Here is a 124,620-nt window from a genome sequence, read left to right on the forward strand (position 1 = left end):
CACCCCGAGTGGGCTGGGTATGCTCAGACGTGAGTCCCAGGCTCTCCACACCACTGGAGTCAAGCTATCCAGGCTGATGAAGGCTGATAGCCAGAAACCGGTCCTTGGATGCTTGATTCCGGTCTGGGAAAGGCATGGCTTGGTAGTTCGGACTGGACTGTTCCCATGAGGCACAGGGTCAGAGCTGATTTGCATATAGCCAGTGTCTAACCCCGGGTGGTGTGGAGTGCAAAAAAACGATGGATTTAGGCCCAGATCTTTGTACTGGGGTGAATGTACGACATTGTTCTACATTCTGTCCATCAACTGTGTTTTTTGCAATTTTCACCCCGAGCGGCTGGGTATGCTCAGACGTGAGTCCCAGGCTCTCCACACCACTGGAGTCAAGCTATCCAGGCTGATGAAGGCTGATAGCCAGAAACCGGTCCTTGGATGCTTGATTCCGGTCTGGGAAAGGCATGGCTTGGTAGTTCGGACTGGACTGTTCCCATGAGGCACAGGGTCAGAGCTGATTTGCATATAGCCAGTGTCTAACCCAGGGTGGTGTGGAGTGCAAAAAAACAATGGATTTAGGCCCAGATCTTTGTACTGGGGTGAATGTACGACATTGTTCTACATTCTGTCCATCAACTGTGTTTTTTGCAATTTTCACCCCGAGTGGGCTGGGTATGCTCAGACGTGAGTCCCAGGCTCTCCACACCACTGGAGTCAAGCTATCCAGGCTGATGAAGGCTGATAGCCAGAAACCGTTCCTTGGATGCTTGATTCCGGTCTGGGAAAGGCATGGCTTGGTAGTTCGGACTGGACTGTTCCCATGAGGCACAGGGTCGGAGCTGATTTGCATATAGCCAGTATCTAACCCAGGGTGGTGTGGAGTGCAAAAAAACGATGGATTTAGGCCCAGATCTTTGTACTGGGGTGAATGTACGACATTGTTCTACATTCTGTCCATCAACTGTGTTTTTTACAATTTTCACCCCGAGTGGGCTGGGTATGCTCAGACGTGAGTCCCAGGCTCTCCACACCACTGGAGTCAAGCTATCCAGGCTGATGAAGGCTGATAGCCAGAAACCGGTCCTTGGATGCTTGATTCCGGTCTGGGAAAGGCATGGCTTGGTAGTTCGGACTGGACTGTTCCCATGAGGCACAGGGTCAGAGCTGATTTGCATATAGCCAGTGTCTAACCCAGGGTGGTGTGGAGTGCAAAAAAACAATGGATTTAGGCCCAGATCTTTGTACTGGGGTGAATGTACGGCATTGTTCTACATTCTGTCCATCAACTGTGTTTTTTGCAATTTTCACCCCGAGTGGGCTGGGTATGCTCAGACGTGAGTCCCAGGCTCTCCACACCACTGGAGTCAAGCTATCCAGGCTGATGAAGGCTGATAGCCAGAAACCGGTCCTTGGATGCTTGATTCCGGTCTGGGAAAGGCATGGCTTGGTAGTTCGGACTGGACTGTTCCCATGAGGCACAGGGTCAGAGCTGAATTGCATATAGCCAGTGTCTAACCCAGGGTGGTGTGGAGTGCAGAAAAACGATGGATTTAGGCCCAGATCTTTGTACTGGGGTGAATGTACGACATTGTTCTACATTCTGTCCATCAACTGTGTTTTTTGCAATTTTCACCCCGAGTGGGCTGGGTATGCTCAGACGTGAGTCCCAGGCTCTCCACACCACTGGAGTCAAGCTATCCAGGCTGATGAAGGCTGATAGCCAGAAACCGGTCCTTGGATGCTTGATTCCGGTCTGGGAAAGGCATGGCTTGGTAGTTCGGACTGGACTGTTCCCATGAGGCACAGGGTCAGAGCTGAATTGCATATAGCCAGTGTCTAACCCAGGGTGGTGTGGAGTGCAAAAAAATGATGGATTTAGGCCCAGATCTTTGTACTGGGGTGAATGTACGACATTGTTCTACATTCTGTCCATCAACTGTGTTTTTTGCAATTTTCACCCCGAGTGGGCTGGGTATGCTCAGACGTGAGTCCCAGGCTCTCCACACCACTGGAGTCAAGCTATCCAGGCTGATGAAGGCTGATAGGCAGAAACCGGTCCTTGGATGCTTGATTCCGGTCTGGGAAAGGCATGGCTTGGTAGTTCGGACTGGACTGTTCCCATGAGGCACAGGGTCAGAGCTGATTTGCATATAGCCAGTGTCTAACCCAGGGTGGTGTGGAGTGCAAAAAAATGATGGATTTAGGCCTAGATCTTTGTACTGGGGTGAATGTACGACATTGTTCTACATTCTGTCCATCAACTGTGTTTTTTGCAATTTTCACCCCGAGTGGGCTGGGTATGCTCAGACGTGAGTCCCAGGCTCTCCACACCACTGGAGTCAAGCTATCCAGGCTGATGAAGGCTGATAGCCAGAAACCGGTCCTTGGATGCTTGATTCCGGTCTGGGAAAGGCATGGCTTGGTAGTTCGGACTGGACTGTTCCCATGAGGCACAGGGTCAGAGCTGATTTGCATATAGCCAGTGTCTAACCCAGGGTGGTGTGGAGTGCAAAAAAATCGATGGATTTAGGCCCAGATCTCTGTACTGGGGTGAATGTACGACATTGTTCTACATTCTGTCCATCAACTGTGTTTTTTGCAATTTTCACCCCGAGTGGGCTGGGTATGCTCAGACGTGAGTCCCAGGCTCTCCACACCACTGCAGTCAAGCTATCCAGGCTGATGAAGGCTGATAGCCAGAAACCGGTCCTTGGATGCATGATTCCGGTCTGGAAAAGGCATGGCTTGGTAGTTCGGACTGGACTGTTCCCATGAGGCACAGGGTCAGAGCTGATTTGCATATAGCCAGTGTCTAACCCAGGGTGGTGTGGAGTGCAAAAAAACGATGGATTTAGGCCCAGATCTTTGTACTGGGGTGAATGTACGACATTGTTCTACATTCTGTCCATCAACTGTGTTTTTTGCAATTTTCACCCCGAGCGGCTGGGTATGCTCAGACGTGAGTCCCAGGCTCTCCACACCACTGGAGTCAAGCTATCCAGGCTGATGAAGGCTGATAGCCTGAAACCGGTCCTTGGATGCTTGATTCCGGTCTGGGAAAGGCATGGCTTGGTAGTTCGGACTGGACTGTTCCCATGAGGCACAGGGTCAGAGCTGATTTGCATATAGCCAGTGTCTAACCCAGGGTGGTGTGGAGTGCAAAAAAACGATGGATTTAGGCCCAGATCTTTGTACTGGGGTGAATGTACGACATTGTTCTACATTCTGTCCATCAACTGTGTTTTTTGCAATTTTCACCCCGAGTGGGCTGGGTATGCTCAGACGTGAGTCCCAGGCTCTCCACACCACTGGAGTCAAGCTATCCAGGCTGATGAAGGCTGATAGCCAGAAACCGTTCCTTGGATGCTTGATTCCGGTCTGGGAAAGGCATGGCTTGGTAGTTCGGACTGGACTGTTCCCATGAGGCACAGGGTCGGAGCTGATTTGCATATAGCCAGTGTCTAACCCAGGGTGGTGTGGAGTGCAAAAAAACGATGGATTTAGGCCCAGATCTTTGTACTGGGGTGAATGTACGACATTGTTCTACATTCTGTCCATCAACTGTGTTTTTTGCAATTTTCACCCCGAGTGGGCTGGGTATGCTCAGACGTGAGTCCCAGGCTCTCCACACCACTGGAGTCAAACTATCCAGGCTGATGAAGGCTGATAGCCAGAAACCGGTCCTTGGATGCTTGATTCCGGTCTGGGAAAGGCATGGCTTGGTAGTTCGGACTGGACTGTTCCCATGAGGCACAGGGTCAGAGCTGAATTGCATATAGCCAGTGTCTAACCCAGGGAGGTGTGGAGTGCAAAAAAACGATGGATTTAGGCCCAGATCTTTGTACTGGGGTGAATGTACGACATTGTTCTACATTCTGTCCATCAACTGTGTTTTTTGCAATTTTCAGCCCGAGTGGGCTGGGTATGCTCAGACGTGAGTCCCAGGCTCTCCACACCACTGGAATCAAGCTATCCAGGCTGATGAAGGCTGATAGCCAGAAACCGGTCCTTGGATGCTTGATTCCGGTCTGGGAAAGGCATGGCTTGGTAGTTCGGACTGGACTGTTCCCATGAGGCACAGGGTCAGAGCTGATTTGCATATAGCCAGTGTCTAACCCAGGGTGGTGTGGAGTGCAAAAAAACGATGGATTTAGGCCCAGATCTTTGTACTGGGGTGAATGTACGACATTGTTCTACATTCTGTCCATCAACTGTGTTTTTTGCAATTTTCACCCCGAGTGGGCTGGGTATGCTCAGACGTGAGTCCCAGGCTCTCCACACCACTGGAGTCAAGCTATCCAGGCTGATGAAGGCTGATAGTCAGAAACCGGTCCTTGGATGCTTGATTCCGGTCTGGGAAAGGCATGGCTTGGTAGTTCGGACTGGACTGTTCCCATGAGGCACAGGGTCAGAGCTGATTTGCATATAGCCAGTGTCTAACCCAGGGTGGTGTGGAGTGCAAAAAAAACAATGGATTTAGGCCCAGATCTTTGTACTGGGGTGAATGCACGACATTGTTCTACATTCTGTCCATCAACTGTGTTTTTTGCAATTTTCACCCCGAGTGGGCTGGGTATGCTCAGACGTGAGTCGCAGGCTCTCCACACCACTGGAGTCAAACTATCCAGGCTGATGAAGGCTGATAGCCAGAAACCGGTCCTTGGATGCTTGATTCCGGTCTGGGAAAGGCATGGCTTGGTAGTTCGGACTGGACTGTTCCCATGAGGCACAGGGTCAGAGCTGAATTGCATATAGCCAGTGTCTAACCCAGGGTGGTGTGGAGTGCAAAAAAACGATGGATTTAGGCCCAGATCTTTGTACTGGGGTGAATGTACGACATTGTTCTACATTCTGTCCATCAACTGTGTTTTTTGCAATTTTCACCCCGAGTGGGCTGGGTATGCTCAGACGTGAGTCCCAGGCTCTCCACACCACTGGAGTCAAGCTATCCAGGCTGATGAAGGCTGATAGCCAGAAACCGGTCCTTGGATGCTTGATTCCGGTCTGGGAAAGGCATGGCTTGGTAGTTCGGACTGGACTGTTCCCATGAGGCACAGGGTCAGAGCTGATTTGCATATAGCCAGTGTCTAACCCAGGGTGGTGTGGAGTGCAAAAAAACGATGGATTTAGGCCCAGATCTTTGTACTGGGGTGAATGTACGACATTGTTCTACATTCTGTCCATCAACTGTGTTTTTTGCAATTTTCACCCCGAGTGGGCTGGGTATGCTCAGACGTGAGTCCCAGGCTCTCCACACCACTGGAGTCAAGCTATCCAGGCTGATGAAGGCTGATAGCCAGAAACCGGTCCTTGGATGCTTGATTCCGGTCTGGGAAAGGCATGGCTTGGTAGTTCGGACTGGACTGTTCCCATGAGGCACAGGGTCAGAGCTGAATTGCATATAGCCAGTGTCTAACCCAGGGTGGTGTGGAGTGCAAAAAAACGATGGATTTAGGCCCAGATCTTTGTACTGGGGTGAATGTACGACATTGTTCTACATTCTGTCCATCAACTGTGTTTTTTGCAATTTTCACCCCGAGTGGGCTGGGTATGCTCAGACGTGAGTCCCAGGCTCTCCACACCACTGGAGTCAAGCTATCCAGGCTGATGAAGGCTGATAGCCAGAAACCGGTCCTTGGATGCTTGATTCCGGTCTGGGAAAGGCATGGCTTGGTAGTTCGGACTGGACTGTTCCCATGAGGCACAGGGTCAGAGCTGATTTGCATATAGCCAGTGTCTAACCCAGGGTGGTGTGGAGTGCAAAACAACAATGGATTTAGGCCCAGATCTTTGTACTGGGGTGAATGTATGACATTGTTCTACATTCTGTCCATCAACTGTGTTTTTTGCAATTTTCACCCCGAGTGGGCTGGGTATGCTCAGACGTGAGTCCCAGGCTCTCCACACCACTGGAGTCAAGCTATCCAGGCTGATGAAGGCTGATAGCCAGAAACCGGTCCTTGGATGCTTGATTCCGGTCTGGGAAAGGCATGGCTTGGTAGTTCGGACTGGACTGTTCCCATGAGGCACAGGGTCAGAGCTGATTTGCATATAGCCAGTGTCTAACCCAGGGTGGTGTGGAGTGCAAAAAAACGATGGATTTAGGCCCAGATCTTTGTACTGGGGTGAATGTACGACATTGTTCTACATTCTGTCCATCAACTGTGTTTTTTGCAATTTTCACCCCGAGTGGGCTGGGTATGCTCAGACGTGAGTCCCAGGCTCTCCACACCACTGTAGTCAAGCTATCCAGGCTGATGAAGGCTGATAGCCAGAAACCGGTCCTTGGATGCTTGATTCCGGTCTGGGAAAGGCATGGCTTTGTAGTTCGGACTGGACTGTTCCCATGAGGCACAGGGTCAGAGCTGATTTGCATATAGCCAGTGTCTAACCCAGGGTGGTGTGGAGTGCAAAAAAAGATGGATTTAGGCCCAGATCTTTGTACTGGGGTGAATGTACGACATTGTTCTACAGTCTGTCCATTAACTGTGTTTTTTGCAATTTTCACCCCGAGTGGGCTGGGTATGCTCAGACGTGAGTCCCAGGCTCTCCACACCACTGGAGTCAAGCTATCCAGGCTGATGAAGGCTGATAGCCAGAAACCGGTCCTTGGATGCTTGATTCCGGTCTGGGAAAGGCATGGCTTGGTAGTTCGGACTGGACTGTTCCCATGAGGCACAGGGTCAGAGCTGATTTGCATATAGCCAGTGTCTAACCCAGGGTGGTGTGGAGTGCAAAAAAACGATGGATTTAGGCCCAGATCTTTGTACTGGGGTGAATGTACGACATTGTTCTACATTCTGTCCATCAACTGTGTTTTTTGCAATTTTCACCCCGAGTGGGCTGGGTATGCTCAGACGTGAGTCCCAGGCTCTCCACACCACTGGAGTCAAGCTATCCAGGCTGATGAAGGCTGATAGCCAGAAACCGGTCCTTGGATGCTTGATTCCGGTCTGGGAAAGGCATGGCTTGGTAGTTCGGACTGGACTGTTCCCACGAGGCACAGGGTCAGAGCTGATTTGCATATAGCCAGTGTCTAACCCAGGGTGGTGTGGAGTGCAAAAAACCGATGGATTTAGGCCCAGATCTTTGTACTGGGGTGAATGTACGACATTGTTCTACATTCTGTCCATCAACTGTGTTTTATGCAATTTTCACCCCGAGTGGGCTGGGTATGCTCAGACGTGAGTCCCAGGCTCTCCACACCACTGGAGTCAAGCTATCCAGGCTGATGAAGGCTGATAGCCAGAAACCGGTCCTTGGATGCTTGATTCCGGTCTGGGAAAGGCATGGCTTGGTAGTTCGGACTGGACTGTTCCCATGAGGCACAGGGTCAGAGCTGATTTGCATATAGCCAGTATCTAACCCAGGGTGGTGTGGAGTGCAAAAAAACAATGGATTTAGGCCCAGATCTTTGTACTGGGGTGAATGTACGACATTGTTCTACATTCTGTCCATCAACTGTGTTTTTTGCAATTTTCACCCCGAGTGGGCTGGGTATGCTCAGACGTGAGTCCCAGGCTCTCCACACCACTGGAGTCAAGCTATCCAGGCTGATGAAGGCTGATAGCCAGAAACCGGTCCTTGGATGCTTGATTCCGGTCTGGGAAAGGCATGGCTTGGTAGTTCGGACTGTACTGTTCCCATGAGGCACAGGGTCAGAGCTGAATTGCATATAGCCAGTGTCTAACCCAGGGTGGTGTGGAGTGCAAAAAAACGATGGATTTAGGCCCAGATCTTTGTACTGGGGTGAATGTACGACATTGTTCTACATTCTGTCCATCAACTGTGTTTTTTGCAATTTTCACCCCGAGTGGGCTGGGTATGCTCAGACGTGAGTCCCAGGCTCTCCACACCACTGGAGTCAAGCTATCCAGGCTGATGAAGGCTGATAGCCAGAAACCGGTCCTTGGATGCTTGATTCCGGTCTGGGAAAGGCATGGCTTGGTAGTTCGGACTGGACTGTTCCCATGAGGCACAGGGTCAGAGCTGATTTGCATACAGCCAGTGTCTAACCCAGGGTGGTGTGGAGTGCAAAAAAAATGATGGATTTAGGCCCAGATCTTTGTACTGGGGTGAATGTACGACATTGTTCTACATTCTGTCCATCAACTGTGTTTTTTGCAATTTTTACCCCGAGTGGGCTGGGTATGCTCAGACGTGAGTCCCAGGCTCTCCACACCGCTGGAGTCAAGCTATCCAGGCTGATGGAGGCTGATAGCCAGAAACCGGTCCTTGGATGCTTGATTCCGGTCTGGGAAAGGCATGGCTTGGTAGTTCGGACTGGACTGTTCCCATGAGGCACAGGGTCAGAGCTGATTTGCATATAGCCAGTGTCTAACCCAGGGTGGTGTGGAGTGCAAAAAAACGATGGATTTAGGCCCAGATCTTTGTACTGGGGTGAATGTACGACATTGTTCTACATTCTGTCCATCAACTGTGTTTTTTGCAATTTTCACCCCCAGTGGGCTGGGTATGCTCAGACGTGAGTCCCAGGCTCTCCACACCACTGGAGTCAAGCTATCCAGGCTGATGAAGGCTGATAGCCAGAAACCGGTCCTTGGATGCTTGATTCCGGTCTGGGAAAGGCATGGCTTTGTAGTTCGGACTGGACTGTTCCCATGAGGCACAGGGTCAGAGCTGATTTGCATATAGCCAGTGTCTAACCCAGGGTGGTGTGGAGTGCAAAAAAAGATGGATTTAGGCCCAGATCTTTGTACTGGGGTGAATGTACGACATTGTTCTACAGTCTGTCCATTAACTGTGTTTTTTGCAATTTTCACCCCGAGTGGGCTGGGTATGCTCAGACGTGAGTCCCAGGCTCTCCACACCACTGGAGTCAAGCTATCCAGGCTGATGAAGGCTGATAGCCAGAAACCGGTCCTTGGATGCTTGATTCCGGTCTGGGAAAGGCATGGCTTGGTAGTTCGGACTGGACTGTTCCCATGAGGCACAGGGTCAGAGCTGATTTGCATATAGCCAGTGTCTAACCCAGGGTGGTGTGGAGTGCAAAAAAACGATGGATTTAGGCCCAGATATTTGTAATGGGGTGAATGTACGACATTGTTCTTCATTCTGTCCATCAACTGTGTTTTTTGCAATTTTCACCCCGAGTGGGCTGGGTATGCTCAGACGTGAGTCCCAGGCTCTCCACACCACTGGAGTCAAGCTATCCAGGCTGATGAAGGCTGATAGCCAGAAACCGGTCCTTGGATGCTTGATTCCGGTCTGGGAAAGGCATGGCTTGGTAGTTCGGACTGGACTGTTCCCATGAGGCACAGGGTCAGAGCTGATTTGCATATAGCCAGTGTCTAACCCAGGGTGGTGTGGAGTGCAAAAAAATGATGGATTTAGGCCCAGATCTTTGTACTGGGGTGAATGTACGACATTGTTCTACATTCTGTCCATCAACTGTGTTTTTTGCGAGGTTTCAGACCCATCACTGGCTACCTTAGAGAACACAAAGGGAAGTACCAATGGGGCCAGCCTTCCAGATTCATCATTGCCTGTAATGGTAAAAGATGACTGATCCGCTCCCTCACAGAGGCTAAATTGTCTAGATTTGACTACCTCCCTGTCACTCCCTCGCTCCTCAGGCTGGTGCCCTCGGCAGAGATCTCAGATATCTCTATCTCAGATCACGCCCACCCAGAACTCACCTGGATTGAAGGTTGTCTCCCACTCCGGAGATCGTCATGTTGGCGCCTAAAACCAAATATTCTACGAGACCTGGTGAACAGGGATAACATAGGAACTGCCCTCAAGGAACATTCCTGACTAACTCCCACCCTGACCTAACACTTCACACTCTCAAGGATGCGTTCAAGACCACGATCAGGGGTTCCCTCATCACCCTGGAGATGGATAGGGCAAAAGAGTCCTGCCTCACCTCTAAAATAAAGACACTGGAATGTCTGGATAAACAGATCCCACCTAAGCCTACTCAAAGGAAGCTCACCCTATTACGAAGCCAAGTCCAATCTCATAGGATGAATTGTGCTGAGTGTTGGCTGTTATATTTGAAGCAGCCCTTCTACGATAAGGGGGACAAGGTGGGGTCGAGGCTGGCACGTAAACTTTGCCTCAGCGGACCAAAACACATATCTACCAGGTTACATTCCATAATGGCTCCTGGGCAACGAGGGAACAGGAGAAGCAAAGGGCCTTCCATGAGTTTTATCAAACCCTATATAAACATGGTAATGAATATACCATTGGCATTCAGGTTTATTTGCACTCACGTGAATCAGTACCCCTATCTGTTGCACACAGAGAGCTCTTGGAGGCCCCAGTCGAACCTGATTAACTCTGAAAAGCTCTTGAGGCGATGCCGGTGGGGAAATCACCAGGGTCTGATGGCCTTCCTGTCACTTTATATCAAATAATTCTGCTGCTATTTTAGACCAGCTCACCACGTTATTTAACTCCTTTACCTTGGACACGAGCCCGACCCCTACCATGTGTGAAGCGGAAATTGAGCTAATCCCTAAACCAGGGAAATATCCCATAAAATGTGCATCCTATCGCCCCATAGCATTGCGGACTACTGACGCCAAGCTCTACACAGTGACTGGCACTCCTACTCCGGAGTCTGATCGACACTGACCAAGTCAGTTTTATTTGCAATTGCCAAGGAGCAGATAACATTAAATGCCTCGCCCACTTGGCCAAAAAGGCAAATGAGTGTAGCATTTCTTCTCACTGGACGCAGAGGACTTTGACAGGGTCAGCTGGGACTTCCGTGTGGGGTAAGATTGCACTGGGGTTGAAAATGATCTCTACGATCATGGCTGTTTATTTGCCTCCGACTACTTTTATACATCTCCATGGCCAAAGCACCTCCCCCATTAAGATTGAGAGGGGTGCAAGAAGGGGTGTGCCCTTTCCCCCTCCTCTACACTCTGGTGTGGGGGGGGGGGGCACTGGCTATTCAGTTTCTAACTTCACCTGAGATTTTGGGGATCCCCTTTCGTGACTGCACCCATAAAGCGACTCTCGTTGCAGATGACCTTCTCCTTTCCCTGACAAACCCCTCAGACTCCGTACCAGAGGTGGTCAAATTGCTAGATGCATTCAAACAAGTTTTGGGCTTTAAAGTCAATAAATACAGGTGTCAGGCCCTTACCCTCACCATTCCAGAAGGCCTTGTTTCCCACCTCAGTTCCCTTGCCCCCTTCCGTTGGGCCCACCAACTCTATCCACTACCTAGGCCTTATTATAACAACCCACCTTGATGGACCATGGTCAACTGGCCAGGCCTTTGCCACAACATGCTGATGGACTTATGGAGATGGAGACCCCAAAACCTTTCCTGGTTGTAGCACATTAATCTGGACGAAATTAACAATGCTTATCCAGTCATTGCCCACCCCATCCCCGAATCGGACATCACAAACCTTCAAAGCAAACTACGTACCTTTATTTGGAGAGGTGCAGAGCCCTGCATTTCCAATAACCACTTGATGCTGTCTACGTCATGGGGAGGCTTGGCCTGGCCCAATTTGGTGTAGCATTTATGGGCGGACTATCTACATTATATATTTTAATGGGTGGTCCAGGAAAATAAGTTATATGGATCATGCAGTGGCGTGCAGGCCATAATGGGATCTAGCCCGGCTCCCTAAATGGAGTCGTGCTAACAGCGTATACCTACTAAGAGCGCATATATAGCAACACCCACGAAAACCCTTGTAGACTTTGGGAAACCCTTGCCATTAAGAAGGGTGTTGTGTTTGAATCCCATCGCTGCCACCAATGTTGGAAATGGGGGTCTCTAGCTGGCAATGGTTTGCACCTTTGTCCAAGTAGGGAGCCTTGCTTCCAGTCAGGGTAAAGGAGTTACGCCATTAGACAACCCCTTCTCACCCCCTTGGTAGATTGGCGCAAGCAGACAGGCTTATCTCAGAGGCAGTGTGTAAAGCTATTGTGCACACATACAGTAATACAGTGAAAACACAACAAATGGACATCACACCACTTTAGAAAAGAAAGAAATCTTTATCTAAACAAAACAAGATCAAAACAACAAAGATCCACCATACATGTATCAAGATATCATCAAAAATAGGTTATTCACAAAAATAAAGCTTGTAGTAACAAATAACTCCACTTGGGGCTTTTACGATGTTGTGACAGATGAAAATCCCAAAATACTGCGCTGACCACGAGGAGCGTGGCATCAGGCGCCGAGTCACATTGACCCAAAGAACAGTACCTTGACAAACGAAAACAAAGACGGTGCACGGCGTCGGGGAGGAGATGCTTCGTTGGTGCTGTCTGTTCTTTACGACCGCACGGGGTGAGGCGTTGGTTTCTTACTGAGATGCAGGGGAGTTGAGGCATTGGTTCCTTACTGTTGCTGGGGAGGGGGCGTCGCGGTAGCGTCAGTTCTTTACAGGGTCGATGGATTCTGGAGGTCTCCCACATCAGGTATCGGCTCTGCAATAATGAAGCACCGGCATCAGTGAGGTCAGGGCTGCGGTGCGAGTTGGGCGGTGTGCCGTGAGCATCATGAGCGGTGCCCTCGGCTCCGGTATAGGCAGCGGCCTCTGAGACTGCGTCAGAGTCGGTACGGTGCAGTGTCACCAGGTGTTGGGGCTGCGGAGCAAGTCAGGGCGGAGCGTCGTGCACTTCACGAACAGGGCCCACAGATTAGTTGCAAGTCACAGTGTCGCTTGCTGGCGTTGGTGTTGCAATTTCCTTCTGTGGCAGCTGAAATGAAGTTTTTGTATACCTGAGACTTCAGAACAGAAGGCAAGCTTTACACCAAGCCCTTGGAGATCCTCTTCAAGCAGGATACACAGCACAAAGCAAAGTGATTTAGGGCCTGGGTTTTGAGCAATTACGGGGAACCGCAAGTCTTCATTAGAGTTAATGGGAGAAGTTCTGCCCCCTTTCCCATCTGGCGGGACACACGGCAGGGGTGTCCCTATCACACTGCTGTTTGCACTCTGTATGGAGCCTTTTGCTCAGAGTGTCGGGGATAACCCTGGTATCACTGGAGTGCGTTTTAATGGAGAATAAAAAACATTGTTGCATTGTATGCTGATGATATTATTGTGGGCCTTGATAATCCCAGAGATGCCCATCCACCTTTTCTAGAGGAACTGAGGGAGTTTGGTGAGGCGTGGGTTTTTATATCAATCTGAATAAATCACAGACCCGAGTCTCTCTCTGTCGCCTGACTCCATGGCCCATATTTCCTGGAGTCACTTGATACTGTGGACTCCCGGTCACATTCCCTAGCTTGGAATACAGCTGGCATCCACATTGGATAAACTAGATCTCTTAATTATCACAATCTTGATCGTGGATCCGAGCTGATCTGGCCCAATGGCGGCCGTATCCTCTTTTTCTACTCGGCCGAGTAGTGGAGTTGAAGATGTTAGTGCTTCAGAGAATTCTCTTTCGGACCCTCCCTCTTCAGCCACCTCTGGGGATGATACAATCTTTGCAAACAGCACTACAGCATTTTGTCTGGGCTGATGGCCGGCCCCGTATGCGACGGGAATTGAGTTGGTGTCCTCAGAAGTTGTGGGGGGGTTGGGTATTCCAAGCCTGCTTCGTTACTATTAAGTGACACAACTTTAGTGTTTGGTTGAATGGTCCTGGGCAGAATCTGAGAAACCCTGGTTATTCCTCGATCGAGCAGTGGCAGGCACTCCACTATGGAGGATTCCATTCTTGTCCCATATCCATCTTCCACCCAGGCTCTATCTGTCCCCAGTAACGAGATCAGTCTTGAAGGTGTGGGATAGCTGAACGGTCCCACAGTGCCTTTCGTCATTCCCATCTCCCTTTACCCCGGTAGTGGGTAATCCAGATTTTACCCCGGGTCTAAATCAAGTGGCCTTCAGGGTATGGGAGGAGATGGCCTGCCACTTTATTTGGCTCAGCTGAAGCAGAAGGGAGGGGGTCACCTGTGCAGTGATCCCGAGGTAAGAGCAGAAAGCTGAACTAGAAGCCAGCCTTCTTGCCAGGGTGCCGGCTACCTCAAAGAAATGTTGGAGTTAACATTTGTCCTTTACCACAAAGGCTAAAATTACGGCAAATGCCCTCCGTGGAAACTTCCATTATGGACAATGGATATTAGGGTAAATTAACGGACAGTCAGTGTAAATTATGGATGGGTGGTCACCTTACCCAGAAGTCCGGACCCTCGCCGGGCGCTGAGTCTTCTCGCTTAGAGGGGGGGTGTTGGTGAGGCACCACCACAGAATCCTGCTCTGCGGCAGTGCTCTAAACTGAGGGAGGCCCTTTGGGAGAGCGGAGATGGGGGACAATGGGATGTGCTCCGGGACCCTGGTGTGGAGTTCTGGGTCATAGGCCCAAATGGCGAGTAAAGGACAACACAGACACTGCATGAATGGTACTGAACTGGCCAGTGTGGCACGTGAGCCTGGACCCTCTAATTAGCAGGGGTCACATCACTTGTGATGCCTGAGTTGGATGGGTGTGGGGTGAGTGAGAGATCAGTCCTTTGGGATTGGCTGGATACAGTGACGTGTCTGGCAGGACACTACACCTGGGTGTGTCTCCATTGTGCCGGGGATGCACTGTCATGCACTGCGAGGTTCGCAGCCTCCTCTACAGGAGAGGCCTCGTTGCACGGGCTTGGGCTCTGCAAACGCTTCCTCCTTCTACACTGACAGGCGGGACTGACGGCACAACTATTGGACATGTGTAGCCTCTGCCCTGCAACATACAAGATCCCTCAGTCCAGTGGGGCACCCCGGTGCGGTGTCCCAACACTACCAGAGGACACCCTCCCCGTTTGATTCCCAGAGCTGTCTTGAGCCCATCAGCTCCCTGGGCCAATGGAGCATCGCCCTGCCCGCTCCAACAACGGATCTCTTCTATGTGTGATAGGATTGGTGCGTTTATTCTCAATGCTGCGATGTGGTTGACTCGTTCAACAGTAGATGGCTCCCTTCCACTAAACCAACCTCTCTTATCCTCGCAATCCCTTGACCATGACGCTGAATTTCAGGCTTAATCGGAAGCAAGGCCAAGGGAAAGCAGCACAAGGAAAGCTCTGTGACCAACATCTAGGAATGTCATGCATCATAGGCAACCTCTAAGTAGCACAAAACACCTTTGAAGGCCCTGGAGGTGACGACTTCTACTCCCATGATGCAAGAGCACATGGACAGCTCCCTTAGAGAAACACACTGAGATGGGATCTCTTAAAACAGAAGTAAAATCATGCTTCCATGAAGTGTGAAAAGAAGTTACCCAACGGGGCGGTAGACTGGGTACCGTAGAATGCTCACCATGATGAGCAGGACATGCACTGGCATAGGATTTAAACTCTAGAAGATCTACAGATAGATCTACAAACGAAGAAAGAAGATCTTGAAAATACAAGTTGGTACAACAACATCTGCATTAGGGGAATATCGAGAGAAGTGGAGGGGGTGATATTATGAACTTTAAATACAAATTGCTCCTGACAATTCAGGATGGACCAGATGCCCCCTCTAAGGCTAGATCGTGCACACAGAACAATGCTTACCTCATCCCGCACAGAGGGCGGCCTGGAAATCCTCGCCCAGGCCCATATGTTCGATGGTAAAGAACTTATTATGTGCAATGGTATTGAAAAGGCTAGTCTTATTTTCAGAGGCCCGACTATTCAACTGTTCCAAGATTTGTCACTCACTACTCTAAAAAAGCGCTGAGGTTTCAGACCCATCACTGGCTACCTCAGAGAACACAAAGGGAAGTACCAATGGGGCCAGCCTTCCAGATTCATCATTGCCTGGAATGATAAAAGATGACTGATCCGCTCCCTCACAGAGGCTAAATTGTCTAGATGTGACTACCTCCCTGTCCCTCCCTCGCTCCTTAGGCTGGTGCCCTCGGCAGAGATCTCAGATATCTCTATCTCAGATCACGCCCACCCAGAACTCACCTGGATTGACGGTTGTCACACACTCCGGAGATCTTCATGTTGGCGCCTAAAACCAAATATTCTACGAGACCTGGTGAACAGGGATAACTTAGGAACTGCCCTCAAGGAACATTCCTGACTAACTCCCACCCTGACCAAACACTGCACACTCTCAAGGATGCGTTCAAGACCACGATCAGGGGTTCCCTCATCACCCTGGAGATGGATAGGGCAAGAGAGTCCTGCCTTCCTGAACACACAGTAACCTCTAAAATAAAGGCACAGGAATGTCTTGATAAACAGATCCCACCTAAGCCTACTCAAAGGAAGCTCACCCTATTACGAAGCCAAGTCCAATCTCATAGGACGAATTGTGCTGAGTGTTGGCTGTTATATTTGAAGCAGCACTTCTACGATAAGGGGGACAAAGTGGGGTCGAGGCTGGCACATAAACTTTGCCTCCACCGGACCAAAACACATATCTACCAGGTTAAATTCCATGATGGCTCCTGGGCAACGAGGGAACAGGAGAAGCAAAGGGCCTTCCATGAGTTTTATCAAACCCTATATAAACATGGTAATGAATATACCATTGGCATTCAGGTTTATTTGTACGTGAATCGGTACCCCTATCTGTTGCACACGGTGAGCTCTTGGAGGCCCCAGTCGAACCTGATAAACTCTGAAAAGCTTTTGAGGCGATGCCGGTGGGGAAATCACCAGGGTCTGATGGCCTTCCTGTCACTTTATATCAAATAATTCTGCTGCTATTTTAGACCAGCTCACCACGTTATTTAACTCCTTTACCTTGGCCACGAGCCCAACCCCTACCATGTGTGAAGCGGAAATTGTGCTAATCCCTAAACCAGGGAAATATCCCATTAAATGTGCATACTATCGCCCCATAGCATTGCGGACTACTGACGCCAAGCTCTACACAGTGACTGGCACTCCTACTCCTGAGTCTGATCGACACTGACCAAGTCAGTTTCATTTGCAATTGCCAAGGAGCAGATAACATTAAATGCCTCGCCCACTTGGTCGAAAAGGCACATGATATAGCATTTCTTCTCACTGGACGCAGAGAAGGACTTTGACAGGGTCAGCTGGGACGTCCGTTTGGGGTAAGATGGCACTGGGGTTGAAAATGATCCCTACGATCATGGCTGTTTATTTGCCTCCGACTACTTTTATACATCTCCATGGCCAATGCACCTCCCCCATTAAGATTGAGAGGGGTACAAGAAGGGGTGTGCCCTTTCCCCCTCCTCTACACTCTGGTGTGGGGGGGGGCACTGGCTATTCAGATTCTAACTTCACCTGAGATTTTCGGGATCCCCTTTCGTGACTGCACCCATAAAGCAAATCTCAATGCAGATGACCTCCTCCTTACCCTGATAAACCCCTCAGACTCCGTACCAGAGGTGGTCAAATTGCTAGATGCATTCAAACAGGTTTTGGGCTTTAAAGTCAATAAATACAGGTCTCGGGCCATTACCCTCACCATTCAAGAAGGCCTTGTTTCCCACCTCAGTTCCCTTGCCCCCTTCCGTTGGGCCCACCAACTCCATCCGCTGCCTAGGCCTTAATATAACAACCCACCTTGATGGACCAAGGTCAACTGGCCAGGCCTTTGCCACAACATCCTGACGGACTTATGGAGATGGAGACCCCAAAACCTTTCCTGGTTGTAGCACATTAATCTGGACGAAATTAACAATGCTTATCCAGTCATTGCCCACCCCATCCCCGAATCGGACATCACAAACCTTCAAAGCAAACTGCGTACCTTTATTTGGAGAGGTGCAGAGCCCTGCATTTCCAATAACCACTTGATGCTGTCTACGTCATGGGGAGGCTTGGCCTGCCCCAATTTGTTGGAGCATTATTGGGCGGACTATCTACATTATATATTTTAATGGGTGGTCCCGGAAAATAAGTTATATGGATCACGTAGTGGCGTGCAGGCCATTATGGGATCTAGCCCGGCTCCCTAAATGGAGTCATCCTAACAGCGTATATCTACTAAGAGCGCATATCTAGCAACACCCACGAAAACCCTTGTAGACTTTTGGAAACCCTTGCCATTAAGAAGGGTGTTGTGTTTGAATCCCATCGCTGCCACCAATGTTAGAAATGGGGGTCTCTAGCTGGCAATGGTTTGCACCTTTGTCCAAGTAGGGAGCCTTGCTTCCAGTCAGGGTAAAGGAGTTACGCCATTAGACAACCCCTTCTCACCCCCTTGGTAGATTGGCGCAAGCAGACAGCCTTATCTCAGAGGCAGTGTGTAAAGCTATTGTGCACACATACAGTAATACAGTGAAAACACAACAAATGGACATCACACCAGTTTAGAAAAGAAAGAAATCTTTATCTAAACAAAACAAGACCAAAACAACAAAGATCCACCATACATATATCAAGATATCATCAAGAATAGGTTATTCACAAAAGTAAAGCTTGTAGTAACAAATAGCTCCACTTGGGGTTTTTACGATGTTGTGACAGATGAAAATCCCAAAATACTGCACCGACCGCGAGGAGCGTGGCATCAGGCGCCGAGTCACATTGACCCAAAGAACAGTACCTTGACAAACGAAAACAAAGACGGTGCACGGCGTCGGGGAGGAGATGCTTCGTTGGTGCTGTCTGTTCCTTACGACCACAAGGGGTGAAGCGTTGGTTCCTTACTGAGATGCAGGGGAGGTGAGGCATTGGTTCCTTACTGTTGCTGGGGAGGGGGCGTCACGGTAGCGTCAATGCGTCGGTTCTTTACAGGGTCGATGGATTCTGGAGGTCTCCCACATCAGGTATCGGCTCTGCAATAATGAAGAACCGGCGCGGGTGAGGTCAGGGCTGCGGTGTGAGTCGGGCGGTGCGCCGTGAGCATCATGAGCGGTGCCCTCGGCTCCGGTGTAGGCAGCGGCCTCTGTGACTGCGTCAGAGTCTGTACGGTGCAGTGTCACCAGGTGTTGGGGCTGCGAAGCAATTCAGGGCGGAGCGTCGTGCACTTCACGAACAGGGCCCACAGATTAGTTGCAAGTCGCAGTGTCGCTTGTTGGCGTTGGTGTTGCAATTTCCTTCTGTGGCAGCTGAAATTAAGTTTTTGTATCCCTGGGACTTCAGAACAGGAGGCAAGCTTTACACCAAGCCCTTGGAGATCTTCTTCAAGCAGGATACACAGCACACAGCAAAGTCTTGGTCCTCTAGGCAGAAACATCCACTGCAGGCCAGCCCCACACAGCACACAACAAAGGGGCAGTACTTCTCCTTCAGTTTTCCCAGTCCTTCTCCTTAGCAGGGGGTCTTCTTGAGTCCAGAAGTAATCTAAAGTCCTGGGGTCTGGGCTTCAATATTTATACTCAGTTTCTCTTTGTTCTCTTGTGGCAGAGAGGCTCTGTGCTCAGTCCAAACCAGTTCTGTCCCCCTGGCCCAGCTTCCTGGCAGGATTGGAGACAGCATTGTCCAAGGCAGACCAGGCCTTTTCAGGTGCAGGGAAATCTCCTTCCACTACTCTAAATGCAGCCCAGGTCTATTCAGCCAGGAAAGATGGACACACATCAACCCCCCCCCGTGGCTCTCTGAAGAGGATGCACATCCCCGGCCCCTGTCACTCCAAAGCCAGACAGTCAATCCACAAACCAGCAGAGGCACTTTCTAAAAGGGGTATTTTCAAACACACACTATAAAAATCACCTTTAATAAAAGATGCATTTTTTTTTCATTCTGAGTTCGGGCATTGAAAACTCCATGGGAAGTTATACTTGTAAGATGTTCCCCATTCTATCCTATGGGACAGATAGCCTTTCAAAAGTGGAAAACGAAATACACTGTATTGCACTATCAGGCCATGTCACACACACCAGTACATGTCCTACCTTTCACATACACTGCACCCTGCCAGGGCACTTTGGGCCTACCTGAGGGGTGTCTTACATCTAAGAAAAGGGAAGGTTAGGCGACATGGCTGTAAAAACTGGCAGGTCTGAGACACCTTTGAAAGGCTGCTTGTCTGGGTAGCACAATCAGTGCCGCAGGCCCACTGGCAGCATTTGATTTACAGGCCCGGGGCACACCCAGTGCACTGTACTAGGGACTTAGTAGTAAATCAAATAAGCCGATCATGGAAACGCCAATCCATAAACACAATTTACAGGGAGAGCATATGCACTTTAGCTCTGACCAGCAGAGACAAAGTGCCCAGAGTCATAAAAGCAACAAAAACAGATCAGACACAGAAGGCCAAAAAGCAAAAAGTCTGGGAATACGCCTGCTGAAAAAACAGGTCCTACAAAGGGATTTACCATTTTCCTTCGCATAACACATTCTGGCATGCATCCCACATTTTCCCCAGATTTCCACTCTAAAGCGTTCGCCCAATGGAACCTGGGGGATTATAGGACTCTAGCTGACCTTTTTCATAGCCCATGCATCAGATCCTTTGAGCAATGAACGCCCGAATTCAGAAACCTCGCATCTCCAATACTACCAATTACGCAACTGGGCATTGCACCCCTCAAATTCTCTTGCGGTATGGCACGCCCCACTACCTGGTATGAATCACCGATCAGCACCAAGGGGCTGATTTCAAGACCACTAGTCAAGAATCTACGCCTCGGTCTAGGCGCCCATTATCAGGGGCGATAGGAGAGCGATCTGGAACAACTGATTCTGGAGGGAGAGGCCAAAAATGCAAAAGAATATTTTCCGCATGGGATCAGCTTTTAAAGTCATGTGCCAGTGGTACCTGACACCAGTCAGACTTTCCTGTATGTTACCCACCACCCCATGACATGCTGGCCCTGTCACCGAACCACAGGCACAATCCTCCATATATGCTGATCCTGTCCTGTGGTCCAAAGGCAGTGGAAGGACATCCTGAGGCATGCTGAAGGTACAGTGGGCTATCCTGTCCAGCTGAGCCCACCACCGTGATTCCCAGGACCGGACCCACTGACCTGGAAGGCATGACCCACGCAGTCTGGGCACTGATGCGGCTCATGAAAAACCTCATTGTGCTTTTCTGGACGAAGCTGGAGCCCTCCCTCCCCCCTCGGTGTTGTGGTCCCACAAGCTCTGGCAGACACTTGCTATGGAACATGACTCATACACTCTCCCTTTCTGAAAAGAGCTTGAATCACCTCTCCTTGAGTATCTTTCCAAACTGGAGTTTCAATGTTTCATCCGTCCTAGGCCCAGGGCGTTTCGATTCTTTGAGTAATTCACATGTTCCCTCTTATCTGCTGGGACCTCCAGGGCACCCGACCGCCCCCCCTGTGGTAGAGTTGGGTCCCATCGTAGCTGCGTTTGGTGGGGTGGGGACTTCCTTACCACCTGGCTTGGGACTGCCAGAAATCTCCCCCTTCACCTCCACTGTTAGCCGCTTGGTCCTGCCCCTGGTCCTCGGGAAGGGATGGGATGGGAGAAGACGTGGACCTTCCCCGGTTGTTCTTGGTGTTGAATTTGTTTTGTTGTTTCTTGATAAGGACCACGAGGGTCACCAGCCTTCTCCGTGACTTGTAGAACTGATCTACCCTCTATGAGACCTTCACATGTGTGGGCGCCTCTGCTCGTCCACATGCTGGCCAATGAGCTAGATATTGTTTTGAATTACTAAAATGTGTCTGTAAAGATATTTGCAACAAAAAAAAAATGACGGAGAGATGCAGTCAAAACCAAGAGAAAGCTCAGAATAAAGCATGGTCGTGGAGCGGAACGTCAAAACCTGAACTTCAGCAGAGAAATCTGATCTCCAACTTCCCCGAAGCTCCACCCTTAACCTGGTTAGACATCAGATGATCTTGGGAGAAACACATTTGAAAGGATTGAGAGGGAGAGAATAACACTGCCTTGTGGCTCCTCATCGTCCAACAGGAAGCCCAGAATTCAGAAAACAGGTCAGATGTGGGATCCACGGTAGAGTATCTGATGACAGAGAAAACAGACCTCTGGGAGTGTTAGAAACAGTATATGGTATCAAAATATTTAAAACAGAAAACAAACTCACCGCCTTGTGTCAGGTGCAGTAGGCATGAAATACAGGATAGCTTGCAAGAATCCAAAGCTGAAGAAATCCTTAAGATGGAGGCTAAAACAGCAGAACACCAAGGATACTTAATACACAAGTCTAGCAGCCTGGGCTAACTGAGAGAAGGAACGAAGGGGAACTGAAGGAGGGAAAAAATAAAGAGTGGTGATGCAGAAATAGGTGCAACCTAGGTCACGAGCCGTCAGGAGTCATACAGAAATGGAAATGGTTGCTAACGCTGGGTTCCTCGTGCAACTGCTCCTTGTACCTGGAAATGCACTGTGTGGCTTCCATCCTCCAGCCCAAGTCCTGACCCTTGAAAACTCACCACCTGCTACAGGCAGGCCCTTCAGAGCTGCCAGTGGTATTATCTCTGTAGTTGTCCTCTCTATGCAGAAGACATGAGTGTGTGCAACAGATGAACTAACCAAGTGTCTCTTTTCTGCTTCTATGGGGTTTGCCCTCCAGGTGGCTGCGGAATGAGCGCATGACCTCACCATCACACCTAAGAGAAAAGCTTCCAGCCAATGCAAATGGATGACCCGTGAATGCAAGTGAAAGTTGGGAATGTAAAAGAAATGTGTTTGAGAATGTGACAGGATGACTGCATGTCTGATGTCAGGAGTTCAATATGGCTATTGTTGAAATGGAAGTTGTGGAGCGTTCCTACACACCACATATGACAATCTCCATGCAGATATTTAAAAAATGACTAGGAAGGAAAATGAGCCATTTTCAGCCTGTCTGGAAAAGTCCTGGCAAGTAACTGTGCTCTTCCACAAACTCCTTGGGGTATATGTCAACGTAGATATATCTTTCAATGTAAGAGGCCTTAGTAGTAATCTTTACAACCCCACTCCCAAGGAAACCCATGTTAGGTAGAGGCAGCAAGGAGAAATGAAAATCGTGTTCCATCCAGGGTCTGAGGACTTAGAAAATAGATACAAGATGTACCCACAGTACTTCAGTGCGAATATAGGAAGCTTTGAGAAATTTCACCTCTAGACGATACCTAAAAGCTAGGAAACTGGTCAGGGTGGAGTTGGAGAGTTTGGTTGAGTGTGAGCAATTGAACCGATTGACCCATGCTGTGGCTTGCACTGGTTGTCATTGCACGCAAGACTGATGGTAAGTGAATGATGTGTGTTGATTTCAATAACAACATATAGCACTATCAACATCCTGTACTCGGTATCACGTACAACCACAGTGGGTAAGCAGGGTGATTCAGAACAATCTAATTTGTCTTTTGCCTATCATCAGTTGAGTTTCATTCTCCTTCAAAGCATCTGACCTCTTTTGCAACCTTCCCAAAGGGTATACTTTATGCTCAACAAAAGATCTGAGCGGGACTCATGCAGAGTTAGCCTGGAGTCTTATCTCCTTCATAGGGACCAGGGTCTTCTGCAGAGGCACCTGCTACCTCCATGGACAGCACTGTAAGGGAAGAGCATGTAATCCAGCCTCAGGGATGTTTTTTCATTTCACTGTGACTGCAGGAAGGGCATGGGAACTAATGGCTGGCTTTAGAAATGGCTCCAAGATGCTGGCTGACACCAATACTACCTCTGGTACCTTATGCTAAGATTACTCTGGGGAGATAAGGCTTCTAAAGCCAAATCCCAGTAGAAGATGGGTAGGCCCTCAGCCTAATCCTTTCCTTTGACCCTAAGCCAGAGTCCCTAAAGGTACCTTGTATCTCAAGAGCGGTACTGGGACCTGCTGGATCCAGCACAGCTGCATCACACATCTGTAAAGACTCCTTTACCACTACCATCTGGCATAACAGACTGAATTGGAATGCATTTTTAGAAAAGTATTTTCTTAAAATAAAATTTGGAAATTGACTTGCTGTTTTTTTCCCCAGAAAAATATTTTGCTGAAAGAGAACCAGTCACATTCACTTTTTGTGGGCACATTTTCCAGTAATAATGAGAAAATGTTGTCAAAGGAGTACCAGACAGAAACTGCAAAATGAGCAATTTTATCGAATTACGCCAGCTTAATCATAACTCTCCACACCCGCTGCTTTGAAGCCAACGACACACTAGCTGACTTGAAAGGATACTGTTCTGGTTGCAATCCCCTTTGCCAGAATTATCTGTGAGTTTCAGGCTCCTAATACCTTTACGTTGCTCTTCCTTAGAGATTCAGAGGTCCTCTGGATTGTCTCTTTGTTTAGAAATCAGCCTTAACCAGAAATATATTCTTCCACTTTTGTGACCATACACATACACACACACACACACACACACACACACACGCATGCACACACACGCACGCACGCGCACGCACACACGCACACACACACGCACAGTTCTGCGGGTGATGAAACACTTCACAATCTGAACATCTCTCTAGTTCTAGGCTTGACTTTCTATTTTAAAGAGACCAGCCTCAGAGTTTTAGAACATTTATTTATCACAGATTGTGGAGATACCCCAGACAACCGAGCAGCAAAAGCTACTGAAGGCTCTTGTGCCATGAAATACTACACAGTTAGATGAGTTCCGCTTCTTTAGACGCTCCATGCTCATTCTACCAGAGGAAAGGCGGGCTCGGTGGCTTTTCAAATACATGTACCATCACAGACATCTGTGGGGCAGCAGCATGGACAACTCATCGTACTTTTTCAAAGATTTGCTCCGTGGGGGCATGTTCACCATACAATGCCGCCTTCAGCTAGGTTCTTCCACACAATATATCTGTCTACATCCTGGCCCGGCATTGGCTGCCGTCTCCTTCCAGCTTTCTAAGGCTAAGAAATCAGATTCCACTGAAGTGAGAAGGAAGGCGAAGAGGACCACAGAGGAAGGAAAAGTGTCTCCATGGTGATCCAGAACACATAGTCCTTGCTCTCCCTCATTCACAACTCTAACTCACGCATCCCATCAACAAGCATTGGCTGCGCACCAATCTTGCATGCCAAGGAGAAGGAGGAGCTGGGCTGGGACAGCTGGTGCCAGGCGGGCAGGGGCGAGGTTTGTGCACTAGCACGCGACACCCGTGTTTCAGTTCAAGTCAACTTTTTCGATAAAACCTCTCGTCTTTAGAAGCTTTTTATAGTCAAATGTGAAGGAAGGAGAGCAACGACTACGAATACCAATAACACCATGAAGACAATTACTCCCAATGTTCACATATAATAATATAAATAGAAACAAATAAATTATACAACACAATAAATTGATAAATAAATAGGACAAATAAATAATCAAACCAACAAATAAATAAGAAATGCTAGACCGTATAACATTTGAGAAAGTAAGCATCCTGTCATGCCTACGGTGGGAGTAGTGACTCGACTATGACATGACGTCTACTGGCACTACTTAGATGCCCCTATGTGAGTGCCACTAAAGAAATAAACACGCCGTACAGCATATTTCAGAGAAGGTGATCTGCAGGCACAGATTCTGTATAAAACACATTGTTCCTAGACTGTGTCGCATTATTAAACACCCCTGGACCATAATACAATATCAAACACCCCTGGAGGGTGGCATTCTGTGGACGCATGACATATAGGTTCTCCAGGACACCAAAAGGGTAAAGGTTTGAGCAGCAAATTGCAGTGCACACAGGAAAATGTGACAGTGCACAGTCAGATCAACAGAACACACTATAACAAAAATATGGCTGCACATGGTATCATACCCCAGACGTACAAGTGTTTGGGTACACACGTGCAAGCTACACACCTAAGGATGGTATTCAAGAAATCCAGGCTCGCCTTCCTGGTGCCGCACTGCAGTAACAATCATCTTGACTAGCGTCGGGTACCCGAATCCCACTGAGGGGAGGGTGACACGACAAGTATGAGCCAGGTCTCTGAACTCGAAAGACTTACTGAAAACATTTGAAACTTAGGGTGTAGTAATGATGGCGATGCTGGCTGCAGGACCTGCCAACCAAGGAGGCGTCAGTAGGAGAACCCAGATATTTAACCCCACTCGCTGCAGCATTGCCCTCAAACAGGAAGCGTGGTCTTCAGGACTGCAGTCTGGAGGGTTTCAACAAGAGGAAGGCCCCCAAGAGCTGCAAGAAATGTTGTTTCTTCATCAAGACCGGCTTGGACCCTGCCGGGTAAACCATTTGTAGCAGAAATCAAAACCTGAAGAAATCGATTATTCGAAAACAGAAGCAGGTGTGAGAAGCAAGCAAGTGTTCAGAAGACCTCCCTATTTACCGTGTCAATATCTGCACACCTTTTTATAGCCCCGTGTGTAGGAACGACTCTACTACACAGGTGGCTTTGGCAAACAAACACTGGTAGGAGCACCTCCTGGTTGATATAGAAATCTGACAAGACTTTAGGTACCAAAAGAGTGTGTCTGCAGAGCCACTGTGCGCTTATGAAACACGAGGCAGGGTTTATCTTTGTAACAAAGTCTAGATCTTACCAACCCATCAAAGGAATGAAGTCACTTCTATGAAGGCTGCTCTGCTGGACTGACACTCAGATATGTTTCATATTGTTCGACCGGCGGACTTGCCAAGAAAGATCAAACGGAAGGAAGAGGTCTTCCTAGGAGGCCACCTTGAGGCTTGCCTCACTGAACAGGGCTCTGAGAAGAATGACGGTCAATGTGTGAAGGTTGGCCGACTCCTAAGGACATTTACACGTTTGAATATGTTGAATATTTACAGTAGCACCGCTTCATCCTGTACTAGAAGAGGGTTAAAGCTTTCCTGAGACTCTAAGTCCCACCAAGAGTTGTTTTGCCTACAATACTCTCGAAGAACAACGCATGTGCATTGGTTCTACGAGACCTAAAAACTCTTAAAGGTAATGATCTCTGTGGACTCCTCATCTCTTCTAAGAGTCGCTCTGATAGATCTTCAGGCAGAAGAGGGCTCGCACCTGTCATACATCGGATACGCTTCTCATGTCCCTCAGACTCTGACAGCCCCAGGTTTGCTGGGAGCAGACATTTCAGACAAGACCTCAATGCTCTGAAGCTCTGAGAGGGGCACACGCTGAGCCTTATAAACCTCTACGTCAAAACCCACGCAATCTGGCATAATAGAGGATTTATTTCACTTGACGTCCTAAAGGGTCGGAATGGGTGATACATTACTTGCAGTAAAAACCCAAATATAAATTTAAAAAGTGTTCTCACCATGTTAATCCAAAATCTCTGAAAGAAAATGCACATATGTAAGACGGGAAACTAAGACACAATTGAAACATTTGAAGTTCAGAAGAGCAGCAAGGGAAAGGAAGCTAGTGCCCACACTGGCATGGTATGAAGCGCTGTGATACCCTGCACACAGGGCACTACAAGTCTTGTCCCACTTCTGTGTCCACGGTGAGACCTGGTCCACCTTCTGGGCGTCCAGGAGTGGATGGCGGCCGGAGGTAACAATGGAGGAGGTGACCGAAGGACTTGTAGCGGAGCTCATGGTCCACAAAGACTCGTGCGGACCCAGTGAGGTGGCACGACAACGCTGGGGCATTCTCAGGTGACAAAGAAGAGCACAGTGTTCAGAGGAGATAATAGGGCTTGGAGTGGCAGGTGGTGCGGGAGTAAAGCATGCTGTGGGCTTCCACCACAGTCTCATTTACCAAAGATTGCAATAAGAACAAGAATCAGAAAACAAAGATGGCGCAGGTTGGCCATTCTTGAAACATTGCAAAGCCGTTTTGTAAGCAATGGGAACTCATAACGCGATTTGGACAGTCAAGTTGTTTGGGATTTTACATTTTGGTGAGCATCTTAGGAAGCATGCACAATCTGACCTTTCAGATACAATACTTTAGGCTTTTCGCCAAGAGTCGGCAATATTGTCAGCCAGGACACCATTCCATGAAGCCTGATACCTTGTTCCTCCTGCCAGGGGGAGGATCCACCCCCATAACAACCTCGTTCGCGGAGGCTCCGAGAGGAGAAGCTGGTCCTAAAGTGCCGACAACGAGCTGAAGGAACAAGTCAACAAGGTCACCTCTGCTTCCTTTTGTTCCTTGAGATTGATCAAAAAAATTGAGAAATACTTACCTTTTGAGCTCTTCAAGACAGTGGTCACCTCTCTTGTACTGACAAGACTTGACCACTGCAATAGTCTTTATCTAAATCTCCCGACAGGCTCACCGAAGAAACTTCAGACTCTGTAAAACTCAGAGGCATGCTTTCTCTTAAAGATCTCAAATTTCCATCAGTATAAGGAGCCATCAGTGAACTTCATTGTCTTTAAGGGTCTGTGTGGCCTATAGGGCACTTCATGGGCATGGCCCCTCTTATTTTAAGATCAACCTGAGGTGGCGCACCCCTCGCAGGAGTCGGCTTCTCAACGGACCACTTGGGTTGGCAGATGCTTCTTCTGGTCTTCAGCTTTACTCTGGAACCAAAGGCTGTTGGAACTTGAAACAACTCTCTTTCTGTTTCTAGAAAGTCCTTAAAAATGGGGCTTTTTGTACAGAAATAGGTGGTCGGAGCAATCCTTTCTTGTCCTGTTTAGCGCCAAGAAGCCACCGGGCATTCGTTCGCGCTCAATGGGCCCGATTCACAGAACTAACTTAAGACAAAATCCTAAACTTACTACCATTTTGGTATTCACAGAAGGCACTTACTTACTCAATTTGAGTAACTTACTCATTTTGAGCAACTTACTCATTTTGAGTAACTTACTGGTAAACGTTGTTTACAACGCAGTGTTTACACCGCACGACCTTTACCACACTGCCATTACAACGCAAGTCATTACTACGACTTGCGCTGGATGGCGCTGTTGGTTAAGGAATATTGTGATTTTCTATTCCAACACCTTCCCTACTGTTACGTGGGCTGGAGTTGGAATAGAAAATTATAATAATCCTCAATCCGCGCCCTCCAACGCAAGTCGTTGTAAAATCCGCGGTGTAAAGTACCGCGATCAAAATGAGCACGTTGTACTTTCATACATCCAACTTACTCATTTTGATACTCACAGAAGGCACTTACTCATTGATGAATAAGTGCCTTCTGTGAATACCAAAATGAGTAAGTTACTCAAAATGCGTAAGTTACTCAAAATGCGTAAGTTACTCAAAATGTGTAATTTAATCAAAATGAGTAAGTAAGTGTCTTCTGTGAATACCAAAATGAGTAAGTTACTCAAAATGCGTAAGTTACTCAAAATGCGTACGTTACTCAAAATGTGTAATTTAATCAAAATGAGTAAGTGCCTTCTGTGAATACCAAAATGGTAGTAAGTTTAGGATTTTGTCTTAAGTCAGTTCTGTGAATCGGGCCCTATAATGTTCTCATTCATTCATACTGAGCCACAAGGGGAAGCATGCGATCCCAGGGGGGTGGATGGTGACTACGTGAAGAAACCAGGCCCACAACAGGTCTTCTGAAAGTTCAGCTCGCGGACGGGTTCCAAGGCCACGCGACCTGCGCTTTACTCTTCACACTCTACACTTTCTGCCTACAAGACACGCGGGGCGAGAACAGAGGGTGTTTCTGCTGTGAAGGCACTCTGCTTTCCTCACAGCAGGCTGCGATCCCCTCTCCAAGGTATCCCTGAGCTGATGAGATGAGGTGTGAGCCGAGCTCAGAGCAGAGGAGGTGAGGTGTGAACAGAAGAGAAGTTTGTCTACGCGGTGAACACAACAGCGGAGCTCACTTACACGTGTGCACCCACACAGACACGGGGAACATCCTTTACCACGAAACTTTTACGCTGTACCATTACCACGCAGGTTTTACAACGAAAGTCGTTACAACAACTTTCGCTGGAGGGCGCTCTAGGATAGGGAATAGTTTAATTTACTATCCAACACCTTCCCTACTATCCACGGGGACTGGAGTTGGAATAGTAAATTAAACTATTCACTATCCAGTGCCCCCCAACGCAAGTCGTTGTAACGACTTGCGTTGTAAAACCTGCGTTGTACCGGTACGTGTGGTAATACCACACGTTGTACCGTCATACATCCCACAGACACACCAGATGCAGCAACCAGAATACCAATGAATTGAGCATGGTTTGCAACCCCAGCCTCAGGAGCTACAAAAAGCACAGAGAGGTATGTTAAGAAACAGGCTTCGAGGCACAGGGGAAGGAGCTGGATCTCTCCAGATGCATGTCTTGCACAGGGGTGGACTGTTCTGGACTGAAGAGGGAGATTACCCTGGAAGTCGACACATCCAGGAAATACTGGCAGAGCTGGAGGGTAACTGTCAACTCATACTGACTCTCCACCAGCCTAACAGATTTCACAGGGCAAAAGCTACCAGCTGGATCACATCTGCTCCTGAACCTTCACACCTGGATCTGCCAGAGGACCTGGGGTCCCTGGCCACTCTCGCTTCAAGGTTTGTATCGTTACCACCACCAGAGGAACACAGATGAACCCAGAGAAACCCTGAGGAATCCAGAGGGGCCCAAAAGAACCCACAGGAACCCAAAGGAATTCAGATTAACCTGGAGGAACCCAAAGGAACTCAGATGAACCCAGAGGAAAACAAAAGTACCCAGAGGAAAACAAAAGGAATTCAGATTAACTTGGAGGAACCTAAAAGGAACCAAAAGAACCCTAAATAAACCCTGAGGAACCCAAAGGAGCCCAGACAATCCCAAAGGAACTCAGATGAACCCAGAGGAAAACAAAGGTACCCAGAGAAACCCAAAGGAACTCAGATTAACCTGGAGGAACCCAAAAGGAACCAAAAGAACCCCAAATAAACCCGGAGGAACCCAAAGGAACTCAGATGAACCCAGAGGAAAACAAAGGTACCCAGAGAAATCCAAAGGAACCCAGAGGAACCAAGAGGAGCCCAAAGGAACCAATAGGAACCCAAAGGAATTCAGATTAACCTGGAGGAACCCAAAGGAACTCAGACAAACCCAAAGGAACCTAGATGAACAAAGAGGAAAACAAAAGTAACCAGAGGAGCCCAAAAGAACCCAGATGAACCCAAAGGAACTCAGATTAACCTGGAGGAACCCAAAAGGAACCAAAAGAACCCCAAATAAACCCTGAGGAACCCAAAGTAGCCCAGACAATCCCAAAGGAACTCAGATGAACCCAGAGGAAAACAAAGGTACCCAGAGCAACCCAAAGGAACCCAGAGAAGCCCAAAGAAACCCCGAGGGATCCTGAGGAGCCCAAAAGAACCCACAGGAACCCAAAGGAACTCAGATTAACCTGGAGGAATCCAGAGGAACCCAAAGGAACCAACAGAACCCCAAATAAACCATGAGGAACCCAAAGGAACCCAGACAAACCCAAAGGAACTCAGATGAACCCAGAGGAAAACAAAGGTACCCAGAGAAACCCAAAGGACCCGGAGGAACCCAAAGGAACTCAGAGGAACCCTGAGGAAAACATAGGTACCAAGAGAAACCCAAAGGACCCCAGAGGAGCCCAGAGGAACACAAAGGACCCCAGAGGAACCAAAAGGGGCCCATGCCTCAAACAACCAAGACTCTTCCACAAATAGGACACCCCACAGCAGTAGAGCTCCCTGATATCTGTCTACATTGTGTGTGGATTACGGCAGATTCTGTGGACACTAAATCAGAACAGGAGTTTCTCCTCTACTCAACAAGCCCTTCCAGGCTCTGGGAGTAGACGGGGTTGTCTGTGGACATGTGTTCATGTAGAGAAGTCTGCTAACAACAACATCTACCTACGATCTTCTTCTAAGACATATCATGGCATCAGAGAGCTATAAAGGCTAAGCAACGCCATGAGTACAGAGGTGCAGGCCGTGCACTACGCAATCTTACTGCACAGGAAGTAGGGCACGGTAAAGTCAATGCAAGTCCCCAGGCCACAAAAGCAAACCTACACCGCATTCACAGGGTCCCTCCTCTACAAAGCCTCACCGCACAGACAGGAGTACACAGCAGTCTCAACGAACAGCTCCAGACTACAAAGGTGAATCTACACCACATGCGTTAGGTCTCTAGATAACATATTCACTCTGGACAGACGTGAAGACATTGGAAAGCCAACCCAGGCCACTCGTGGCAAAGGCAATGCTACACCGCCACTGTGTGGTCTGCACACTACACAATCACACTAGACAGGCAGGAGGCGACACCAATCGGAGTGCACAGCTTTGGCTTGCAGGCCACACACAAGCCCCTCCAGCAGGTTTCGGAGAAGGCCACGACTTGCAGGGAGGGATGGAACAAGACCAGCTCGGGACCATTCACCTACCACAGCAGGACAATGTAGAAAAATAAATATGGAGGCGCTGCATACAGACACTACTTACAAACCTGCCTAGATTATTTGCATTACTTTCTCTCTAAAGGGAAAGGACTTTGGTGCAAGGCGAGCAAAGAGGCGTGTGATGGAAGAGGTGCAGAGCCAAATGGGGCCCCTCTAAGGGCCCACCTAACTTGCTGAACATTTCCTCTGCAGCCGAAGGCATGGCCTGTGGCCACAGAATAGTAAACTACTGTACAAGGGGTACGCTGTGCAAAGGTTGGCCGATGCAGACCTTGTGCAATACCCTATCCAGCTAAAGGAACCAGACAGACATCAGGAGAAGTAGGACAGCTACAGAGGACGTACAGTCCTGCAGCATAACTAGCAGCAAGACCACAGCACAGAGGAAGCTGAAGGACTGAGAAAGAGCAGCTTCCATACGTAAGCCCAGGTCCCTGACCTGCAGACTCTCACCCACGGGTATTGAGCAAGAGTCAGAATACCTTGACCTGTCACACAGAAGAGCAGGGCTGGAGTCCAGAAACTCTAACTCCTCACCTGGAAGAGCAGGGCTGGAGTTCAGAAACTTTAACTCATCGCCTGGAGGAGCAGGGCCAGAGTCCACAAACTCTAACTTCTCACCTGGATGAGCAGGGATGGAGTCTGGAAAGTCTAACTCCTCACCTGAAAGACCAGACCTTGAGTCAGGACACCCTTCCTTCATACACTGTTGAGCTGAGCTTGTGTTTGAATAACCTGCCTCCTCACCCTGCAGAGCGGAGCTTGCATCCGAATTCCCTGCAGAGTTACAGCCACCACGCACAACTTCCTCACTATGTGGAGCAGAGTAGGAGTCTAGCCAGTCTAAACCTTCAACCAGAAGTGCTGATGAAGACGACCCCCGGCACAGTAACCTCTCATCCAGGAGAGGTGGGTTAGGGTCTGGCTGCTCTAGCCCTTCACCCACGCGAACAGGGCTGGAGTCCACAAGCCCTACCTTCTTACCTCGGAATGCATGACACCCAACCCTCTCACCTAGCAGAGCACTGGATGAGCCCAGATACCCTAACCCATCTCCTGGGGGAGTGGAGTCTGGGTACTCCAAGCCCTCCTGTGTAGCAACAGCGGAAGAGCCCAGGTATGCTAATCCATCGCCCAGCAGAGTACGGGAAGAGCTCTTGTAGCCAAACTCCTCTTCCAGCACAGCAGAGAGAGTGCATTCGTTCAAAGCCCCTTCACCTGTCAAGGGTAAATTCTGGAATGTTTCACGCCCAGAAACACCTTCCCTTAGTAGGAAGCGTTCTTGCCGGTGCCGTGAAGTCCCTAAACCACATAGCTCTTCGTTGAGTAGAACAATTTCTTGCAGATTCTGGGAGGTCTCCAGCACAGACAATTCTTCGCTTAATAGGATGCTTTCTTGAAGATGTTCAGAGGTCTCTCGCCGCGAAAGCTCTTCACTCAGAAGAATGATTTCTTGCTTATTCCTTGCAGTCCCTCGCAAAGACATCTCTCTGTTCCGTGGAGCACTTCCTTGCAGACTGTTGGATGTCGCGAGCCCACAAAACTCTTCCCTCAGTAATACACTCTCTTGCAGATTGTGGGACTGCTCTAGTCGTGAAAGCTCTTGGCTCAGTAGACGTTCGTCTTGTACGCTCTCAGATGTCTCTAGTTGAGAAAGCTCTTGGCTCAGTAGAGCGTCCTCATGAAGGATTTGGGAGGTGTCTACCTGAGAATGGCCTGCACTCAGGGGAGCACTGTCCTGAAGCTTCTGGAAGGCATCTAAACCTGAAAGCTCTTGGCTCAGTAGCGCATTCTCTCTCAGATGCTGCAAGGGCTCTCGTCTAGAGAGTCCTTGGTCCGGCAGAGCGGTTTTAAGCACATTCTTATAGGACTCTAGTCCTGAACGCTCTTGGCTCGGTTGAACGTTTACTTTCAGATGCTGGGAGGTCTCTAACCCACAAGCCTCTTTGCTTTCTTGCTCTGGGGTTATTTGCGAGCTATGCTCAAAATAGATCGACAACGCCCCCACGCGAGGATCTTGAGTAAGGAGATTTTTCTTTGTTTCCAAGCTCTTGCTGTTATCACCCTCAGCTTTGGGAAGAATCTTCATTGTATCCCCAGTTGAAGTATCTAGCGTGGCAACGGTGCGATCAAGGTGGCATCCAGGCAAGGTGATACTGTCTTGAGTCACAGAAACAAATTCACAAGATGCACAAGACAACACACTATCCGTGGCTTTCATTCCTGGCCACGCTGGAGACTTGTGACTGGGATCTTGGCTGGTGTGATCCAGTGCTGAGGTCTGAGCACTATCTCCACCCCCTGGCATCTTCGGCAAATCCTTTCCAAAACTCTGTGCTTTATCATTAGAGGATTTTATGTTACATGGAGCTTTGCCCTCTTCTTCTGCCAATGAATCTTCCAGTGAATCCTGGACAGAGACAGGAGAGGAGACTTCTTTCTTCTCAGACCATCTTTCCTGGTGGCTTGGTGGCGATTCGCAGACAGAGGAAGGCAGTTCCACGTCCACGTGGGCCACATTCGTAACTTCCTCTTCCTCTCTTCCGTTGGCATGGCGCAGTGAAATCTCTTCCACCAGCCAGGTGTTTAGTATTCTTTTGGTGCCAGCCAGATCTAGAGGGGACACATGAGTGTGCCAGTCAGTGCCACCGTGAGAGTCATCCGCGATCCCCTGTGCCATGTCCACCTCGCCTGGCTCCTTTAGTTCCTTGGCAGCCTGCAGGCGGCTTAAGTGAGACAGGTAGAGCTGTTCCAGCTCTGCCTCCACGGCGTCTTCATTGTCAGAATCCTCCAGGGTGGGGACAATGTAGGGATGATCCAGGTAGCAACGTGATGGAGGGTGATCAAGTGGTCTTTCAAGAAGGGACTTTTCAGGCATGAGGTCTTGACCGAGGCCAGTTGTGCCATCGTCTCCATTCAGAAACCTGGACCCAGCATGGCGCAGTGTGTTCAGATCCCCTATCCATGTGCTTTTATCCTTCCTGGGACGGTTTTCATCCTCTCCACTGGGTTTCCGTAGCCCTATTATCGGCTTAGAGGAGGTGCTCACACATTCGTCTTTCGTCGCATCGAGCTCCAGGTCGGATTCTGTAAACGTCATGGGCCGGTAACTGTGAAAAGTCTCCGGAGATGTGCTTGTCACCACCAGCGTGGGCACCTGGAAAGGATGAAAAAGGGAAAATCAAACACACACTCGGAGTCCAAGATCACAGTCAAATTCAACAGTGTCCCTCCAACGTCCACATATTCTTCAAACAACCATGAGTTTTGCACTTCCATTTCTATGATGCACCACAAACTGCTGCTTACAGCAGGCTGTGACAACAGCTATGACAGTAGCAGTCACAATGCCCCTTCGGTAGTACGGTATGTACCTCTGCGGTTTCAAAGGAGGTCTGTATAAGGAGAAAGCGCTCCGGCTTGGTCACAACGGGCCCGATTCACAGAACTAACTTAAGAAAAAATCCTAAACTTACTACTTTTGGTATTCACAGAAGTTAGGATTTTGTCTTAAGTTTGTCTTAAGACAGACTTAAGACAGACTTAAGTTAGGATTTTGTCTTAAGTTTCTCTTAAGTCTGTCTTAAGTCTGTCTTAAGTCTGTCTTAAGTCTGTCTTAAGTTTGTCTTAAGTTTGTCTTAGGTCTGTCTTAGGTCTGTCTTAAGACAAACTTAAGACAAAATCCTAACTTCTGTGAATACTAAAAGTAGTAAGTTTAGGATTTTGTCTTAAGTTAGTTCTGTGAACTGGGCCCATAGTCTTCATCTTTGAACTTATCATGAAGCAAGAAGACACACATAGCTCTCTGTATTTCTGCTTCATCCCTTATAACAAATATGCTTTCATATGTTTATCATTCATTTAAAGCAGCTACTGAAATGGGAGCAAGGACTCCTCAACCATTGTGTAGTTTGCATCAGCAAACAAAAGTACGCCGTGTTACTATTTCTTGCTATTTTACCCAAGTATTTATACCAAACAATATCACAGTATTTAAATGATGCGACAAAGTGAGTGACAAATGTGAATTGTGGTGCAGTCACAATGAGGTTACATTACAGTCCTTTTTAGGACGCACCTACTAGACATAGGGGCCGATTTCTATTCGGTCGGAAATGGGACCGACCAATGACTGCATCGAAATGTCCTGTTCGGATTTCTTTCCGACCGACCCATTATGATATGGTCAGTCAGGAAGGAATCCGAACGGCTTTCCGAATGGCTTCCGATGGGCTCGGAGAGTCCATTTGCCATTCGGAAAGAGCCCAGTAATACCAAGGGCGGCTCTTTCCGCCCGAAGGATTATGATGTTGGATTTCAACAGCCTTTCTGTGCCAGCCTTTTTGACACAGAAAGGCTGTCGAAATCCAACTTTAGGGGACACCAGGAGGCCCCCATGGGTGCAAGGCCTCTGGACGGTGGCCGAGGGGGCACCTATGGTGCCCCCCTGTTGATTCCTGCACCTCATGGCAGGCACTCGAAGTGCCTGCCACGGGGTGCAGGGATGATCTGCACCTCAGCTCTTTACAATGAGAGCCTGACTTCCTGTCGGAATGCATGCTCCCATTGTAAAGAATAGGAGTGCTGTTCAGTCGCATCCAAATTGCTGGTTTGCGACCACCGACAGGAGATCGGTCGGTCCCAGTTCCAGTTCGATGTTAGTCAGACTCAGGTCCTTCGGACATCGAAATTGGCCCCATAGTGTGGAGTTACCAAGAACATACAGGGGCTTGGAGCCACCCACTGCTTAACAGTAGTTGGCTTTCCCATTTGCCTGCATCTTATTTGTGTCCTAGTTTGTAAATCATATATTTGTCCTCCCAGGGAGCACTGCCTCTTTACCATCTCCTTTGATTGGCTGGCTTCCATGCTTCTACAACCTTTTTTCAAGCACTACTTTTTTTTTAAAGCACTTCATAGAAGTGCATGTGTTTTCCAGCTGTCTCCCTCATGTGGTCTCTCACCTTGCATTCTGTGTTGCTGTCTGTCATCCCTGTGCACTGCAGGCAAAGGGGTGTGCAGTTCCTCAAAACAGTAAAGAAACAGAAGTCTAGAGTTCCAGGGGAAGGAATGCGCTCCAATGGGAGCACGCACCCTCACACACCCAAATGGGTGTTATGTTTCATCATTGGGCTAGCTCCTCATCGGGCCAGTGCTGCAATTGTCATGTGGCCCATACGGACATTGTTGTCTTCACTTAAGTTAGAAACAGCAGGCTGCAGCTAGCCTGCTGCTTTGCGCACGTTACTACACGTCTTTATTTTTTACAATAATTTCTATGACTGTTTTCACATAAGAACTCAGGGCTGTGTTCACTGCATATTCCTGGGAAATTGACTGAACATTATGTGCAAGGTCGAACAACAACGCCCTTAGTTATTATGTTTTGGCCAGGCCTTAGCACCTAGACAAAACATACTGATGCAGCTGTTGGTTGGACAAGGTACTTTGGTTATTGGGGATACACACATATGTGGGACACACTTGGAGAGGGACCTTGCCAGGGAGATGAGAGTGACAGCACATATGATGTAGATCTACCTTCTATAGGCTAAGGTATGGGGTCTGCTGACAAAGCACAGAGATCTTCTAATATATGATAATACTGCTTCTTAGCAGGAGGGAGGGGGGGGAGGTGAGGCTCTATTGTCTTTCCATAATGACATGCACCGTCATGATTTGTGGACTAGCTGCTATGCTGACTGTAATTGTACTATGCATTTTCCTGCTTGTTGTGGCAACTATACTGCATGTTAGGGCACGCTAGTTAAAAGTAATATTTTAAACTGTTTCTTGTCTCTGTCAGATCTTTCTGGGGACAAGTACAAGAGTGCGAGCGAAAGGTGTGTCTTGTTACCGCAATTCCTGAGAGATCTGGGAGTGTTGTGTTCTGGGGTGTCTAATCGTTTGTTTCTCTGTGAGTGAGTAGGAGAGCAAGTGAGACACTATAGTTATTCGGTCCTGGGCTCATGGGTACTAAGGTGCTAGTGTAGTGTAGTTCCTATTATCCCAATAGGCTCTGCGCATTGGAATAATATCTTCAATAGTATAGACGTAGGACAGAGGTTAACTAGGTCTTCTACTGACGATATTAGACTTAAGTTTTGTGTGCCAGCTAGCTCAGAGTTCACTAGAAACTTTCTCGAATAGGCGAGGAGGAGTTTAACCTCCCTGAATAGACAAGAAGGGATTTCGTTTCTGACAACCATAGAACATGACAACTTTGCTCTCCCTAATCACGAGTGTATCTCTAGAGTCGTGTGAAAACAAAAGACAACTATTTTACTCAGTCAGTACGTGCATACTTAGTTCCACCAGATTGTAGAGAAAGAAGAGATGGGCGTTTTCAATAAAAGGTGTTATTTATTGATCAGTCTCTTTTTCTTATACAAGAGAAATGAATCGCTACAGTAGCAATACTTAAGGTTAAGTAAAGTGCATACAGTAAAAGCAGGATTATAAAATAATACTGTAAAAGCATTGATATGGTTTCTTAGCCATATGATACTTTAAAATGGATAAAAGATATACATACATATATACATTGACTAATCGTACTCAACTGGTGCTTCTAACTACGCCTACCCCGGTGTACCTGACCTAAGCCTAATACGTGGGAGGGAGTAAGTAAGTAGCAGTTTAAGTTAAGTTTGTTTTGCCAAGAATCTGACTCAAGAATTCTCTGTAAGGGGTTAGTCAGTTCAGTACCTGGGATTTAGAAGGTAGGAGGGCTGGTATCTCTGTCTCAGGACTCGGTATCCCAATCACCCGCAAGGGCAAGTTGGAAATGCTGGAGGCTGGATTTCTCGGCAGGAGAAAAGGCAGCGTCTCTCTCAGCGCGTCAAAAGGGAGGGGCAGCGTCCGTGGGCTTCCTGCATCAGCTGGGCTCTCCGGCAAGTAGTCACTGCTCCAAGCTCATCACCACCGTGTGCTTGCTTAGGGCAGCGTCGGTATATTTATACCTGAAAGGTGCCGGGTTTGACGTAAGGATGGACATAAGACGTCAATAAAAGATGTCATTAAGAACTGATCGTTCTTACATTCTTTACAGGAGTTCTCGAACGAAATCAAAACAATAGCAGCGGGGATTTCCCAGGTTTGCTGGAGGCTTGGTTTGTTTAGAGAACTCGGTGTGCTTTCTAGGGGGCTGGAGGAATAGTGCTTGCTCAATATGACAGCATGCGCTATGACTTAATTTGAAAACGGGTTTCTGTGCCGTTGTATGGACATTAGTGAATAATAATCGGACAAGGGTCAGAAAATAGGAGTATCGATACAGGTCCCTAGATAAACATACTACACTAGGATGACTCAGTCCCTACACACCAAGGTCCTATAATCCTGCGCATAGTTCTGTTCTTGGGCAGATTCCCTGCAACATGGCACCACCAACGTTTGGTCTGGTACTTATTCACAAGCCCCCTGAGTAGCACTTGTGCTTGTTCACAATACTCTCTCACTGGTTTCCGGAGATGTCCGGGGTGGGGGGGTACCCTCCTATATTTGTAGGTTTTGCAAGCTTGAAGTTGAAAAGGTTTTTCTTTACCCTATTTTGCGCTATAGTTCTCTCCGTTTCTTTTTCCGATTTCTAATATGGCACAACTGTTCGCTATTGCGGCACATAACCGCACAACGGTTACAGCTTTCTTGACTCAACACAAAGTCCCAGTTGCAGGGACAAACATTATTTTTGTTATTGAAACAGACTTGGCTTTTTGCTTTGACGTTTTCTATTCTTGGGTTACATTTCCAGCAGTTTATAGAAATTATCATTTGTTTCATGAATATACGAGAGCTGCTTTTCCGGCTGCTTATCGTCCATATGCATTACTTGAAGTTCTGTTGATGGCCTGGGAGCATACCATTTGGTTTAATGGCGCCCTTCCTCACCCTGTTATTGCTGTTCGAATGGGCCCCTTATCTATTGGCGGGGCCACATGGCCAGTTTTGGCTGGTTTTACACCCCATCCGAACTATCTTAATCCTACACTTGCAGAGCCACGTCAGCTACATACATCATTGATTCACATGCACAGAAGTGTCATACAGTTTATGTCACATGCTATTCATGTGGCTCCGGCTGGAGCTGCCTATCAGCCACCGGGACATGATGGTGGTCTTGTCATTAGTCCTGTCATGATTAACTAAATGATGGGTATAATGTCCTCAGAATCGAGATGACTTGCCATTTTGGATTGCCCTAAAATTTGAGTAACTTGAGGCTGTTTTCCACATACCACTCCTGTAGAAAAACACAGGATCCTTACAATGAGTTTGCCAAGTAGTCTGATTCTCGCTTTAACAGACTGAACCACCTGGGGGATAGTATTTGCTTCAGTGTATTCGCTGTGCTTTGGCACCCTCTTCATGAGCGTTCTGCCGAGCGTTCTAAAGAAGGTACAAGATGAACACGGGCTAGTCCAGCTCTGGATTTGGGGATGAAGTTAGTTGGAATGTTCCCCATTGTCTCCAATATGATTCTGGCCAATATTAAAGAGGCACCCTGATCTACCGACCCCCGGGACCGCGCACACGATTCAGCGAGGACATCGCCGACTTCGTCAGCCCGCACGCTCTCCCCTCCGCCGACTACATCCTCCTGGGGGACCTCAACTTCCACCTGGAGAACAACAACGACCGCAACACCATCACCCTGCTCGACAACCTCGACAACCTCGGACTCAAGCAGCTAGTGACCACCCCCACCCACCTCGCCGGACACACACTCGACGCCGTCTTCTCATCCAGCAAAGACGTCACATTCAGCCACGCAACAGGACTCCACTGGACGGACCACAGCTGCATCCACTTCACCTTCAGAAGAACGACGATCCACCACCTCCAGCAACAGGTTGCTCGAAGAAGCTGGAACAAGATCACAGCCGACCAGCTCACCGCCTCCCTGAGCCAGCACCCTCCCGCCAACTCAGCGAACCCCAGCCAGGCCGCCGACAACCTCACGAAGTGGATCAGCAACTGCGCGGACGAACTCGCCCCTCTGAGGACCCCGCCCAGCAGATCCTGCAGCAGAAAAACACCATGGTTCACCGACGAACTCAAGTGCTCCAAGAAGAACTGTCGAGCCCTCGAGAAAGCCTGGAGAAGGGAACCAACGACGGACAACATGACCACCCTCAAGCTCGCCACCCGGAAACACCACCAACTGATCCGCGCCACCAAGAAAAATGCATACAAGGACCGGCTGGACAACAACGCACACAACTGCAAGGAACTCTTCAACATCGTGAAAGAGCTCTCCAACCCCAACGCCGGAAACAACGACATCACCCCGTCGCAAGACCTCTGCAACTCCCTCGCGTCCTACTTCCACAACAAGATCGCGGACATACACAACAGCTTCAACAACCAACCAACGCAAGCCACAACCGCAACAACGCCACCATCCACCACCCTCCGCACCTGGACCCCGATCAGCACCGAAGACACCATCCGCACCATGAACTCCATCCACTCCGGATCTCCGACTGACCCCTGCCCTCACCACGTCTTCAACAAGGCCGACTCCATCATCGCACCCCAACTCCGGGACATCATCAACACCTCCTTCGACTCCGCCACCTTCCCTGAGAGCTGGAAGCACGCCGAACTCAGCGCTCTCCTCAAGAAACCCACAGCAGACCCCACCGACCTCAAGAACTACCGTCCCATCTCGCTCCTCCCGTTCCCGGCCAAAGTCATCGAGAAGACCGTCAACAAACAGCTGCCCGCCTTCCTCGAGACGAATGGATCCCTCGACCCCTCACAGTCCGGCTTCCGAGCGAACCACAGCACCGAGACCGCCCTCATCGCCGCCACCGACGACCTTCGAACTCTGATGGACAACGGAGAAACAGCGGCCCTCATCCTCCTGGACCTCTCCGCGGCTTTCGACACTGTCTGCCACCGCACCCTAGTACAGCGCCTCAGCAACATCGGAATCCAGGAGAAGGCGCTGGAATGGATCACCTCCTTCCTCGACGGAAGAACACAAAGAGTCCGCCTACCACCGTACAAGTCAGAGGCCACCAAAGTCATCTGCGGCGTACCCCAAGGATCCTCGCTGAGCCCAACCCTCTTCAACGTATACATGAGCCCCCTCGCGGCCATCGCACGCCAACACAACCTGAACATCATCTCCTACGCCGACGACACCCAGCTGATCCTCTCCCTGACCAACGACCCCGCCACCGCCAGAGCCAACCTGCACGAAGGGATGAGAGACGTAGCCGAATGGATGACGACCAGCCGCCTGAAACTGAACTCAGACAAGACGGAGGTCCTCATCCTGGGCTCCACGCCCTCCGCCTGGGACGACTCCTGGTGGCCCCCCGCCCTGGGCACCGCACCCAAACCGACGGACCACGCACGCAACCTGGGCTTCATCCTGGACTCCTCCCTCTCCATGACCAGACAAGTCAACGCCGTCTCCTCGTCATGCTTCAACATCCTGCGCATGCTACGTAAGATCTTCCGGTGGATCCCCACCGAGACGAGGAAGACGGTCACCCAAGCCCTCGTCACCAGCCGACTGGACTACGGCAACGCCCTCTACGCCGGAACCACTGCCAAACTCCAGAAGAGACTCCAGCGGATCCAGAACGCCTCGGCGAGACTCATCCTCGACATCCCCCGACGCAGCCACATCTCCGGACACCTGAGAGATCTGCACTGGCTCCCGGTCAACAAGAGAATCACCTTCCGGCTCCTCACCCACGCGCACAAAGCCCTACACGACCAAGGCCCGAGCTACCTCAACAACCGGATCAACTTCTACACTCCCAAGCGCCTCCTCAGATCAACCAACCACGCCCTCGCCACCGTCCCCCGCATCCGAAGAGCGACAACAGGAGGAAGATCCTTCTCCCACCTGGCCGCCAAGACCTGGAACTCACTTCCGACCAATCTGCGCCTGACCCAAGACCACCTCTCCTTCAGGAAGAAGCTCAAGACCTGGCTGTTCGAGCAGTAGCGGCACCCCCCCCCTCCCAGCGCCTTGAGACCCTACGGGTGAGTAGTGCGCTATACAAATGACCTGATTGATTGATTGATAAAGGTGAAGCAGTTTGCTTACAGGTTCCTCAACGCCTAGCAGTGGTGATGAAAGTGGATCGGCAGCGACAGTTGCCGATTATCGTAGTGGATGTATATACATATTTGGGCCGAAATAGTTTAGCAGTTCGACCGTTTAGTCAACCACCAATTAAAGCCCCTCCTGACAAGGAGGGTCGTCCATTCTTTCCTAAAAAAAATTGAACAGGGATCAGTGGCAGCAACAACAGAAGCCTGGTTCACGTGCAGGTTCACCTCCACCTGACGCTTCTGAAAGTAGATATGATTTGCATGACCGCTCTAAAATTAAGACAGCAGATAGGTACGAGGTTCCTGATCCTCTTTCTCCTCGTTCCGTTCAGGAATCGTCGGATCAACAATTCGGCGGAGGAGGGTGACAGGATCCCAGAGAAGGGGAGTCCACGCAATAAAGGCAAGACCTGCAGCACCAGTTTGATGTAAAAGTCAAGCAGGGGGAACCTCCTCAATATCGTGCCCCATTTCAGAAGAAAAAAGTTGCCACTTTGACTGCAAAGTATGCCTCGGACGGTGAGAACCCTGCTCCTCAACAGGAGTTGGGCGGTAACGCTCCTCGACAGTGCGGCGGAGGTTAGAATAGTGCGGCAGACACTCCACCAGCATCTGGAGGTGAAAGCAACTGACACTTTTATTACAGTAGAGACAGCTGATACTCTAGTTGCTCCTCCAGATAGGCTTTATGAAGTGACCCTCCAAATTGAAGGTGATATTAAACGAACAATTAAAGCAGTATTTTGGGAAAACCTCACTTCTTCTTATGATATTTTGTTGGCGGAGGTTGATTGGCCTCCACCTTTTGTCCTAGCTTCCTCTAGAGGGAAAGATGTTATTCTACCTAGTTTATCTCAATATGTTCCTAATGACGATAAAATGGCTTATGCCTCGAAGTGGGCATTGTCCTTAGCTCAGGCGTTATATCACAATCAGGCAGGTTGGGACGAGGGTTCCCCAGTTCATGTGATTCCATTGCATTCCACAGTGCAGCCCCAACCACAGTATCCGAGTAAACGAGAAGCTGAGGCGTACGTAAGTGAAATCTTGACCCAATTGAAACATCAGGGTGTGACTGAACCCTGTGTTTGATAAATGAATAATCCTCTTTTTCCGAGTTCAAAACTGGACGGTTCATATTGTATAGTTTTAGACTACAGACCTTTGAATAGTCACGTTTGAACCTTTGTAGTTCAGAACACACATAGCTCTGCATTTCTGAATAACATTGTTCGCCGAAAATACAAAACCACCTTGGATGTTTCCAATGGATTTTTCAGTCACAATTTGGCTCCTGAGAGCCGTGATTTGACCTCATTCAGTGAGTTGGGCAATCAGCGCTGATATGAAATATTGCCTGTGGGATATAAGAATAGCCCTGGTGTGTTTGTGGCACGCATTGCGTCCCTTTTGCATGAGATTGATCCTGACGCCTTCTCGTATGTCCATGACATATACTTGATGAATGATGATTTACAGCCGCATCTCTTGCGTGTGTCGTGTAGTTCCTATAAAACCTATACAGGATCTGCGCGTTTGGACAACATACACTGCAGGATTGGTGTCAGACTGATTCCAGATACCCCCACTGGGTATTTTGGCCAGTGTACCAGCTAGCTCACAGTGCCACCAGAAACCCCTCTTACTAAAGAGAGAATAGTCCTTGGCAACTATCGAACATGATAACCCTGATCCATCAGGACTGTGGAAACAGTGCACTACTTTTTGCTCAGTCACTCGTGCCCGCTTAGTCTCAGAGAGAAACATAAAATAAACAGTAGGGACGTTTTCAATAAGTATTTATTGAACAGTTGTTATTCTAGTGTAAAATAGGTGTGCTGAAACAATCATTAGACAGTAACAGATATAGATGATTAGAAGCACTAGGAAAGTAAAAGGATGGTAGATTTCTACTATTTTGCTATAACCATGAATAGAGGTAAGTACATGAAATACATGATAATAAAATGCGTACTCCTACAATGCAACCCTAACTAGATGGACCCAAGTGTACCTAGCATGTATGTAGGTGTTAAGCCAAGAATCCCTCTAAGATAGAGTCAACCTCCATTACCTGAAATGAGAAACTGTGGGACCCGTCCTGGTTTCGGGTTGCACACCCTGCAAGGGATGTCAGACCACTGCGCGCCGGAGTGTCTGCATGCAGAGTGCTTCAGCATCTCGCATCAGTATATCGGCATGGAAGTCCTGATCTCCTCTGACTATCTCAGCAAGATGTGATGTGTATATACCCGAAGGTATCCTCAGGGGTTCTACTTTGCTGTGCAGCTGTCAGACTTAGAATGACGACGGGAATTAACCATGTAACATAACATAGCAGGAGTATTTTGTAAAGCGCACGATTACCCGTAGGTGTCTTGGCGCTGAATAACAGATGTTTATTGTTACCCAACTCAATGGTGCTCATTTTATTGACCTCAAATGGATGAAAGGCTGAGTGGATCCGCCGGGATTTGAACCTGTGACCATGAGGTCGAACACAGGCCCCTGCAATGGATGCATTAGTCCACTGAGCCACCAGACCCGGCTTGTACATAGTTAGTATACAGGAGATGGTAGCCCTGCAGAGTTTCCAAGAATCCACGGATCCTCATGCATAATGTATGCAGCTGTTTTGTTCAGGGAAAACCCCACGTTCTGTGTGCAGTACTGTAACTAGGTAGTAAGCCCTAGCAGCCCGTTATGTATGTATTGTAGGGATGAATATAGGTGAAAGGTTGGGATGTTGCCCAAGCCTATATGGAATATAACATGTGTGGACCGCATTATTACACATTTTGCAAACTTTGGTTACAAATTCAATTTTGCTAAGTCTCACATCGCCTTCTTGGCTGTACTTTTTCTTGGTTACGAACTCAATAATGAAGGTAGGAGGTTGGCCCCCCACTTTCTGGAGAAAAGTGCTCAATTGCAACCTCCACCTACAGTTAAAAAAATTGCTATCTTTGCTGGGTTTTTTGAATTTCGGAGGACATACATTCCTTAATATGCCTAGCGTATCAAACCTTTTTACTCATTGATACAACCTTCTTTTTCGTCTTCCAGTTGGCTTCTGTAACATACCGCAATTCTACGGTCTCTGCAGTCTGATCTGCTTGCGACCAACTTCTTGTTAACACAAGACAATTCTACAAATTTGGTCATAAGTATTGTACCAGGAGCGTTAGGTTTAACTTACTTGACTTTCAATGAAGGGGACACGGTCCCCATTGCTTACAAGTCGCATTTGTATATTTCAGCAGAGTTGCATTTTTCTTCTACGGAAAATATTTTGACAGCTGTCCAGATGGCGATTCTTAAGGAACACTCTTTGGCTCAGGGTAAACACATTTTACGGTTTTGATGGTACCTGCTTTAGAAGCAGTCACAAAGGATAGTGTCCCGAATTCCAAAGCCTTGCATCCACGTTGGATACAATGGGCTAGTTCTTTGACGTCGGCTGATGTCAACTTTATCATTGGCCCGTCAGACACAGGAGTTTTTACAATATGGACATGTTCACCCTCCTCCATTGTCATTGCTTCCTCTTGATCAAAACAAATGTATTATTTACACTGACAGTTCTGCGCAGCCGGCCGTTGGTTCTACACATGCTTATTCTGCAGCCTGCGCAATTGTGGCAGGTACGATTCTTGATGGGGATTTTAAATCCTCCTTGGTGCACAGTATCTTGGAGATTGCTCGGCTCAATTGGCAGAGCTACGGCTACGGGCATTGGTTTTGGCTCTTGAATTTGCTGATCCTGAAGTTCCTATACTTGTAGTGAGCAATTCCTTTTACTGTGTACTATCCTTCAATGACAACTGGTTCTTTTGGACACAAAATGATTTTTGTGATTCTAAAGGTAGTTCAATTAAGCATAAAATGCTTTGGGTCCGAGTGGCCGCTCTTAAGGAACGTTTGCCACTCACACATGTTATCCACACTTTGGGTCATCAGCGTGTGGGAGCACACGCTGTTGGTAATTCACTGGCTGATGAGGCAGCCAAATCTGCAGTAGCCACATGTTCACTAGCAGCAGTCCCTAGGTCTATGACTATAATTGATGATATTCTAGCAGTTATAGCTGCAACTAAGGAGGGAACAGAATTTCCCCAAGGTTTCCCATCATGATATACTTACCACTTGTCATCTGATCATAATCCATTTGTAACTATTCCATCAGTTGGGGATCGGCTGATTCCCAACGAGGACCAAAGACTTTCTTTAATAGTGGCTGCACATGAAGGCGTTGCTTCTGCACATGCCGGTGTGACAGCGACTATTTCACTTTTACAGCAACGCATTTGGTGGCGTGGTCTGTACCAACAGGCATGTAAATATATTCTTTCCTGTCACATTTGAATACGGATTAATCCTTCAACTGTTTCACATGCACCCCACACTCAGCTTTACATTTCAAATCAACCCTTTGACTGTTCTTTGACATCTGATAATGCGTTTAAGTATATCTTGGTTGCAGTGGATCTATGCACTAGATTCCTTTGGGTTTGACTGCAACGCAGTGCTGATGCTCAAACTGTTATAAAAGATTTGCGTGTCTTTGTCGGGACATTTGCCTGTGCATATCCATTCTGACCAATGTCCTGTGTTTGCCTCTAAGACTTACTGTGATGCTATGAAGTCTTTGGGGGTGCAGGTGCAATTCTCATCTCCATACCAGCCTGAGGGCAATTCTGTTGTGGAGCGGATGAACCGTGACTTAAAGCAATCTTTAACGGCAAGGGTATTAGGTACAGGTAGGGGCTGGTTGACTTATCTATATGGAGTCCAACGTGCACTAAATAATCTCCCTAGAAGATCTCTGGTTGTGTGGACTCCGTACGAAATGCTCTTGGGCATTAAAATGTTAGTGCCAGACCTTGATGGTCTAGACGTTGAGGCGGCTGCCGCAAAGTTTGACGTAAATCATCATTGTGCTATGTTACAGGATCTACAAATGGCTTGTGATTCACAAGCAAAAGCTCATTTGCCCTCTTCCACAGATGCAGCGGTGCTGATTCCCATTTCCGGCTGGCTTCCTAAAGTTGGAGATCTGGTTCGAGAAAAGGTGGAGAACAAAAAAGATTTTGGTCCATCAAAGGGGGCACCGGTCAGAGTCCTTGGTTTGAAAGGCACCCATACTGTGATCCTGCCTCCTTTGCCTGGTCGTAAGGAGAATCGTTACATTTCAATCGACTATGTCAAGCTACACCATCTGGCCGATACTGAATAGTATGCCTCCCAGCATCCTACGGCTTCTGTTTCTTCGACTACTCCCCAGCAAACCGAAGGGAAGATGGAAACTTCAATTGATTTATTGCCTGTTTTACCTTCTACATCCACAGCTGCAAATATTGAGTATGCTTCTCCTCCAGTTGAGGTTATAATTGACATTTCGGAGAGTACCATAACTAAACAATTCAATGCAGCACAACCCCAATTGTTTCAGCCGGAGTCCAGTGGTTACTATATGGACTTCACTAACCTTTCTTCTGAAACGTCTTCATTGTCATTATATGTGGCAGAACCCCCTACACGTACCAGTCTTTTCATCTCCTCGTTCAAAAAGACTTACCTAGTCCCGCCCTGGACATATATCTGGATGTTGCTTATGATGATATTCCTCTCCATGTGGATTGGGTTTGTGACTGTGTTTTTCATGCTGATTAATGGTCATTACTTAATTTAACGCTCTGCTGTGAATATTTTTGACAGTGTTCTAGCCCCTCACACGTCATCACATAAAATGAAAAGAGATCAAGCACTTGCCAATATATTAGCGTTCCCAGTTGCTGATGGCATTGTTTGGGATAAAGTATCATACGATATCCATGGCCCGACCGAAACTTTGAACATTCCATACATTTTCCGTGTTTCATTAGGAGATCTGGTTTTGTCTGGCATACACTCTGATGACTGGGATGTTCAAGCAGTTCATTCATTGTTCTCTGATTTGAAATATTATACTGCTTTTGACACTGAAGATTTGTATTTAAATTCAGCATATTTTGCTGATTTATTCTGTTACCAACACTATGGATATCATTTTTTACACAAGACCAATACTCAGAGACCTTATTTTAATTTTACCCAGTGGGAACATTTCCCAACACCGTTACAGAGGAACTCAAAGACCCAATGGAGTAAATTTATGTATTTACTGGTTACAATCTTTCGGACCCTCATTCCTATTTTTATAAACTAAAGATGCCGCCCAAACTAAATTTATGTTGACACAAACTAAATTAGTTTACTCCATGCCCTTAATAAATGAATTGTCCGTGAAAGGTTATGAGCACTGGAAGGATTTAAAATCCATATGGGGGACCAAAGATTGGCAAGTGCAGGGCACTGAATCATTGCATTGAGCATGTCTGATACCGTCTCAGCTCATATTTTCAATTGACACAGTACATCAGACTACTTGTTTTGCTTTGGCAATGGCCAACAATCTAAATACTCCCTCTATTCCATTATTGGCTACTTATGACACATGGCAAATGCATACCAATTACACCATTGAGGACTTACCTGTCATGTTTCAGAATGGCACACTTAACTCTTCCAATATTAACCCCTTGGAATGGTTGCAATGCCAACGAGCTCCGATGCATGCCAATTACGCTTTTTGAATACCACAAAAGGGTTTACGCAGTCTAGACCTTATCCTCATTTTCCACATTCCAATATGGTTACCACATATTCAGTAGGTAAATAGGGTCAACAGTGGTTGGGACCAGGCCCGGACTGGCAGTTGCGGGCACCGGGCAATCCCCCGGTGCGCCGCAAGGTTGGGGGCCGGTTTTGGGCCCCTGGAGGCCGTTTTTGTTACAGGGCCGTTTTTGCAGCATAGCTGCAAAATCGGCCCTGTAACAAAATCGGCCGAAAACCGGCCCTGACAAACAGCTCGGCGGCATCCCCAACCCCCCTCCGGAGAGGGAAGTGGGGCCCGCCGGGCACTTTGCCAAGGCCGGTTTTGGTTCCCAGTCCGGTCCTGGTAGGGACATTCCACATTGCCCTCTGTCAAACAGCATCTTTCCCCATTATCAGGTGACCTCGATCTGTCTGATTTTCTTTTAGGTCTAAAGTCCCTCAGATCAAAACATTTTCTTTATACAGCATATAATGAATTTTGGAAACTGTCACAGGTGGTAGCTGCTCCAAATTGACCAAGCTAAATTGGAAAACCTTTTGCAGTAGTAGATAACAGCATTATTACACTGTCTTCTCATATATATATTTTGGATAATATTGTTTCTTCTGTCATTGACATTGTTCAAAATGAAGTGTCTGTTTTGTACCTTGGTCAAAATCAGTTACCTTCTGTAATGCAATTTGTTTGGACTTTGCAAACAGTCAAAATTGGAAAAGTACCATGGGATTACCTGAATGCTTCCGCGCTGTTTTTGCCATTTATTTTGACTGATGAACAGAAATGAATGTCGATGAAAGGCGCTACATACACATTGTTACATATTGAACAATTAGAACAGTTACCATTTTCTGTTGCAGAGACTGATTCAGCCGTGTGGTTAATACATGGGGTTATTTCATTGCCTATCTCACTGTTTCAATTCACAGGCTGCATGAAACATTATCCGGTTGGTCGATATGAACCCCTGGGCAGTAGCTATATTCATGAATTATGGTTGTTGCCTTTCACCTACAGGTGTCAACGCTCAGATAAAGAAGTTTTCCTTACAGGGAAGGATTGCGATTCCACAGTAGATCACTCCCTAGTCTGCAAACAAGTTAAACTTCACGGTGCCTGCAATCTTTCGACCCCTAATCTGGCTTGTTATTTAAAAGGAACCCCTGTCCTGCCTATTATTCCCAAATTAGCTTTGCTTTCTAATGGCAGTAATCTTATTCTAAATAACCACGAATGCTGCGGCTTACAGGCAGGCATCCCGTATATAGTAGCTGTTTCACAACGTGTTACGTGTTGCAGCAATGTCTTTTTTCCACCCCTGCATGGGATTGTAGATAGTTCACTTTGGCCTTCCATTCCAACTTTGAAAACAGATTTCAATAAACTAAGCAGACTCAAAGCGCTATTGTTTCAACAAGAAGTGGCTCTCATGTCAGCTCTTGAGACCTTCGAATTGCTGGTGGCAAGAACTACAAGTGAGATTCACTCGCTGCTAAACACGAATCTCCCAATCCATTTTGGAGAATTAATACACCAAATATTTAATGTATCTGATACAGAGGGCCTTGCCCATTTTTTTAAACTTATGGGATCCAACCATGTTTCTTAATTTCAGACTATTTTTGGGGTAATAACAGCCTTTATCCATTCTATTTTTTCCAGCGCCTTTGGAGGGTTTTCCCTGGTGCTCCTGTTAATTTGAGGCATGCTTGTACTTCTATTACTGCTCCACAATGGCTGCTCGATCTGTGGGGCTGCCAAACCTGGTCCAGTTGCTACTGTACCATGTTTGAATGTGGCAACTTTTTGGTTTAATGCCAGTAAAGTATCTTGCCATCGACTATTGGCTGACATTTCATTATGCCTACTTCACCTGTGTGCAACCTGTGTTTCACTGCCTCTGGTGCGCTTTTCAATGTGCCCTGGATGTCTGCCTCTCCAATACAACATATGCACACCTGGTTTACGAACTGTTATTGGGTCTGTTGAATGCCCATAACCAGGAATGTTCCATAGATAGGCACCTAGTGTGCGATCCTCTACTTGTACCAACGGCAGACTTGAGTATCTGTGCTCGTGCGCAGCCCCTCTTGGATCAAAGTTTCATCGAAGTTAACACAGGTTGCCCTGACACGCTCCTAGTGGCCTCTGGATATGAGGAGCATGTGTGCTTGTTCGATTTGCTTAATTGGATGGCATACCTTTTTACTATGGAACAACATACTGGAGTTCATGGCAATTTGCTTTTCCCGTGATGTTTTTGCCTCCGAAGATCAGCTGTGAATGGATATATTTTTGGATACCCACAAGAATTTTAGTTTTAAAAGACAATGTTTTTGTTTGGCACTATCTTTATTTTATCCTTGTTTTAGGTGGGATACCACCAAGACGCTTTGCCTCTGCTTGCCTCTGATTTCTGTTTTAGCATGGTGCTATCGACCTAGCCAAGAGGAGGGTGTCATGTGGTTAGTAGGGAGATTGTCGTCTTTACTAAGTCAGAAACAGCACGCTGTAGCTAGCCTGCTGCTTTGAGCATCTTACTATACGTCTTTATCTTTTGCAATGATTGCTATGGTTTTACCATGAGAACTCATCTCTGCGTTTACTCTCTGCATGTTCTTGGGATTTTGACTGAATATTATGTGCAAGGTCGAACAACAATGCGCTTTGTTATTTTGTTTGGGCCAGGCCTTAGCCCCTAGACAAAACATACTGATGCAGCTGTTGGTTGGACAAGGTACTTTGGTTTTTGGGGATAGACCAATAGGTAGCACACACTTAGGGATGGACCTTTACAGGGAGAAGTGAGACAGCACCTATGATGTAGATCTACCATCTATAGGCTGAGGTATTGGGTCCGCTAACAAAGCCCAGAGATCTTTTAATATATAATAATATTGCTTCTTAGCAAGACGAGGGAGGTTAGGCTCTATGGTCTCTCTATGATTACATCTCTCTTCATGATTTGTGGACTAGCTGCTATGCTGACTGTATTTGCACTATGCATTTTCCTGCTTGTTGTGGCACGTATACTGCATGTTAGGGCACTATATTTAAAATAAATATTTTTAACTGTTTCGTGTTTCTGTAAGATCTGATGGTGGGCAAGTACAAGAGTGCAAGCAAAAGAGTGTGTCTTGTTACTGCGATTCCTGAGAGTGTTGCGTTCTGGGGTATCTAATCATTTGTTTCTCTGTGTGTGAGTAGGAGAGCAAGTGAGACACTATAGCTAGTCAGTAAGGATGACTCAGTCCCTATACATTAAGGTCCTATAATCCCGCGCATAGTTCTGTTCTTAGGCAGAATCCTTGCAAAACAATGCCCGGCAGGCACCCACTAGGGCGTTCTTTCCCAGAGATCTTTTCTTAGCCCTCGGGTAAAGTTTTTCAGGATCCAGCGAGAGACTCATGAGATCGTAACATAAAAAAACAAGCATTGGTAAAGCCAAAAGGTCTCGCCTTTAGGACCTTATAAGTGTTTAGTTACCTACTGGTACTCGCAAATTGCTCATGCAATCTCCAATTCATTGAATGGGACGGCATTCCTTAATTGTGACTCACATTTGTGAGTCGCAATTAAGGAATTTGTAGGAATCGCTATTTTTATAGCGATTCCTACATGCATAGGCTTTTGCGATACCTTCATTGCGATTCTTTAATAATCGCAAATAAGCAATCGTATAAGCCTACGCTGATGCATGTGCCAGTATGTCTGCTAGGCTGAAGATGCAAAGGGCTGTGCTTCCAGAGGCACAGAGGGGTGATCCCAGTGTGAATATTTCCACCCAGAGAGCCCCTTCCTTCGACCTCTGCATGAGGGATGATGACACAAGGGTCTCTGTTGCGCGTTGGTCATCGCAGGCAAGAGTTGCCTCACCGTACAGCGATAACTCCTCGTTTCTGTACCTTGTCATGACCATTGTGGGCCCACCACCTGTACTGTTGAAACTGGAAGGTGTGAATATGTCATCTTTCCACACAAAATGTAGGAAGGTGGCTGCCTGACTATGGTTACCCCAGATTTTTTGCCTGTGTTTAGCTGGTTTTTTGACTTAGTTGACCTGGTTCCCTGCTAATCAGGGCCCCAGGCCATCTGCTCTCTCTGTAAAATGGATTCCATGTACCCTAGGTACATACCACAATTGGAAATGGACTCCTTGTCAGCCCCTGTATAATGCACTATAGGTGCCCAGGGCATAGGAGCCACCAAGGCCTACCAGGGGCTGCAGCATATCTTTTGCCACCCCTGGCTGGTTCTTAAATTGACACAACTGGCTGATCACTCAGCTGGGGTAAGGTGGTGTAATCACCCCTTACTTAGATATAGTATACCTATAGCTAAACCTATATCTGGACACATATAAACCTGTGAGCCACTCCTATGGAAGGCCTCATCAATCCTGGAGGCAGAGTGCGTGGTTTAATGTGAGATGGAGCTCTAGCATGAGCTGAGCCTGTCTGCAGCTGTCGGGAACAACTCCCTAAGCTGTTTCAGGATAATGCCATACCATATACTCTTAAGTGCCTTATAATCCTCGCGGTTATATAGCAACTCTGGTTTGGCTTTATCAAAACATGTCGTGTAAGGTGTCATACGATTTGGAATACTATCCCCTCGCCAGTTCTGGCGACGGGGATAGCATTCCACCCCTCTAGAGGGGTAAGACATGTTACTTTGCTTAAATGCGGTTAATTTCTAAAAGGACCTTAGATCCACAAAATGGATGCCTCTGCCACAGACAAGAGTCTGACCCCCTGAAGCTGACCGAAACTCAGCCAAATGGGGCCTGGACAAAGGGTTTCCTGTCGCAGGGGGGTGTTACCACCCTCCAGACAGGAGATAGTGGATTGTAGCAGGGAGGTTTGAAAGAAACCAGACATTGCCTGGGGCGCACAAGGCTGCCCCATGCATAATCCGGCCAAACCGGTTCTGGGGCACTCCAGCCCTCGTGCCAGGGCGGCCTGGATCAAAGGAAGGGGGTGTATCCACCCACTTCCTGGGTCCCACTCATAGGAGGGGACCTAGCAGGTAATCCAGCCCCCAAAATTAGTATAAGACTGGGAGCAGTGCCAATGCACTTCAGATTATCCTGAAGAAACATAAGAAACGAATTCTGGACCCTTCGACATCCTACTCGACGTAGAAGCCCGAAGAATCTCCCTTGTGGTCAAGGAGTGACCACCCTGTGCAAACAGGCACCATCCAGCTATCGACGTCTACTTTGTTGCAGTTCCCGCCGGAACTCGAGCGACAGAGATCGACGAGATCAAGCCTGCCTGCCTTCCAACAGCCCGATCCACAGTCCCTGCAGAGCTGAGACCCGTGGAGGCGACCGAAAGCGTGGGGCACGCCATCTTGAATTGACCACGAGACGCTGACCGTGCAGCCCACGAGTGACCCTCGAAGCTGTACACCGGGGTTTGAGAAGCCCCAACCCTGAGCCACTCTTGCACCGAAGCTCACCCCTCTACACTCATCGAGTGCTGCGTGGGGCCCTTCTGCTACTTTTGGCTCAACGCGTTGGCCCGGTCACTTGCCAGCCGGCTAGTGGCCCCTGTGCCGACGAAAACTTGAAATCGACCTGCGAATCTGGTTGCTCCAGATCTGCACCAGCTCCCCTGAAAAGGAGCCCCCACTCTGACCCTCCTGGTTCGAGTGAGAAGCAATCTCCCGGTTTCGCGTGGATTGCTTTTGCCAAGTGTTGTTTGCTCCAATCTTGGAGCCGACAGTGCCGACGGCGAGAGCCTACGTGGGACAGATCGTGACCTGCTCCTGGACGTCGTAGATGCCCCAGAGCCCACGTGACAGCGGAGAGAAGCTCCTCGACAGCGACCTGATTGCGCCCGACATTGCCTGGTTCCGTCCTGGTTCCACCCTGGTCACTGCTGAGTGACCCAGACTCTGTCCCCTCTGCTTTCAGGTATTTTTCGACTCGAGTCCACCCTTGGACTCCACCGGACACTTCTCTTTCACCCCGCCTGCAGCCCTTTCAGCTTCAAGCACCAAGAGCCTGCGTGACGAAACCCGACTCAACTTCGACCCTGTGCACCCACTTCCTGTGGGTGAGGTAACTTTGCTCCGCCGGTGTTCCCACACTGGTACACATCTCTAGGGTCTGTGTCTTAAGTTTTGTTCCTCTAGGTTCAGCGGAAGTGTCCTTAAACTTTAACTTTACAACTTTTACGCACCATTGGTTAACATTGGTGCATGCGTGCGCTTTCCGTACTGCTCCCGAATCCCGTGGGCCTCTCCCGACTTCAGCACAGCTTGTCCTGACTGCTCCCAGCGATTCCCTAGGCCCTAGGCCTAACCACTGTTCGATTGGTATCTCTTATACCACTTGTTTAGTATATGGTTTGAGTAGCCACCCGCCCTCATCCATAATTGTGCAACTTTGTATGTTTAAACTGTGCTTTTGATTTAACGCTTGTGCCCCTTTATTCATAAAGAATACTGGGGATTGTTTTTAGTAATAAACACATATATTTTTATAATATATACTTGTGTGGTGTCCTTACATTTGATATTACAGGATTGTATGTGGTAAAACAGCTCGCTTAACACGACCTCTTAAGTTAAGCCTTTAGGCTGCTTAGTCCATGCTACCCCTAGGATAGCTTGTCTAACAAGGTTGACTTACAACCTGACACCATAAGGGATTGTTTGGTCTGATAATAGGTGGTTCCAGAATTGGAAACATCACCTATCAGGCCAACTTCTCACATTGGTGAGCAGCGGTGCGGATTTGAGCTTGCTGTTGTTTTACCATTGCAATCTTTTATCAAATTGAAAGATCACATCAAGTACCTCTAGGTACATATAAATCAAAAGCTTAGCATATTAAGTTCTACTGAACTTAGTAGTTGTAGATTAAAGGGATTAGCACACCCTGACTACAACTCACTAGCAAGGTACAGTAGGAAACCACTTAGTGTAGGTAAGTGCACCACTTACACCATACTAGAGTCATGTCTGACACAGGAGTAGCCTCAGGGTCCACTCCTGTGACAGTTGACCTTACCAAGGCAACTTCCAGCTATGACAAATTAACCCGAAAGGACTTGATTGTCTTGTGCATCTCAAGAGGGTTAAAAAGGGGCAGAAGTCCCACCTGTCCTATCCTGATAGCCATTCTACAGCAGGATGACTTAGAGAAGGTGAATGAAGTTACCTTAGAGTCAGGAGATGGAGTGAACCCCACTGTAACTGATGCCCCTCAGGAGGAAGAAGGAGAAGAAGGAGAGGAGGGGAGGAGGACTCAGATGTAGAGGACCCAGAAGATCAGGATCAGAGGGGTAGCCAGGTCCTAGTTGCCAGGCTTAACCAGGCCAACTTAGACCTACTGGGAAATGGAGAGGGCCAGCACCTCCCCAGATCCCACCGGTATACACCCGTTACGACGCAACTTTTACTCCGCACTACCATTACAACGCGGGCATTACAACGCATGACATTACAACGCATTGCGCTGGGGGGCGCTCTAGGATAAGAGGTAAGTTTAATTTACTATCCAACACCTTCCCTAGGGTCCACGGGGACTGGAGTTAGAATAGTAAATTATACTTACCACTATCCAGCACCCCAAAGCGCTATGCGTTGTAACGGTATTCGTTGTAAATACCGCGTTGTAATGGTACGCGGAGTAAAAGTATGCGTTGTAACGTCATACATCCATCCCACCATATCATTCTCCCAGGCAACAGAAGAGTGAGATCTCCCTCAGGGGACTCTCATATTTCTAGTGCCTCAAGAGAATCTCAGAGAGGCATGACTGCTTCTCAAAAGCTAGAGCATAAGGCCAGGATGAGAGCTTTCAGACTCCAAATAGAGAGGGAGGAGGTAGCCTTGGCTCAAGCTAGACTTGCCTTGGCAAGAGAGCAGAAATTGTGTGGCTTAGATGCCACTGGTGGCAGCAATATTCCTAAAGAGAAACCCAGGTCCTATGATAGTAGAAACCTGACAAAGATTGTGCCCCCCTACAAGGAAGGGGATGACATCCACAAGTGGATAACTGCTCTTGAGAGAGCCTGCATGGTACAGCAGGTTCCTGAGGAACAGTGGGCAGCAATCTTATGGTACTCCTTTTCAGAGAAAGGGAGAGATAAGCTCCTCACTGTTAGACATGAGGATGCAAACAATTACAAAGTCCTGAAGAGTGTCCTAATAGATGGGTTTGGCTTAACCACTGAACAGTACAGGTTGAAGTTCAGAGACACCCAGAAGACACAGACACAGGACTGGACTGATTTTGTAGATTGTGTTACTAAGGCTCTGGAGGGTTGGCTACATGGCAGCAAAGTACATGACTTTACAGGATTGTATAATTTGATTATGAGGGAGCAGATCCTAAGTAATTGTCAGAACCAGCTCTTACACCAGCACCTGGTGGACTCTGATCTGACCTCTCCCCAAGAATTGGGAAAGAAGGCAGACAAGTGGGTCAGAACCAGGATTAGGCCTAAGAATCAGGACAGTAACCAGAAGAAGGAGTCTACCAAGCCTCAAGATAAGGGTGGGGATAAAAATAAAGAAAAGACTTCCCCAGGGCCCCAAAACTCCAAGAATGGGGGTGGGTCCCAAGACACTTCTTCAACAGAGAAAAAGCCTTATTGTCATGTCTGTAAACAGGTTGGGCATTACAAAACAGACAACTGTTGTCCCAAGAATGGCAATAAAGAAAATATACCTCCAAAGCCAGCTCCAACACCTCCTGTTACTGTCAGCAGTAATCCCCCAGGAAGTGGGAGCACACCCAGGAATCTGGGTGGGTTTACTTTTGGAGCTCAGGTGGACCCTGGCCTATCCAGGTCCCCATCACCCAATGATCTTGTTTATGAGACTGGCATGGGGTTTGCCAACTTCTCTGACTGCCCAAATACCTTGAGCAAGTATAGACAAGAGCCCATCATCAATGGTTTGAAAGTTGAAGCTTTTAGAGACACAGGGGCTAGCATCACCATGGTGGCTGATGGTATAGTCCCCTCTAAGCAACTTTTACCTGGTGCCACATACCAGGTGACAAACATTGATGGCATCAAAACAAATCATCCCATGGCAGTAGTAAGTCTCAGCTGGGGAGGTGTCATTGGCCCAAAGAGAGTGGCAGTGTCATCAAACTTGCCTGTGGACTGTCTACTTGGTAATGATTTGGAAATCTCAGCCTGGGCTGAGGTTGAACAGGAAACCCATTCTAGAATGGTAAATTCCAATGGAAAGGTTAGTGGGGCTGTAATGGCTACAGCCCCAATTCAAGATGTCCTTCCTGAAAAGGTTGGTAGGGCTGAGAAACTCTCGGCCCCATCTTTAGCAAAAGCTCTTCCTGAACAGAATAGCAAAGCTGTTATGATAACAGCAGAAACCCAAACTGAGTCTCCTCCTGAAAAGGTTGGTGGGGCTGTGATGGCCACAGCCCAAACTCAAACTTATATGTGTGTTGTGAAGCCTGAAATGATGGATAACTCCACACAAACTGAGAGCACAGAGGAGGACGAGAAATCTCCCCCTCACCAGACATTAGGAAAGGATCAGCCTCCTCAGGGAACTGATCTTACCCCTGATGAAGGAACTGCCCCAGAGGTGGTTAGGCCTAGCCTGACAGAGCCTCTGATGTCAGTGGACCCTTCTCACGTGGGACCCAGTCTGGAGCAGGTAACCTGCCCCTCTCTACCTTGCCTTAGTCAGCCCAGGGCTGCAGAGGACAAGAAGGACAGTGAGACCCAGAGGGCCCCCTGTCAAATAAAGCACCCCCATCAACAGATTAGGGGCACCAAAACTAGTAGCCCTAGTGGGGTGAAAACTTTAAAAACTCCTGAGGGAGCCCCCTTAAAAACAGTTAGGGACCTCCCACAGATGGATTCTGTTGGGCACAGCCAAACCTGGGACCCAAAGGGCCCAAACCTGAACTGTCCCTCCAGCAAGCCAAACAGAGGGACCCAGCCTCCAGCTTTAGGTAGCCAGAGGTTGACCCTGAGAGCACAGTGCAACTCAGTTAAAGAAAGAAAGGCACCCATGGTGGAAGATAATTGGAAGAAGCTGAGCCCTAAATTAGTGGAGCCTCACTTCAATACTCCTTATCCAAACCAGCCTTTAACTTTGCATAAACACACCCAAGGTAGTGATTCCCTATGGTGGAGACCCTCTGATAACCCAAGGGTGAGGGACTGCTTAGTGGACCATGAGACAGGGGGTACCCATGCTAGTGCAGGTACTTCCTTATATGGCCACTCAGGCAATATAGGCTTACCTGGCCAAGGATAGCCTTATCTCCTTTCGTTTGGGGGGGGGGGTTGTGTAGGAAGGTGGCTGCCTGACTATGGTTACCCCAGATTTTGTGCCTGTGTTTAGCTGGTTTTTTGACTTAGTTGACCTGGTTCCCTGCTAATCAGGGCCCCAGACCATCTGCTCTCTCTGTAAAATGGATTCCATGTACCCTAGGTACATACCACAATTGGAAATGGACTCCTTGTCAGCCCCTGTATAATGCACTATAGGTACCCAGGGCATAGGAGCCACCAAGGCCTACCAGGGGCTGCAGCATATCTTTTGCCACCCCTGGCTGGTTCTTAAATTGACACAACTGGCTGATCACTCAGCTGGGGTAAGGTGGTGTAATCACCCCTTACTTAGATATAGTATACCTATATCTAAACCTATATCTGGACACATATAAACCTGTGAGCCACTCCTATGGAAGGCCTCATCAATCCTGGAGGCAGAGTGCGTGGTTTAATGTGAGATGGAGCTCTAGCATGAGCTGAGCCTGTCTGCAGCTGTCGGGAACAACTCCCTAAGCTGTTTCAGGATAATGCCATACCATATACTCTTAAGTGCCTTATAATCCTCGCGGTTATATAGCAACTCTGGTTTGGCTTTATCAAAACATGTCGTGTAAGGTGTCATACGATTTGGAATACTATCCCCTCGCCAGTTCTGGCGACGGGGATAGCATTCCACCCTTCTAGAGGGGTAAGACATGTTACTTTGCTTAAATGCGGTTAGTCTCTAAAAGGACCTTAGATCCACAAAATGGATGCCTCTGCCACAGACAAGAGTCTGACCCCCTGAAGCTGACCGAAACTCAGCCAAATGGGGCCTGGACAAAGGGTTTCCTGTCGCAGGGGGGTGTTACCACCCTCCAGACAGGAGATAGTGGATTGTAGCAGGGAGGTTTGAAAGAAACCAGACACTGCCTGGGGCGCACAAGGCTGTCCCTTGCATAATCCGGCCAAACCGGTTCTGGGGCACTCCAGCCCTCGTGCCAGGGCGGCCTGGATCAAAGGAAGGGGGTGTATCCACCCACTTCCTGGGTCCCACCCATAGGAGGGGACCTAGCAGGTAATCCAGCCCCCAAAATTAGTATAAGACTGGGAGCAGTGCCAATGCACTTCAGATTATCCTGAAGAAACATAAGAAACGAATTCTGGACCCTTCGACATCCTACTCGACGTAGAAGCCCGAAGAATCTCCCTTGTGGTCAAGGAGTGACCACCCTGTGCAAACAGGCACCATCCAGCTATCGACGTCTACTTTGTTGCAGTTCCCGCCGGAACTCGAGCGACAGAGATCGACGAGATCAAGCCTGCCTGCTTTCCAACAGCCCGATCCACAGTCCCTGCAGAGCTGAGACCCGTGGAGGCGACCGGAAGCGTGGGGCACGCCATCTTGAATTGACCACGAGACGCTGACCGTGCAGCCCACGAGTGACCCTCGAAGCTGTACACCGGGGTTTGAGAAGCCCCAACCCTGAGCCACTCTTGCACCGAAGCTCACCCCTCTACACTCATCGAGTGCTGCGTGGGGCCCTTCTGCTACTTTTGGCTCAACGCGTTGGCCCGGTCACTTGCCAGCCGGCTAGTGGCCCCTGTGCCGACGAAAACTTGAAATCGACCTGCGAATCTGGTTGCTCCAGATCTGCACCAGCTCCCCTGAAAAGGAGCCCCCACTCTGACCCTCCTGGTTCGAGTGAGAAGCAATCTCCCGGTTTCGCGTGGATTGCTTTTGCCAAGTGTTGTTTGCTCCAATCTTGGAGCCGACAGTGCCGACGGCGAGAGCCTACGTGGGACAGATCGTGACCTGCTCCTGGGCGTCGTAGATGCCCCAGAGCCCACGTGACAGCGGAGAGAAGCTCCTCGACAGCGACCTGATTGCGCCCGACATTGCCTGGTTCCGTCCTGGTTCCACCCTGGTCACTGCTGAGTGACCCAGACTCTGTCCCCTCTGCTTTCAGGTATTTTTCGACTTGAGTCCACCCTTGGACTCCACCGGACACTTCTCTTTCACCCCGCCTGCAGCCCTTTCAGCTTCAAGCACCAAGAGCCTGCGTGACGAAACCCGACTCAACTTCGACCCTGTGCACCCACTTCCTGTGGGTGAGGTAACTTTGCTCCGCCGGTGTTCCCACACTGGTACACATCTCTAGGGTCTGTGTCTTAAGTTTTGTTCCTCTAGGTTCAGCGGAAGTGTCCTTAAACTTTAACTTTACAACTTTTACGCACCATTGGTTAACATTGGTGCATGCGTGCGCTTTCCGCACTGCTCCCGAATCCCGTGGGCCTCTCCCGACTTCAGCACAGCTTGTCCTGACTGCTCCCAGCGATTCCCTAGGCCCTAGGCCTAACCACTGTTCGATTGGTATCTCTTATACCACTTGTTTAGTATATGGTTTGAGTTGCCACCCGCCCTCATCCATAATTGTGCAACTTTGTATGTTTAAACTGTGCTTTTGATTTAACGCTTGTGCCCCTTTATTCATAAAGAATACTGGGGATTGTTTTTAGTAATAAACACATATATTTATATAATATATACTTGTGTGGTGTCCTTACATTTGATATTACAGGATTGTATGTGGTAAAACAGCTCGCTTAACACGACCTCTTAAGTTAAGCCTTTAGGCTGCTTAGTCCATGCTACCCCTAGGATAGCTTGTCTAACAAGGTTGACTTACAACCTGACACCATAAGGGATTGTTTGGTCTGATAATAGGTGGTTCCAGAATTGGAAACATCACCTATCAGGCCAACTTCTCACACAAAAGCATCAACAAAATGTAACGTTTCGTTGTTATTCAATTTACGCTGGTTGTTCTTAGACTAAACTAGGTCGTCGTAGATAACAATAGCATTCTTTGCCTCTGACTTGACTTTACTGCTGATCAGTGCTGCTATGGCCAGGTAGGTCTATGTTTTAAGTTTGAACACAGTGCCGTGAGACTGCTGGCCTGCGGTGCTGGACACCACTTCTGTTTGTGTCTTTAAGACTTGCCCCACATCGCTCAGGTTGCGCTTTTCAATTCTTCCTTCATCCCAGGTCCAGCCCGTGTACACCACGCCATCTTCCTGGGACACCAGCAGCAGGTTGTTAGCCTGGGTACTGTTCTCCGGGTGTTGGTTTGCTTTGCCAGCGGACGCATTGCTTTCTAGCTGCAGCTGGGTGTCCAGCTGGTTCCCGGAGGTGATGAAAACGTGCCTATGGCTGATAGCGACATTCTCTATACGAACCCCCATCTCACCTAGAACGCAGTGCTCCACCACAGAGAACTTGTTTAAGAACAGCTGGGCACTTTCCGGCAGCTGCACTTTATGTTTAATTAAGCCATACTAACAAAGCGGTTTTGATGTCAGAAGAAGCGGGCGAGTGCCTTATTAACATGGCGCCCGCTTCACAGCTTAATTAAACATAACGTGCAGCTGCCGGAAAGCGCCCAGCCGTACTAAACAAGTGCTCTGTGGTGGAGCACTGCATTCTAGGTGAGATGGGGGTGAGGAGATGTGGGGATTTGAGTCTCTGCGTGAGCTCCAACATCCTGTGATTCTAGGCAAATCACGTAATCTACCCGTGCCTAGCAAAAACATAGTGCATGGCAGATAATGAGTGTGTGACGCCGCAAGTGAAAGATCCAATCCAGGTGGGCAGGGCTAAAAGGAGACAAGGCGGCAACAAGGAGGGACTAAGAAGCCTCCTTTTCAATCGTGAGCCTGCGTTTTGCATGCTGGATAACGCCAGCCAATGAGAAAGATGGGCGGGGCTTCAACTCCGCCTCAGAGAGCTTTGGAATCTGTACTCCTACTCATCACAGTACTTACAATCAATAACACTCAATGTCTTACTCTCAATAACAAGGTCCACAATATGCCTTTCTACTAGTGGAGTGTATTGAGAACTCGATCACCAAGTAGGGAGGAGGGATAGATGTCCATTCTATTCCCCTAAAATAATCCAGATAATCAGTAAGGGAATGGACACTTGTAACTGCGTTACAATGGACAACCCTCATAAACGCTATGTTAATCTCGGTTGCGGTTTATATCGTTTCTCCGCCCCACATATGCGTTATGGCATTATCATCGGGTTCTCTAAATTTGTGCTGTATGCACAAATGCATACAGCACAAAACAAACCTAAAACAAACCTACATCATAGGAAGACCCGGCTGGGCGAGGTGGGGCAGAAACATGTTGACATTTTTTTGAATTTTTAAGTGGTATAATCAGACCAAGTAACTCGATCTGTGTGTATACCCGACTGTTTTAATAATAAACCTCATCCTTCAACAAATAAAATACTTCCTATGATGTAGGTTTGTTTTTTAGATATTTTTTGTGGACCTATATATATCTCTGGACACTACTGCGCTACACCAGAGGTTGCCTCAGGCTTGAGGCTGGCATACAGCACAAATTTAGAGAACCCGATGATAATGCTTTGAGGCATATGTGGGGCGGAGAAACGATATAAACCGCAACCGAGATTAACATAGCGTTTATGAGGGTTGTCTAAGAAAACCATTGTAACGCAGTTACAAGTGTCCATTCTCTTACTGATTATCTGTATTGAGAACTCACCTACTCCTTTTTAGGTCTCGTCCTATCTATCGCGCAAGCATACTGCTGCCAAGGCCACAGCCGCCATGTTAGTAACAGGCAAGCAATGACAGTACGTATACCGTGCTGAAGACAGCTACGTCACATTAGCTCGAGCGCCTGTGAGCACTGGGCCCAGCCTGCTCCCGGATAGTCACAGGCTATCTACTGGAGTCAGGCAAGCAGTGATGGACCAACATCCTGTCGTCCTGCCTCCACCGGTGTCCAGAGTGACATAAACTGTACTGGTCATGGGCAACAGTACTGTCACTGCTGCAGCGCACTGCAGCTCGGGGGCACTAGCAGACCCCGACTTGCACCGCCACAGGCTCACACAAACCCAGCAAAAGCACATCCCCCATGCTACCAGCCCGCTGGGCCTCTGTAATGACCTGAACATCGCAATGAACGTTGCAGCAGCAACAGGGCAGCCCAGCACTGAATTCAATGGCTGGGGCTGCCGTAGTAACACAGGCCCGCCCCTCAATAGTGGGAATATTCAGGGGTGTCTCTCCTCGCTGTTCGCTATGATATTGCAGTGACGTGGCCCCACACTGCGCCGCTATCAGTCCGCGGGCGAAGGGCAGGCCTCTGACACTGTCCTCTTCACCCGCGCCCGCCAGCTCACATTCTGGTATCCCCAGGGTGCAATTCACACAATTGTTGGCCTCTCGTTGTGGGAGCACTTCCACTGCTTGTTATGTTTCAAAACAGTGTGCAAAAGGACCTCGTTCACTAATAAACAAGTGTCAACGTTTGGTTGCAAAGTGATTCATAATAGTTGCTACAAATGGAGCAAATCCTATTTTTGCTTAAAATGCCCTCAATGACGGGCTCGCCATTTAAAGTTCTGTTTGAGCGGGGGGGGGGGGGGGGGGGGGTATAGCGGGACACACGCACACCTATGCGTTACTATAGCTCTTACCTACCGTTCGCCAAGGCCTCAAAGCACGTTAATGTGCTGATGGTGTTTGTCGCACGTTGCCATACACACCGTGGAAAGAATCCCACTGTTAAAGAGCAGGGCTTTAACATTTCCAAGGTTCATGCGTGAGTAAACTCATCAAGGTCAGTTTCTTGCTCGTCGGGGTCAGTTTTTTCTTCACATGCTGAGATGTCTATATAATATCGAAACTTACCAGATACCAGAATGCTGAAAAAAATATATGAACTTTTTCGCACAGATCTGTGACACTTGAGAGGTCTTAATGCGCCTGTAATGTACCAGTAACCCCGCCCAGGATCAGCGTAGCAGCAACGTGCCCTATTCAACAACAATGAACCAAGCACTTAATGGCTAATGCAAGTAGACTGGTGCCGGGAGTCCTACTCTGCCTTCCTAATTGCATACATGTCAACATGTTAGAACAGGAAACAAGGAGGTTTGGGGGAAAAACATGAAGGGGGTCGTATTTTCCCAATTGACTTCTATTAAAGCAGCTGCAATTTCAGGCGGAAAACAGCCCTGCAATGTGTTAAGTCTCTTCTTTATAGAAATGTCACGATGCTTCACTGTAGCATCTGCCTTAATTTCTGCCGTCCTGCCTCCGCTGCTCTAATTTTGCCTTTTACTGCCCCCTACCCACTTCCTGTTTCCTCCCCTTCCCGGAAGTTCCTCTTCCAGACTAGAACTAGACTGCTAACCTCCCCAGGGCACACAGTGTCGTTCATGGCTGACATTTCAACAAGTGCCACACGCATCTTGTGCCAGACTAACGCATTTGCTGATTTTTGTTGTATCAGTGTAATGCCCCAAGATTGTCACGCAATAAAAATTAATTAAAGGCTGACTGTCTCTCAGCGCCTCGCAGTAATGCCTGTACCCGCTCCGCTAGTGTTATTTGGCAGCTCACTGCTGCCTGCGCCAACTATACAGTTGCTGATGATACCATGAGTAGTCTATCAGTGCTATTATCCCATCGTCATGCAGTATGTGCTGCCTGTGCTGAATCGATTGTAATTGGCTGGCTTGCACGCTTAACCCAGCCAAGCTATTACCGAGCTGCTTTATAAGTGATCCTTGCGCGTGATAAACACTAGTCAGTTCTGGGCCAACACAGCATCAGATAAAGAGCAGTGATGTAACAGTACACACACACTCAACCACACACACACATAACCACACACACAACCACACACACACATAACCACACACACAACCACACACAACCACACAACCAAAAACACAACCACACACACAACCACACACACAACCTCACACACACACACACACAACCACACACACACACAACCACACACTCAACCACACACACACACACCACATACACACACACAACCACACACAACCACACACACAACCACACACACACAACCACATACACACACAACCACACACACACAACCACACACACAACCACACACACAACCACCCAGAACCACACACACAACCACAACCACACACACAACCATATATCTATCTATTTATCTATCTATCTATCTATATATCTATCGTCCTCACTCTATCTATCTATCGCCCTCACTCTATCTATCTATCTATCGCCCGCACTCTATCTATCGCCATCAGTCTATCAATCTATCGATCTATCGATCTATCTATCTATCTATCTATCTATCTATCTATCTATCTATCTATCTATTGCCCTCACTCTATCTATCTATCTATCGCCCTCACTCTACCTATCTATCTATCGCCCTCACTCTATCTATCTATCACCCTCACTCTATCTATCGTCCTCACTCTATCTATCGCCCTCACTCTATCTATCGCCCTCACTCTATTTATCTATAGCGCTCACTCTATCTATCTATCACCCTCACTCTATCTATCTATCGCCCTCACTCTATCTATCTATCGCCCTCACTCTATCTATCACACTCACTCACTCTATCTATCTATCGCCCTCACTCTATCTATCGCCCTCACTCTATCCATCGCCCTCACTCTATCTGTCTATCACCCTCACTCTATCTGTCTATCTATCGCACTCACTCTATCTATCATCTTCACTCTGTCTATCTATCTATCTATCTATCTATCTATCTATCTATCTATCTATCTATCTATCTATCTATCTATCAATCTATCGCCCTCTATCTATCTATCGCCCTCCCTCAATCTATCTATAGCCCTCACTCTATCTATCTATCGCACTCACTCTATCTATCACATCACCACATCATCACTCAGCACCACCACAGCATCACTCAGGGGCACCACAACATCACTATGCGCTACCACAGCATCACTAAACGGCACAGCATCCCTCGTTGCCACTACAACATCACTCCGCGCCACCACAGCCTCAATCTGTGCAACCGTTCAACAACAACTGGTTCAAATATGTTCTCTCAATGTTTCAAGCTTTATTACAAATGTCACAAAAAGATGTTAATATTTCACTTCTGTTCTTGGATTTTTGTCAGAATAAAATAAACTGAACATAATCTTCACAAAAGTTATTTACAAAAGATTAAGCTATTGCCATTATAAATTACAATAACTTTTATTTAAGTATTAATAAAAAAAAAAAATTAAAAGCCATTGTTATTTGTAATATCGATACATCTAAGTCACGTAAATACAACACATGTTGCATTACAAATGCTATAGGTGTCACATTTGCGAAAGTTATAACTATTGGCATTGTGAATGACAAAGCTATTAATTTCGCTATTTTCAAAACCAACACATAAATAAAAAATGTGTAATTTACAATACCAATATCTCAAACTTTCCTAATGCTAGACCTATTGCATTGCAAATGCTTGTTACTATTCACGATCCCGTTGCGGTCCCACGAGATCGTAATTAAAAAAAACAAAAAACAATATTCATATATTTTTATTACAGTAGTTATGCCCTAAAGACCTCATCTCCAAATCCTGTGGGACAGCGTGCCTTTCTACGGCCTCCTTATATCGTTTTATTTTTACTTCGGTCCCACAACACTGTGAGAAGTTGGCCTGGCATATGCTGTCCACTAGTTCTAGTGGGCACCTTGCACCAGTCCAAACGACCCTTATTGATGATAGGTTTAAGACAACCTTTATTGAAAGCTATCCTAGTGGCAGCTGTGGAGAGCAGCCTTCAGGCTAAGTCTTGAAGGAGTGTAAAGCGGCTTGGTTTACCAGATCACAACCTCCTGAATGATCAAATGAAAGGAGAACCACACAAGGTATATATATATATATATATATATACAAAATATATGTATGTATTACTAAACACTCTCTACTAACCTCTTTATGAGATTAGAGAACAAGATACACAATATCAACACGATAGAACTTAAGTAAATAGCACAATATACAATGGGCCCCAGGGGGAGACCAAACCATATATTAAGAAAATGGTATAAGAACCACGACTTGACTAGACACAGTGCCTAGAGCACGTAGAATTGCTGGGACCCCAAGGAATGACCCACGGTAGTGACACAGGGGACCCACGGGGACGCGTGCAGTGTGAGAACACAGTCGCGAGCTCCGGACAATCCTATGGGAAAGTCACGGTTGGAAAATTAAAGATTAAGGACACTTCGGAGAGGACTTGGAGCATACCCTTTTAGATTTAGAAGGTTCTAAGGCCAGCACCCATGTGAGCACCGGAGTACTCCTGTTACCTCACCCAGGGAAGCCGGGTGCATAGGTGTCAAATGGTGTCGGGAATCGTCGCTGTTTTCAATGGCGAGTTGCTGCAAAGTGCTGCTGCCATGGAAAGGAAAAGTGTCCGGTGCGATCCAAGCCTGGATCGGAGATGTGAAGAACCTGAAAGCAGAGGGGACAGAGTCTGGGTCACTTCAGGGTGACCAGGGGCACGGTAGACCAATGCCCACTGATGTCGGGTGTTTCAGGTGCGATGAGGTGAAGCTTGACTCTGCTGCCACGGGGACCAGGAGACGTCGACGATGACCAGAGTCTGCAGGCGAGATGTCCCACGAAGGATATCGAGTGCTGGGGGCGTCGGTGTCCAGATCGGAGACCAACAAGCCTTGGCAACAGCAACCCACGCAGTGAGAGTAAAAAGGCTTCGGATGGACCAGCAAGGTTCAGGTGACTCCCCAAGTGATGGATAGTCAGGGCACGTCTGAAGCAACCAGGTAAGCCCGTTCAGAATTATAGTACCCTTCTCAGGGACCCACAAGTTGACGGACAAGGGATCGCGAAGGGACCTCGAGAGGAATCACTAAATACCAGCCCACGGGTCACTCGTGGAGTGTAGGTCTGTAATCTTCGGTGGAATCACTGCTCGGGGTATGGACTACAAGTAGCCCAAAGCACAGCCTCAGGGATCACCAAGAAGCATATGCTGCTGCAAATATGCACGGTGTCCAGGGGTTCGGGTTGCACGGTCTCCACGAGGGCTTTGGATCTCAGGTTTGCTGAGAGCACGGATCGGCCTCGGGGAAGCTTGGAAAACTACCTCCTGTGTGGCAAAGTCTTCAGGTCCTTCAGGAGCTGCGTAGTTGCAAACCGGACAGATGCGTCTTTGGTGCCTGCCTTGCAGGGGAGTAACTCCTTTACTCCAAGGGAGATTCTTCGGTCATCCAACGAAGTGTAGATAGTTGAAGTTCTGGGATTCTGTAGCAGAGTTTCGTCCAGGTAAATCTAAAGTCCTGTAGTCAGGGGTTCCTATTTTATACCCAATGAAGGGGTGGGACAAACTCTGGGGACCCACATATGGGAGGGTCAGGAAAGAGGGGTGGCTACACCCATTTCCTTTGTCCAGTTTCGCACCAGAGCAGGGGCTGGTAGCCCCTGCGACCAGTTTGGGCTGGACTATGCAGAGGGACACCAAATGTGCCCCCAGTGCAGACATCAAAGCACTCTTGGAGTGCACCCACCCAGCCCCAATATACTAAAGCCTGTCTGGGAGGTGGTTACACCTCCCTGTGACACGAAACCTATTGTCCAGGCCTCCCCTGGAGGAGTTTCGTCCCGCAGCAGGAGGCCAGACTCGTGTCTGTGGCTGCAGCATCCATTTTGTGATGCCAGGGTTCTGTTAAGCTGGTACCGGATGTACCGGTGTAGTCACATTTCTCCCTCTAGGAGGGTGGAATCATACCTCATCCGCCAGGACTGGTGGGGGGTATGATTCCAAGGTGTTTGACACCAAACACTACATGTTTCCTTGCAGGCATTCCAAAGTTACCATTTACCGCGAGGTTATAATGCACCTAAGAGTATATGGTCTGGCTGCATCACAGAACAACCCCGGATAATAGATTCTGAAGGCTGCAGAGGGGCTCTGCTCATGCATGGGCACCCTCTCACACAAAACCCAGCACCCTGCCTTCAGTATTGATAAGGCCTGCCATAGGGGTGATTGATAGGTTTATATGTGTAATGATATAAGGTAGATATATGGAACCTATATCTAAGTAAGGGGTCATACACCACCTTACACAGGCTGCTGTAGCAGACCTGTGGTGTCATTTTGAGTGGTCTCTCAGGGGTGGCATAATACATGCTGCAGCCCCTGAGAGGCCTCACGGGTACCTATGCCCTGGGTATGTAGGACACTATGTACTAGGGACTTATAAGGGTACCCCAGAATCCAATCTGTGATGTACCTACAGTACATGCAATCATTTTAGAGAGGAAGCAGCTAGGCTGGGGTCCTGGATAGCAGGGCCCCAGCCAGATTAAATTCGAAACACAGTGCAACATCAGCAAAAAGTGGGGGTAACTATAAGAATCAGAACCTACTCACCTACAATTGCCTTACATCTCCCTTCAGCATGTAAAGCACCATTGCCTTCCATCTCCCCTCAGCATGTAAAGCACCAATGCCTTCCATCTCCCCTCAGCATGTGCAGCACCACTGACTTTCTTCTTCCCTCGGCATGTAAAGCACCATTGCCTTTTATGTCCGCCCAGAATGTAAAGCACCAATGCCATCCCTAGCGTCCCTTCCGCTTCTAAAGCACCATTGCCTTCCATCTCCCCTCGGTATGTAAAGCACCAATGCCTTTCTTCTCCCCTCGGTATGAAAAGCACCATTGACATCCCTAGCATCCCTTCAGCTTCTAAAGCACCACTGCCTTCCATCTCCCCTCGGTATGTAAAGCACCATTGCCTTCCATCTCTGCTCAGCATTTAAAGCACCACTGCCTTCCATCTCCACTCGGTATGTAAAGCACCATTGCCTTCCATCTCCGCTCAGCATTTAAAGCACCACTGCCTTCCATCTCCCCTCGGTATGTAAAGCACCATTGCCTTCCATCTCTGCTCAGCATTTAAAGCACCACTGCCTTCCATCTCCCCTCGGTATGTAAAGCACCATTGCCTTCCATCTCTGCTCAGCATTTAAAGCACCACTGCCTTCCATCTCCCCTCGGTATGTAAAGCACCATTGCCTTCCATCTCCGCTCAGCATTTAAAGCACCACTGCCTTCCATCTCCCCTCGGTATGTAAAGCACCATTGCCTTCCATCTCTGCTCAGCATTTAAAGCACCACTGCCTTCCATCTCCTCTCAGCATGTAAAGCACCATTGCCTTCCATCTCCCCTCAGCATTTAAAGCACCAATGCCTTTCTTGTCCCCTCGGTATGAAAAGCACCATTGCCATCCCTAGCGTCCCTTCAGCTTCTAAAGTACCATTGCCTTCCATCTCCCCTCAACAAGTAAAGCACCATTGACTTTATTCTCCGTTCAGCATGTAGAGCATCATTGCCTTCCATCTCCCCTTTGCATGTAAAGAACCAATGCCATCCCTAGCGTCCCCTCAGCATGTAAAGCACCATTGCCTTCCATCTCCCCTCAGCATGTAAAGCACCACTGCCTTCCATCTCCCCTCAGCATGGAGAGCACCACTGCCTTCCATCTCCCCTCAGCATGGAGAGCACCACTGCCTTCCATCTCTCCTCAGCATGTAAAGCACCACTGCCTTCCATCTCCCTTAAGAATATGAAGCACCATTGCCTTCAATCTCCCCTCAGCCTGTTAAGCACCACTGCCTTCCATCTCCCCTCGGTATGAAAAGCACCATAGCCTTCCATCTCTGCTCAGCATTTAAAGCACCACTGCCTTCCATCTCCCCTCGGTATGTAAAGCACCATTGCCTTCCATCTCTGCTCAGCATTTAAAGCACCACTGCCTTCCATCTCCCCTCGGTATGTAAAGCACCATTGCCTTCCATCTCTGCTCAGCATTTAAAGCACCACTGCCTTCCATCTCCTCTCAGCATGTAAAGCACCATTGCCTTCCATCTCCCCTCAGCATTTAAAGCACCACTGCCTTCCATCTCCCCTCAACAAGTAAAGCACCATTGACTTTATTCTCCGTTCAGCATGTAGAGCATCGTTGCCTTCCATCTCCCCTTTGCATGTAAAGAACCAATGCCATTCCTAGCGTCCCCTCAGCATGTAAAGCACCATTGCCTTCCATCTCCCCTAAGAATATGAAGCACCACTGCCTTCAATCTCCCTCAGCCTGTTAAGCACCACTGCCTTCCATCTCTGCTCAGAATGCAAAGCACCACTGCCTTCCATAGCCTGCTCAGCTTATAAGCACTATTGCCTTGACTACTCGGAGTCTATATTTAGCTGCCCTTTTACCACTGATGATGGGTCATCTCACCTGGTTGTTGGGCCTCTCTGGATGAAGGGGTGTGGGCTTTACAAGATGGGGTACAACATCCTCTTCAATGGTTAGCCCTAGAGGAAAGAAGAAAGAGACACAGATTCAATCAAAGACCGCTCTTCCACTGCAGTGGCATGGAGAGGGGAGCACAATGCACAGACAGAGAGGGGGGTCCACTGCAAGAGAGCTGGACAGAAAGCGGGGAGCACACTGCAAGAGCTGTAATTCAGACAGAAAGCAGGGAGCACACTGCAAGAGCTGTAATTCAGACAGAAAGAAGAGAGCACACTGCAAGAGCTGTAATTCAGACAGAAAGAATGGAGCACACTGCAAGATCTGTAATTCAGACAGAAAGAAGGGAGCACATTGCAAGAGCTGTAATTCAGACAGAAAGCGGGGAGCACACTGCAAGAGCTGTAATTCAGACAGAAAGAAGGGAGCACACTGCAAGAGCTGTAATTCAGACAGAAAGCGGGGAGCACACTGCAAGAGCTGCAATTCAGACAGAAAGAAGGGAGCACACTGCAAGAGCTGTAATTCAGACAGAAAGAAGGGAGCACACTGCAAGAGCTGTAATTCAGACAGAAAGCGGGGAGCACACTGCAAGAGCTGCAATTCAGACAGAAAGAAAGGAGCACACGGCAAGAGCTGTAATTCAGACAGAAAGCGGGGAGCACACTGCAAGAGCTGTAATTCAGACAGAAAGAAGGGAGCACACTGCAAGAGCTGTAATTCGGACAGAAAGCAGGGAGCACACTGCAAGATCTGTAATTCAGACAGAAAGAAGGGAGCACACTGCAAGATCTGTAATTCAGACAGAAAGCAGGGAGCACACTGCAAGAGCTGTAATTCAGACAGAAAGCAGGGAGCATACTACAAAGAGAGCTGTAGTTCAAATAGAAAGGGGAGCACACTGTAGACATGTAGAGGGGAGCACACTGCAAGAGCTGTAAGAGCTGTAATTCAGACAGAAAGAAGGGAGCACGCTGCAAGAGCTGTAATTCAGACAGAAAGCAGGGAGCACACTGCAAGAGAGCTGTAATTCAGACAGAAAGCAGGGAGCACACTGCAAGAGCTGTAATTCAGACAGAAAGCAGGGAGCACACTGCAAGAGCTGTAATTCGGACAGAAAGCAGGGAACACACTGCAAGAGCTGCAATTCAGACAGAAAGCAGGGAGCACACTGCAAGAGCTGTAATTCGGACAGAAAGCAGGGAGCACACTGCAATATCTGTAATTCAGACAGAAAGAAGGGAGCACACTGCAAAGAGACCTGTAGTTCAGATAGAAAGGGGGAGCACGCTGTAGACATGGAGAGGGGAGCACACTGCAAGAGAGCTGTAATTCAGACAGAAAGCAGGGAGCACACTGCAAGAGCTGTAATTTAGACAGAAAGCAGGGAGCACACTGCAAGAGCTGTAATTCAGACAGAAAGCAGGGAGCACACTGCAAGAGCTGTAATTCGGACAGAAAGCAGGGAGCACACTGCAAGAGCTGTAATTCAGACAAAAAGCAGGGAGCACACTGCAAGAGCTGTAATTCAGACAGAAAGCAGGGAGCACACTGCAAGAGCTGTAATTCAGACAGAAAGAAGGGAGCACACTGCAAAGAGAGCTGTAGTTCAGATAGAAAGGGGGAGCACGCTGTAGACATGGAGAGGGGAGCACACTGCAAGAGAGCTGTAATTCAGACAGAAAGCAGGGAGCACACTGCAATATCTGTAATTCAGACAGAAAGAAGGGAGTACACTGCAAAGAGACCTGTAGTTCAGATAGAAAGGGGGAGCACGCTGTAGACATGGAGAGGGGAGCACACTGCAAGAGAGCTGTAATTCAGACAGAAAGCAGGGAGCACACTGCAAGAGCTGTAATTTAGACAGAAAGCAGGGAGCACACTGCAAGAGCTGTAATTCGGACAGAAAGCAGGGAGCACACTGCAAGAGCTGTAATTCAGACAGAAAGAAGGGAGCACACTGCAAAGAGAGCTGTAGTTCAGATAGAAAGGGGGAGCACATTGTAGACATGGAGAGGGGAGCACACTACAAGAGCTGTAATTCAGACAGAAAGCAGGGAGCACACTGCAAGAGCTGTAATTTAGACAGAAAGAAGGGAGCACACTGCAAGAGCTGTAATTCAGACAGAAAGCGGGGAGCACACTGCAAGAGCTGTAATTCAGACAGAAAGGAGGGAGCACACTGGAAGAGCTGTAATTCAGACAGAAAGCAGGGAGCACACTGCAAAGAGAGCTGTAATTCAGACAGAAAGCAGGGAGCACACTGCAAGAGCTGTAATTCAGACAGAAAGCACACTGCAAGAGCTGTAATTTAGACAGAAAGAAGGGAGCACACTGCAAGAGCTGTAATTCAGACAGAAAGGAGGGCGCAGACTGCAAGAGCTGTAATTCAGACAGAAAGGAGGGAGCACACTGGAAGAGCTCTAATTCAGACAGAAAGCAGGGAGCACACTGCAAAGAGAGCTGTAATTCAGACATAAAGCAGGGAGCACACTGCAAGAGCTGTAATTCAGACAGAAAGCAGGGAGCATACTGCAAGAGCTGTAATTCAGACAGAAAGCAGGGAGCACACTGCAAGAGCTGTAATTCAGACAGAAAGCAGGGAGCACACTGCAAGAGCTGTAATTCAGACAGAAAGCGGGGAGCACAGTGCAAGAGCTGTAATTCAGACAGAAAGGAGGGCGCAGACTGCAAGAGCTGTAATTCAGACAGAAAGGAGGGAGCACACTGGAAGAGCTGTAATTCAGACAGAAAGCAGGGAGCACACTGCAAAGAGAGCTGTAATTCAGACATAAAGCAGGGAGCACACTGCAAGAGCTGTAATTCAGACAGAAAGCAGGGAGCATACTGCAAGAGCTGTAATTCAGACAGAAAGCAGGGAGCACACTGCAAGAGCTGTAATTCAGACAGAAAGCAGGGAGCACACTGCAAGAGCTGTAATTCAGACAGAAAGCGGGGAGCACAGTGCAAGAGCTGTAATTCAGACAGAAAGGAGGGCGCAGACTGCAAGAGCTGTAATTCAGACAGAAAGCAGGGAGCACACTGCAAGATCTGTAATTCAGACAGAAAGAAGGGAGCACACTGCAAAGAGAGCTGTAATTCAGACAGAAAGCAGGGAGCACACTGCAAGAGCTGTAATTCAGACAGAAAGCAGGGAGCATACTGCAAGAGCTGTAATTCAGACAGAAAGCAGGGAGCACACAGCAAGAGCTGTAATTCAGACAGAACGCAGGGAGCACACTGCAAGAGCTGTAATTCAGACAGAAAGCGGGGAGCACACTGCAAGAGCTGTAATTCAGACAGAAAGGAGGGAGCACACTGCAAGAGCTGTAATTTAGACAGAAAGCAGGGAGCACACTGCAAGAGCTGTAATTCGGACAGAAAGCAGGGAGCACACTGCAAGAGCTGTAATTCAGACAGAAAGAAGGGAGCACACTGCAAAGAGAGCTGTAGTTCAGATAGAAAGGGGGAGCACATTGTAGACATGGAGAGGGGATCACACTGCAAGAGCTGTAATTCAGACAGAAAGCAGGGAGCACACTGCAAGAGCTGTAATTTAGACAGAAAGAAGGGAGCACACTGCAAGAGCTGTAATTCAGACAGAAAGCGGGGAGCACACTGCAAGAGCTGTAATTCAGACAGAAAGGAGGGAGCACACTGGAAGAGCTGTAATTCAGACAGAAAGCAGGGAGCACACTGCAAAGAGAGCTGTAATTCAGACAGAAAGCAGGGAGCACACTGCAAGAGCTGTAATTCAGACAGAAAGCAGGGAGCATACTGCAAGAGCTGTAATTCAGACAGAAAGCAGGGAGCACACTGCAAGAGCTGTAATTCAGACAGAAAGCACACTGCAAGAGCTGTAATTTAGACAGAAAGAAGGGAGCACACGGCAAGAGCTGTAATTCAGACAGAAAGGAGGGCGCAGACTGCAAGAGCTGTAATTCAGACAGAAAGGAGGGAGCACACTGGAAGAGCTCTAATTCAGACAGAAAGCAGGGAGCACACTGCAAAGAGAGCTGTAATTCAGACATAAAGCAGGGAGCACACTGCAAGAGCTGTAATTCAGACAGAAAGCAGGGTGCATACTGCAAGAGCTGTAATTCAGACAGAAAGCAGGGAGCACACTGCAAGAGCTGTAATTCAGACAGAAAGCAGGGAGCACACTGCAAGAGCTGTAATTCAGACAGAAAGCGGGGAGCACAGTGCAAGAGCTGTAATTCAGACAGAAAGGAGGGCGCAGACTGCAAGAGCTGTAATTCAGACAGAAAGGAGGGAGCACACTGGAAGAGCTGTAATTCAGACAGAAAGCAGGGAGCACACTGCAAAGAGAGCTGTAATTCAGACATAATAAAGCAGGGCGCACACTGCAAGAGCTGTAATTCAGACAGAGAGCAGGGAGCATACTGCAAGAGCTGTAATTCAGACAGAAAGCAGGGAGCACACTGCAAGAGCTGTAATTCAGACAGAAAGCAGGGAGCACACTGCAAGAGCTGTAATTCAGACAGAAAGCGGGGAGCACAGTGCAAGAGCTGTAATTCAGACAGAAAGGAGGGCGCAGACTGCAAGAGCTGTAATTCAGACAGAAAGCAGGGAGCACACTGCAAGATCTGTAATTCAGACAGAAAGAAGGGAGCACACTGCAAAGAGAGCTGTAATTCAGACAGAAAGCAGGGAGCACACTGCAAGAGCTGTAATTCAGACAGAAAGCAGGGAGCATACTGCAAGAGCTGTAATTCAGACAGAAAGCAGGGAGTACACAGCAAGAGCTGTAATTCAGACAGAACGCAGGGAGCACACTGCAAGAGCTGTAATTCAGACAGAAAGCGGGGAGCACACTGCAAGAGCTGTAATTCAGACAGAAAGGAGGGAGCACACTGCAAGAGCTGTACTCCAGACAGAAAGCAGGGAGCACACTGCAAGAGCTGTAATTCAGACAGAAAGGAGGGAGCACACTGCAAGAGCTGTAATTCAGACAGAAAGCAGGGAACACACTGCAAAGAGAGCTGTAATTCAGACAGAAAGCAGGGAGCACACTGCAAGAGCTGTAATTCAGACAGAAAGCAGGGAGTATACTGCAAGAGCTGTAATTCAGACAGAAGGCAGGGAGCACACTGCAAGAGCTGTAATTCAGACAGAAAGCAGGGAGCACACTGCAAGAGCTGTAATTCAGACAGAAAGCGGGGAACACACTGCAAGAGCTGTAATTCAGACAGAAAGGAGGGAACACACTGCAAGAGCTGTAATTCAGACAGAAAGCAGGGAGCACACTGCAAAGAGAGCTGTAATTCAGACAGAAAGCAGGGAGCACACTGCAAGAGCTGTAATTCAGACAAAGCAGGGAGCACACTGCAAAGAGAGCTGTAATTCAGACAGAAAGCAGGGAGCACACTGCAAGAGCTGTAAGTCAGACAGAAAGCAGGGAGCACACTGCGGGAGCTGTAATTCAGACAGAAAGAAGGGAGCACACTGCAAGAGCTGTAATTCAGACAGAAAGCAGGGAGCACACTGGAAGAGCTCTAATTCAGACAGAAAGAAGGGAGCACACTGCAAAGAGAGCTGTAGTTCAGATAGAAAGGGGGAGCACGCTGTAGACATGGAGAGGGGAGCATACTGCAGGAGAGCTGTAATTCAGACACAGAACTGGAGCACACGGCACAGATATTGAGAGGGGAACACACTGAAAAAAGAGCTGTAGTTCGTGCAGCAAAAGGGGAGCACGCTGTAGAGGTAAGTAGAAGGAAGCACACTGCAAGACAGCTGTAGTTGAAAAAGAAAGCGGGGAGCACGCTGCACAAGAGCTGTAGTACCACGGGGAGAGGGGGGCATGGCAAGAGAACCATATCACTCAGAGGGAATGGGGTGAACATGGAGGGAAGTGGAAACAGAGGTGGGAGGAGACACAGGAGGAATGGAGAGCACATAAAAGGAGGGGTGATACAGGGAAGGGAAGCACACAAAGGGAAGGGGAGAAAAAAGGAAAGGGGGAAACATAGGGAAGGGAGAGCACACAGAGGGAAGGGAGGACACACAGAGGGAAGGGGGAGCACACAGAGGGAAGGGAGGGCACACAGAGGGAAGGGGGGGAACAGGGAAGGGAGGGCACACAGAGGGAAGGGGGGGAACAGGGAAGGGAGGGCACACAGAGGGAAGGGAGAGCACACAGAGGGAAGGGAGGGCACACAGAGGGAAGGGGGAGCATACAGAGGGAAGGGAGGGCACACAGAGGGAAGGGAGGGCACACAGAGGTGAGGGAGAACACACACAGGGAAGGGAGGGCACACAGAGGGAAGGGAGGGCACACAGAGGGAAGGGAGGGCACACAGAGGTGAGGGAGAACACACACAGGGAAGGGAGGGCACACACAGGGAAGGGAGAGCACACAGAGGGAAGGGGGAGCACACAAAGGGAAGGGAGGGCACACAGAGGGAAGGGAGAGCACACAGAGGGAAGGGAGGGCACACAGAGGGAAGGGAGAGCACACAGAGGGAAGGGGGAGCACACAAAGGGAAGGGAGGGCACACAGAGGGAAGGGAGGGCACACAGAGGGAAGGGAGGGCACACAGAGGGAAGGGAGAGCACACAGAGGGAAGGGAGGGCACACAGAGGGAAGGGAGAGCACACAGAGGGAAGGGAGGGCACACAGAGGGAAGGGGGTTGTGGGAAAGAGAGGCTGAGCGCAGGAGAACACACAGGTAAAGCATGACACACAGAGGAGGAGGCACACGGAAGAGGGAGCACCCGGGTGGAATGCAGACTCTGAGGTGGGAAGCAGTTTGTGGGTACAGGAGGATGGATGCCACCAGGGTGTACATGTAAGCCTCTGGCTGAGTACTTACCTGCTGTGGGGAAAGTGTCCTGTGCTTTGATCATTCCTGAGAACTCCTCTGCAAACCTGGGAAAGGAAAGGGAACAGTCTGAGTTTGTATCGACCAAGCATTGCAACCACAGGTAGGTGATCATGTGCAAGCTGCAGAAAATGGGTGCAGAGACAAGATGACCAGGAAACTCATGCAAACAAGGACACAGGCAGCACTCCTGGGCTTAGGTCAACAATCTGGTGATTGCTTGGAGATGCTGTCCTGGTTCACTCCAGCTGAGCCAGTGAAATGGTGACTTGTAGAAGAAGAACACAGGTCTGAAGCATTGTGCTTTTGGTGACATGAATACATCTGGATACTTTACAGGGCTGTCAGAAGGGGCGATCCCAGAGGACCAGGATATGCTCTCCCGACCACTCCGTGACCCACCTCTCCCTGTAATACAGCCGAGTCCTACGGGAGGTCTTCGCCGGGGAGGACTCCGGGTCTAAGATCGTACACACTGAGCTCACACCACACTTATGAACGGACACCACACCGTAGGTTTCAGTAAGCAAGTTATTTATCACACAGTAGAGTTTTAGGCAAAAATGAACACGTATTTACAAGCGATCGAGGGATCGTAAAGTCTCGGTTGTAAGGAGTAGGGTAGCGGGACAGTCTCAGTATTAGGCCATTACAAAGTGTACCCTGCGCACAGCTCTCAATCCTCGAGCCGGGGGATACGGAAGATGGAGGTCGTACTGGCTGCTCCATTCACTTCTCCTCGAGCCAGGTCGTGTTGGTAGCGTCGATGGTCCAGCCGGACCAGAGTACTCCTCGAGCCGCGACGAGGTCAGCAGGACTGGATCCGGAGTGAACAGAGTGTCCGTCCGTTCTTGAGGAGCCGCGACAACGTCAGCAGGGCTCAGGGTGTTTCAACGAATGTCCTTAGAGTTTAAGGATGAGCCGCGACGAGGTCAGCAGGGCTCCGAGGTTCCAGTTCCTTCTTCACAAGGATGAGCCGTGACAGCGTCAGCAGGGCTCAGGGTGTTTCAACGAATGTCCTTAGAGTTCAAGGATGAGCCGCGACGAGGTCAGCAGGGCTCCGAGGTTCCAGTTCCTTCTTCACGGGGATGAGCCGCGTCAGCAGGGCTCGCTAAGTTCCAACGTCCAGTCTTCTCCCCAAGGGTTGAGCCGCGATCAGATCAGCAGGGCTGTCTTGTCCAGGATACAACTGCCCGCTAGTTCTTGGGCGGGCCTTGATATAGCGCAGTGGCCCTTTGATGTCCGGACCCTCGCAGGCGGAGATCTCATGCCTCCGGGCTGGTCGTTGGCTGTTCCATCGGCTGGTCCTTTGATTCATTTGAAGATGCGTCCGGGGATTCTCAGACGCCAAGCAGGGTCTGGAGCCAGCTCTCGGGGAGGCCAGAGGTGCGATCGAAACCAGCCCACGGGGGAAGGCCAGAGGTGTGAGAGAAACCAGTCTCCCAGGGGAGGCCGGAGGTGCAATTGGAACTCTTTGGTCCTATCTCACTCAGGAAGCCCTCTACCCCCCCAGCCGGGCATGGCGCGTGTGCAGCCTAAGTTTCGCTGGGACCGGGGTCAGGCAAGGGCTATGGAGTCAGGGACCTCGGGAAGGGTAATGGCGGCTAGTGGCCCTGTGGGGGGATGCAGGTTCTGGGCACCCGGTGCCGGGGTGCAGGGCTGGGCTAACTGGGCGCTGAGGAACGGGGGAACCACGCCACGAGGCCAGGTCCAACAAGGGCCATACAGGTGTGGATTGTACAGACAGATCCCAGTGCCCAAGGGTAACCCCAGAATGGGAAGGAGCACAGGAGCAAATGTCCAGGACCAGTACAAAATGGAGTCAACCAAAGACAAGGACACAAGTACAGTAACTGCAAGAACAAGAGTGCACTGCCATGAAGAAAACAAGTCACCCTGCAGCCTAAAGAGAGTAAACCAACACAAAGAACAACATGCCATCTGCACCGAGGACAAGAGCAGAAGAAAGAGCACCTTCATGAAGAAAACAAGTCACCCTTCAGCCTAAAGAGAGTAAACCAACACAAAGAACAACAGACCATCTGCACCGAGGACAAGAGCAGAAGAGAGAGCACCTTCATGAAGAAAACAAGTCACCCTTCAGCCTAAAGAGAGTAAACCAACACAAAGAACAAGTGATCATCAACACGAGGACAAGAGCAGGAGAGAGTGCCCTGTAAGGAAGTAAACAAGTCACCCTTCAGCCTAAAGACAGCAAACCAACACAAAGAACAAGTGATCATCAACACGAGGACAAGAGCAGGAGAGAGTGCCCTGTAAGGAAGTAAACAAGTCACCCTTCAGCCTAAAGAGAGTAAACCAACACAAAGAACAAGTGATCATCAACACGAGGACAAGAGCAGGAGAGAGTGCCCTGTAAGGAAGTAAACAAGTCACCCTTCAGCCTAAAGACAGCAAACCAACACAAAGAACAAGTGATCATCAACACGAGGCCAAGAGCAGGAGAGAGTGCCGTGTAAGGAAGTAAACAAGTCACCCTTCAGCCTAAAGACAGCAAACCAACACAAAGAACAAGTGATCATCAACACGAGGCCAAGAACAGGAGAGAGTGCCCTGTAAGGAAGTAAACAAGTCACCCTTTAGCCTAAAGACAGCAAACCAACACAAAGAACAAGTGATCATCAACAGGAGGACAAGAGCAGGAGAGAGTGCCGTGTAAGGAAGTAAACAAGTCACACTTCAGCCTAAAGAGACTAAACCAACACAAAGAACAAGTGATCATCAACACAAGGACAAGAGCAGGAGAGAGTGCCCTGTAAGGAAGTAAACAAGTCACCCTTCAGCCTAAAGACAGCAAACCAACACGAAGAACAAGTGATCATCAACACGAGGACAAGAGCAGGAGAGAGTGCCCTGTAAGGAAGTAAACAAGTCACCCTTCAGCCTAAAGACAGCAAACCAACACAAAGAACAAGTGATCATCAACAGGAGGACAAGAGCAGGAGAGAGTGCCGTGTAAGGAAGTAAACAAGTCACCCTTCAGCCTAAAGAGAGTAAACCAACACAAAGAACAACAGACCATCTGCACCGAGGACAAGAGCAGAAGAAAGAGCACTGTAAAGAGAGTAAACCAACACAAAGAGCAACAGACCATCTGCACCGAGGACAAGAGCAGAAGAGAGAGCACCTTCATGAAGAAAACAAGTCACCCTTCAGCCTAAAGAAAATGAACTAACACAAAGAACAAGTGATCATCAACACGAGGACAAGAGCAGGAGAGAGTGCCATGTAAGGAAGTAAACAAGTCACCCTACAGCCTAAAGAGAGTAAACCAACACAAAGAACAAGTGATCATCAACACGAGGACAAGAGCAGGAGAGAGTGCCCTGTAAGGAAGTAAACAAGTCACCCGTCAGCCTAAAGACAGCAAACCAACACAAAGAACAAGTGATCATCAACACGAGGACAAGAGCAGGAGAGAGTGTCGTGTAAGGAAGTAAACAAGTCACCCTTCAGCCTAAAGACAGTAAACCAACACAAAGAACAAGTGATCATCAACACGAGGACAAGAGCAGGAGAGAGTGCCCTGTAAGGTAGTAAACAGGTCACCCTTCAGCCTAAAGAGAGTAAACCAACACAAAGAACAAGTGATCATCAACAGGAGGACAAGAGCAGGAGAGAGTGCCGTGTAAGGAAGTAAACAAGTCACACTTCAGCCTAAAGAGACTAAACCAACACAAAGAACAAGTGATCATCAACACAAGGACAAGAGCAGGAGAGAGTGCCCTGTAAGGAAGTAAACAAGTCACCCTTTAGCCTAAAGACAGCAAACCAACACAAAGAACAAGTGATCATCAACAGGAGGACAAGAGCAGGAGAGAGTGCCGTGTAAGGAAGTAAACAAGTCACACTTCAGCCTAAAGACAGCAAACCAACACAAAGAACAAGTGATCATCAACAGGAGGACAAGAGCAGGAGAGAGTGCCGTGTAAGGAAGTAAACAAGTCACACTTCAGCCTAAAGACAGCAAACCAACACAAAGAACAAGTGATCATCAACAGGAGGACAAGAGCAGGAGAGAGTGCCGTGTAAGGAAGTAAACAAGTCACACTTCAGCCTAAAGAGACTAAACCAACACAAAGAACAAGTGATCATCAACACAAGGACAAGAGCAGGAGAGAGTGCCCTGTAAGGAAGTAAACAAGTCACCCGTCAGCCTAAAGACAGCAAACCAACACAAAGAACAAGTGATCCTCAACACGAGGACAAGAGCAGGAGAGAGTGTCGTGTAAGGAAGTAAACAAGTCACCCTTCAGCCTAAAGACAGTAAACCAACACAAAGAACAAGTGATCATCTGCACCGAGGACAAGAGCAGACATGAACGTACTGTCATGAAGTAAACAAGTCACCCTGCAGCCTAAAGGTAACAAACCAACATGAAAAGCAACAGACCATTTGCACTGAGGACTAGAGCATAAGAGAGAGCACCTTCATGAAGAAAACAAGTCAACCTTCAGACAAAAGACAGTAAACCAACACAAAGAACAAGTGATCATCTGCACCGAGAACAAGAGCAGACATGAACGTACTGTCACGAAGTAAACAAGTCAACCTACATCCTAAAGTGAATAAACGAACACGAAGAGCAGCAGACCATCAGCACAGAGGACAAGAACATGCAAGAATGCACTGACATAAAGTAAGCAAGTCAACCTTAGGCCTAAGAAGAGACTAAACCAACATGAAAAGCAACAGACCATCTCCACCGAGGACAAGAGCAGAAGAGAATTCCTTGTAAGGAAGTAAACAAGTCAACCTTCATCCTAAAGACAGTAAACCAACCAAAACAAAGAACAGGTGATCATCAGCACGAGGACAAGAGCAGACATGAATGTACTGTCATGAAGTAAACAAGTCAACCTACAGCCTAAAGACATCAAACCAACACGAAGAGCAACAGAGTATCTGCATAGAGGACAAGAGCAAAAGAGAGAGCACTGTCATGGGTACCACACAGACAAATAACCCCCAAGGGTACCACAGAGACAAACAAACTCCATGGGTACCACAGAGACAAACAACCTCCAAGGGTACTACAGAGACAAACAAACCTCCATGGGTACCACTCAGACAATCAACCTCCAAGGGTATCACAAAGACAAACAACCTCTATGGGTACCGCAGAGACAAACAATCTCCACGGGTACCACAGAGACAAACAACCTCCACGGGTACCACAGAGACAAACAACCTCCAAGGGTACCACAGATACAAAGAACCTCCACGAGTACCACAGAGACAAACAACCTCCAAGGGTACCACGGAGACAAACAACCTCCACAGGTCCCACAGAGGCAAACAACCTCCACAGGTACCGCAGAGATAAACAACTTCCACGGGTACTGCAGAGACAAACAACCTCTAAGAGTACCATGGAGACAAACAACCTCCAGGGTATCACATAGACAAACAACCTCCACAGGTACAGCAGAGACAAACAACCTCCAAGAGTACCATAGAGACAAACAACCTCCCCAGCTACCACACAGACAAACAATCTCCAAGGGTATAACAGAGATAAACAACCTCCCCAAGTACCGCAGAGATAAACAATCTCCTTGGGTACAGCAGAGACAAACAACCGCCATGGGTACCGCAGACATAAACAACCTCCATGGGTACTACAGAGAAAAACAACCACCACAAGTACTGCAGAGACAAACAACCTCCCAGGGTATGACAGATACAAACAACCTCCACAGGTAACGTAGAGACAAACAACTTCCATGGGTACCACAGAGACAAACAACCTCCATGGGTACCGCAGAGACAAACAACCTCCACAGGTACCGCAGAGACAAACAACCTCTACAGATACCGCAGAGATGAACAACTTCCACGGGTACTGCAGAGACAAACAACCTCTAGGATACCACAGAGCCAAACAACCTCCAAGGGTACCACACAGTAAAACAACCTCCAAGGGGACCACAGAGACAAACAACCTCCACGAGTACCGCAGAGAAAAACAAACTCCACGGGTACCACAGAGACAAACAACCTCCACAGGTAACGCAGAGGCAAACAACCTCCAAGGGTGCCACAGAGGCAAACAACCTCCATGAGTACCACAGAGAAAAACAACCTCCATGGGTACCACAGAGACAAACAACCTGCAAGGGTACCACAGAGACAAACAACCCACACGGGTACCACAGAGACAAACAACCTCCACAGGTACCACACGAACAAATAACCTCAAGAGGTACCCCAGAGACAAACAACCTCCACAGGTACCAAGGAGACAAACAACCTCCACAGGTACCGCAGAGGCAAACAACCTCCACGGGGAACACAGAGACTAACAACCTCCACAAGTACTGCAGAGACAAACAACCTCCACAGGTACCACAGAGACAAACAACCTCTAAGGGTACCGCAGAGACAAACAAACTCCAAAGGTACCACACAGACAAACAACCTTCACAGGTACCATGGAGACAAACAACCTCCACAGGTACCGCAGAGGCAAACAACCTCCAAGGGTACCACAGAGACAAACAACCTCCACAAGTACTGCAGAGACAAACAACTTCCAATGGGTACCACAGAGACAAACAACCTCCACGAGTACCGTAGAGAAAAACCACCTCCACGGGTACCACAGAGACAAACAACCTCCAAGGGTACCGCAGAGACAAACAAACTCAACAGGTACCCCAGAGACAAACAACCTCCACAGGTACCACAGAGACAAACAACCTCCACAGGTACCGCAGAGGCAAACAACCTCCACAGGTACCGCAGAGATAAACAACTTCCACAGGTACTGCAGAGACAAACAGCCTCTAAGAGTACCACAGAGACAAACAACCTCTAAGGGTACCACATAGACAAACAACCTCCACAGGTACCGCAAAGACAAACAACCTCCAAGGGTACCATAGAGACAAACAACCTCCACAGCTACCACACAGACAAACAACCTCCAAGGGTATAAAAGAGACAAACAACCTCCACAAGTACCGCAGAGATAAACAATCTCCTTGGGTGCAGCAGAGACAAACAACCTCCATGGGTACCGCAGACATAAACAACCTCCATGGGTACTACAGAGATACCAACCTCCATAGGTACCGCGGAGACAAACAACCTTCATGGGTACCGCAGAGACAAACAACCTTCATAGGTACCGCAGAGACAAACAACAGCCACAGGTACCGCAGAGACAAACAACAGCCACAGGTACCGCAGAGACAAACAACCTCCACAGATAGCACAGAGATAAACAACTTTCACGGGTACTGCAGAGACAAACAACCTCTAAGATACCACAGGGCCAAACAAACTCCAAGGGTACCACAGAGACAAACAACCTCTAAGATACCACAGGGCCAAACAACCTCCACAGCTACCACACAGACAAACAACCTCCAAGGGTATAACAGAGACAAACAACCTCCACAAGTACTGCAGAGATAAACAACCTCATTGGGTACAGCAGAGACAAACATCCTCCACGGGTACCGCAGACATAAACAACCTCCATGGGTACTACAGAGATAAACTACCTCCATGGGTACCGCAGAGACAAACAACCTCCAAGGGTATAACAGAGACAAACAACCTCCACAAGAACCGCAGAGATAAACAACCTCCTTGGGTACAGCAGAGATAAACAACCTCCACGGGTACCGCAGACATAAACAACCTCCATGGGTACTACAGAGATAAACTATCTCCACGGGTACCGCAGAGACAAACAACCTTCAAGGGTATGACAGATACAAACAACCTCCACAGGTAACGTAGAGACAAACAACCTCCATGGGTACCGCAGAGACAAACAACCTCCATGGGTACTGCAGAGACAAACAACCTCCACAGGTACCGCAGAGACAAACAACCTCCACAGGTACCGCAGAGATAAACAACTTCCACAGGTACTGCAGAGACAAACAACTTCTAAGAGTACCACAGAGACAAACAACCTCCAAGGGTACCACATAGACAAACAACCTCCACAGGTACCGCAGAGACAAACAACCTTCACAGGTACCGCAGAGACAAACATTCTCCAAGGGTACCGCAGAGGCAAACAACCTCCACAGGTACCACAGAGAAAACCTCCACGGGTACCGCAGAGACAACCTCCACGGGTACCACAGAGACAAGCAACCTCCAAGGGTACCACAGAGACAAACAACATCCACAGGTACCACAGATACAAACAACCTCCACAGGTACCACAGAGACTAACAACCTCCAAGGGTACCGTAGAGACAAACAACACAACACAGAGAATCTTCCTAGGGGTGCCGCCAAGACTATCCCTGCAAGTCTTATACACAACACACAAAACATACAGGAACCGCTCCATGGGGACAGCTGGGACAAACAAACTCTGCATGTCTGATACACAACACACACAAGAACGTCTCCTGGGGTACCAACGAGACAATCTCTGCACGTCCGGTACACAACACACACAAGAACCTCTTCAAGGGCACCACAGAGACAACATCAACACATCGGTACACAATACACTGAAGAACCTCTCCAGGGGTTCTAAAGCGACAACCTCTGCATGTCTGTACACAACACACACAAGAACCTCTGGATGCCTAGTAGAGAACACACCACAAAACAACTCTATATAATTAGTGCTCACCAGATTCCTTTAATGGGTAAGAATTGACAAGAGGTCCCCTTGTCACATACAACTCAATAAATGGGTCCCATGACTAAATAGATCCCTTCAGCTTTAACAAATTAATGAATGGATCCCCATAGCATTCAAGAACTGATTAAAGGATCCCTCTAGTGTCCATGCAAGGATGGGTCCCTCTAGCATCCATGCATCAATAAATCCCTTTAGCATCCATGCATCAATGGATATCTCTAGCATCCATGTATCGATGGATCCCTCTAGCGTCCATGCATCAGTGGGTCCCTCTAGTTTTTATGTATCAATTGATCCCTCTAGCGTCCACCACCGTTAGATCTCTCTAGCGTCCATGCACCGGTGGATACCTCTAGAATGCATGAATCGGTGGATTCCTCTAGGGTCCATGCATCAATGGATCCCTCTAGCATCCATGCATCGGAGGATCCCTCTAGCATTTGTGCATCAGTGGATCCCTCTAGCATCCATGCTTCAATGGATTCCTTTAGTGTCCATGCAGCTATAGATCCTTCTAGTGTCAATGCATCGATGGATCCCACTAGCATCAATACATCAATGGATTCCTCCAGCATCTATGCATCAATAGATCCCTATACCATCCATGCATTGATGGATTCCTCTAGTATCCATGCATCGCTGGATCCCTCTAGCATCCCAGCATGGATGGATCTTCCTAGTGTACATGCATCGGTGGATCCCTCTAGCATCCATGCATCGGTGGATCCCTTTAGCATCCATGCATCGATGGATCCCTCTAGTGTCCATGCATTGATGGATCCGTCTAATGTCCATGTATGTATTGATACCTGTAGGGTCCATGCACCAATGGATCCCTCTAATGTCCATGCATCAATGGATCCTGCTAGTGTCCATGCACCAATGGATCCCTCTAGCACCTATGCATCGATGGCTACTTCTAGCGTCCATGCATCATTGGATCCCTATAGCATCCATACATCAATGGATCCCTCTAGCATCCATACATCAATGGATTCCTCTAGCATCTATGCAACAATAGATCCCTCGACCATCCATGCATCGATGGATACCTCTAGCATCCATGCACTGATGGACTGTTCCAGCGTCCAAGCATAGGTGGATCCTTCAAGCATACATGCATCGATGAATCTCTCTAGGGTCCATACATAGGTGGATCCCTCTAGCATCCATGCATCAATGGATCCCTCTAGTGTCCATGCATCGTTGAATCCTTCTAACATCCAGGCATAGATGGATCCCTCTAGCATCCACACATCACTGTCCATGCATCAGTGGATCACAATACCGTGCATGCATCAGTGTATCCCTCTAGCATCCATGCATCGATTGATCCCTCTAGCATCCATGCATCGATTGATCCCTCTAGCATCCATGCATCAATGGATCCCTCTAGTGTCCATGCATCGTTGAATCCTTCTAACATCCAGGCATAGATGGATCCCTCTAGCATCCACACATCACTGGATCCCTCTAGCATCCAAGCATCAATGGATCTGTCTAGCATCCATTCCTCGATGGATCCCTATAGCATCCATGAATAGATGGATCCCTCAAGCATCCACACATCACTGGATCCCTCTAGCATCCAAGCATCAATGGATCTGTCTAGTAGCTATTCCTCGATGGATCCCTCTAGCATCCAAAAATCGATGGATCCCTCTAGTGTCAATGCATTGATGGATCCCTCTAGCGTCCATGCATCGATTGGATCCTTCAAGTGTCCATGCATTGATGGATCCCACTAGCGTCCATGCATCGATTGGACCCTTCTAGCATCCGTGCATCGATGGATCCCTCTAACATACATGCATCAAAGGATCCCTCTAGCACCCATGCATCGATTTGATCCTCTAGCAACCATGCATCGATGGATCCCTCTAGCATCCATGTATCGATGGATCCCTCTAGCATCCATGCATCGATGGATCCCTCTAGCATCCATGCATCAATTGGACCCTTCTAACATCCATGAATTGATGGATCCCTCTAGCATCCATGCATCGATTGGATCCTTCTACCATCCATGCATTGATGGGTCCCTCTAGCATCCATGCACAGGTGGATCCCTCAAGCATCTACACATCACTGGATCCCTATAGCATCCAAGCATTGATGGGTCCCTCTAGCATCCATGCACAGGTGGATCCCTCAAGCATCCACACATCAATGGATCCCTATAGCATCCAAGCATTGATGGGTCCCTCTAGCATCCATGCACAGGTGGATCCCTCTAGCATCCATGCATCACTGGACCCTTCTAGTGTCCATGCATTGATGGATCCCTCTAGCGTCTATGCATCGATTGGACCCTTCTAGTGTCCATGCATCGATTGGACCCTTCTAGTGTCCATGCATTGATGGATCCCTCTAGCATCCATGCATCGATGGATCCCTCTAACATCCATGCATCAATGGATCCCTCTAGGGTCCATGCATCGATTTGATCCCTCTAGCAACCATGCATCGATGGATCCCTCTAGTATCCATGCATCGATGGATCCCTCTAGCATCCATGTATCAATTGGATCCTTCTAGCATCCATGCATCGATGGATCCCTCTAGCATCCATGCATCGATTGGATCCTTCTACCATCCATGCATTGATGGGTCCCTCTAGCATCCATGCATCGATTGGATCCTCCTAGCATCCATGCATTGATGGATCCCTCTAGCATCCATGCACAGGTGGACCCCTCAAGCAACCACACATCACTGGATCCCTCTAGCATCCAAGCATCAATGGATCTGTCTAGCATCCATTCCTCGATGGATCCCTATAGCATCCATGCATCAATGGATCCCTCTATCGTAAATGCATCGTTGAATCCCTATAGTATCAATGCATAGATGGATCCCTCTAGCATCCACACATCACTGGATCTCTCTAGCATCCAAGCATCAATAGATCTGTCTAGCATCCATTCCTCGATGGATCCCTCTAGCATCCATGCATCAATGGATCCCTCTAGTGTCCATGCATTGATGGATCCCTCTAGCATCCATGCATCGATTGGATCCTTCAAGTGTCCATGCATTGATGGATCCCTCTAGCGTCCATGCATCGATTGGATCCTTCTAGCATCCATGCATTGATGGATCCCTCTAGCATCCATGCACAGGTGGATCCCTCTAGCGTCCATGCATCGATTGGATCCCTCTAGTGTCCATGCATTGATGGATCCCTCTAGCGTCCATGCATCGATTGGACCCTTCTAGAATCCATGCATCGATGGATCCCTCTAGCGTCCATGCATCGATTTGATCCTTCTAGCATCCATGCATCGATTGGATCCTTCTAGCATCCAAGCATCGATGGATCCCACTAGCATCTATGTGGCCCCACTTGTCAGGGTAGTTAGATCTTTTGGGCTGGAAGTACTGTCATACGCTGATGACACTCAAATAAGTGTCTCCCTCTCGCAGCCTGTGAAGGACTCTGCCCTGAATTTCAGCAACTGCATGGAGGCAGTGTCTCAGTGGATGATACAGAACTTCTTGAAACTGAACGGGGAGAAAACTGAGGTGTTGATCTTTGGGGGCAGTCAGGATATTTGGTCAAACGACTGGTGGCCGGCCTCTCTCGGGGACTGCCCTCTCCCTCGCCAGTTTGCTAAGAACTTAAGGGTGCTGATGGACACCGCACTCTCGTTTGACCGTCAGGTCAGTAGGACTGTCTCCACCTGCTGTGGCATTATCAGGGTTCTTAGACAGATTGCCCACTATATCTCTCCTGAGGCCCGGAAACAGGCCACTGTGGCATTAGTTTCCTCAAGACTGGACTACTGTAATGCCCTCTATGTGGGCATAAATAAGAGTCTTATCCATCGTCTCCAGATGGTCCAGAACGCGGCGGCAAAAATGGTTCTTAACCTAACCAGACTTGCATCGGCCTCGGCAGCTCGGAGAAGCCTACACTGGCTTCCTATTTAGTCCAGGATTTCTTTTAAGATTCTTTGTCTTGCCCATGGGGCCTTCTACGGTACAGGTGCTGAGGGTCTCAGGTCACTTATCCACCTCTACTCTCCTAGTCGATCCCTTCGCTCCTGTAATAAAAATCTTCTGGAGGTTCCTAGGTTTATAAAAACCAAATGGGGGGCAGAGCTTTCTCCACGGTTGTTCCCAGGTTATGGAACTCTCTCCCCCCCCGAACTCCTGGGACAACCCTCGCTTGCTCTGTTCCGCAAAGCACTGAAAACCTGGCTTTTTTCTGAAGTGTATCTGTAAGGACTTCACCGGTGACTACACATTACGTGACCTGCTTAGGCGCCTTGATGCCCTTGGGCTAAGTTGCGCGTTAAAAGATTCCTTTCATTCATTCATGCACAGATGGATCCCTCTAGCACACATGCATCAATTGATCCCTCTAGTGTACATGCATTGGTGGGTCCCTCTAGGATCCATGTATCAATGGATCCCTCTACAGTTTATGCATCGATAGATTCCTCAAGCATCTGTGCATCAATGATCCCTCTGGCATCCATGTATTGGTGGATCCCTCTAACATCGATGGATCCTTCTACTGTTCATCCATCGATCGATCCTTCTAGCATACATGCATAGGTGGATCCCTCTAAAACATATGCATCAATGGATTCTTCCAGTGTCCATGCATTGATGGATCCCTCTAGCGTCCATGCAGTGTGGATCCCTCTAGCGTTCATGCATCGATGGATTCCTCTAGTATCCATGCATTGATGGATCCCCCTAGTGCCCATGCATCAATGGATCCCTCTAGCATCAATGCATCGGTTGATCCCTCTAGTATCCATGCATGGATGGATCCCTCTAGCGTCCATGCAGTGTGGATCCCTCTAGCGTTCATGCATCGATGGATTCCTCTAGCATTTATGCATCAATAGATCACTCTAGTGTCTGTGCATCGATAGATTCCTCTAGCATCTAATTATCGGTGGATCCCTCTAGCATCCATGCATCGTTGGATCCCTCTAGCGGATTCCTTCCTCACAGCCAAAGCCTGGAACGACCTCCGCTCCACCTCAGACAGACAACATCGCTCCCCATCTTCGCAAGAAACCTCAAAACCTGGCTCTTCGACGGACCCCCTCCTTGAATGGACTGGAACATGCACCCCTCAACCCCTAGCGCCTTGAGACCCTTACAGGTGAGTAGTCGGGCTCAACCAACGCCTGATTGATTGATTGCATCCATGCATCAATAGATCCCTCTAGCGTCCCTGCATTGTTGGATCCCACTGAACCATGATAACTGCTGTACGTTACTATCCCAACAGCCGACACAGGGGCCAGTTTCCTCGCTTGCACCAGTGCCCGCAGCATCCTTGGTATACTACTGGTGAGATCGCTTTACATGGAGCAGCAAGAAGGCAAGGGCCCTACAGGTAACACAACAGATGTCATCCAGGAAACACTTCGGAAGCGAATGAGGGAAGCACCCTGTGTAAACTAGTTACAACCACACAGGGACGGCCCTAGGCGCAGGGAGGTCAGACAACCAGGGAAGGAGGTGTGGAGGGAAGAGTAGAAAAGAGAGAGAGAGAGGGGGGAGAGGGGTGGAAGAAGAGCGTGTGTGAGTGAGGGAGAACAGACGGGGAAGATTATTACCTGGGTGGAAATGTTGAGATGGATAGTTGGATCGAAACAAGGGGGAAGGGGGTGAAGGTTAGGGAAGAGAGTGAGCGCATGGGAAGGCGAGAGGAGAGTACAAAGAGACCAGGAGAGGAGAGAGTGGGAGTGATGAAGAGGTGGAGGAGGAAGGTCAAGGCCAGAAGGCGAGAGGGGCAGAAGAGAAAAAGAGGAGGAGGGTTGTAGAGGGAGTTGGCACAAGGTAGAGTGTGGGGAAGAGGAGGGAAGGGGAGGAGGAGGAGAGAATAAAGGAGATGAGACAGGAGAGGGGAGGGGAGGAGAAGAGGAGAGTGGAGGGGAGAGGGGAAGAGAAGAGTAGAGGGGAGGAAGGAAGGAAGGAAGAGAGAAGAGGAGGAGAGGAGAGGGGAGGAGAGGAGAGGTGAAGTGAGGAGAGCAGAGGAAGTGAGGAGAACAGGGGAGGGGAGGAGAGAAGAGGAGAGTAGATGGGAGGAGAGAAGGAGAGGAGAGGGGGAGAGAGGAGAAGAGGGGAAGAGAGGAGCGGAGGGGAGGTTAGAGTGGGGAAGGAGGAGAGGAGGGGAGGATAGGTGAGAAGAGGGGAAGGGAGAGGAGGGGCAGGGGAGGAGAGGGTAGAGGAGAGGAGGATGGAGAAAAGGGAGAAAGGCTAAGGGGGTGTGAGAGGAATAGAAGGAGGGAGGAAATAAAGGTAGTGAGAAAACGTTGGTGAGAGAGTGTGAGCAGGTGATGGATGGGAATGAAGAGAGTGGAGGAAGGAGGGAGAGAGTGAGAGAAGGCGGAAGGGCAGTCTGGGAGGAAGAGAGAGCAGGAAAGCAGGAGTGGGACAGAAGAGGAATAGGAGAATAAAGAGAGAAGGGGAGGGCCCAAAGAAGGAGTTCAGCACGAGGAGGGAGAGAGAAGGGTATTGATACATGGATTCCAGTGCCATCTATATATTGATTAATGGGCTCTAGTGCCATCCATTGATAAACAGATCCCAGTGCCATCCATACACTGATAAATAGATCCCATTGCCATCCATACACTGGTAAATAGATCCCAGTGCCATCCATACACTGATAGATCCCTGTGCCATCCATACACTGATAAATAGATCCCAGTGTCATCCATACACTGATAAATAGATCCCATTGCCATCCATACACTGATAAATAGATCCCTGTGCCATCCATATACTGATAGATCCCTGTGCCATCCATACACTTGTGGAAAAGTAAATTTTGCCATGTTCTGTGTCCCTACGTGTTCCCCATTTTATGCTATATGTGCATGATTAATATGCATATGTATTCCCCATGATCGATTAAAGACGCAATTACAGTTGTGTCCAACTCTAGTCTGCCAGTTTCCAGTCCTCGTGAAAGCTACGAGTATTAGGCCTATGTAAAGCTACATTGCCACGTTTCTCAGTGTGCACGTTATTTCATTGAAAGTCCCCGTTTCTAGGCCTCAAAAGGGCCCGGACTCAGATTCAGCTCCTGTCTCCTGAACCCTCTCCGAGGAGCGATACAGCCCCCACCTGTATCCCTGACCCTTCACTTACTTCCTGCCTCACAGTGCCCGGCTCGGCCTGGCTCTGCCTGCCAGTCTGCCAAGAGTATGTTATGATTCTAGTTATCAGTCCAGCCCTCCTTCTCTGCATTCCTAAGCTACTGAATCGCATCAATAGTTTCAGTCATCGTCTAGCCTTTACGTCTCCATGTAAGAGAAATACTGTATTTATGGTCATTTAATATTCCTCAACACACACTACATGTAGAATAATGCATGCACCAGTCTTAGTGTCTGTTAGCCTTTGCCCTGATAACCTTTGGATTCTATCAACATGTTCTCTAAACATCAGATACTAGATAGTGTTTAGGTACATGTCGCTCTGACTCTCCAGACTTTCGTCTCTCCTTCTAGCTCAGAAGTCATAGCCCCCAGCTTCTCCCTAGTAACACGTCATTGCCAGCTTGCGCGCACCACTAGGTTAGAGGTCCCGGCTCCTTAGGTAGCCCCCTCCATGTTTCCGCCCATTTGTGACATATTCCGTTACGTTTACATCACATGTCTATGTATACGCCCTGTTCACGCCTCTTGTTACACCTACTTTCTGCCTTATCTCTCGCGACTGCTACAGGCCCTGCCCACTGCTACGCCTATTGTATTGAACATCATGTATTTTGTTTAAGTATATATACTTGTGCACTGTTATTAAAAGTTGCCATTCCTTTGTCCCTGCCCCGTGCAGCGCTGCCATCCTATTCCCGTGCAGGTTGTCCTGTTCCTGTCCTTTATGCTGTATTAAACCTGCAAACTCCTACTACCTCGAATCTTGACTCTTATTTATTGAGCTATCTGTTATTATATATCCAGTCAAAAATAGAGGTATTATTTATTTATTTACCACATAATGGCGCCCGAATAGGTACTTGCCCTTTCCCCACGCGCCGGTGAAGCCACGCAAGCCCCCTGATCCTCTGCAGCCGTGACGGAACCATACCGGCCACGTGCAGATATTTCTGCTTCAAGTATCCCTCAGGCCCACGGAGGAGACGGAGGTTGCGGTCCAGCGTCCAGACGAGGCGGTGGAGGAACGCGGCGAGTCCCGACCAGAGCCCAAGCCGAGAGTCCAAGGTCCGAGGTATCCGGAGGCCCACCTGTAACTGAAGTCCGAAGTTCGTCGGTCCGTCGTCGTAGCAGTCCAGTCCAGTCCGAGGCCTTCCGTTCTTGCTGCCCGGTGAGTACCGTTGCTGGGGTAGTATCTAGACAGGGTCAATTGCATTGTCTCTGGTCCGTGGGTTTGGGGTACACAGATCCAACACGAAGTGTCCACTTAGGTGGATGCGGGTCCTGACGTGTCTCTTTATGAGACCGGTAAGTTTCGTACTGTTTTAGCAGTGCATCTAGTTTCTGTTCTAGTCCGTTCTGTTCTCGAGAAATTCATGTATTCTGTTTTCAGTATTCCAGGTAGTATTTTGTCCGAACTGTTATTTTAAATGTCATTCATGTATTTCAATGTCGTGGTATGAAAGTGGTGTATTGTATTGTGTCTAGATTCCAGCCCAGTCATGCCATTGTTCTCCAAGTTACGTCAGTTAAGAACTAGAAAAGGTCTGTTAGAAGAAGCAGTTCCTGTCCCGCCTAGGGACAGTCCAGGTCATTTTATGTATCAAAAGCATGGCATAAGTGCCATATTATATCTAGATTTGTGGGTGGAGTACACCAAACAGTTAGAAGAAAAGTATAGATGGCCCGTATCGGGTACATGGGATGCCGAGTGCATCATGCGAGTAGAAGAAGCATTATGGAAAAAGAAAGCCAGACAGTCCCAGAAAGATGCCATCGAGTTATGGCGCAAAGAATCTCATAAAAGAACCGAAAAAGAAATCAGAAAAACAGAATTAAGTAGGGAATCCTCAGAAAGAGCCCAAGAAAGGGAATTAATCGAAGTAGGTGAACGAGTTAAAGCCGAACAGTCAGATAGACAGAGAAATGCCCTTATTAAGGGTATGTATCCTCTTCTTGCCGAGGGCTTGCCAAAAGCAACCCCGGAAGCATCCAGTAATTTTCCGCCACCCTTAGTTCCGACCAAGCTACGTCACAAACCGACCGCAGCTGATATTTTTCTCTCGTCCTATTTGGACGACACAGTCCCAGAATATGCAAATCCTGTTCCGCCAGCTCCTGTAAATAATGTAAATCCTGCTCCTCCAGTCACCGGGGCACCTGTTACAGCACCTGTTACGGTACCCCCGGTCCAGCCTACATTACAAGTACCCGCTACACTGGTCACTCTGCCAGCACGAAGAGTATCAGTCGACGATTCCAGTTTAGGGGCCGCGGGAGGAGGTCCTCCGGGAACCCCGCCGCCACACAAACGTGTAACGTCAGTCGAGTTACATGAACGTGCGTTACAGCGCACGCCCAAACATCAGTCTGTTGCAGATATCAGACGAGCTCTTACCGAATGCCGTTATGATCCGGTCCCAGGTGATGATAGTATGGTTATATATTCATTACGTGTAAGACGGGTGACCGAGTATTTGGACACCCTACCGAATATGAAAGAAGATCTAGACAGAATGTATCGTTTCATTCGTACAGGACAAGATCCAGAAAGTATTGGTGAAGTCATGTCTCACAGAAAATCTGAGATCCAGTTCATGCTGTTAAAGTTTCTGATCAATTGTTTAATTAGGGAACAAGATTCCCCGACTAAAGATCCGACCGAAATGAAAATTCTGACAAAGTGGAGTGATAATATAGCCGAGGGTAAGCACAAGACACTCAATAGTATAGAGAGTATGTACAAGAAAATACGTAAAGAAATAATAAGGTTACACGAACAACGCAAAGAAGCTCTAGGAAGCGAGAAAGAAAATGACTCTCCTACTGAAGAGGTAGACGACGAGAACACCGCCAGAATAGCGTATGTAGGTAAATCTAGATTTCCAGACCGACATTTACGCCTAGAACACAAGAAAACTGTTCCTCTTCCAGCACCAGAACAAGGTTCTCTAGAACAAGTATTTCAAGCTACCGATCACATTCTGAAATCACGAATCGGTTATAGAGTTAAGTACCATGCATGAACAAGAACTAGCCCGATCAGCAGTCCGATGGATTACTGATTCTACCACTTTTCCAGACGAAATAGTGGCACAAATGTTTCTGAAACTGCCCCCAGCCGAGCAGCGACTGGTGGGTATGTATATGATCCAACACCTCATTACTCTGTATGAGGGTCAACATTCTGATCCAGGTCCGTTACATGATGTCCTGAACGAGTTACTCCAGTATAGATGGAAAGGTTTAGGCACCGATTTAATTAGTGTCATTCTAGAACAGCGCCACAAATATAGAACGTTCCTAAATCCGCATTTTGTTCATGTCTCACCTCCAGAAAGTAAACCGTTTTATATAGATAGACAGCATCCGTTACGAGAAGTACACCCAGTTAGGACAGCGGGTGGTGAAATGCAACGAGTATTTGTTTACACCCCAGTTACCAAGATGGAACTCTTAGAGATGAAGAAATTAATTCCCTGTCACGACAAAGATCCAGCAGGGTTCCACCGAGAATTAAAAGACATGCTCCGTATGGGAGAATACACATATCCGGATATAATTAAAATGTTAAAAGTCCTGTTGCCTGCGGGCATATATGAAAAACTCAAGGAAAAGGATTGGGAGGTGGGAGAGAAAAAGATCGATTGGACAGCTCTAGAAGCTGAAGATAAGATACGTGTACCAGGTACCGGTCTTGGAGACAAGTGTAAAGAATTACCAGAATTATTGATACAAGTTTTGCCTAGGTTATTAGCCACGAAAAAGGAAGACTGGGATGCAATCTCAGCCTGTAAACAGAAACAAGACGAAGACACTAGTGATTTTTATTCCAGATTTGAGAAATGTTTTATAATAAACAGTGGTTTGAAGACGAGTAGCGAGTCATACCCTCATCTTTTTGTTACTAAATTAGTCGAGAATTCAAGTCCACAAGTTAAAAATCGAGTTTTGAAAGTCGAAAGTACTTGGCAAGCTAGTACCCCGTCCCAGATGCTCCAAATGCTCCAGTATCACCAGAATAGAATCAGAGAAGAGCAAGAACACGAGAGAAGACGTATGAAAGACACGAAAATGAAAGTTCTAGTTGCACAATCTGTTCCACAAGACAGTCAGAATAGGGGTCCGAATCAAGCCAGTCATCCTGCAGCTCCCGTTAAAGGGACATGCAATTATTGTAAACAGCCAGGTCATTTCATAAACGAGTGTGCAGTTCTGAAACACAATATAGCCACTGGTAAAACTAAAGAAAGACCACGTCCGCCTAGACAAGAACAAGTTTCACAGACTTCTCAGTCACCACAGAATGCACAACAGACAGTTCCAGCACCGCAGCCTATAGCTGCAACACAGCATGTTACACAGCAGATGTACCAGTATGCACAATCCGAGTATCCAGAGTATCAAGCGTATTCATGAAACAGCCTAGAGAGGGAGGTAGGCTTGCCTCTCATCGAGATTCCTGTAGATCAAGAAGGTCCCTACGTACACAGTCAAGTATTAGGGAAAGACAGAAAGTTTCTGATTGATACAGGGGCAAGTAGGACTACCATTAGTCACGACGAGGTTCCAGGGGCTCCGCTCTCAGGCTCTAGAAATGTTTCCCTTGGATTTTCAGGAAAGCCTATTGTAAACGAGGTATCAAAGCCAGTTACTCTAGAAGTAGGTCCATTGTCCCGAACTACTGATCTATTGCTTACGAAGTCATGTCCAGAAAATGTGTTAGGCATTAAGACCCTGAAAGAATTAGGTGCAGTTATTTGCTGTTCCCCAGAGGGAATACGTTTATTTTTACGTGACTTTAAGGGTCACTATGTTCTACGAGATTTTGATCCGAGATTGTCAAATGTCCCGCAACATCTATGGGCGCAAGGTCCAACTGATGTTGGTTTCATGCGAATCACACCCCATCGTGTGACTCTCAAGCAAGGTGTAGTGTTACCACGAATCAGACAGTACAGATTGCCACCTGAGGCTGTAGCAGCCTTATCCAAAATTATTGACGAGCTTATGGCTCAAGGAGTAGTTGTAGAAACTGACTCCAATGTATGTAATTCTCCTATCATTCCAGTCATGAAACGTACTGATCCAAATGCACCCCCAGTATATCGATTAGTGATTGACCTTCGAGAACTCAATAAATGTATCATTCCTCAGTATCCAGTTGTTCCAGATATCTCATCTCTATTGACAGCCATTGATTCTGAGGCTACATTTTTCACAGTCATAGACCTCAAAAACGCATTTTTCAGTGTTCCCATTCATCCAGACAGCCAGTACCTTTTCGGATTCTGTTTAAACGGAAGGAGCTATAAATTCACACGAGCTCCTCAAGGTTTCACAGAAAGTCCTAGTATTTACAGTCAAGCACTTAAGAGACAACTAGACAATATTCACATGCCAACTGACACTGCCCTGCTCCAATATGTCGATGATCTACTGATCACAGCCCGTTCTGAACGTGCTTGCGAGCGAGCGTCACTCACAGTTCTGTATTTCCTAGCCGAGATGGGGCACAAGGTGTCCCCTTCAAAACTTCAATTCTGTGTCCAGCAAGTGATCTACTTAGGCCACTTACTGTCCAAGTGGGGTAGGCAGTTGACACCTGACCGTATCCAGTTAATAGCGAGTCTCCCTCAGCCCAAGACACAGAAGGAGGTACGTGCTTTTATCGGCCTCACTTCTTACTGCAGACAATGGATTCCTCAGTATGCATTTCTAGCCAAGCCACTGATACAGTTAACGACACAGGAGGCAGCCGTATCGACTGTCCTCCCTTGGACATCTGAACATACACTTAGTTTCAATGAGTTAAAGAAAGCTTTATGCCAAGCTCCCGTTCTAGCTACACCGAACTACAGTAAGCCTTTTACACTTTTTGTCACAGAACGTGATGGTACAGCATTATCTGTCCTCACACAAGATCAAGCCGGACAATACAAGCCCTGTGCTTATTTTTCGAGCACATTAGATCCAGTAGCCCAGGCGCTGCCTGCGTGCCTCAAGTCAGTTGCAGCCACAGCACTAGCTATTAGACAAAGTGATTCCATAGTATTAGGACATTCCTTGACAGTACAAGTTCCACACTCCGTGGAAGTTCTTTTAAACCGAACACAGACTCAGCACTTGACAATTGCACGTTTGACAGGTTATGAACTGACACTGTTCCAGCCACACATAGAAATCCGACGCTGCAACGTTCTAAATCCTGCTACACTGTTACCGTCAGTTACTTCAAATCCTGCCACACATGACTGTGTGGAAGTAGTTAACACTATGACTAAGCCGAGACAAGACCTGACAGATATTCCGTTACCAGATCCTGACCTGACACTTTATGTGGATGGTTCATGTATGAGAACGAGTACAGGAGAACTAGTAGCCGCGTATGCAGTGACTACTGACACTGAAGTTATTGAAACACACCGTATTGACACCCTGTCTGCTCAAGCAGCAGAGCTAGTTGCTCTGACTCAAGCCTGCATACACGCCAAGAACCTGAAAGTTAATATTTACACAGATTCACGCTACGCATTCGGAGTTGTACACGACTTCGGAGTGCTCTGGCAGGAGAGAGGTTTCATGACTTCTCATGGAACCAAGATTCAGCATGGTCTCCTTATTCAAGCTCTGTTAGATGCAATACATTTACCGACATCCATCGCTATTATGAAATGCAAAGCACATACGAAAGTTACAGACATTATTTCTCAAGGTAATGATCTAGCAGATCGAACAGCCAAGCTTACAGCACAGACTCCCGACATACCAGTTAACAAGACACCGACATCCACTCTCGAACAGACTACTTGTATGACAGTTAAGGACCCTACTCAAGATGTCATAGATATCCAGTTACATGCTACTCCCGAGGAAATCAAGAAATGGTCCGAACAAGGAGGGGTCCAGACAGATCAGGGATGGGTGACGAAGGGAAAAGCCACATGGTTTCTCCCCGACTCAATGGTTCAAGTCATTATCAATACCGCACATAGTCCAGCACACTTAGGAGAAAAAGCCATGTTAGACAGTATCCAGAACATTTGGTTTAACAAGCATTTACGAGCTGCAGCCAAGCAGAAAGTCCGTACCTGTATGATATGTTGCCAGTTCAATCCAGGTAAAAGTGTCCCTGTGGAACAAGGTGGATTCTAACCTCCTGACCACCCTTTTGAAGTCCTCCAGATGGATTATATTCAGATGGAGCGATGTCGAGGTTTCAAGTATGTCCTTGTAGTTGTATGCGCTTTGTCCAGGTGGACAGAAGCATATCCAGTCCCAGATTACACAGCCGCAACCACTGCCAAGCAGTTGGTTCGTGAATTCTTCCCCCGTTATGGACTCCCTAGGGTCGTGTATTCTGATAACGGCCAGCCATTCTCATCTGAACTAATGAAGCACGTTTCCCTTTTGTTAGGGTACCAGTGGAAGTTCCATTGTGTACGCCATCCAGAAGCAGCCGGTCTCGTAGAGAGACATAATCAAACCCTGAAGATACGTATTGCCAAAGTATGCAAAGAGAAAGGTGTAGACTGGTTAGTTGCTCTGCCAGTCGCTCTGTTCTATATGCGCATGGTCGCACACTCCAGATCAGGTCTGTCCCCTTATGAGGTCGTATTCGGCCGCCCCCCGAATATGTGGGGTACACCTAGACCCCGAAGTATTACCGATGTTTCCAGTAATATGCTGACAGATTACCTAGCTTCCTTGATGTCTGCCCTACACTCTTGTCGTTCACAGGTTGCCGCTGCATTTCCCGACAATACTGAAGTCAAGCCACACGAGATCCTTCCCGGCACCCTGGTCCTCGTCCGCAATTTTGATCGTTCAAGTCCGCTGGAGCCTCGCTGGAAGGAGCCGAAGTTAGTCCTTCTAACCACCCGTACTGCCGTCAAGTTGGAAGGCAGGAAGGGGTGGGTACACCTGTCACACGTCAAGAAATTTCACGGACTAAAAACTGTTTCCAAGAACATTTCCAAGGATTGTCAAGATTTTAAAGACTGCCAAGATACTATTCTTAAGGACTGTCCCGCAAATGACATTGATATCAAGCCCTCCCTGTTAGAGAAAACTCCGCAGCAGGAGTATAAAAGTAAGCTACGGTCTAGTAAAATAAGTCAGCCAGTTTAATTGTCTAAGTCCTCCCCTAGGTGAAACGGTTAGACAGGTATCTGACATGTATGAGATAGACCCCCATAGTGAGAGAGTTAGTCAAAACTCAATCCGATGTATCGTTTTTCTAAGTTTTATATTGTTTTTAAGCTTAATGGTTACCTGCACGAGTTATGCATTTCATTTATGTTTTCCGATTTCTCATGTAAATAAGTTTTCTAATGCTACAGTAGAGCACACATTTAGTGATCTGCCTCCTCACGAACTATCCTATCGTCTTGCTATGCGCAATAACACATTTATCCGTATGTTGCATTATTCACACCAGACCAGCAATGCCACTAATTGTTGGGTGTGTGGTCGACTCCCCCCTTTCCAGACACCGAAGGGAGTTCTGCCACTCTTTCCTTATCCGTTTTCACATAATGGTTCATGTGGAGCATGGTCCACGTTAACGTCATCCTCAACTGATATGTCCCTTCTGAACAGTACATGTTTTCCAGACAAGCAAGGTCTTCCCCACAGAACAGGGTTAGATCTAGAAAATGAAGTTTATAATTTGGGTAATTATTCTTCGAATTTCATGGTTCTGAATGTTCAGTCTGATCCTACTCCAGACTTACCTGCTATTTCAGTATTACCAGTCAAAGGCGAATTATGTGTCAGAAATAATGGTTCCGTACATGTAGGACATAGTGATTGTACTACTATTGTCGAGTATGGTGACAGTGGGAAATCTATTTTCAAAGCTTCACGTCATTCTTATTTTGTTTGTGGTCAGACCGCATATGTTCGTCTGCCCCTCGATTGGGATGGAACCTGTTACATTGCCTTCCTACTGCCACCAGTTTTCCTAGCCCCGTCCGATTATCACAGAAACACACATCTAGTACACATTAGACATAGAAGGGAGATCGAGTCCCCGATTGTCGATCAAACTGAAACTGCTCTAGAACAGTATACAGATTTCAATAGAGGATTCTTTTTCTTTATAGGACCTATCCAGAATAGTAAGTTAATCCGTAGATTAACCAGAACCCTTGAGGCAGTAGTGAATGAGACTGCCTCTGCTCTAGGTAACTTAACCGAAGAGCAATCTGCTATGAGATTTGTCGTGCTCCAAAATCGTCTCGTTCTTGACGTCATACTGGCCGATAGAGGAGGAGCATGTAGAGTCATCGGATCTAGTTGCTGCATTTTCATTCCTAATAATGCGCCGTCTGTTTATTCAGCTATAACCAGACTTCATAAAATTGCCCATCAGTTACACCAGAATCCAGGCACCTGGACATGGTCCGGTTGGTTCTGGAGTATAATTTCTGCCTGGGGATGGAAAGTATTGTCCTTTCTAGGTATTGCAGTAGCGATCATATTCAGTTGCTGCCTCTGTATACAATGTGGCCCTGCGATTTGCGGCATTTGTGCTACCTCTTGTATTCCTAGTCCCAAGTCCCGTCCTAGATCCCGTTCCAAGAAATTTCGAGACGAGCAAATGATACTGTATGAAATGATAGATGGTATCATGAATATTGATGTTTCCTGATGGAAACGTAGTGACAAGGAGGGAATGTGGAAAAGTAAATTTTGCCATGTTCTGTGTCCCTACGTGTTCCCCATTTTATGCTATATGTGCATGATTAATATGCATATGTATTCCCCATGATCGATTAAAGACGCAATTACAGTTGTGTCCAACTCTAGTCTGCCAGTTTCCAGTCCTCGTGAAAGCTACGAGTATTAGGCCTATGTAAAGCTACATTGCCACGTTTCTCAGTGTGCACGTTATTTCATTGAAAGTCCCCGTTTCTAGGCCTCAAAAGGGCCTGGACTCAGATTCAGCTCCTGTCTCCTGAACCCTCTCCGAGGAGCGATACAGCCCCCACCTGTATCCCTGACCCTTCACTTACTTCCTGCCTCACAGTGCCCGGCTCGGCCTGGCTCTGCCTGCCAGTCTGCCAAGAGTATGTTATGATTCTAGTTATCAGTCCAGCCCTCCTTCTCTGCATTCCTAAGCTACTGAATCGCATCAATAGTTTCAGTCATCGTCTAGCCTTTACGTCTCCATGTAAGAGAAATACTGTATTTATGGTCATTTAATATTCCTCAACACACACTACATGTAGAATAATGCATGCACCAGTCTTAGTGTCTGTTAGCCTTTGCCCTGATAACCTTTGGATTCTATCAACATGTTCTCTAAACATCAGATACTAGATAGTGTTTAGGTACATGTCGCTCTGACTCTCCAGACTTTCGTCTCTCCTTCTAGCTCAGAAGTCATAGCCCCCAGCTTCTCCCTAGTAACACGTCATTGCCAGCTTGCGCGCACCACTAGGTTAGAGGTCCCGGCTCCTTAGGTAGCCCCCTCCATGTTTCCGCCCATTTGTGACATATTCCGTTACGTTTACATCACATGTCTATGTATACGCCCTGTTCACGCCTCTTGTTACACCTACTTTCTGCCTTATCTCTCGCGACTGCTACAGGCCCTGCCCACTGCTACGCCTATTGTATTGAACATCATGTATTTTGTTTAAGTATATATACTTGTGCACTGTTATTAAAAGTTGCCATTCCTTTGTCCCTGCCCCGTGCAGCGCTGCCATCCTATTCCCGTGCAGGTTGTCCTGTTCCTGTCCTTTATGCTGTATTAAACCTGCAAACTCCTACTACCTCGAATCTTGACTCTTATTTATTGAGCTATCTGTTATTATATATCCAGTCAAAAATAGAGGTATTATTTATTTATTTACCACACACTGATAGATCCCAGTGCCATCCATACACTGATAAATAGATCCCAGTGCCATCCATACACTGACAGATCCCAGTGCCACCCATTAACTGATAAATAGATATCAGTGCCATCCATACACTGGTAAATAGATCCCTTTGCCATCCATACACTGGTAAATAGATCCCAGTGCCATCCATACACTGATAGATCCCAGTGCCATCCATACACTGATAGATCCCAGTGCCATCCATACACTGATAGATCCCAGTGCCATCCATACACTGATAAATAGATCCCAGTGCCATCCATACACTGATAAATAGATCCCAGTGCCATCCATTGATAAACAGATCTCAGTGCCATCCATACACTGATAGATCCCAGTGCCATCCATACACTGATAAATAGATCCCAGTGTCATCCATACACTGATAAATAGATCCCAGTGCCATCCATTGATAAACAGATCCCAGTGCCATCCATACACTGATAGATCCCAGTGCCATCCATACACTGATAGATCCCAGTGTCATCCATACACTGATAAATAGATCCCAGGTCTGTCCATACACTGATGGATCCCAGTGCCATCCACACACTGATAAATAGATCCCAGTGCCATCCATACACTGATAGATCCCAGTGCCATCCATACACTGATAGATCCCACGTCCATCCATATTGATATATAGATCCCAGTGCCATCCATACACTGATAAATGAATTTCTGTAGCATACTTGTCATGATAGATAGATCCATTTAGCATTTACGAACTGGAACAGATCAGATAAATTGGTAAATAGATCCCTTTAGTACAGTTGAATTGATAAATAGATCCCAGTGCCATCCACACATTGATCAATTGATCCCAGTACCATCCACACATTAATATATGCATTCCATTACCCTACATACATAAATGGATTCCTTAAAATGTACATTTCTCCTTCTATGCAGAGTTTATGTCCTGGCACTCTCAGGTTGCAGGTGGTTTCTCATCTCTTCACATAAGTAATTTGTTACCAAAATCACAGACTGCCCTCCAACCCAGTGGCACTGAGGTTATTAATACCCTGCACTAGCTAGGAATTTAGGACATAAACATCTCAGCAGTGACCACCACACCGTCCAGCAGTAAAACAATAATGACATACAAATTAATTCATGAAGAGATTGCTTTAAGAAGCTAGGCACTCTTTAAAACAAAGGAAGAAAGAAACAAAAGCAATGAGGATTGGAATATAAAGGAAGGAGAGAAAACATGGAAGAAAAAGTAAGGAAATGAAGAAATGAAAAGGAAGACGAGGGAAAAAATGAAATGTGAGTAAGAAAGAAAAGAGGAGAACAAACTTAAGGGGGAAGAAAGAAATGAGAGGAAGAAGGAAAGAAAGAAAAGACCGAGAAAGCCAGTGAAAGCGAGGTGAAAAGATATACAAGAGAAATACAAGGAGAAAGAAAGAAGAGTGAATGAGAGAGAAAGCATTGGGAAAGAGCGAACGGTGGGGAAAGAGCTTGAGAAGGGAAGGCGAGAGTGAGAACAGAGGAAAAAACTGTAGAGGAATAAAGATGAGGAGAATAGAACCAGAAACAAAAAGGAGAGAATAAAGGAAAAGAGAAGACAAAACAGCAAAGTGTAGGAAGCTGGTTCTCTATATAGCGTACTAAAAACAAGTACACTGTGCAGAGAGACCAGTGGATCCCCAATTGGCTTACAAAGGCTAAAGTAGATAATAGTAATGCTCTGTTTTGTGGTAGTTTGGGAGAGCAGCTAGGCTTATCAGAGGGTAGTGATAAGAATTTGTTGCGCTCACAGAGGCAATAGATGAGACATGCATTCAAAGAATAAATCTGAGACCAAATTAGAAAAATAACACTTCTTTTTATATATGTTTCAAAACCAAGAACTTCATTTAAAGGTAAGTACTGTTTTCAATAGCAATTCGTACAGGTAAGTAAAGCTTTTAAAGTTGTGCTCCTTTACGCACAATGCAATCCATTGGAAGGAAAAGTCAGAGTTGCATAAAAGGTAGGTACAAAAAATAAAACACCACTAGTTTCTCTCCCAGAGAATGTAATAAAGTTTTAGTTACGTTTCCTATGGATATGACCTCTTTTCTACAGAGGTACGGTTTATCCGAAATAAGGAGTCATAATTTATTTTCCAAATGATGCAACATCATTTTCCATTTCTAATCCCCCCCCCAGTGTTAAAAAAGATAAGTTGTCCTAGCTTCGGTCACCTCCTGTCCTTCATCTGAGTGTCTCCCCGACCTTCCCAACAACCGAGCATGCCCCTGGGCTAGAAACGGTCCTCCAGGAGGGTGGCAGCTGTTGCGTTTTGGCAGTGGCATTTGCCTGCTCTTGTCGGAGGTTTCACCCATCTGGGGTTCCGCATAATGCCTTCTCTCATGCCGTCATCAGAATTCTCTTCGATCTCCTCCTCGGGCCTTCCTTTGGTTCATGATGTACAACGCTCCTCAGCTCTCTGCGCCCCGCTGAGTCTGATGGTTCAATTATATACACTTCCGTATTTATCTAGGGGTCTGCTGGGATGCTTGACTTAAAGGGGCCGTAATCTTGTTCTCTTGTCAAAATGTCCTCCTGTTCCTGGTTTCCAGATGTAAATACAACTGAAGGACTACTTGTCCTAGCTCTGTGGCCTGAGTTTCTACTACGGGCTGTAAATAGAGAAGATCAGATTCTGGGTGGGTGGTGGTCGGGGACATACCAGGGAAAGTCATTGATGTCATCTTTGTGGTTTATTTCAGGTCTCACAGAGTTTTGACAAAAGAAAAGGGGCACAGAAAGTTTGTTGGGACCAAGGCAGAGAGGTTTGGTTGCACAGTGGTTAGGTCGGCTGGGCTGGATGCGCAAAGATGCTCCTTGTGGTCAGGAACCAACAGCTGGCAGGGGCAAAATCCAGCAGCTGGGCCACTCAAGAACTGGGTCTTAGTGATGATGATGTCCCTCTCTAGAATTTGAATTTGAATTTAAAAAGCTTATATAGCGCATCGTACACCATTACGGTTTCTTGGCGCTTTAACGGCTTGCAATAACACAAAAATGGACCATTTAGAGTGGGAAGGCCTGAGCAAACAGAAAGGTTTTCAGGTCCTTAAGAAAAACAGAATATTGTTTAGAGCTTCGGAGGTTGTCCGGCAGGGAGTTCCAGAATACCGGGGCTAGGAAGGAAAAATTAGAGCCTCCCCATTTTTTTCTGGTGAAGCGAGGGACTTGAAGGAGGGACCGATCCGACGAACGAAGTTGTCTGACGGGAACGTAGTTGGTTAGAAGTGATGCAATGAAGGCCGGGGCCGTTCCCTGTCGTGCCTGAAAGACCATGCACCCCATCTTAAAAAGTGAGCGTTGCCGGACAGGCAGCCAGTGTAGTTCCTTCAAAAGAGGTGTAGAATGATGGAACCGGGGAAGGCCATACACCAGCCGAGCTGCTTGGTTCTGCACAAGCTGAAGTTTGCGGAGGCTGTATGCCGGAATGCCGTTGTAAAGGGCATTGGCATAGTCTAGCCGGGAGATGACCAGGGCAGACATAATGAGTTTGAGTGCCAACGGGGAAAAGAAACGGGAAACAGTACGGATAGTTCGGAGCATAAGAAAACAAGAAGAAACAACAGCAGCAACCTGTGAATGAAGGGTGAGCTGGTGATTAATTTTTATACCCAATGTTTTTACCGTAGAAGAAGGAAGGGGAGGGGTACCAAGAGTGAGGGGCCAAAAGGAAGAGTTCCAGGGACTGGAGGAGCCACCAGTAAGCACCAACTCGGTTTTATCCGGATTGAGCTTCAGATGATTGTGGCTCATCCAGTCCCTGATAAAAATCATAATAGACTGAAAATTGGAAATAGCGTGAGGGGAAGAAGAAAGGTCGAAGACCAGCTGGAGGTCATCCGCATAGTTGTACACAGCGACCTCCAGCTGTTGAAGTGCAAAGATCAAAGGATAGATGTAAAGATTGAACAATAGAGGAGAAAGAGAGGAACCTTGGGGAACACCACAAGTGATCTTCAAAGGGTCTGCCACGAACTCTCCCAGCCGGACCGCCTGTGTGCGATCCCGCAGGAAGGACGAGAGCCACACTAGTGCTGACCCCCCGATACCCGCCGCTCCGATACGTGAAAGCAAGATGGAATGATCCACCGTATCGAAAGCGGCGGAGAGGTCGAGGAGCACCAGGGCTTGATGTTTATTTTGGTCCTGACCCTCCCTGAGGGTGTTTAGGACCGACACCACCACTGACTCAGTCGAGTGTTTGGGGCGGAAGCCAGCCTGGCAGGATGCCAAGCCTCCAGTGGCCTCAACATGGGTGCTAAGCACCGAGGCAACATGCCGCTCAAGCACCTTGCCCAAGTATGGTAGCAAAGAGATGGGCCGGTAGTTAGAAGAAATAGCAGGGTCGGCCCCTGGTTTTTTCAGAATGGGCACAATAGTAGCCACTTTGAGGGCCGGGGTCACAATTCCCTGAGAGAGGGTACTATTTAGGAAAGTGATCGGGGGCTGTGTGCAGACCGAGAAAATTTGCTGCAGAATACGAGCCGGGCAGGTGTCAGCTGGTGAGCCCGACTTAACTTTCAGCAAAGTTTCCCGGAACCCGGTTTCCGTAATAGGAGGAATTGATGTTAGGCTAAGCGGCAGGGCTGGTGGGCAGGGGTCAACATAAGAGGCAGATGGAGGGGGAATGTTGTTTCTAATGTTAAGCACTTTATCAATAAAGTAAGAATTTAATGAGTCGCAGAGGGTCTGAGTAGGAAGGGGTTTCGATGTACTCCTATCTGAGAAGGCTAACTCCTTAACTATCGAGAAAATTTCTCGTGGTTGGTTCTCAGCTGCTAACATTTTTGATGAAAAGTAAGTGGTTTTGGTTTCAACAATCAGTTTCTTATAGTCCTGCCGAAGTGTTAAGTAACGACTTTTCAGAAGGGGGCAGTATTCCCTTCTCCAGAGTCTTTCAGCGCGCCGAAGGGACGATTTCTTATCTTTAAGGTTAGTATCAAACCATCTATTCGCCTCCTTGGGTCTTTTAATTGAGATCCGGCGTAGGGGCACCGCTGGGTCGCAGCCATCCGTAAGCCAGGTATCAATCCCAGTGGCTTGTGCTGACGAAGGTAAGTCTGGCACAGTGGCTAGGAGAGAAGATGATAATGAGGTCAAATCGACCCGGTTCCAATTCCTGGCCCAGAAGTTCTTTTCCCGCGGAATCCTGGGTGGTAAGGTAAGATGGAGGATAAAGAAAATGATGGCGTGATCGGACCAAGGACAGGGAGACACTGCTACTGAGGAGATAGAATAGTTAAGGGACCAAACTTGGTCAAGCACGTGTCCACCAGTATGAGTGGGCACCTGAACACGGGAGATAAAATTTAGAGACTGAAGGAGATCAGAGAATTGTTTCGAAGCCTGACATTCAGACGGATCATCGGGCCAGTAGTTGAAGTCCCCCAATATAAGGAGGGAGGCATGATTAACCGTCAGCGTGGCTACTAGGTCCTGGAAGGCTGTAGTGAAGTGAGGGGTATTCTGAGGGGGGCGGTAGGTAAGTAAACAAATCAGAGGAGGGGAGAAAGTATTAGATCGAGCTACCAGATACTCAACAGAGTCAATAAAGGCAGATGGAAGTAACTGAAAGTTGTACTCAGTTTTGGCGATAAGCGCCACACCGCCTCCTTTTTTCCCAGCAGGGCGGTCTGCTCGAAGAGCCACATAAGTAAGAGGGAGAGCCGCTAACAGAGCGGGGAGTGACGAGTCACCAAACCACGTCTCTGTTAAGCACAATATATCTGGCTTCTGGGTGTCAAGCAAAATAAATAGGTCCTGGTGATGTTTCACCGCTGACCTAGTATTTATCAAAATAAAAGACAACGAGGAAGGAGGGGAGGGCAGGGAAGGGCAGAGCATTGGAGTAGCGGGGGTGAGACCAAGAGTTGCAATCTTACTAGTGATGACAGGAGGAAGTAGCCACTCACCTTGTAGGAGCTTCAGGCTAGCCGGGGAATAAGTGGTAAGGGGAGCAGAGAGACATGCCCCTAGCCCCGGCCGGCCGCGGACGGGCGCAGACGGGCTTAACTCAGGCACAACTCCGGCGCGCCTCCGTCGCGCCCGCTGCGCTCGTCCGCTCTGCTGACACATGAGGTACGAATAAATAACCCGTGACCAGAGTGGGCGGGGTCAGCAGGGCAGGGAGGGCGGGGTGATTAAAATTAAGTACACAAGAAATTCGCCGCTATTGTTCAGCGGAAGAGCAAAGGCCAAAGGCTTGCAATCAGCCTCAGAAAAAGTAAGTATGACTATTTAAAAAATATCGCTAGCCGCCAGCGAGCCTGTCCTCTGCCACCGGACAGCTCGAGTTAGGCAGGCAAGGCAATACGGAAGCTAAGTAACCCGTGACCAGAGTGGGCGGGGTCAGCAGGGCGGGGAGGGCGGGGTGATTAAAATTAAGTACACAAGAAATTCGCCGCTATTGTTCAGCGGAAGAGCAAAGGCCAAAGGCTTGCAATCAGCCTCAGAAAAAGTAAGTATGACTATTTAAAAAATATCGCTAGCCGCCAGCGAGCCTGTCCTCTGCCACCGGACAGCTCGAGTTGTCTAGCAGCTTGGTCCTGGTGCAGTGAGACTCCGGACTGGACTCTCACTGTTGGTGTATCTGGTGCAGGGCTTCTGGTATCCGGGGGTTGGTGCTGCACAGCTTCAGTTGGTCCTGGTGTCTTCAAACTCAGACCTTCCAGAACACAAGTACCTTATCCTTGTTGTCTGCTGCGTTGGTCAGGCCGGGGAGCTGCAAGGCGGTGGACCAGACTCTGCTTGTTGGTGCCTACAGGGGAGTAGCTCCTTCATTTCAAGGGAAACTGTCAGCAGTTTTCGAAGTGCCGGCAGGCTACCAAAGGCTTTGGTCATTCTCCAGCTTGCAGGATGAGCCACTCTGTCGCAATTGTCAAGAGAGGGCTGAGAACGGGCCGGGTTTCGAGCCAAAAGTCCACAGTTCTGCTGTGGTTCTCGCCAGGCAGTGACTATTGTTTGTCGTTCGTCTCTTGATCCGTTAAATCTGAGTTCTTGAGTTCAGGGGTGCCACCTAAATACTCAATTTAGGGATGTTAAGGGGAGTGACAGGTAGTAGCCAATGGGCTTCCTACCTTTATTTAGGATGTCAACACCCTCTATATGACCACTTCCTGTGGGCATAGCCCTGACCCTAGATTGAAAATTCCATCCAAAACAAGATAGAGGAATCTAAAAGGTGGGGTCCACATCAGCTGGCCTAACCTAGGGGTGGTGCTGGCTCAATGTGGGCACACCTCCTAATCTTACTAATTTTCACGCTGGTTTTGCCACCAAAAGTGGGAGTAAGACAGGAGGGTGGGCATCTCCGCTATCTGGAGAGGCCTGGGTCGCATAACAAAGGTGGCAGGGTCTTTGAAGCTTCCCGCCCTAAAATGGACATCCTGCGTGGAGGAGGTGTGAACACCTCTGCCAAGAGCAGGCTTTGTTCCTGGCCTACGAGACCAAAAGCTCTCACCTCAGGAGGTCACAAACCTGTCTATGGTGTCTGGCTGGTCGAGACCAGTCAGTCAACACACTAACAGTCTGTAGGTTTTCAGAGGATACCACTAAGGTGCCCTCTCGGTGCCCTGCTTAATAAATCCTCCACTGGCTTCAGTGTGGGTTTATCAAGATGAAGTGTTTCGTACCAAATATCTTGGGCTACAGAGAAGCTATCATGTAGCTGGGAAACTCATAATCCCAAGTGTCCAGTCCATGTATTTGTCATGGCTTCCCTGTGCACAGTAATATCTATGGTTCTGCTTAGATATCACAGGGACACATCCACTCACACAGATATGCCCACACATGGGAATAGTGCACCCTGCCTTAGGGCTGTAAGGCCTGCTGTAGGTGTGATTTACCTATACCACATGCAGTGCATGGCTGACATGGCACACAGTTGTGTGTGACAAATCTAGAACAGTTGTCCTTTACAGTGCATGCACTACTGTGCCCTAGAGCTACCTTGCAATCTTCCGAGTCAAAATTATAACAGTCCACATGGAATAATCCAATTGAAACTTGTGAAGATTAACAAATCAGTTCTTTAATCCAGTTCTTTGTGGATGGCAAATTCTTTTCACAATCTTCACATTCATGTAGCTCAACATAAAAGTTACAATGTTCTCTTGTTAGTTAAGTTGGACTACATGAATGTGAAGATCATATCAATGATTGCTTGGAGGGAGCTGAGAGAGGCAACTGATCGCCGGCCACGATGGCCTTGCAAGTGATGCACCTGGGGCGGGCTGGCAAGTGGTGCAGGTGGAGTCCCGTCGAGGTGGGAGTAAAGCGCTCCTATTTCTTCAAGCCTTTGATAAGACTGCTGTGGTGCGTAGAATGCCCTAGAGCGGGGCAGTGCACTCTTGGAGGCTGTAAAGTAGGGTGTTGCCGCCAACCAGATGTAGGAGTCCGAGGGCTTGAGCAGCAGTACTAAAATCACTTTCTGTGAGAAATGGTTACACTTTCTTAAGTAGACAGAGCTGACACGAGGCCTTCATTGTTTTCTTGGAGTGTTTCCCTTAAAGATGAGGTCGGTGTCAAGGTGAATCCGCGACACCTCAATTAGGTGAGAGTTGGGGTTCATGTATTTAAGCCAGGTTTGTACTGTTTCTTGTTGTTGTTTTCAGAGAATAACAGCCATTCTGTGCTGAAATTCAGGAAGCTGCTGGACACTTAGATCTGGCTGAGCTGCAAGTAGTGTTTGGACCATTGGATGTCTGTAGTGGAGGAGACGTTCAAGTAGAGCTGGCTGTCATGGGCTTGCACATCCCGATTTCTGAGATGGGCTCTGTTTGTGCAGTTTTTTCTTACGTAGCAATAGAAGCTCCAGGACACTCAAGCTTTCAGCTGAAATTTGATAGCTGCAGGAGGTGTACGAGCTAATATGAGCATATTTCATTCCTCTCCTGGGGGAGGGGGATGTAAGCTTATACTCCCTCACTCCAAGTGAAAAATGGCTGTAAGTGGCAGCATGCAGGGCTTAAATGTCTCCAGGCATTCTAACAAAAGTCTTTAGAAATGCTGCTGCTGGCAAAAGCCGAGTTTAGAGACGCATGATTCTGCCATATATAGTGCTTGGAAATAAAAACAAAAGGACAACTTCAGTCAAAAAAGCGACTCATTTTGTATAATTTGTTAGTCTGACAGGTAAATCTGGAACTGTCTAAACATATTTTATGCTCTTCAGACACTCAGGAGGGTTTTGTGGTGAGGTTGGAGTAAAGTGCCTGGCACTCGCAGTGCACTCTACTTTTAGACTTACGCTCTATGGTAATGCAAATGTATTCTCTATAAAAAAAATTTAAGGGGGAACCTGACACATATTTGACAACATTATCAGATCAGCAGAATATGATTCTTCTTATTTAAAATTTGTTTTATATTATAATTTCTTTTATTATTTTATATTTCAGATACGTACTTGGGATGTATTTACTCTCACCAAGACAACACGTTTATTGATACAAAATAGTATCATCAAGCTATGAAAAATAAATTGTACAAACCACACTTTTGAAATCATACAAAATTCGGATTTTCCAAGGTTCAATGTTTGTCAACAACATTTATATTATTCCATATATCATTTGTGAATATGGTTCATTATAAAACCCAACATTTTTCTAGAATGTTATTTAAAGAATATATTTACGTGACATTAAATTCATCATTCATTAAAATAGATTATGTAGTTCACTGTCCTTAATTAACATAACACAAAAATAAAGTACATTAACTGCAGTAATTTTTTTTAATAGTTTACTAATTCTTTCACTTTCCTAACAACATTTGAATATCATATTGTCACTCACCAAACATTAGTAATCCTTATAAATCGATATTTTAATGATCTAGGATCTACATTTATTTTTCTGATATATTCATTGTTGTTCATAGGTCACCCCAGTAACTGTTCTACCGGTCAAATAAATGAAGACATTTGAAATACGCCGGACACTTTAATGCTTCAAACTTTCACTGGTAAGGGACCTTGATGAAGCTTTTTCTGGATGCCTTTTGGTCGAACCACTATTTCTTAAGTAACCTGGCCTCCTTGTTTTGGAGGCTACCTCCTTGTTTTGGAGGTTATACACTGCACAACTTAGAAATTCACAAGATCAATATTATTCTATAGTTCATTTACAATACATCATCCCCCTATGAGTGGGGATTTAAACTCTCAACTTTAAATGTAATTTTGTTTCAATTTCAAATTCAGAATGTGCAGATGTTTGATCTACAGTAGTTATAAATTAAAATCAGTTTTCTTGTGTCTCAACATGAAAGTGATTAACTGGTTCACTATAAACCTAAATTATTTGTAGACTATTATTATATATAAAGGTACAAACCAGCCATAAATATACTCCAGACCAATCTTTGAGTAAATCTAGCATCACACATGGTTCCTCACAGGTACCCCATACAAAGTAATGGAGGCAGGGGCTTAAAATAGTATTGCATAAGATTTTTTTTTAAATAAATTAGTTTAATTTGACTTTTAAAAAATACGTATAAATAAAAAATATTATTGTATTATATTTTTGATAAATATATAAATGTAAAAACAAATGTAACTTTTTACATAATTTCATTATGTTAAATGATATACCTAACTTTTAGCGTTTTTATACATAATAAATATACATATTCTACTTTGTTAGATTTTTTAATATAAATCTTTAAAAAATAAGTTTCATTTGAACAAAGTTAAATTAAACATTAAATTCAACTTAATAGTGGTGTGGCATTTTTACTTTATTCTATATTTAAGATATATAAATTACATTTACATTAATATTTCTTATAAAACATTTCATAACTTTTTTAAAGAATTTCATAAACATTTTAATATTTCTTCATACTTTATCACATGGACTTCTCCACCCCTGTGGCGGAGAACTCTGCCTACAGGTGAAAAGTTCTAGAAAAAACTTTACTCTCTTAAATCTGGCTCAACCCGCTTTCATAGGATGAAACATGTAAATCTACACTTAGAAATGGGAACTAGCTAAAAGTACTACATTTACTATAAAGTGTAAGAGTAAATGTATATGGGTAGGTGTATTTGTGTGTAAATTTACCTTTGAAAAAAGGCACCACAGACGTTCATTTTGCATTCTAATGAAGGAAAACCTGCAGTTCTCAGTCGTTGTTCAAACCCCCTGACTACTGTATTTAGTTTAGTAATACTGATTGATTCTGTATTAACAATATCTCTGTTACCTCATATCCATGAGTATGGAACAACAAACTACATTTGATTACAAAAAAATTATATTTCTCAACATTTAAAATTTTGGGTGAGTGAAGGACTGTTTTTCAAATATAATCCATATGGATAGAATTGGACAGGAGCTGTCTCTATATTTCTAATTTGTTAATTAAAAGCAGTAAATTAGGAATGATATACCAATGAATAATGAGTTGAATTTTAATGGGATAACAAACATCATAATGAAAAAAATATATGGCCACTGTGTACATAATACTAAGAGCTATTTGTGAATAATATGTGGAATTTTACTCCAAACATAATTCATCATTGCCGACTATGGTACTTTAGGTCCCAACAGACAATGCTCAGGAATATTATTGTAAGGCAAAATATTTAGGATACTATATTCAATCTATTTGTGACTGAACTATAACTTATGATATGGTTAGCAATGTTTTTATAAACAAGGTATAAGTAATGACAAATATTTTTAAAAACTAATAAATATTTTGTCAGTATATGTTATATATATATATATATATATATATATATATATATATATATATATATATATATATATATTCACTTCTGTAACAAAGCTGTAATCAGTAGGCCACAAACCTGGAAACCAGCAATAATAATTAATACAGTGATTTTTATACAGTGTTTCATACTTCAGTTCTGTCATTTCTAAGCACTGTAAATAATAGATGTTACTATTACCCATTCATGGTATTAAATTTACTAAGCTTTGGTATGGTCGAAGTCTGAGTCGGCCTTGACCGGATTCAAATTCATGACCTCAAGATCACCAGTACTAAACGTGTAGCTCATTAAGTTATCCTTCTGCGTAACTCAGCCTTCACCTTCCCAAAGGTCGGTAAGTTGAGCACCATAAATTGGGTAAAAGTTACATTTATTTGCAGAGCTTAGAAACAGCAGAAATGGGATATAACATAGTAATTTGCTATTATTACTATTGCTGTGTTCACCAAAACGTTTTCTGGCGCTACTGTGAAATTTGATTTAGTTGCTGTAGGGGAGATATTGCATAATGCGGTGTATTTTCATGGATTTACAAAAGTGTAAGAGAAAGAAAATGTGCAACAATCTTAACAGGCAAATCATTCCATAGTTAAGTAGCTGCCTTTGGGAATGCCCGTTTTCCCAAACTTGAAGAGTGAACTCTAGGTATTCGTAAAAGGAAGTACGTGTTGGATCGTAGATATCTTGTAAGACGATATCAAGATAATTTGTTAGCCATAAAGGCCGTGCTGTTGGGGTAGATGGATTTATGAACAATTGTTAACGTTTTATAGACGGCTCCGTCATGTAATAGCAGTCAATAAAATGTCTTTCTGGCTGAACTAACGGAATCCATTTTTTTAATATGACAGAGCTGCCAAATTGATGCACTCTGAATTAACTGCAATTGTGCACTGGCGCAATCAATAGGACTCAATTAGCATAAACAATTCTTGACTGAATTAGGGCATATAGCACCTGAATTCTTAGGTCTTTTTCTAGAAGTAGTTACATTGGTAGAAGCAATATTGGTTCAGAATGGCAGGACTTTGTAGTGTTAGCTATATAAGTTGCCAGACTTAGGTTGTAATCGAGGTAAATTCCATTTGTTATGTACGAACAATGAAAGTACAGGAGGCGGGCCAAAGAAGTTGGGACAGTGTAAATCAACAACCCTAGCTTTACGTGACATCAATAGCAATTCTGTTTTGCTAGGGTTACGTTTCAAGTAATAAGCAGACATCTACCCACCATCTTATTGACTCGAGACTCATAGCCGAAGAATTTTCACTTTCTTTAGACAGATGTGCATCTGTTGACAGGCCAAAAATCAACTGGATACCACCATGAATGAGTTAGTCCCTAAATTATGCAATTAAAGGACTAGAGGGCACAAGCTGATATTAAACAGCAATGGGCCCAAAATGGATCCTTGTGGGACTGTTGGTGGTGACAGAAGTGGGGGAAAGGAAACTATTTGTGTTCTGTTGTGTAAGGATGATTCGAACCAGGCCAACATGATTCCTTTAATTCCTATATCAGACAAACTCTCAAGTGAAATATTACAATCGATTGTGTCAAATGTGGCAGATAGCTCCAGGGGAACCAGAGCTCCTGGACCTGTAGCACCCATGATTCTATGTAGGTCATCTAGAGCAGAGAATACAAGTAACCTTATACTATGACTTGGCCGGAACCCGGATAGTGATGTGTTTCCCTTAACGTACATTAGGTGGGACAAGCAAACATACTGTGTTGACGTCACATTTAAGAGAGTGTAAAGCCAAGCAAGGATAGGGATATGAAGCGTGGGGTGATGGGATCATGGAGTTTTGATTACACCCATGGACTTGACGCATGCAGAGGACGAGACGATTCCAGTTTCAGACGTGTTAACAGAAGGACACATGAATACTGGCGGAAATCAAACACTCACAGCAATGCTGGGTAAATATTTCATCATTCGATAATCGATACCAAATATGATTCAGCTGCAAAACTGAATTGTATCGATTATCGCCCCACCCTTGGCTAAGGGGAGGGCGGAGTTACCTATTTTTCACTGGCTTCAAGCAGCTTTTCAGACGCCTCTGCTCCACCTCCGAGACCACGCGTTTAACGGGCGGCGACGCTGGGCCACCCCCGGCCGCCTTCAGCACCACGCCATAATTCCTTCCCCCATTGTTGGCCCAGAATGTCTGGGCAGGCGTTTCGTATCGCACCACAAATTCCAGCCTGGCCCCGTCGAAGTCGTAAGGTGGGACGAAGGCCAAGCGGAAGGCGAACTGGTCGGTGCGGCCGTCGTCGCAGGGCGCGAGGTAGTCGGCGGGGTGGTCGTAGTAGGAGGTCCAGCGGTCGAAGGAGGCGCGGACGTAGACGCTCTTGCGGTAGGAGAGGTTGAGGACGCGCAGCACCCCGCGCATGGCCTGGCGGTCGGCGGGGCAGGGCAGCAGGCTCTCCAGCTCCACGGCGCCCGCCTGCACCCGCTGCGCCAGCTGCTGCGGGTTCGCTGGCAGCAGGAAGGTGGGGAAGAGGTAGAAGTGGCCCTGGGGGCCCCTGCGGGCGGGCCCCAGGGCCCCCAGCTCCTGGGCGGGGTCTGGGGAGTGGGCGTGGCCGTCGCACAGCGCCTCCTGCTGGTGGCCGCCGGGAGCGTCGCAGCCGCAGGGGCTGCAGTGGCGCGGGCCGGCCGCCAGGGGGAGCCCGCGCGCCTCGCACAGGCTGTCGTAGCACTGCACCGCCACCAGGGGGAGCCCCAGGGCGTCGGCGAAGCGCACGCGCCGCGCGCCCCCGCCCCCGGCCGCCGCCGCCTCCTCCTCGGCCGGGCGCGGGCGGGGCGTGGGCGAGGAGCGCGGCAGCAGCCGGGGCTCCGCCTCCTCCGCCTCCTCCTCGTCCCCTCCGGGGGCCGCCGGGGAGAGCGTCGAGGCCGGCCAGGCCATGGCTGGCGGAGGAGCGAGGCGAGCCTGGCGCACCGGCCGCGAGGCAGACGAGGGGACTGGGGGGGCCAATGAGGGGGCCCCGCACGGAAGGAGGCGCGCGCGGGGACCAATCAGCAGGGCTCTTAGGGAGGCAGGCGGTGGCCAGATCGAGGCTTGCAACGCGGGCCCCTGCTGGAACGCAAACACAGCGGCCGATGGAGAGTGGGCTCCATGTTTCCTATACTCAGAAACATGCGCAGTGCGCATGCGCAGAGGGGCTGGCTGTTGGGGATGAGGAGTGATGCTGACAGGCAGGGACTGCCATGTCCAGGAGTGACCAGCAGAGGGCGAGCCCAGCCAGGGCCTGGCAACAAGAACCATGCAGCCTGCCTGCCTGGTGATCCACAATCACATAACAAGCATTGGCCAAGCAAACAGCTCTTGCCTATTTATTTATTTATTTATTTTTGTGTGTCTGCCATTTATTGCAGTATTACCCTTCTACCTGTGTATGGTTCTCTCTTGTAACTTGCACATGTCACTTTTCTCTTGTAACACACTCTTTGCTCCTCTTACATTTTGTTTGCTATTGATACTTGCTCAAGTGCCACCATTGCCTACGTAACGTTTGTTCTTGTGCTTGAGTGTCCTCCATTTATTGCAGTAATATACCTCTACTTGTACTTTGTACGCTTGTGTAACCTGCACACGCCACTTTTTCCTCCTGTAATGCACCGTTTGCTACCTCTTGTATTTGTTTTCTCTCGATTGTCACTTTTGCCTCATGTAATCTAACGTTTGCTTTTGTAATTTGTTCACTTGTAATTTTATCCTCATGTATCAGTACTGTTCCTTCTGTGAAGCGCTCTGACACCTTCGGGTAAAGTCTGCGCTATATAAAAACACATAAAATGAAAATAATTAAATAAATGTATTTCAGTATTCACAGAAATGATCAAAATAAAAAGTGCTATAACTTGTGTTCATGCGTGGATTTTTCTGCATGTCTGCTTAAGTTTGATGTGGGTGGGTGAGCGTGATGACACACTCACATACATATGTCAACATGTCTGTATGCCCATATGCTTTAAAAAATAAAATCATTAGCAATGCAATAGTTCTTGCAACAGCGAGAGTTAGAGCGATTTGCGTGGTAAATGACAATGTCTTACGCATGTGTTTTGGTTTGGAATGTAGTAGATGTATTTGGTGTGGAGTGGGTTGTTTTCAAATTATTAGTTGTGGAATTGTGTGGTGTGGTGTGTTTGTGTAGTGGAATTAAATGGCATTGTGAATAGATTTATTTATTTGTGCATTTTTATATAGCATGAACTCTTCCTGAAGTTGTCAGAGCACTTTACACAATAGAACCGGTTACATCACATAAGGACTTCAGAGTACATTAATTACATAAGAGATACAAACAGATAAACTCTAAACTCATAAGAATGGTAGTAAGTACATAAGTCTACTACAGATACTAGTGGTTAGAGTCACATATATACAAGTTGCAAATTCACTCAAGATTACATATTAAGAAAGGTAGAAGCGATTCGGGTTGGGTGTGCGCGTGTGTGTGTGTATGCACATATATATAAATATATATATATATATATATACACACATTACATATTTACACAACATGATCTTCTTGCCATTGCTGGGGCTCTTGCTTATCGTCCGTCCTTCAAGGTGTTGTTGCATTTACGGACAGTGATCTTGGGACTGGAGCGATCCCTGACCTGGTGAATTCCAGATGTCCCCCACTCTTGCGACATCTTTAGTGAGTGCTTCCCGGCTTCTGGCCTGTGTCCGATGACGTGGGGGGAGAAGAAAAAAATCAGCCCAAACTGGCGCACCTTTCATTTTGGCTGCTCTAGGCCTCCTCACCACCTCAGGCAGGGCCCGCCACGCCAGTCCGGACTGCCACCGATGTCCTCCACTGCTCCAATCCATGGGCTACCTGCCTCAGCCGCCTGTCTGCATCACAGCGATCACTGCTGGTCCGCCGTGGCACTGTACTCGGGGCCTCTGCATCTCTCACAGCCAGCGCTGGACTGAGAACCAAAACCGGCCCTGGCAAAGTGCTCGGCCCCCACCCCCCCAGGGGGGTGGTTGGGGGTGCGACTGCGCTCGTTGCCAGGGCCGGTTTTCGGCCGATTTTGTTACAGGGCCGTTTTTGCAGCAACGCTGCAAAAACGGCCCTGTAACAAAACCGGCCCCCAGAGGCCCAAAACCGGCCCCCACCCTTGCGGCGCACCCGGGGATTGCCCGGTGCCCGCATCGGCCAGTCCGGGCCTGCTCACAGCTGCGCTGCCTCACACATGCCTTTCCGCTGCCTCGCCCCAGGTCGATTCCTCGCTCGCTACTTCGCCGCCGATACGGCATCAGACCCTGGTCTTGGCACAGTCGGCAACGGGGGAGATGGGGACTGCTCTCCACAGCCTCAACTCCAAATTGTAAGGCAGAAAATGCCGGATAGTGTCAGCTGCTGTCAGGCCGGCTGCGGAGTTCAAAGCTTTGCCGCCGACATCTTGGCTGCATAGATAGGGGTGAGAGCTGCACAGAATAGATAGAAAAGAAGATAGATCGGGAAAAGTACTTATGCAGGAAGTGGTGAATTAACTTGAAGACAGAGGAGCAGAAAGAGTGTGTGAGAAAAAGAGAAAAAGGGGAGAGCAGGCCACAGATGCATGAAGAGGGAAGACCTGTGTAAGCAGAAGACACCCCAAGAAGAGGAGGAGAGCATGGGATTGAGGGACGGAAAGCTTGAAAGGGCTCGTGAAAGAAACTGTGCTTAGTGTGTGTAAGGATCAAATGATACATATTCACTCAAACCGATTTCCACAAATGATCATTTGTCTGCGAACATTTGTGGCAGTAACACCGGGTCAGTGACCTTTAGTGGCCGTCTCACCAGAAGGTGCTGTCTGGGAGTGGCCGCGGGCTACCACATGACGCTTCAGTCACATTAACAACCTGCCCGTGTCTTGGAGATTAAAGCTGGGTGGCTGCAAAAGATTGTCATTCCAAAAAGTGGGAGTGATTCTAAAATGTCTGGAACAACTGGTGTAGAGTGACCCAGGCAGACAGGTGTAGCGTGACCCAGGCAGACAGGCGTAGAGTGACCCTGGCAGACAAGTGTAGAGTGACCCAGGCAGACAGGCGTAGAGTGACCCT

At 47.6% G+C, this 124,620-nt stretch overlaps 1 protein-coding gene across 1 annotated transcript; it reads right to left on the minus strand.

The window, feature by feature from the left end:
* Window positions 1-29,683: 29,683 nt before the first annotated feature.
* PPP1R3F (protein phosphatase 1 regulatory subunit 3F) lies at window positions 29,684-121,461 on the minus strand. The gene is made up of 4 exons (XM_078664519.1): window positions 120,578-121,461; window positions 80,092-80,147; window positions 73,241-73,317; window positions 29,684-35,239 (listed from the first exon to the last, which is right to left on the minus strand). The coding sequence occupies exons 1-4, from the start codon at window positions 121,459-121,461 to the stop codon at window positions 32,375-32,377; spliced, it is 3,882 nt and encodes a 1,293-aa protein (XP_078520645.1). The 3' UTR covers window positions 29,684-32,374.
* Window positions 121,462-124,620: the final 3,159 nt, after the last annotated feature.

This window comes from Lissotriton helveticus, chromosome 10, assembly GCF_964261635.1.
Source record: "Lissotriton helveticus chromosome 10, aLisHel1.1, whole genome shotgun sequence".
In the NCBI taxonomy this organism is placed as follows: Eukaryota; Metazoa; Chordata; class Amphibia; order Caudata; family Salamandridae; genus Lissotriton; species Lissotriton helveticus.

Bases quoted from the DNA above. Each gene is read 5' to 3' on its own strand.
- PPP1R3F (XM_078664519.1), bottom strand. From the start codon at position 121,461: ATGGCCTGGCCGGCCTCGACGCTCTCCCCGGCGGCCCCCGGAGGGGAC. The intron at 80,148-120,577 runs GTAACTCCGCCC...TTCCTTTCCCAG, and splicing joins TTGAAGCCAGTGAAAAATAG to GTTTGCAGAGGAGTTCTCAG. The intron at 73,318-80,091 runs GTAAGTACTCAG...TCTTTCCTCTAG, and splicing joins GGACACTTTCCCCACAGCAG to GGCTAACCATTGAAGAGGAT.